Here is a 126,051-nt window from a genome sequence, read left to right on the forward strand (position 1 = left end):
AGAGCTGAGCTCTCAACAGTACAGTGACATTCACTGTACTGTTGAGGATGTATGCACAGACAGGCAGGGGGAATACTGTGCTCTCACTCTGTCTGACATCTGATTTCTGTTGAGGATTTCTGCTGATGAGAAAGAAAGAGTGTGCATGTCTGTGTGTGTTTGTGGGAGTGAATGTATGCAACTTTATTTGTATGTTTTTTATTTGATATGTTAAAACATTTGGTTTTACTTTTTCTCCGGAACATTTTACCTCAAGAGACCGATGTTGATGTTAAATAAAATTAATTAATGAACACTGTGCTCAGTCACCGAAGAGACCCTACCTGCCCCCTCCCCTCCAAGCCTGCCTAGGGAGTCTACTCTAATATGGCATAATGGTCTGAACACACACGCACAAACAACAGGAGGTCTGGAGAGGTTGGGAGAAAGAAGAGGAGTTGAGATGATGAAGATGAGGCACAAGGCTACAAACAACACTGTGGTATGCTGATGGCCAGAGTGCGAATTATACAATGACAATCGGGGGCGTCAACTTTTTCTTCAGGGTGTGTATCAACCCCCCCGACCTGTTGTTTTTACCTCTTTTGGGGGGGTCCAAGTCTTAATTAGGGGGGTCAGACCTCCCCCAAACCACCCTGTAATTTGCACCCTGCTGATGGGTCTGGTTGTTGGCCTGGAACTACAACATGTTTCTTACATAAGACACTTGACACGTCTCTGGGTGGTATCACTAGGACCAATAGACCAGCTGGTGCTCTGGCATCAACAGGGGGTCATCAGTGATACAGTTGAGTGTGTGTGTGTGCGTGGTTGTGTGTCCTCTTCGTACACGCAGATTCTTTACATCTGTGAGTCCATCCTTCTGTATTACTGTGATTAAAGACACTAGGGGGCACTGTGGAGACAAAATGCACTTTATTGTACCTACAACATTTGTATTTATTTCTTCATTTTTTGTCCATGTTGCGCTACAGACACATCTCGGGTTATATGGCAAAAGGCTTTGGCCGCTGTCTGGTTTGGCAGACACGTTCCTTATTCTGGTACTGAAATTGAACTTTGAACCACCATACCCAGAAAGCACCGCGCGTCAGGGTCAGAATTGTGTCTTGTGTCCAGCAGTTCTGTTTTGTAGCCTAATCTCAATCCATATATCGAGTCAATTTCAATCTAAAACACTTTCACAGAGTTATGTAAACCGTAGATTGTGAAACGCGCTCTCGATAAAGCGTCCGCGTTCCTTTCGGTTGTTTGTTTATGTGTAAGAACGGTGCTACCGTGGTCGCGACTCCTCCCGTGCTGGATTGTTGTGGAGGGTTTAATAACGTGGATTACAGCAAGGTACCTACACTACAGAGCAATACAGTGGCGTTCATGGGTGGTGTTTGACAAGAACGCTGATCACGTGGCAATGCAACTTCAAAATGTGCACAGCCTATCATTTATTATCTAGTTACGTATTTTTAAACAGTCTTGTCATCGCAGATATTACATTTGTTTTACGGGAATGTACTCGTGTCGATTTTAATCCCACAATATAATCTTTAGTCGCTAGCTTCATTATGAGGGCTATTTTGGCTGCTTTGCGAAGCACGTGCATTATCGACGATGCAGCCAAAATTGGTGTATTAAGCATGTTACATTACATTATTATAATGTAATGTAATGTAATGGCGTAATACACCATTGTCTCCATGATGCAGACTGATCAATTGTGTAGCCTGTAAATAGGTTTAAAACCACTAGTCTACTAAAATATACTTTAGTAGTCTTATATTGATGTGCTTCTTGGTTTTGTTTTGGAATGTCATTATAGCCACCCATAGATATCCCCATAAAAACCACAGTTTCTATAGCAGTCACATTACAGCACACTTCCGTTGTTTAATATAGCTTACAAGTACATAATATTAAAATTTGTATGTGGAGAAACTTGCATTCAACCCCATAAACCAGAGAGCATACTATGTTGCTTTGAATGTGCCTGTGGTCATTTAAGATCTGCACCCACTGTGTGATAAGTAGGTCCATACTTTTAGACAGCAACATGCTCTTACGGCTGTTGAACTGTGTGGGAGTCAGTAACTGAATAACTTCTTAACTGTTACGTAAACTAAGCAATGTATTCCGACGGCAGAAAAAGTAAAAAAAAAATAAACAATATATAAATGAAAGTTTAGCAAAAAGTGAAGTGGACAGATTCAGTCATATTCAGGTAGCCCATGTGTGTGTGGGTGTCTGTGAAGTCGTATTAATAGCGGTGCTTGGAGAGGAAATGATTGCGCTCTGTTGGATCACTTGTTATTTAGCTTGTTGTGTTTCAACAAAGGTGTTTGTAGCAAGTAGGCTACTGTACTGCACTCTCAATAGTCCTTTAATAGCCTAACATACAAACATACAGGAGTGTGTGCGGTAATACACACGTGAACAGCTCCTATTTTCAGTTAGTGCTATTTTGCAATAGAGCACATTTTTAGTGATTTGGCAGACGCTCTTATCCAGATTGACTTAGTAAGTACAGGGACATTCCCCCGAGGTATGTAGGGTGAAGTGCCTTCCCCAAGGACACAACATCATTTGGCCCGGCCAGGAATCAAACTGGCAACCTTCAGATTACTAACCCGATTCCCTAACCGCTCAGCCACCTGACTCCCTGAGTTCTTCTCTCTGTAACTCTCTTTTTCTCTCTCCCTCTGTTGGTCATCAGAAGTGTGGCATTCCATAATTGGAACATACCTAAAAGCAACATGTACAGTATCGTGGTATAGTGAGAAAGGGGCCTTGTTGGGGAAACCTAAGTAAGATATGTATAGTGCTACTGTCCTCTGTTTAAACTAGAGGTTGTACTGTGTAATAATAACTCAGCTTGGTGTGTATGACTGTCAGCATAACAAATACCCTGCAGGGAAGCCATCACGAGATCAGTTGAAGCTTTGCAGGTAGCCAACGCTTTGAAATCTATGAACTGTTTCATGTCCATGTTGTGTGACAGTGGAAGAGTGTATTTGAACTTTCTCCCAAACCAACTGTCCTCATGGGGTCAAATAAGATTGAAACGGGAACCTCCCGATCTCCTTCTTACCCCATCTCCCTCCCTTCCTCATCTCCCATCTGCCCCCCCCCCCCCCCTGCCCCATCTCCCCCTCTCTTCCAGGTGGACCTGCCAGTCATGGACAAGGTTCTGGGGCTCGTGGATGTGTCTGATCCCAGGTTCTGTGTGGCCGTCATCGCTATCCTCTTCAACCCTTTCTTTTGGAATGTGGTGAGTGTGGGCCAACAAACAAGAACACGCTTGGTCTCTCTATAGATTATTCCTTTACGATGCACTTTTTATATGAGTACAGCAATGAAAATTGATGGTACACTTACTTGATACACTTACAGAAAGGTCCATGGCGGAAACAATACCCTAACAGGTGTTTCTCAGTGATAAAACGGTTGCCAATTTACGTTCCTTTATGGAATTGAACTGCTCTCACTTCTTTCATAACTTAGAACACAACCATGACTGGTCATAGAGAGAAAGAGAGTGGAGCAGAAAGAAGGATGACATGAGAAAAGAAAAATGGTATCTGGTTGTTCCCTTAGCCTACCACAGAAGCTCTCGTGTTTATAAACAGACAGTGGAGTAAAGGTACGGGAGCAGGACAAGTCGTCAACTGTGTTTATGTCAAATGATAATGAATGGATTAGATCTGGAGAGTTTTTGGCTGCGAAGGAAGTGAAGAGGTGCAACTTTTAATGTCCCCCATGCCAACAGCCTTCAGTGTGTGTGTGTGTGTGTGTGTCTATGCCTGTCTATCTGTAAAACCTGTTGCAGTGAAAATGACTTTGGTTTTTAAACAGGCAGCATTTGCAGCAATCTACTTTTCTGTGATTTTATATACTTTGAAAGCCATTTCCAGAGACCCCTGTTTGTATGATTCAGAGGGCATGCACTCTCCCTCACAAACGGAGGCCTTCACATCACTGCCCACCTCCTGGATACCTGTACATGACTCAGCATTGATATACAGGAACTCAAGCGGCCCCTCATTTATCTAATAGCACCGGACATTATGGCCTCCCAAGATATACGGTGTGAGTAGAGGCATCCATGTTTTTGTGTGCCAGAGAGAAGATCTCCACCCTATTATCTGTAAATAAGATGGGGCCCGTGGATGGAATTATTTTTCATCAGAGTTGGCTGTGCTGATTAGCAAAGTGCTGCTAACAGTATTGACCCCTCATTTATCCACCTAGCTTCGACTGCGCCTTCCTTCCAGAAGTCATTTCTCTGTGGACTGATATCCCCTTTGCTTATTTTGAACAAAGCTGGAAAGTTTCTTAAATGGTAACTGGTTCAGAGAGAGGGTGAGCTAAGAGAGAGAGAGAGAGAGAGAGAAAAGGAGAGATCCCACTTACCATAACTTAGCGTTTGCGCGCTCGTGACTGTGTGAGTGCACTCGTGTGTACATCCGTGTGTGAGAGACCGAGACAAATATAGAGAAACCAGGTTTCCATAACCCCTCTGCCCACACTACCACGGGGGGCCTGTGTGTTTGCCTGATGGCCCGTAGGGCTTGGCTGACCCTCTGACGCCAACCCTCTCCATGTGCACCATATGTCACACGTATGTCCCTATCCCAACACACTCAGCAAATACACCCAGATTGACCATGGCCCCCACCATTTCCTGGATGGACGGCTCCCACTCTTTGGCTGACTGGCAAAATGTGGACTCTCACGCCATAATCCTCCCTGCTACAGAGAGAGGACTATGTAAAGGACGAGAGAAGGATGCCTAGCTCACAGTCATTAAGCTTACCAAAATACAAAAGTTGTCTAAAATGTCACACTTTAAAATAATACCACCCGAAGCTGTCTAACACAGAGATAAAATTAGTACACGTGCGTATAATGGATACATTTCACAGTATTGAAGGCCGTGATGTACTGGGTATCTGCTGTCTTGTGTTGTAATACAGGATTCTGTATGTACTGTTCTGTAATACACCTGGTTTCTGCGGTAACATAATGGTACTCGGTGTATCATTCAGGCATCCCTCAGGCATCTGGCTCTGTATGTGTGTATACAGTGTGTGTGTGAATGTGAGTGGGCGTGTGTCTGTGAGAGAGAGATTTGTGTGTGTGTGAGCACGGCGTGAATGTAATGTGTGTGACGCTGGCAGACACAGCCTGGGAGAAGGTAACCCCGGGATCATGTTGCATTTGTGTATATGAGAGAGAGAGGGAGAGAGGTAGAGTGAGAGAGAGGGAGAGAGAGAGAGGTAGAGAGAGAGAGGTAGAGAGAGAGAGAGAGAGAGAGAGAGCGAGCGAGAGAGGGAGAGAGAGAGAGGTAGAGAGAGAGAGGTAGAGAAAGAGAGAGAGAGAGAGAGAGAGGGAGAGAGAGAGAAAGAGGGAGAGAGAGAAAGAGGGAGAGAGAGAAAGAGGGAGAGGGACTGGGACGTGTGAGATGAGAGAGAGGGAGACGTGTGTGTGTGAGCACAGCGTGAATGTAATGTGTGTGAAGCTGGCAGACAGCCTGGGGAAAGGTAACCCCGGGTTCATGCTGTGAAGGTGGAGTGTACAGCACTGGCACATTGGTGCTCCTAAAATAATGATCAGCACAAATTGTTCCCTCCAGAAACAAAAACACCAAGAGGTGTGTTCTTGAGGCAGGAAACAAAAGGATGTGCTCAACGTCCCACTTATTGCTAGCTAACGTAGGCTGTGGTTGATTTTCGTATTGTTCTCCATACGATATGATTGCAAACTTCTAACAACATCACCTACCTGAGGAAAGCCTGTCAATTAGCTGCCATGACAGCTAATTACATTACTCACAATGTCACTTCCTCTCACTGGCGACAGCACATGTGTATGTGTGTGTCTGGGGCTTGAACCATACAGTACAATAGACGTAAGTGAATGAAAAAGAGGCCATCTCTCTTTCTCGAGGTCTCTCTTGTGTGTTCTCACGACACCCAGAAAGTCCTCCTTTCTCACTCTCTCCGTCTCCTCCTTTTCTCTGGTTCGCTTTCTGTGTTTGGGACTATCTCTCTCCCCTGTTGTGTTTGGGACTATCTCTCCCCTGTTGTGTTTGGGACTATCTCTCCCCTGTTGTGTTTGGGACTATCTCTCCCCTGTTGTGTTTGGGACTATCTCTCTCCCCTGTTGTGTTTGGGACTATCTCTCTCCCCTGTTGTGTTTGGGACTATCTCTCTCCCCTGTTGTGTTTGGGACTATCTCCCCTGTTGTGTTTGGGACTATCTCCCCTGTTGTGTTTGGGACTATCTCCCCTGTTGTGTTTGGGACTATCTGTCTCCCCTGTTGTGTTTGGGACTATCTCTCTCCCCTGTTGTGTTTGGGACTATCTCCCCTGTTGTGTTTGGGACTATCTCCCCTGTTGTGTTTGGGACTATCTGTCTCCCCTGTTGTGTTTGGGACTATCTCTCCCCTGTTGTGTTTGGGACTATCTCTCTCCCCTGTTGTGTTTGGGACTATCTCTCTCCCCTGTTGTGTTTGGGACTATCTCTCCCCTGTTGTGTTTGGGACTATCTCTCCCCTGTTGTGTTTGGGACTATCTCTCCCTTTTTGTGTTTGGGACTATCTCTCCCCTGTTGTTTGCAGAACTTAGAAGCTCCGGTCATTTTTTACAGTATGTAATTGGGGGATGTTATGTGTGTGTGTCTTGTAGACATGTGTGTGTGTCTTGTAGACGTGTGTGTTGTGTCTTGAAGACGTGTGTGTTGTGTCTTGGGCCCTGCACTGGCTGGTCTCCTATCCTGGTCAGGCTTGAGCTGGTCCCAGCCCATGTCCCAATCAGTAACTTTCAAATGCAAATCTATAACAATCTACAGGTTGGGTTGTTGTCCAGCATGGCAGGCAACATGTGACACTTGCAACATTAGCAGTCAGACAAAGTAGAAACAGAGCATCTGTTCCTGTTTTCATGGTGCTAACTATAATGATCACAGCTCACAACTGTGATGACTATAATGATCACAGCTCACAACTGTGATGATCTGTTGCAACAAAGAGGTATTACAACAACACCTAAACAATATTGACAGTTACAGATGAATTTCACCACACGCAGTGAATGGAAGACTACCTGTGATATAAGTATTATTGTTTTATAGTGGTTGATCCATTAGCAGCCTTGGTAACAGATTAGGGAGTCACCCTTAACTAAATACTGTGCTACTCCAGCTGGCTAGTACCACTGCAATACTACAATCTATTCATACAGAGAATCTGTTCTCTTCTGTTCTATTCCCCCTGCTAAAAGGTTTCCAGTGAGCTTTCAAATAGGAGAACAGTAAATGTAGCAATCTTCAGTATGACACCTGCCCTTTTGAAGGAGTAGAGAGTGCAGATATTTTAAGCGTATTCATTAGCCTCTGAAGGTAATGGGAAAAGATGTACTGTAAGCTTGTCTGCTCTACATTAGGTGTGGGCACTCAGGCTACATAAGCCATGAACATAAAGTGGCAGCTTATTTTTCTCCGTTTTGGTCCTCTTTATGTGTTGCCAAGGTAACACAGACATTGTTTCCTGCATTCTGCTGTGATAAAAAAATAAATATAAGGCATAATTATGCACAGGCTGTTGTCAGGTTTGCACGTGGGTTTGTGCAGGTGCCTGGATACTTCTCTTCTTTGCACAGGTGTGTGTGTGTGTGTCTGTTTGTGTGTGTGCCTGTTTATGTGTGTGTCTGGGTCCAGGCATGTGTACTGTATATATGTGTTCCATGTCTCACCTCCCCACCAGAACAACTAGACAGCCTTTTATATACTATACAGTACATGTAGACATGCACAGCACTCTTCAGCCCATAACTGTACTTTAGACCCCTCATAGACTCTCTAACATTACAGACTCGGTAGGAAGTGTTGATCAGAATGTCTCTCTTTCTCTCTCTCTCTCTCTCTCTCTCTCTCTCTCTCTCTCTCTCTCTCTCTCTCTCTCTCTCTCTCTCTCTCTCTCTCTCTCTCTCTCTCTCTCTCTCTCTCTCTCTCTGTCTCTCTCTCTCTCTATCCCGATTTTGTTTCTTTTTCAAGTTCTGCCAGGTGCTCAGAGCTTAATTAGACTCCAGGACTCTTAAAGTGGTAGGAATATGAAGCAGGGATTGAAGACAGAAATATCTTGCGCTGGGTTGGTCAAGGTGCCACACAAACAGGCCAATCCAGAGGCAGGGTGGTGTTACACAAGGACCCCCTCCGCTCGGGTGTCCTGTTGTCTGCCTGCATGCTACTGCGGGGTCCTGATTGGCCCAGCCCCAGCTGCAGGCAGGTATGAGTCAGTGAGAAGAGATGTAGGGAGAGAGAAATACAGTGGAGGAAGAGTGGGGAGATACATGGGAGCTTGTGGTTCGGAAATGATGTAGGATGGTTGAGAGGTAATGGATTTGAATTGAAATTCGACATGAGAGAGAGATAAAGGGAGAGAGTGAAGAGATACAGAAATAGGGGAACATACATGTTATTGAAATTTAGGGAGTAGGCATAGGATGAAAGAGAGGGTGGGAGAACACAATGTCAGGGAGTAGGGACTGACAAAGAAAACTACTAGGACTATTTCCCCTAGAGAGGAAGCATGAAAAGAGAGAGAAAAAAATAGAATAAAAGCATTAGGCAGCATTGAAGGCAACATGTCCTCTCAATTATTTGAGCTCCTTGGAAGAACATTGTTGTTCGTCATCACGGGCTGCTGTCCATGTTTGAGCCAGAGCTCCAAGGCAGGGGTCACCTTTTGTAGTAGTGTCTCTGTGTGTTGTTCTGTTCTATGTAACAGTAATTGTCTCGCCTCAGTTGATAACATCTCAGAGTTTTGTGGGGTTCAAACTCAACTCCTGATGCTGGTGGAGATAATAATTAACATCTTTGTTTATGAAGTCTTGTGATGTCTGTGTGTGGACGACGCACACACAGGGTGCTACATGTGGGGGCTCTCATTTCTGTCTTCCTGCTCCAACTCTTAATTAGGGTTCTTTTTAGGGTAATTATTATCCCACTGTAATCTGCGTCAGAGAAATTGCGGGGTTTGGAGTGAGATGGGAGCATTCCTATGGATAAATATGACAGCAGTGTGTGTGTGTGTGTGTGTGTGTGTGTGTGTGTGTGTGTGTGTGTGTGTGTGTGTGTGTGTGCGAGTGCGAGAGAGAGAGCATAGAGCAGAGAGTGTTTTTTATGTATGTGTGGGCCTGTCTTCGTGCAATTACAGAAATTGAGTTGAGTTTACAGAGTAAATGTACTATCTTTACTTAACAATTGTCATGATAATTGGTGTGACTATCCACATAAACTCAATCTGCTGTCGTATATGACATCTGTGACGTTGAAAACGAACGGTACTGTGACCACTTGTTTTGGCATGCATATCATAGTTCCCCATATCCTTCTGTCTGACCTACATCTCTGTGCCAGTGTCGCCCCTCTCTGTGATGTTGACTAGGCTGAGACCCATTTAAGTGCATACATAACCCTCTCCTGTCTCTCAAAGAGATGGGAGGGGCCTAGGCCAGGAGTGGGCCACACAAATAATATATTTGATTCAAACATCCAGGAGTTTTCTCAAGGGCAGGGGCGTTCTTTGACTCTCTAATGGTCAGCTTGGTTTCGGTTTTAGATTTGTTGGGATGTATTACTTGTTGTTGAGAGTTTGCTGTGCTGCTAATAAACTTCTGCACTTCACACTCTAACCAGGTACTTGTTTTAGCACTGCTAGGAACACCCACAGGCATCAACAGCTTCAATAAGGACCTAGGCAGGAGGAAGAATATCATGAGGGGCATTAAAGCTCCCAGTTCCTCGGGCGAATGAGATCTTGTACTAATACAATCTGGGTCCTCCTAATAATATCTCTGCCTGAATCGATCTGCTGTCAGTCTCTGTTGATATCTCTTGTCATGGTTACAGATTAATCCATCAAATCTTTGAATCTGTCGGTGGGATCTGTTGTCATGGTTACAGATGGAATTATTGTTCTCCTCCAAATTCAGACTACCTGTTAAGCCCATGCCATGATTAGCACGTCTACACAAAGTAAATCTGTGTATATATGGTGTGTGCTTCTTGTTTGTGTGTGAGAGAGTGTTTTGCCTTCTGGGTTGCAATGGAAATCCAGTAGACTATAGTTGTTTTAGTTATTTTGGTTCCAGAGAAGGTTTGTATACTCCTCTGTTGTCCTCTACTGTGGAGCTGATAAATGGTGGTCCAGTCGTGGGCCCAAACAAACTAGATAAGTCTCAGTGAATAGCAGTTTTATCTTTCTCTACACACAGTAAATCTCTTTCTTCCTCCCTCTCTCTTCTTTTCTCACATTACTTGTCTCCCAGTAACACTACAGTAGTATCATGTATAATGACCTTATTCTGCAGCTTTTGCCCAGTAGCGCTTACATGTAAGAAATGTACTATAAACCCTCTGCGCCCAGCATAGCGCTGCTGGACTACAGTAAATGCAGAAGGCTAAAGGATCAGAAGGTTGGCGCGTGATGGAGATGATGGGTGTCTGGAGGCCACAGAAGAACATGCACAGAGCATAGGAAAGTCCTTGTTGTGAGAGGTTGTTGACCCTGTCAAAGACGAGCTGTAACTTGACACGGTTGGGTGTGACTCTAATGTAAGTACACTGATTCGTTCATGTGGTCTGTGACAGGCTTAGGATGTGAGAAACCCTGTGTAGAAATCCAGAGATCTTTGTCAGATGTGCTGCCAAGTTTCCCACCATGAAGGGTTAACCATGCAGCAGCGGCCCTGCCTAAGGAAGAGTGATTAGCAGGCGTGGTGCATCATGTGGTCAGGGCATGTACTGTTCTCCTGTCCTCCCTCTCGGCTGCCCGGGTCTGGCTCCAGGGACAGAGCACTGCTGTGCATTAATCCTGGGAATGGTGATTAGACTGGAGCTAGGCCTCCTGCCGGAGACACTGCCCAGGGGAGCCAACGGACCGGACTGGGTCTGATACCCACTGAGACACCCAGTACCAGACTCTACTATACTATACTATACTCTACTCTACTTACATCTCCTTTCCTTTACTTCCATTTCCTATACTCTGCTTTCCTCATCTCTACTCTGCTGTACTCTACGTTGCTTCCATCTACTCTGCTCTACTCTACTCTGCTCTCCTTTACTCTGATCTCCTTTCATCTCCACTTCACTCCTTTCCTGTCTTTGTCAGGAATAGCCAAGACTCCAAGTACTAAGAGGTTGGACAAGGAGTCTGGAGTGAACTGTTACCTAAGACCCTGCTTGACGGCCAGAGGACTGAACAAGTTAGGGCTCTGGTGACTGCTGTGTAGTACAGAGGATGTAAGAACAAAATGCCCAGGTGCCATCCACCCCTAGTCCACTGAGTGAGCTGCCAAGCAGCATGTATATTTCTAAATGTGTTACGTAAGATCATAAAGACTTAGAATCCTGCTTTCGTTTGTCCTACTTTGTCTCCATGCAGAACAAAAGCCTATGTACCGACAGTTGTTACAAAACCTGTCAAGTAGTTCATTTTGCAATGGAAATGTGAAATGTTATAGAAGTTTAGATGGCCCACCCAGATGGATGCACACACCAGAAATGTGGGATGACCTGAATACATTGAGAAAGGGATAGTGCCTTTCAGTAGAAATATCCTTCAAAACATGGGCATGGACAAAATGTTGCTTTTCTCCTCAAAACTTGATGGCCATGTAGAAGCCCATCTATTCATGTTAGTTCTCCAAGTAACACGTGCACACATGTATAAATGCAGTACTGTGATGAGGCTGCTGCCATATCCCTACACTCATGTCAGTCAAGTGCCTCGACCACAAGGCTTTCTGTTCCCCCACACATGTAATGTGATTTCTGCCTCCACCACAGACCTGTTATTCTGCCTACTGTAGCTCTGTCAGCAGAGCCCATGTAGCTACAGTTTATGAACCTAATGACATGGTGTTATGTGGTAGAAAGAGGGAGCAAGAATAGAAAGCAAGGTTATAAGGCGTGAGAGTACCTCTCCTTTTGTCCTGTTAATTACAGCTCACCTATGAAGCTGTGGTAAGAGAAAGAGATGCTGAAAATAATTAGATCTGTATGTGTGAATGAAGAGACAAGTTAAAGAGAAAGGACACTAGCAAGAAAGAGGGGTTGGTGCCCCTAAAAGCACCAACGAGGGGATAATAGTCCTTTTGGTCCAAACAGCATGGATTCATGTATAACATGAAATGTGTTGTTCACAGAGGGTATACAATAACCAAACATTGAATGCCATACTGTATGTATGGTTCGGCCACTTATATTTGATACTTCCAAATCTATGTACTGTACACACCACCTGCTCTGGACATATCTGAAGTCTTACGCCACTATATCTAATATAATGTATGTGTTGTGTGTCTGTGTGGGTTTGTGTGTGTGTGTGTGTGTGTGTGTGTGTGCAGATGGCGCGCTGGGAGCACAGGACCAGGGGTCTGACCAGGTTGCTTGGAGGTCCTTACCTGGCCTGCTACTGCTTAGGCTTCCTCATCCTACTGCTAAATGTCTACCGCAGCCACAGGTATCCCTGGACACTCCCTCTCCTTCTCTACCTTCAAAGCCTCTCTCCATTTGTCTCTCTCATCTCTCTCTCACCGGTCCTCTCAAACGACATCTACACCTACCTCATTAGCACCTATCTCCCTCTCTAATGACATCTTTACCTTCTTCTGTAACAAACCGTCTCTTTCTCTCTGTTCCTCTCACATGCACACAAACCAACCAAATCCAGCATGTTTACCCTTATTAGGTCAAGCTGATATGATTCATAAGGGAGACATACTGCCGGACAAGTCATCTTTAATTATTTTAATGGTGTCATTGTCCGTAGGAGCGTTCCCTAACCTGCCGTCCACATGCCCATTCCTCAGATGTTTAATGTCAGTCAAGTTATCCTAACTTCTTATAAACACCTTATGACCGTGTCCATGTGTGTGCGCGAGGGTGTGTTTGTGTGTACTGTGACACTATGACATCCCCAGTTCTCCTCCTACCCTACTTCCTGTTCCTCATCTTTTCCCCTTCTGTCTCCCACACACTCCCTCGTTCATTACATATGTCACTGTTGCTATGGCACCAGCAGCCACTGAGCTGCTCTCACCACCACTCATGCTCACCTGTGTGTATCCATGCGTGCACGCCTTTGAATGTGTGCACGCGTGTGTGTGTGTGTGTTTGTCCAGTAGCAAACCTCCAATAGCCTACTTTAAAGGTCCCGTTGTAGTCTTAGAGAATCTTGCTAGAGTTATCCACACAGGGGTAACAATACATAATCAAGGTACAGTAGAGGAAGATATCTCATGACCATCTTAACTTTGAACACAAGTAGTGTATTTATTTTGCAGACACTTTCTCAATGCACATTGTCATTGATATCTTCAGGCTTTGGTGTCTTATAGTTCCAAGGCCTGCGAGCTGCAGTTTGTGTTTGGAATGTACAGTGTTTGACTGTAGATGTCACATGAGATTGTTATGTAGTGGACTATCTGTTATGGGTTGAGGTGGGAATTTCCTTGGTGTGGATCTGGTTTGTGTGAATTTGTTTTGTTCGCCTGTAGAATCTTTCTCCTGTCTCTTATCTATGGAGCTCCTGTCTCTCCCTTTCTTTGCACACACACATACAAGAAGGGAGAGGGACAGAAAGAGACAGGCACACACACATGACTGTCTCCTAATCTCTTTAAATATAAATACTATGCCATTCTCTCCCTCTTCTGAGTAACCAAGTTGTCATTCATCAGAGCCCATGGTAACATTCCTAAATTTGCATTCTAAATGAACTTTATCCATTCCCCTGTTCCCTCCAGCCTGCTCAGTTGAGATGAAAATCTACAACTAATGAAGTTAGCATCTGTGCTTTGTATCTATGAGTATTTATTTGTGTGTGTGTGCTGTTCTTATGTGCTTGTGTGTGAGCTGGTGTCTGTAAAGCTGGTGTCTGTCAGGGGGGTCAGATGGCTGAGCAGTTAGGGAATCGGGCTATTAATCAGAAGGTTGCTGGTTCGATTCCTGGCCATGTCAAATGACGTTGTGTCCTTGGGAAGGCACTTAACCCTACTTGCCTCGGGGAATGTTCCTGTACTTAGTCGCTCTGGATAAGAACTTCTGTTAAAAGTGACTAAATGTAAACTACAAATAACTACTTTTAGGGAAATCAGTTTGTTTTGTTACGCGTTTCTGGATATCGGAATATCGGATTTTTAAATCACCAAATATATGTATCGGTATCGGCCTTAAAAATCCTTTATCGGTCAGGCTCTAATAGAGTGCATTAAAAATTCTCTCCACTATGGCCAATATAATTCCCTCCAGATTGAATTTTAAGTTTAAGGTAAAACGTGACCTTATGTCCAAAAGGTTCACTGAAAATGACAACTCGCTGCTTCTGCATAGCCCCACTCCCCCTGCTTTCCAATCTCCAATCCTGAACTCTGTAGGACAGAGGCTGTTTGTCCCCTCCAGGCCACCGTGGAGCCCAGTGGCAGTCCCTTTCTTGTCTGAGGCAACAACAGGAACCACATCACAGAAAGGAGACCAGCAGGTCTAATATGGCCTGCTAACCCAAATTTCCTCCAACAATTCTCCTACTTTCTCCTGTGGTGCTACAGCTGAATTACTACACCACTGTAAGTCTGGTACTGTACATGGCCTTGCAGATGAAAAGGACAAACACCCGAATAGGATAAAATCCAATCATTTATTTTCGTAAAAGACAGATTACCGGTTCCTGTGTACGAGTATGACATCCTTGCTTCAGTACACACCTCACGCTGAATGCTGGTGAGAGCACCAGGCTTCCTGTCTAAATCATGTTTTAGTTCTGCCTTTTAAGTGACTATTGTGTGAAATTAAAAGGGACATGTTCTTGAGTGGTTGTGAAGACCATGATGACTTTAGCCTTAAACACTGGCCTGCATTACTTTGTCAGCCAAATCTATGATTCAGTTATACGTAGCCTCACTACTTTGCCTCTGTTGCAATAAGTCATCCTAGACCCAAAGGTATTACATTTCTCTAACATGATTGTGGTGGAACTTAAAAGGACCTGTCTGGTTTAGCGGTGGGGGTTGATTAAATTTTTTTAAAGTGATCGAATCAAAGTTAATTACAGAAGGTACTCTTTTAAATAAAGTGTACTTGTCAATCTGATTGGATCGGTCTGTGTCTTGACTGTAACAGTACATTTTACAGTTTTTATTTAATTTTATTGAAAGCATTGTTTTTAATGGACAATAATTATGGTCATACTTTGAGTAGCCTAATAACAGAACATGTTTATCAAAGATTGGCAGCATTAAACTCAGTAAGAAGTAATTTACTGTCCATTACAGTCATTTACATGTGAGACTCTTGACTTGTTATGTGCCTCTCAGTGAGTAGCCTAGTCCCTGCTGTTTGATTGGCCCAGTGTTTCCATAGCAACATCTCCCTAGGCCCATCTACCCTATAGCAAGTTCTTTCTATGAATGTGATGGTTGGTAATAAAAAAATATAATACAGTGATCAAACTACTGCGGCACCAATCATCTAGGAAGATCAAACCTCATAATACTGGTGCAGATTATCTTTAATTCTTGCAATAATATTAAGGTATGAAAAAGTTTCTGAGAGAAAAGCAGATCAAAAGGACCCTAACATACCATTTAAAATGACACTTAGCCATCATAAAGGATGTTCTTACTGGGGTTGGGTCAGATGGGTTGGTGTGATTTAATCAATATCTTAACCAGCGAGAACTGGGTCAGAATTTGGTCTCACATGCATGTATTCAACAGATTGAACTGCCTCAGTCTCTCCTCAGAAACATGTATAATCCAATGAACCTCCTCTCCTCTCAAGTATTACAGTGGCGATAAGGGCCCAAGTGAGGTGGGAGATGTTGTCCAGCCAGGAGGTCTTCTACCTGGGGGCAGCTCTCATGGTGCTGGGGTCTGTCCTGGTGGTGACCAGTTTCCTGGCACTGGGGTTTACCGGAACCTTCCTTGGTGAGTGTCGCATTCAAACACAAAAAGAAACACACACAAAGAGTAAAGAACAAAAACATAATGTCATCACATCACAGATCAAAACACTGGGTAACATTGTACAGTACATTAGTGTTGTTGTTACAGTCTAATTACATAAATAAGTAATAAAGTAATATGTATATAAGCATCAATATAATAGAACCTTACCACAACTATGTGAAAGAGTGCAGTGGTGCTCGGAGTAGTGGTGGTGCCTATATTATTGCTGTGTGAAATTAAAGGCTGTTGCTCATCATAATAAGTATAACTTATTGCATAAGTTATTTGTGTTGTTAAGTCCTCGATTACACAGTAGGTTTGTAATTACACTGTGATGTAAAACATCAGCAAATGATGCATGTAGTCACACACAATTAATCAAGACAAAAATCTAATTTCCACAATCTGAAATATTGTGCGTTGGTTTAATTCTCCCCAGTGTGACTGCTTTTACAGTGATTAGTCTATGAGGATGACGGGTAATGAAAACACACTACTCTCAAACATCCTCACAGAATTCCCATTATCATTCAAACCTTCTAGTCCTCATATGATCTAGTCTCTCACTCTTTAATTTGATAAACCCTTCCTTCTCCTTTCCAACCCATGTCCTCCATTCCCCTCTTTTCCTCCTCTCCCTCCCCTCCCTCTCCTTCTTCTACCTTTCCCTTCTCTCCACCCTGCTGAACTCTGACCTGACAACTGGAAGAGAGACAAGGGGTCACAGTGTACCAAGAGAGATTAAGAGAGAGGGGGAGAAAGAGAGATGAAGAGAGGGAGATGTTTGTGTTATGAGTGAGTAACTATTACGGCAAACCTCTTTCACACTGACTTACACCGACCGGATATAAACCCCCATAACCTACAGACCTGGTTCTTAGTGCATGTTAACGTTGCTCAGTGTCCTCTCTCTAGAGACAGAACAGGAACACCTTGACCTGAGTTGTATGTGTTCCTCATCACACCCACACATGCTCATGGTCCCATCCACAGGAAGACATTGCTATGCAAACACACACAGGTCCCATCCAGTACTGTGCACACATGCACACCACATGCTTCACCGTGGTCAGTGTGACCTGGTGCAGGTTAATGGTGTAGAAGAACTTCCTCAATCTATTCCTTCCTGTCCTGTTTTGAGTGTGTTTGTTTGTGTGCATTTACATTTATTCATTTAGCAGACGCTTTTATCCAAAGCGACTTCCAAGAGAGAGCTTTACAAAGTGCATAGGTCACTGATCATAACAACGAGATAGCCACAAAACATTGCGAGTAGCCAAAACATGACACATTGTGAACAACCAAAATGTTGTTTGTAGAGATTGCGTTGTGGGTGGTTACAGTAACTTATTCAACAGATAACATCCACAACTCCTGGTGCTTCATGAAGGCCATGGTGGAGCTTTGAGAGGGTCATTGTGTTTGGTAGTCGGAAGGAGGACGGGGGTGGTGGCGGTGGTGGGGGGAAACTGCTTCTAATGCTTCTATCGTTCTACCAGAGCAACAGTCTGTGTTGGCTTCATTCTCTGTGTGCTCTTCCAGTGATTAGTCTCCGAGGATGAGGAATAAAGAGAATACACCACTCAAGCATCGTCATAAAAATGATGACAATTTGAATTCTCACCTACTGGTTCTCACAGTGACTTGCCTCCTACTCATGCCCTGATAAACCCTCATTCTCCCACTCCCTCACTCACTTCTTCAACTACCAAGTCGGTAATGTTCTGTAGGCCTCTGTGCGTTTGATGTGTTATGGTGAGGAGCGGTCCATTGATACACACTGGTAAACAATCTCAGCCTTTATACACAGCATCCAACCTTTTTATGGCAACACACCCTACTTGCTTCACCATGGTTATTGTGTCCTTACACAGGTTAACAATGTAGAATAATGAAGATGGAACTGCAAACAGCTTCCTCAATCGAGTCATGGCCTGTTTTGAGTGTGTGTGTTTTCTTTTGTGAAGACTGCCCTGGGGTAGTGTTTAACATAGAATCAGGCCCATCAACAAGGCATCATTCTAATAGACGTCAGGTCTCTGGCCTCCAAAACATCCTATAGAGATTCATGATGTTTCTTAGACAAGGGATTCGCAGAGGATTTTGTTGTTTTTTGTTGTTGGCAAAGGGGGATTCAGAGGTGTGTGTGGCGGGGACTGTGGCTTGCATGTGTACGATAGGGAGAAGGAGAGAGGGAGCATGTGGGACGGTCACTATTCGCTGAGCTTTTATTAACAATAAAACACTCACAGAAGGCACTCTGACTTTGAATCTGGATGTTGTGGGTGCCTGAATAAAGCAGTGTAAAGGATCTTTTTCATTTGTATTCTGGTAGGAAGGATTGCTGTTTAGTAAGGGGGCTTGGTCAAGAGGACAGGCCAACTGGCTGAAGTGTTCAGTACAAAAGCAGAGCAAATGTCTGATCCAAATTCTGAGTGACTTTGTCATTAAATCCAGCCTGGCAATTCACATAAACTGATTCTCCTTTTTGTGACACAGGTTTTTTTTTTTGCTTTGTTTAAAGACAAATACATTTCCCTCTGAATTGCCATTCATGTCAAAAAGTAGGTTAGCCCAGTATTGTTATGAAGACTGGTCACAGCAGCTGACACTTTGTTTATAGAAGCTTGTCCTGCATAACATTTTCACTAACTAAACCCAACATGATGTTTTATGTAGTTATATAAGGCTTATGAGAGAAGAATAGGACTTCTGAAGGGCACTTTTACCTATTGTTTATCTTTGTCCTAAAATGGGTCATGATTAAACTGTGTTTGTGTGTGTGTGTGTCATAGGAAAGGATGGACATGAGGTGGTTCCTTATATTCTGTGCAAGAGTCTTTGTCCGCTGTACTGACTGCATGTGTGTGTTTCTTTTAGGAGACTACTTTGGTATCCTGATGGATCAGAAGGTAACCAGCTTTCCCTTCAATGTGACAGAAAACCCCATGTACTGGGGCAGCACTGCCAACTACCTGGGCCTGGCACTCATGTAAGTGTGTGCGTGTGTTGCCATCAGTGCCATACATGCATACCTGTCTACCTGCATGTGAATGTGAATGCTCCTAGGTTTGCTTTTACCGAAAGAAAGAAAGAGAAAAAGAGAGAAAGAGAGAGGGAGAAAGAGAGACAAAGAAAGAGACATAAATAGAGAGAGAGCGAGAGCGAGAGAGAGAGAGAGAAGTGGCCTCTTTCAGCTGGATGAGGCTCCCTGCCACACTATGGTTTGAGGATCATGATGAAGTGTTCAAGGTGCTGCCCTGGCCTCCTATATCCCCAGATGTCCATCCAATTGAGGGATGCGCTGGACCCAGTTTGATCCACTGTGGCTGCGCCTTGCAACTCACAAGACTTGAAGGATGTACTGCTTATGTTCTGGTGCCAGATACAGCAGGACACCTTCAGAGGTCTTCTAGAGTCCCTGCCTCTGCGGGCTGGTGCTGTTTTGGCTGCATACGCTGGACCAACAGCACATTAGGCAGATGGTCATAATGTTTTATCCGGGTATACTGTATAATGGTGATGTACTGTAATGGCACGCCTAGAAAAGAAAATTAAGAAAACATTCATAATGCAAACCCTTGAGTGGCATTGTGTAAATCGTATGTAAATATTGATCGAACAAATAGAGACAGAATAACAGTCATTATATTACGTTATTCTATCCCCCCGTGTCAAAGAGAAGTAGATACAGAGAGATATAGATAGAAAATCTTACTGTATGTGCGTGAGTGTTTGTCACAGCCTCCATGACAACGGCAACTGTCTTGTTGCTAGGCAGTCACTGATAAGGAAAACGGCCTACCGCCTCCCAACTATTAGCCCCCCACTAGTACTTGTCTTTCTCCCTTTTTCTCCCTCTCTCTTTTTCTTTCTGTCCCTCTCTCTTCCATTCTGCCTCACTCTCTCTTCCTCTCTCGCTCTCCTTCTCTAACTCTCCCTCTCTCCCCTCTCTATCCGACCATCCCTCTCTCTGTGTTTTCTAAATCTGTCCTGCTACAATGCCTACAATCCCTTGCTTCAGAGACCCCAAGAAGAAGAGGCACATCAGGCTTTGTTAAAGCTGACCCAAACATCGTGTGTAAATATGTGTGTGTGTTGCATAAATAGCAGGCAGAAACATACACATCTGGCTCTAATACTGGTGTCGCCATGGAAGCCCATACATGTTTTTGTTGCAATAAACCACTGACATAGACCACATAGGTAGAAACTCAGTCCAACTGGGCTTTGAAATGTCAACATTCTGCAGAACAGAGGCAGGCAGGTGTTGTTTTGGAATGGAAGATTGTCGAGACAGTACCATATTCATCCTAAGTTCTTTTAGTTTGAGCTAGAGTACAGCCTGGGGTCTCATGGACAGTTAAGGTTGCTCATGATGCTTTATCATGATCTGTCTATGGTCCTCCAGGGACTTCTCTCACTATCCCACAGTCTCTGTGGCCTGCAGACTAAGCCATATGGAGCAGAGAGCTGGTGTGTGTCATCCCTCACTGACCAACCACCTACACACACACATACACACAACCAGCCACCCACTCTTCTTGAGGACAGCTGTATGTGCCACCTCCATGTTAGCATGTCATTAACCCACATTTGTGTGTGACTGTTTTGGTTGGCTGGTCAGTCAGTAAGAAAGAGAAGGGCAACAGGTCAACACGACACTGAGGAAAAGACGCACATAGCCACTCAAACACCCACAGAAGGACTAACATGCTCCGCCTTTTTAACCGCCTCTTCCTCCATCCAGAAATGAATTAACCTACTTTCTCCTGAGCCTGTCATAATGACCAAACAGAGGACAGGCTCGTGAGTGTTTCCTTGTTGGCGGGGGGTTTAAAGACCATAACAAGGCCTTCCGCCATCTTCTGCTCTTTGTCTTCCCTCAGTCCCGGGATGTAATTGGTCTCTTACACTACAGCAATCGTCCTGCAACAAAGAACCTCAAGTGGGTCAAGAGACCTCTGTAAACATCTATGTGTGTGTCTGTTGCCTCTCTCTGGCCTTGCTGTTTCAGAGTGTGTGTTTGGCTTCACTAGTCTTCATGTGGGATGTGTGAGCAGACAACTGGAGGGCTAGCGGCAGACGCTGCTAATGACCTCTTTGTTTTTCCCAAGATGGTTTTAAGTGTGTTTTAAAGAAGAACAACTGTTCAGTTAGGATGTAGTAAACTCTGTGTTTCTCTCAATGTGTGTTTCTGTGTGTGTTTATTGTATTCACAGGTGGGTGGTTCAGTTGTAATTCAATTGAATGAAATATTCCTCAGATAAGATGCGATCACCGTGACCCATAAGGACCCACCTACCCGGTCATTTACTCCTCACTTCTCAGCCTCTCTCTTAACACGGTCCATGTCTCTCTCTCTCCCTTGCTCCGTCTTATTTGCTCTCTTTCCTCTCTTTCTCTCTCTCTCTGTCATTCTCTTCTGTCTCTGTCTGTTCCCAGACCAGGGTACTGCAGCAGGAATCATATTACCATTGAGCTCTCATGGCCAATATACCAGGCTAATTAGATATCTTTGAGATGAAGACAAAGGAGAACCACTGGCACACACCCACACACACACAGACACACACATACACACACATACACAGGGGCTTCTCTATCTAATAGTCAAGAGCAGCTGATGTACCTGCAGTCAGATAGGTACAGGTTTTCTTATCAGCATATCCACTCACTGTAGCATAATACTATACTTTATAATCTGTTGTTATGTAACTGACCCACCACTGTCCCCTGCTGATCCTACTCGGGTCATCTACTGGACATACTGGACTGCTCTCTATTATCTTTTGTTCTCCACAAAGTGATATTTAATAAATAGTCCATGACAGGCCATGGGATTTGGTTATTATTTCATGGCTAAGGTGCGTTGTTTGGCCACCTTAGCTGGAATATAATAACCATATACCAATGTCTGTCGTGAGCTATTGCTTGAATACTTTATACATCTAGGTCAGACTCTTACCTGTCCTACTGTAACAGTAGCTCCCAACCGGGCCACGTTCTGTAGCCTTAGATCATTGTCCCCTCTCTTCTCACGATAGGCCACAGCCAGTTCTGTGTAAGAGAAAGAGAGAGACCAACTAGTTTACTTACACAACGTGGATAAGCAACACCTCAAGGAGTGGACCCGTTTGTGCCGGAGTCAAAGAAAGTGTCATGGTGGTTGGATTCCTCTCTTGAAAACTCTACATTTAGAACCCGACATTAAGAATGCGAAGTAGAGCCCTCAGAGCTGACTGACCCAGACATGAGTGTTAACAGTCTTGTGTCTGCCTACCAAGGCTAACCAACAGCCTGCTGTTAAAATATGCATGGACTCGTATCTCTGATATGTCTTAGTATTATAGTCTCTCCTTCTCTCCTCTCTGTGTGTGTCTGTCTCTTCCATCCCCTAGTCTAGCCCAGCCAAGCCTGCAGGCTCCAGGACTGGACCCTCCATCTGCCAGACAGATAGTACTGAATAACAACCCATATTAACACTGAATGTTTTGGACTGTCCTCGTGTGCCGCTGAGTCACGTCCAGACCGGTCGAATGTGTGTATGAGTGTGTGTGCAGCTGGTGCTGTTGTGCCATTGGGAACATTCTTGGGTCCAACGAGGCTGAGTAGAGCACACATTGAAAGCAGAACAAAAGGTTTGGATAATCCAAAACGCTGAGGGAAAGTATAGAATAGAGCAATCAAAAGAAGGAAAAGAGCAATTTAAACTAGCATGTGTGAACTTCCTCTAGCACCCCAGTAATCAAGGAACCAGGTCAAGACTGGTTACGCCACCAACGGGGTCAGCAGGATACTGGATCCAGACAGCCATTACTTTGCCCCCCTCATATGCCTTTTCCACCATCACTTAGCCCACTTAGATCATTTGACCTAATGAGAGGACAACGGGATGTGTATCAACACACTTAAGTCATTTGGCTTCCGTCTATTTTTCAGATCTTACCGGGCATGTTGTCTGTAGGACTCTCAAATCCAGGTCAGGAAAAAGCTTATGAGGGCAGCGTGTGTAGAGGGCGTGGCATGTGTTTGTCAGCATGGCTCTTCTGGGTGGTCCAGAAAATCTTGACAAGGAATCAAAATTGCAAGGACTAGGCCTGTGTGTGTTTAAGTGTGTATGTGTGTTATATAGGTACAACATTTTTTGTGTCTCCTTCAGGAATGCCAGCCCAGTGGGTGTGATCCTGACTGCTGTGGTCGCCATCACATACCAGGTAGCCATCATCTTTGAAGGGTAGGTGTATATCTTTCCCCTTCTCTCTTTCTCTCAATTTCTGTATCTATTTTACTCTCCGTCAATCTCTGTATGTCAGCTTGACAGTAGCTGTTTGCTTTTTGCATTTCCAAATGAGGTTACTTGATAAGATTTTCATGTACATTGTATGGTCCAGTCTCTCTCTACAGTACAATATCCCTTACTTTCTCTCACCCTCTTTCTCTCTTTCAAACTGTTCTCAAGAACTTTCATCTCAATGAGTTTGACACTGACTGAAGGAGGGAAAGTAGAAGGTTCAGAGAAAAGAAAGAAATATTGTTTGTGACATCAGAGAAAGGGTGCCTGACAGCCATCCCATGCCAATTTTTTTGTCCTTTCTGTCACTCCATTACTCCCTTCTACCTATTCTTTTGTTACGAGGAGATGAACAGTAAGACATACACATGCAAACGTTATGCACACACACGTACACACACCAGAGGAGTCAGAGATGGAACTGGAGCCATGTACCAACTAGATGGCTACTCGTGTGTGTGTGTGTATGTTTGCGCACATGTAGCTGTAGTTCTAGAGTTAGAATATAAGCTAGACTAGACAGACTGACAGGAATGCAGCCAACAAAACAGCAGGTAAGGCAGGCAGACAGACACAGGCAGACAAATAAATGACGTATGTGACAGGAAGGAAGATTACATTTATTTTTAATCATGATCACCTATATTTAACTCACTCACCCACCAACACACACACACACGTTTAACCCAACATACCTTGAATAGCTCATACATCACAAGATGCAGCGTTGATAGTTCCCTCCACACTTTTACACCTCATCTTATCAGGCTAATTATTCTTGCATTTACTCTAGTATATCCTCTCCTTCTCTCTGGTAGGTTTTCACAGCTCTGTCTTCATTCCTGTCACATAGCCCTCTTGTGAAATGTTACAATTAAACTGCGACTACATTTGAATCTTTGTTATCATAAATTTGCCTGGTCTATTACTGCACAAAGTGATCCACCTGATGTCATTTCCGGTAAAGCAGGACTATGTCTTGTTGAGTTTTTCTACCTAAAGAACCTACCGCAGGAACAGCATGTGCTGTGGCGTCATGGAGACCTACATTACAATTTATTACCAATATTGGGGCACATGTAATCAAAGTCTGTGAAAAAATGTCACCCCGAGACTGCTGGGGCTAGGGCTGTATGTGTGTGTGTGAGGGGGGGGGGGGGGGGGGGGTTGTTGATATGGAGACAGGAGGGTACGGAGAGAAACAGGCACGGAGAATGAGAGCTTGTTTAAATGAGGATAGAGGTGTTGGGGTGTGCATCCATTCGTGCAACAGTGGATATCAGGCAGGAAGGCAGACATCTGCGCACACACACATCACACACAAAGTGTACTGTACACACATACACGCAGCATGCACAGTGCACACACATACATATATACACACACACACTGTACACGAGCACTCTTACACACAGGTCCTGGCACGGGCTGGTACGGACCAGGGGAGATTGTGTTTTATGGTGCCATTTGTATTTGCAGACCGTTCACCGAGAACATCTATCGGCAGAGAGCCCAGTGCTGCAAGCACAAATGAGGGACTGGACAGAGGTCTGTGTTTGTCCAGGGATCACACCCCCGAGAGAGGGAGCTGCCAGACTACCGGTCAACCTCAAACCACCCCCGCCTTGCCATGGAGGACTTTCAGGGAAGAGGGAGGGAGGGCGGGAAGGTTGGGTGAGGGGTGTGCTTGGGGAAAATGTTTAGCTTATTCTAGGTAATGATGATGAATGTCTGTCTGCCTAATTGTTTTTTCTCTTTATATTTTTTTGTAATTTTCTTTCCTAATTGAATTGTGTATTTGAGCAAGAGGCTTTTTTTGTCAATTCAAGCTACTGGGAGGTTTGAGAGGAGATCCTTTTAGACTGTCCAGAACCTGTCATGCCTAGTTTGATACTGGCATAGTTAGCCTGCTATGTAAGCCATAGCCAGGGGTTTTACACTGTATGTACAAGCAAGGACAATCATTCCAGACATTTTTACCTGGAAACTATACAGGTTGTCACCATTCCAAAACTGTGAATACACAACTGATCTTGTTAACTACTCCATGTCCTGTCTCTGGTTTGTTCTGGTGCTTTGGCCTGTATTGTTTCCCCTCCACCCAAGGTAAGATAGCTTGGAAGCCGGGTCTAGAACCAGGGGGTTGTGAGGTCAAGTTGAACCAGAAGGTTACTGCTTCAAATCTGGGTATTCTCACCTTAGCCCAGCTGGATGAATCCAACATTTTGGGGGTTGATCCGAGCAGGGGGGGAGCAGTAGACCAGGCTACCTGGCCACCTGCTCAGAATGGAAGGACTTAAACATTGTTAAAATTGAAGAAAAAAAATCTAGATTTTGTTGTTGTTCTCTCTTTCATTCTCTGAACCCATTTTTTTTACTGGTCTGAGGGGTGTAAAGTAAAGAACAGGTGCCTGTTCATTTTTCCCCTCCTTTTCTTTAGCTGTTTATTGCCAACTCATTGATTCTCCGCTGAAACACACACACACATACCGGTCTTGTTTTGGGTGGAGGACATCAGGTCATTATGCCTCTGCAGAACCACATTGAATATATTGTAAGAAGCTCGTCCTGACACACACACACTGCAGAAAGTCAAAATAGCTCTGATTACACTGCTACCTGGGTGACAGGATGGATTGATGGATCGAGGGATAGATGAATGATTCAGGTGGATCAATTCATTGGTGGAGCATTGATGCCATGTAAATATTGAAACTTAAAGATGGAAGAAATGCTGCAGAAAATATCAGAGGAACACATCCCACAAACAAATATTGAATAAAATAATGAGTCAACACTCTAAAGTCAAACATTACCAAAAATCCCAGTAATACATTTAAGAGCTTTTCAGTGCACTCCGTCTCTCAAAAGATCTCTTCGGAGTTGAGACATGAGCGCCTCCATTTGGTGCGCGTGGTAACAACAGCACTGCAGCCAAACGCTGTGCTTCTCTCAGCTTGTGCGTTCTCAGCAGGGCTGCCTACACAAGAGAACGCATATGCCTAATATTAAAGGCCCTAAATTAATAAATGTTATAAGAACGATTATCCCTGTTTAGATTGTCATTTACAGCAAAATACCAGAAGGGGGATACGAAGGTATTTTTTACATTTTGGGGGAATTTTAGAATTGGACAGAATATATATCTTTTTTGTATCCATCTACTCCTGTTGCAGGTGTTTCCGCCAAATGTAACTTCATTGTTAAGTTTTGACACACAGCTCGCAGCACTAGGACTTGTGTCCCATGCTTATGGAATGAACTTCAAATTGCCTACTGCTAATTAGTCATTGTTATAGTAGAGTTATCTTCTGATGTCTTCTCTGCATGCCTGGTCTTTTTAAACTCTTTCTCCTCCATTCTGTCAATAGTCTCCCACCACTCGTCAAACGTCAGCCCACCCAGCAAATCAAAATTCACAACAAATTCTGCCATTCTCTTTACGACTAGGTTGCTTGCTACCTTGTAACTTTGTAACGTCTTTTTTTATTTGAAATATTCGATGCGCAGTAATATGGAATGTTATAATAGAATTATATGAGGACAACTTGAAAGGTAATGCTTGATTTTACAACCGCATGGAACGCGATATAGCCAATCACATTCAAGGATTGGGACAATCAGTTGTAGAATCGTTATTTATGCACGCAAGCAATGGAGGCAATTTACAGAAGCCAATTGCTCAGTGTTTGAAGTACAAGACCTAATATCCGTTTTCAAGCTTTGTTATTGTTAGAAATGGCCAATGTTCAACATTATCCTAAACTAAGTGTTCCAGTGCAGACTAAATGCCGGAAGAACAAATCAATTATTAACACGGGGAATATTCCATGGAGACATGCAGATTTCCACACAACAGGGTGATACAGAATCAGACTTTTAGCTAACGCCAATATCCAGTTGCTTTTACCCATGTCCCTTACTATGCTTAGCTGTCCCCGCGGAAGTCGTGCAGTTCCCATGCTCTCACATTCACTGGAACAGATTGACGCATCAGCAGGCACCTGTTACATTTCCCTCTCCGCTCAATGGAGCGCCGAGTGCCCAGTGACGTCGCCTGGAGGAGGGGTTCACTACTTGCTTAAATACCGTGAGCTCTCCGAAGTTGAGACAGAGACGCCTCAGAGAAAACTCAGAACATTTGCCGAAACTCAGAACTCTAAAATCAGCTCTGGCTTTAACTGTAGAACAGTCAGTGCACATACATTGGAAACATTCTACGAACCACTTAACAAACATGATAAAGAAAATGTCACCAACGGAGACTGACTTTGACATACCTGCAAAGAACTGCTACAGGATGGTAATTTTGGGGTCCACGAAAGTTGGCAAAACGGCCATCGTGTCCCGGTTTCTGAACGGAAGATTTGAGGAGCAGTACACGCCGACGATCGAGGACTTTCACAGGAAACTTTACAGCATCAAGGGAGATGTATACCAACTGGACATACTGGATACTTCGGGCAACCACCCATTCCCCGCTATGAGGAGATTATCTATACTGACAGGTAATTAACAGGTTCATTTATGCAAAATCAGAAGCTGAATGTTCAGTATGATCTTTGTAGAAAACCCCCGAAGTTTTTTTCCCATTTACCTCATGCGTTCACAATCCAAATACTGTATTAGCTTATATATTTTCAATGACAGCAATGAAACTTAACCATGCCCCTCTTGTCTTTCCCTTCAGGTGACGTGTTCATTCTGGTCTTCAGTCTGGACAACCGCGACTCCTTTCAAGAGGTCCAGCGACTCAAACGCCAGATCTTTGAAACCAAGTCATGCCTGAAAAATAAGACAAAAGAGAACATTGACGTGCCTCTGGTCATCTGCGGAAACAAGGGAGACCGGGAATTCTATCGGGAGGTTCAGCGCGAAGAGATTGAGCAGCTGGTGGCAGGTGATGAACAATGCGCTTACTTCGAGATCTCAGCTAAGCGCAACACAAACATTGATCAGATGTTCCAGACGCTGTTCACCATGGCCAAGCTGCCGCACGAGATGAGCCCGGACCTCCATCGGAAGGTTTCGGTGCAGTACTGTGACATGCTGCACAGAAAGTCACTGAAAAAAAACAAACAAAAGGACAGTGGAGACGCGTACGGCATCGTTGCGCCATTTGCCCGGCGCCCGAGCGTCCACAGCGACTTGTTGTACATAAAGGAGAAGGCAATGGGTGGTGGGCAGGGGAAGGATAAAGAGAGGTGTGTGATAAACTAAGAGTGTTAGGTAAAACAACCTGTGGAAAACACCAGTGAAATGAGACAATTGCAGTATGCTTCGATTGTCAGGCAACAACTGACTCAGCTGTAGCCATCAAAGTTGAACTGTCTCCAGGCGGTCCATGATGGGACACTTGACGGATGCCGCGATCCACTCTACATGGGCTTTGGTGCAAGGATGTCTTTAGGACACCTATCAGACATGGGAGGTCACGTAAGAACATTGTTTTGTTCTGTTGAGTCAGAGTGTGATGTGGCTTCAAATCTTGTGATATACTTCTGAGTTGCAGTACACCACTGCGTAAAATGTATTGCTTTCACATCTGGCTTTTAACAGTATGTCAGAAGATAGGGCTACTCCTGTACGAAATGCTATGCATGCTACAGTAGCCAGTTGTTTACATAGTACCATGGTCTGGGTGAATACTCGATTCTGATTTTCGGATTTCTTTTTCTGATTTTCTCCGCTGCGCGTCGGGCGGTTCACGCCTCCCCATCGTCCATTATCAGGTGATAATGTACACCTCGTCGGGCATTATCCCTTACTTATAGATTTTATAACAAATAATTAAACTTGAATGTTTGCATCTGAACAACATTTTGTACTGTGCATGTATATTTATTCTCATGTTTCGTCTACTTTTGCAAAGAAAAAAAGAGAACTGAAAAAATAAATTCAAATTCTGTCAGAAACGGCTTTTTATTGACCAATCGCAGTAACATTATAGTTCACACCTAATACATTGACAACAATATATACCTTTCACTGTCAATTATACATCATATTGTTAGCCTATATCAAAGCTAACACAACAGCAACATAAATGAAGGTCTCAATGCTGTTTGCAGATAGATATGAGTGCCAATGAGATGTGCCAGCTATCTTAACAAGTACATGAAACCTCTATCCCCCCAAACAGAGTGAATCTACAGGACACAGAAACCACAGCTATCTAATCTATAGACGCCAGTTGATTCCATTCCCCTCCTGCCCAGTTGTGAACTGGAACAGTGTACTTTCCTCTGGGACATTCTAACCTTCCAGATCCTCATAATGCTGTATGTGCCGTCAATGCATGCAGCGGTCCCAGAGAACATCTTTATTATCATGTCTGAGTGTGGAGGGAGGAACAGGGCCTTCTCTTTGTTGTTGAGGAACATAATCATAATCCCCCCCACACACACACAACTGTAACACTCCACCCCCCTGTTCCTTCAGGGTTTATTTGCATACATAAGTCTTAATTAATATTCATGACTGGCTCGGTTGGAAGGGGACAAGGTGTGTGTTTGTTTGGCAACCTTGCATGGCTCTTAATGACTCCCTATCTCTGGATGTGGGTGTATTGTAGGCAGGTTGTGCTATTGGCCTCCTGCCAGTAACTATCTGATACATGCACTGTCAACGCACAATCCATGCATTGCACATATCTAACAAGAATTTCCCAAAGGCTGAGATGTTCCATATGTTGCATACAAATAACAGATGAGAACCAATCCCAATTTCCCAACACACCCCAAGTCCATGTGCAGAAGTGTCAACAGTTGCTTGCTAACGTCATAGGGATCTATAGACATCACCATGTACACTTGAACAGTGTGTTCACTGTACCTGAACAATGAGGAGACTGCTATAGATTTGACCAGGGATTCGCTTTGGTATGCCTATTGATTCTTATCAGTCTTCAGCTGTGAGAGGTAAAAAGACAGTAAATGCAGGATGCTCACTTAAGATTTTTGTTTTGTTTTGCAGTACATATGACAATAGAATTAACAAAATATATACTCTATACATCAGAAGCTATTAGCGGCCTGTATTATCAACACTTGTCTGCTATTACAAAGTATAGCTACGGCTAGAGATGAAATATGTGCAATCTACGAATGCCAATGGCCATCTAGCCTTCCAGCATTATGAACAATCTTTTTGTAGTCCATGCCAGGCATGTTCTTTCTCTATGGTTCGTCCATCCATTCATCATTGGTCCTTCTGTACTGTGGAGGAGTCAAATACACATAGGCCCTTGTATTTCTGCAGGAGCTGAGTCTTGGTCTCCACCTGGTCCCTCATAGACCTCAGCTGCTCCTGTTGCTCCCCAGGACTGCTCTCTATCTCGGGCATGGCCAAGATCTTCTCCCTGGTCTCTTGGAGGCGGCTCTTCAGCTTCGAAAGCTCCTGGTTCACATCCTGGTTGTCTTTATCCATGCTGGGGGAAAGGAAGAAGAGACTGCTTAATGATAGCCTTTCAAAGTGTTTCTGTGCGTGTGTCTGTCTCAGAAAACCTAGAAATCTATGATTATCTGCTCCGAACTTGAAAGGCAATTTCATTTCATAGTAGAGAGATATGTAGCACTAAATCATGGGGACACAAAAAGGAACCGGATTGAATGACCCAGCTGGTATTTTAACATAGCCAGCTATAGCTGTTGTCATGCACTAGCCCAGCTAGCTGTTGTTGTTAGCCTCGCTAACGAATTATTAGCATAGCCAGTCTCAAGAGGAAAACAATTCGGATAGGGCACAAGCACCCATTTACGGTTAAGTATCACTGTGGCACGTTCACAAACAATAACAAGTATTTACCATTTCACAATTTCAAGAATAAGCGGAAGCCATGAACTCTCTTGATTCGCTGTCTCCACCTCCATCGTTCTACCATGACAGAGTCCCATACGTCATCAGAACGCGATGCCAGAGCTCTGATGTTTTTTTTCCATACCAGTCATCAACGCTCTGTTCTAGCACATTTCTATTCATTCAAACGACACGGTGAACTGCTCAAGTCAGCCCCTCAATAGTGACATAAATTAATTTTCGTTACATTGCATATGCTTTTAAAGGCCTATAGATTGATTTCCCCGCATGTCTCCAATAGTTATCCTAAACCATATTAAATCATCTGCCCATTCAATTGCAAAGGTTGTGATATTTGAGTCCAGAACCCTCCCATATTGTGCATACGTATAGAAACCTGTTTTGCCAAGGAGCCTGTAGTGCTTGCATGCAAGGGGAATAAGTGGCTGCACTCATCTACTTAAAATCATCACTTCAACTTGCTTCACAGAAAGAGAGTTGGGAGAGAGAGAGAGGTAGAGAGAGAGAGAGAGAGAGATGGGCAGAATTATATAGAAAGTAGCAGGATACAATACAGTGCGGACCATAAACCTACTGGGATATTGCTCATGCTGGATTTAAGCAACCCCAGTAAACTATGATCCTTTGAAATGGCCTGTAAGCCTATTACAGCAGCACCAACAGACATGGCCAGATCAGGAGGTTAGCTTGGATCTGATAACAATGTCCCTGTTGTTCAGCATCAGAACAGCTTAGAGAGGATGTTAGCAGAGAACACCAGCAGTGTGTTGTTATCTGGAGGCCAGTACTACTCCTAGTCTTTCAGCTCCTTTATACACCATCATCTCCAAGATGGCACATAAGAATCCACTTGAATAGAACCGATGGAGACTCGTAAAAATGCCCCTGATAAAACCAGCTAGATTTATTTCTGTCAATCTTTTTGACAGAGTGGAAATACAATGGTATGCAATTGGCATATGGCAGCCTTTCTCATCGGCACACAAATTACTCTGGGAGACCAGAATTTCATCACTGAGATCATATTGGATAGAACAACAAGATGTAAAAAATGATTAAGCAGGATACACATAATTCATTGAGTGTTTCTCCTAATCTTAACCTACTCACATCAGGGAGGAAATCAGGAAAAATAATGCAATCACAAATGTTATCCTCTGATCAGATCCCACTGCCAGTGTTTAAACAGGGGGCCTATTCTGTGACGCACTCACTCAATCAAACACAAACACTGTCTAAGCCGTCCTCATAGAACCATGCAAATTGCCTTGACCGCATGAAAGATGGCTCTGAAGATGACCATGTGATGATGACTCAGGATTTTGATGTGACTGGCTCATACCCCAGCATGAGTAGCATTTATGTGCTCTGTGTGTCGTGTTGCAGTGATCTGTCCCAGCTCTGTAACATGTTAGTGGGCGCTGTCTGTGTGAATCCTCCATGACGATTAGGCTTGTCTGTTGTCGGTGTGTGTACAAATGGAGCTAATTTGTTGAACTCAGCTAGTCTAATGGATGTTTGTCATGAGGTATTTTCTTCTTACAGTGTTTGTTGAGGGATACTTTATAACATGTTTGTGTTACATAATGTTAAGAGTCAAAGAATATGTGACTCTAAAGTGGAATTTTTTGCGCTAAAATCTTTCAGAAAGTAAACTGGTTCTACAGTAAATCTTTAGAAGGTGTTTTTTTCTATTTCAATTGGTTCTTTAAACAGTTGCACCCGTATTTATGTAAAATCAGCACAGACACAATCACCACAGACACAAACAATGTGTTCAATAGAACCCTATATGTCTCAATTGCGTAACTCCTTGATTATTGGTTCCATGAGGATTTGAACAAGATGTACCTTGACCTGAATATAACATGAAGGTGGTCATTAACAAGCCAGGGTCACTTACAGTGTCTGGCCACACAACTACGGTCAGATTGACAGCTCAATAGACAACAGAGCTAAGGTAGATTAGAACTGACCCATTTCTTTACATTGCTGTCTCTGATTGTAGGTCAAACCAAGGAGACAAACAATTGTAATTTTCACACATTATACAAACTGGGCTAGAGGAGAGTTGACCTCTACCTTTAGAGACAGTACCATGTCTGTGTTATCTCATGGATCACAATCACTCAACCATTACGCAATCCCAGCAGGCCTCCAGCACCAGTGAGCCGCAACTACAGCGACCAAGAGATGAGACCAAATGTGACATGGTTCTGTTAATCTCTTTGCCTTCTCAGAGATATTCTAAATCTGGAATTTGTTTTCTGAACTCATGATGACTGAGAGTGAGTCATTCCTCAGCGGATGCACCCCATTACTGTCTCCTGAGGTTATGATGATATAAGTTTAATTTAGAAGTAATTGGAATTACTTTAAATATTTAGAGAAAACCCATTAGCTCTTGCATATGGTGAGGATTCTGGTCTTGAAGGTCATCCGATGGTTGAGGCAGAAAACGGTGTGAACATCTTTTCTTCTTTGCAGTCTCCTACTCAAAGTTAGTTTTCCATAGACAAACTGTGGCACCTGAAATACCCAGGAAGAAAAGAAACCTGCTCTCCTGTTTTTTATTGAACGTCAAGCAATTTTCCTGAAATAACTGTCTCTGAAATTTGATGCTCCATATAATTTAACATACATAGTCTTGCAAGAGACATGATGCAGTCGTTGACCCTGTCAGAGTGAGATGGTCAATGCAGTGCTCAGTTCTGTGACTGTGTGCTCCTACTGATCTTATCTTGATAATCTGAGACTGTTATGAGAAATAACATACCTCCATAACAGACTACATTAGCAGGTTAATAAGTTACGTATTGCGTGTCTCTGACTAAATGTCTCTGTCTATCTCTATCTCACACACTAACACAAATTCTAACCCTAACTATAAACTCTGAAAATTGCACTTGAGGTTGTGTCCCCTTGACTTCTAGTCAAGAAACAGAAGAATTAAGGCAACCGTGAGCTGGCCATTTTGACCGTATAGTTGGCCACCACTTTAATGCTAAAATGGTAGGCCATTATTCATGTTTGCAAGCTGGTTGTGATAAACAGTGCTGCTACTGCTGTGTCTGCACACTGAAGGAGCAGAATCTACAGAGAGAGCAGATAGACATAGGAATCCACAACGCTGCACTAACATCCTGTGTACAGGAACATCTTGTTTTTGTGTTGCAAGTCTGCTGTGGAACAATCCCCAATGGACTCCACAAGACCAATTCTTGGATAACAGTCTGTGAAGTTTTTATAGATTTTTAACCCTCGTGTTTTTGTTTTGCTTTTACACAGGATAATGTAGACAAACAACATGTTGCAACATATTCCACCAATTCCAATTGAGCCAATTTTATTGCATTTTTCATTTGGCTGTCCATTTCATTTTCTTCCATTGCCCTACTTACACCTGTAATCCAGAAAATGTTGGTTTCATTTTCTGGATGGAGGTATGGTGTTATTGTGTTCAGGGTTTGTTTTAGAGATGTTTCTCATACCTAGGTGTATTTACCTGAGGCTGTGTTACCGGTAGTTCCACCTTCACCAGCAGCGATTTGCCAGTCGATAATTAGCACTTAATCAGTAACAGTTCCCTGTCATGGCTGCCCTGCCTAGACAAACACAGGTGTGAACAGCACGAGAGAGATGGATGTTTTTATGATTTGATCTGAGATGCTATTGGCGCCTTGTTTCTTTTTCGTTTTTCCATAATAGTTGATATTTCATGAGTCACAGTTTCTCATAAAGCACATCCCCGTTTTATTGCTTTGTTTCCTTCCTCTCTCCTTGACTGTCTCCTTCCTCTCTGAGCTGTGTTTATGATGTTGGAAAAACAATCTTGGAAAGAAACTGCCATGACAAAATGGGTCATATATTAACAAAGCAATCAAAGCATTCTGGTTTTGCAATGTTGACATCCAGTTATTGTAATGTCCTATCAGCCTGATTTGCAGTTACTGTGTAAGATTCAGTGTGGCTCCTGACCTAGCATGTGTGCTCAAGTTTGTTTGCAAAGTTCACATTTGCCAGTTGCTCCTGGGCCACAAACACATTATTCTCAAATATCTTGAAATGTCGTTTATATTGCCTATGCTGTAGTCCAATAGAAGGAACATGCCTCTCCTGGAAATGGTGAAATGGTTGATTTTGTTCAACCATTTGTCCTACAAACTCATAAATACAAATTCCCTAACATTAAATAAAATACACCTCCACAAATAAGCACAGTCACAAGCTCACCAACATGTTCATGATAGCCCTGACTTAGAATAGAATGAGTTGAATTCATTTGAATGATCTTAACACTTGTCTACTTTTAACCCTAACCCATGTAGGTCAGCTTGGTCTGTAAGAGACTCTGTGTTTACCTACACAAACCCCCCCTCCTGCCTCTCTCTCTCTCTTTCTTTCTCATTCTCTTCATCTCTCCTATACACTTAAGTGTTATGCTGCTCCAGTGTTTGACCCTTGCCTCAAAGAAAGTTCAAGAGCTTCTCGAACACAAAGTATCTTGACTGCAATGGCCTCTAGTCAAATCTTGTTTTATTTTCATCTTCCTTCCGTCCTTCCCTTGCTGTAGGGGACCTCTGTCAATTGTTAACTAGTTTCAAGAAGGACTTCACGGGCTGGCTATTGGGAGAGGGCTTGAGAAAGGCCTGAGCACTCAGGTGTAGCAGATTTACCTTGTTTGTCTGTCACATTCACGATCTGTCTGTACCTTTTACTAATTGTCTGTATCTAACCCAAGGGTATGATACAGTTGCTGTTGAGATCAGCCATGCCAACAGATACAGACTGTTCCAGTCCCATCACGGCTTCTGGAGACACTCCCTACCAGCCAGATACCTCATCCTGGTTCTGCTACATTCACATCATGTACACACTGAGGTTGTGCTACTGCGGTGTTAAGGCTGACAAAGATGAGAGTTTTGTATCTGCTAATGGCCAAGACTGCTGCAGAGGGATGACATTTCAACTGTTTTTTAGAAATTGGTTGAATGAAATACAAATTAAATGAAATCAACATATTTCAATCCAGCCAGCCTTCACAAGTTCACAAACCTTCTCCCTCTTCAAACTCCACCTAGACCAAATACTCATCGCTGGGGACTCCCCCCCCCCCCCACCCCCCACCCCAATGTCTTTAAGCCTTGAGACTTGGTCTGCTCCCTACCATAAACCTACCCTGACCCTGGTCCTGGTACCATTTAGGTTTCCCATGGTGGTCAGTCACAGTGACTTAGCCTGATAAGTGTTTGGGTTACAAGAAGAGAGAGAGAGAGAGAGAGAGAGAGAGAGAGAGAGAGAGAGAGAGAGAGAGAGAGAGAGAGAGAGAGAGAGAGAGAGAGAGAGAGAGAGAGAGAAAGAAAGAAAGAAAGAAAGAAAGAAAGGAAGATAGAGAGACCCTATGACACTGTGTCATGACTGATGTGGTACTCGTAATACACATAGACAGCTGTTAGGCACCAACAACTAGAGTCTGGAATTAGAATGTTACTTATAGAATTTGAGAATGTTTATAGAAATTCCCAGTGTCCGATGACCAGGCAACATTTCTAAGAATTATAGAGATAACCAGATTGGTTATCCTTCCAAGTTCCACAAACAACAAGAATAGGCTGTCAGTGATTATTTTGATTTAGATGAAACCAGATTGATTTCAATAATGTTAGCTCATATCATCATAATCTAATTATTTCACACCACAGACTTGCAACCAAATGTGAGACCGTCAAACAAACAAACATCAATCAAACAATTTTTTACTGTTTATTACTACCATATATTTAATATTCCATCCATGTGGAATCCTACTGTAATGTTACATAACATAGCTTGCATTCATGTGTTCATCTGCTCTGTCTTCTGTGACAGCCATGATATTTTTTCTACAGAATGACTCAAAGGATCCCTTGATCTAAAAGGCCATTTGCTTCGGATCGCCTGAGGAAAGTGTTCAAACACCTATAGTAAACAGACTGTGAATTTGAAAGCACATGTTCTGTTACTAGGAAAATATTTATGACTTTTCAGGAGATACCCATGTGTCTAAGACTAACTACCATTATCGCGTGGTTAATCATCATTCATTCAATCATTGCCACACATACACAAACAACACATGCACGCACACAATATGGTGTTATTGGTGACAAAGGAGGTGAAGACGCAGCGTTCTTTCCATTTGTGTGTGTGCGTGCGTGTGTGCGTGTGTGTGTGTGTGTGTGTGCGTGTGTGATACCTGTGTGACAGGACATGCTGTCTTAGCATGGCTATTATGTCACTTATCACACACGTAAGAAGACATGAACATCTCGGAGTGTGAACCTTCCATGGTGACACTGTGACACAGTGTGCATGATATTCTTGAATGGGCTCCTTTGGAAATGTCAGCAGTGTTCTCTGTGTGTTCCGTCTGTGCAGGTCTTACCATAAATATGTGCGTATGATATGAGAACATGACTGATCAATGTGTGTGTGTCTATGTGTATACATGTTTACTTGTGTGTGGGGAGGGGTCTGTGTGAATGTGGATGTGTGTGTCTGTGTTTTTGTGTGCATGCTTGTATCTGTGTCCATGTGAAAGTGTGGGTTTGTGTGTCTGTCTGTGTGTACGTGCTGCAGTGGCAAAAATCTGCTATCAATTTTGGGGGGGGAAATTAAATGACATTTTCTCAAGAGCAATTCCTGAGGGAGACACCAAAATTACTGCTGTAACGCATAGCCTAAATTGTAATATGTTAAATGTATATTATTATTATTGACATTTCTGTATGTTTACAGTGATTTATTGGGGGGGACAAATCATATTTTTCCCAGGATGGGGGGGTCGTGTTCCCCCTGTCCCCCCTGTCCCCCCCGGGATTTCCACCTATGACGTGCTGGTAGGCTTGTGCCCATGTTGCCTACGTACATGGTTGTGGGTGGCTGCAGAATGTCACTGTGCTTATCTCTATGACCCAGCTCACACAGGCACAGAGTGAAATGTGTTATTGCTCCTCTTCTTCCTCCCTCTCTGTCTATCTGAATTTCTCTTTCTCCCATGACCTCGGACCAGCTCTCAAGCACACACAAACCCTCTCCAGAAGTGCCCGCCTCCTTTCTTTCTGAGATTATTAAATTTGCCTGCCCTCTGTGATCTAAAGATTCCCGGTAATTACCATGGTCATAAGATTACATCATGAACAGTGTATTCACCTACATTGAATGCCAAATTACACACACACACACTCTCCTTTCTTGCCACCATCATGATTGTTGCGTAACTCAGAACATGTAATGATTATATCCTAGCAGTAAAGGATCTCTTCTAATGAGCAGATCCATCCATCTGCTCAGGTGGGAATTCTGTAGATAGATATTTCATGTACACATTGACGAGGACAAAGAACATGGCAGGATCTCATTATTTTTGTCATGACAGTTGAGGTTTGATGGCTTTTGTTGAAAACATATCCCACATCACAGTAATTTTACAGTCTCCATTTTTCTCTGGAAGGAGGATGTTGTACAGTAGGAAACTGCAGGTCACCATAACAACTGGCTGGACAACAGACCGTCTGTATAAACAGGCTGTTCATTGGAATCTCATGCTCCACTGGTTGCATCTTTCTATGTCTCCCTCTTCTCTCTCTCTCTCTCTCTCTCTCTCTCTCTCTCTCTCTCTCTCTCTCTCTCTCTCTCTCTCTCTCTCTCTCTCTCTCTCTCTCTCTCTCTCTCTCTCTCTCTCTCTCTCTCTCTCTCTCTCTCTCTCTCTCTCTCTCTCTCTCTGTCGCTCTCTGTCTCTCTCTCTTTCTGTGCTATGTGTAGTAGTTGGTAGCTCCTCTCTGTCTGTATGTGCTGCTGAGATTGGCAGTGTGGGCAGAAGACAAGGTGATGATAATAATAATCAGGAGCTGGATATAGCCTCTTCATGCGACAGTGTGACAGTGACGAGAAGCCATTGAAGACGTCATAACTGAGAGGTGGAGCCCAATGGTTAGACAGAGCAGACAATACAATACATTATGACCTTTCTCCCCCTCTCTCTCTCTCTCTCTCTCTCTCTCTCTCTCTCTCACACACACACACACATGCATGCACACATACACACATAAGCATGTGCAAACACATACATTGGCACGTAAGCAATCGTGCTCACGTATACCCTGTCATCTGCCTTGGCACAATCCGCTTGGTATCTGTGTGTGTGTGTGTGTGTGTTTCTGCATTAGATTGGCCATCTGCTAAGCGGATCACGTCAGTCTGTGAATCTCCCTGGCACACGTTCACACCTCAGGGGAAAGATGGAAACAGAGATGGAGATGCACCACAGCAGAAACACTTTCCTCAGACCCAAACTTCCCTCTCCTTCCAGCCAGGTCTATTGGCCAACTCCAAGTGTGACTCAAAAGTCCTCCGAGCCTCCCAACTAAAATAGGGAAAAGTGAATACATTGACTTATATACTTTAATCTCTGTGGATAAATGATTAATGGTTTCAAACCCCTAGACCCCCATTTATAGAACTTGACATACTCAAACTTACTGTCACCCCCTTGCTCACAGTCATACACACACCTGAGGGCGCCAAGGACCTCACTGAGACGTGTGTGTGCGTGTCTGTGTGTGTGAGGCTCGGTCTGTACATTTCCACAGCATTTCGATTGATTGTGTTGTTGCTTCTTTGGTCCAGAGCTTTCTGAATGATGCATGCATGTCGGCATTATTCATACAATGGAAAACTCCACAGCCTCTGGGTCTGGGTACTGAGGCCCATGCTACCTTGAATACCCTCTGCTTATGTACAGGAAAACCTCCGTTACCGCCAGGCAGCTGTCCAGTCCTCTGCTGCTGAATCACCCTGTGCATGGGTATGGATGAGGTCTCCTGTGTTGTATCAGAGATTTCCTCTTATATAACGATGGACGAGAGAGATTTGACCCAATAACTTGCAGCTGCGGGCACACTGCTGGGGCAGACAGAAGGTCAGGCAGGTGCTATGGTGTTGGTGTACAGAGACGTGTGTGTGAGTGGGGAAAGATACAGAAATATAGGGATGGAGAGACAGTGATACAGACCCAATGACAGAGTCGGAGACAGAGACAGAGTCAGAGACAAAGAGAAAGGGAGAGTTAGAGAGACAGATAGAGAGACATAGAGAGAGAGAGAAATGATGTGGACGTGGTAGGTGTATGTCGATTTAGGATATGTTCGATTCACAGTTGTGGATGTTGTGACAGCTGTTTGTGTGTGTGTCTTTGTCTTGTCTTTGATGTGAAAGCTCATCTCTGACAGTATCTTCTACATTATTGTTGAGTGGACCCATACTCACACACTCGCCTCTCCTCCCCATGCTCTCCCAGATGCTCTAACTTAATTAGGGTGAGCAGGCCAATGAATCGAGACTGTGTGTGTGTGTATGTGTGTGTGTGTCACCCCTAAACCTTTCTAATTAAATCTGAGATGTACGTCAGACACGTCATCCCCTGTAAAGGAAAATTGTCTTCCCTCCAGTCACACACACACACACACACACACACGCACCTCTCATACAGTATGCCTGCTGTTCCAGTCAACCTGACAAATGGCCAGGACCCCAGAAGGAGAGCCCCGTTCACAAACAGACGTGGTTTGTCAACGCTGCGAGAAGCAGAGCACAGTCGAGACCAAGCGGAGGGACATGTTTTCGTCACTGCCCCTCAGTGCGTACATCCCCCAGTCACGCTTTGTGTATGTTAAACACCACCACACTCTTCTCACAAGCATCAAAATATTCCTTTCCAGCCCACCTCCGCCCCCTCCCCCACCCCACGCCTCCCTCTTTATCATCTCTCAATGTATGAATCATCCTAATTTGTTCCACAAATTGCTGAACGTTTTCTGGGAACTGACTGGTAAGAAAAACAGTATTTCCAATTAGTCTGACTTTCTGAGAGAGGGGCCTTGTGGAGTTATATCTGCCTGAATGGTGGAAAAGTACTAATTGCTGTTTAATGCTCAATAATTTGGCCAAAGATTAATTCCCACCCTGTTAATTTTGAATTCCTGGCTCTCTTTTTTTCTGAAGACAAAATGAAGTCCCATTTACAGTACCCAAACTGCGTCATGGCTCTATCAATGGACGTGCCTAGAAGCACAGAACAAAGATTGTAGTCAAATTGACATAAATATATTCTTTCCATCCCTATAATTCATGCCTATTCCATTTCAAAGAAAATGTCCAGTTATCCTCAGATGCTATGTGGTTCTTCTATGTTCTTCTATATTCTTGTCTGGCTGGCCATCTGTCTGGCTGTCTGTTTGTCTGGCTAGCTGGCTACTTGACTGAACATCATAATTAGGGGTGGTGAGGGCACACTGTTAAAGCTCTTCATTGCTCATATCAGCTGTGACAGTGACATTTCCGTACTCTGCACGTTGTTGTGACATCATTGTAAATGTAAAACATCCCCAAGGTTGCGCCGGAGGCTGGGGTGTGCATGATTAAGGAAAGGAGATCAACTGTTGCTTTTTCTCAGAAGGATTGTTTCAACAACATTTATGGAGCACTACTCTTCTGCTACAAAAGTCCACACTGTAAAAAATAACCGTTTTTTTTACCATGAAATGCACTGTATTTTTTACAGATATTTCCTCTTTTTCTATAAAACAATGATATGCCTGCGGATTTACCAATATTTGATGTCAAATAAATGTTACACCCTTAAAATCACAGGCATTTTACCTTAATTTAAGATAACATGAATATGATGTTTATTTAATGACAATTCATTGTAATTGTACAGATTCAAATGTAATTTTACATTAAATGGGAGGTAATATTTAACAGATTATTTCAGGTTAATAATAATGAAGAAATGCATGTGAAATTACAGATATCGTTGGTCATTGGGTTTTCTTTAAAATTGAGATTTTATGTTTTTTAAACTAATTAGTAGTATTTGTACAGACACAAAAGTAATTTATTATTGGGAATAAACAGCAGAAAGGATGCACCCATGCTTCCCCTGGCAGGACAGAAATATCTATATGGTCCAGTGCCTCTTTAATGACTTCAATGCATGTATTGTCACCAAGCCTGCCTCACGTTTAAAAAAAAAATAGTCAAGAGTCTAAACTTTATGTAACACCTTTTATTCCATATTACAAAAACATTGGGCCAGTATCAAAAGTGCTGTGTTGAAATTTTTAAAACAGACAATGGTCTGTTAATTACTGTGTTAACAGCTCTAAAACAAAAAAAATGCCAACATAATAGTCAATAGCCAACTGTCTTTCTATGAGTCTGTGACCTTCATGAACTTCAGGGGACTCTGGGGCTCTTGACTTCTGGATCTCTTCTAGACAAACCGATGCTACCATGCACATTATCCTCCTTGGAGATAGAGAACATACATTTATTGAGACATGGTTGAGGTGTATTTGTCTTCACAAGAATGGATGGTGGATACAAGTTCTATTCATCATTGCCCATTAAACAGAACTTTGTTATGTTTTAGTACAATATATAGTTGAGTTGTACTTGTTTACTTAGATTTGTTTAACTGTAAATGTAAGCACCTATTGTAAGTAAGGAAAGAAACTGTTCTTATGACGTGAGGTTTTGGTCTTGATGGACCGCAGTCTTCTGTGTGTCCAGGGTGGGAGGGGTCGGCCACAATCTTCCTCGCTCGCCTCAGGGTCCTCGAGGTGTGCAGGTCCTTGAGGGTAGGCATATTGATCACCTTCTCAGCAGTGCAGATGATACGCTGCTGCCACTGCCAAGGACAAGAGCAGACTGCAGCGTATCATCCGATGGATGATCTGATCATAACAGATCAGTGATGGAAGAGGTGAGGATGGACTCAATGATGGCTGTGTAGAATGCACCATAGTTGTCTTTGGCAAGTTTAATTTCTTCAGCTGCCGCATGAAGTAAATCCTCTGTTGTGCTTTCTTGGTGAGGGAGCTGATGTTCAGTTCCCACTTGAGGTCCTGGGAGAGGATAGTGCCCAGGAAGCGGAAGGACTCCACAGGGTTTACTGGGGCTGTATTCTTAGTAGTCCACAAACATCTCCACTGTCTTAAGAGCATTAGCTCTTGGTTGTTCTGGCTACACAAGGTCACCAGGTTATTTTAACTACTGATAGTGGTAGGTTATCTTGCTAACACATATCCAAAAATGCACAGTGTCCAAAACACTAAGAACATTATTCTAGTTTTCTAATACTTTACCATTGTGTTGGCCGGTAGGATTTGTAACGCAAATAGGCCTAATGTCAGTTTTCTGGTCATTTCCACAAAATTATGCATAAAGTAACTCTGCGATTGGGGCCACTATAAAATGCATTCTGAGTAAAACCTTTCACTTTGGCACCAACCTTTTAGTCCAGCATATGATCTGGACAAGTCATGGGATAAAGCCCCAGTTTATAAAAAAGTAACTTATTTGTTGCACAAATTTACCCTGTAACCAACACAGAAATGTATGATATGACTTGTGCTTGGTTTGGAAAGATGTACATTTTTTCGAACATATAGGGGTACAAATGCAATAAGAAAGATGTCAGTGTGTGACCCATGGTGTGACCAAATTTATGTTGGGGGATGGGATGACTACTGCCTCAGGGCTGTCAAGGAATTTCCTAGGAGATTAGAAACAGTAAGTCTATTGTTATTAATGCTAGTAAACAGAAAACTCTGTGAAATCAACAATGAACTGTCCAATATAATAATTGGACAGTAAATTGGACAGTAAAAATATTTATCTCGGAGACAACATTGAATGTTGATTTTTGAATGAGGAAGGTTCACACATGCGCAGTGGTTGTAGCAGTAGCACTTTGCTTCTCCCAACTGTCACTGCCGCACATGGCGCGAAAACCGGAGAAGAATGGAGGTTTCAGCTGCTCCAGAAGTTATAGGATTCAGGAATTATACTGACTGAAGAAGAGACAAAGAGATTCAGAGGTAACGTTAATGTTAAGCTGATATAGTGCGTTATATGTTTTTCACAACCTTTTTTTGTCAAAACGGAATGGACTTTTACCAAACTGAAGGCAAATTGCTAGCTGACGTTAGCATTAGCTATTTAGAGTGACTATTAGCTAGCTCAGGGGTTATAGAGCTCAGCTAGCGTTAGCTATCTAATGTCAGTTAATTAAATCTGCGATTTGCAATCCTAAAATTCGGTTAACGTTATGACCTGCATGACTAATGTGTGGCTTTGTAGACCATCTCTACTATAACGTTATGTTGATTTTATTTTTTTCCTCTTACCTCAGTATAATGTTAGCTGCTAGCTAGCTAGGTCGGTAGGAAATATTTTATGAAAAACGAAGGCACTTGTTCAATGTTAGTGTTGTACATAGTTGATAAAAGCATGTTAATTCATTAGATAATTAATTGTGGAGCTGGCAAAGTGCCGCTGTACAGAGAACTGTCTAAATAGGAGTGTTTTTATGAGTAATGTTGAGTTAGGGGAATTGTGTAGGCTAACTTAAGTTTGGTTAAGTGAAGCCCTCGTGTGTTTTTCTGTTGCTGCAGATTTACATTTTCTCACACTCTACATTGTCACCTGGAGTCAGCTCTGTAACCGTGGCCCCAAGTTTTTGTGGTGAGTATTACATGAAATTGCAATTGCCATTATTGTTGTGTGGACTGTTTATGTCAAGACCGTTGATGGAGGTTCTTTCTGTCACAGACATTCACTTGCATGTATTTCAAAACACAAAACCTAAGGCGATGAAAAACAATCTGATCTCGGTAATCATGAGTTTTAGCAACGTTTTAACATGGGAGTGAACTAGTGTTGCAGAGTAAACCTGTACTAAAAAGAGACACTTACATTGCTTCAGTGTTCCTGTGCATACATGGGAGACTCTGACAGAACGCTATCTCTGTAGCATTCCATCCAGTCCAGAACCCGGGGTCCTGAAGTCTCGACTTTTACGATACTCAAACGATGCGATGTTAATATACCTCTCTGATCTAACGAGTCTGACTAGCTGTCGTGACCTCTCAGGTGGGATTTGGCTACGATGGAGAGATGGTTGTTCTGCTAAATTCTCCTGTCTCTGCACAGGAACTGCAGTGATCGTTAAGGAGCCTAATGACGAATCATGGTCAGAATTATGTTGTCCCATGCTACACCCCTTCACCAAGTTTCATACAAATCGGGCTGGTAGTTTTTGCTTAATCCTGTTCACACACAAACAAACTGACATTCAAACACTCACACGGGAGAAATTGCTTGCATGATACTTGTGTTTTTCTGTTGCTGCAGATTTACATTTTCTCACACTACATTGTCACCTGGAGTCAGCTCTGTAACCGTGGGCCCAAGTTTTTGTGGTGAGTACTACATGAAATTGCAATTGCCATTATTGTTGTGTGGACTGTTTATGTCAAGACCGTTGATGGAGGTTCTTTCTGTCACAGACATTCACTTGCATGTATTTCAAAACACAAAACCTACGGCGATGAAAAACAATCTGATCTCGGTAATCATGAGTTTTAGCAACGTTTTAACATGGGAGTGAACTAGTGTTGCACAGTAAACCTGTACTAAAAAGAGACACTTACATTGCTTCAGTGTTCCTGTGCATACATAGGAGACTCTGACAGAACGCCATCTCTGTAGGATTCCATCCAGTCCAGACCCGGGGTCCTGAAGTCTCGACTTTTACGATACTCAAACGATGCGATGTTAATATACCTCTCTGATCTAACGAGTCTGGCTAACTGTCGTGACCTCTCAGGTGGGCTATGGCTGCGATGGAGAGGTGGAGAGATGGTTGTTCTGCTCGGTTCTCCTGTCTCTGCACAGGAACTGCACACTCTTTTGCACTGATCGTTAAGGAGCCTAATGACGAATCATGGTCAGAATTATGTTGTCCCATGCTACACCCCTTCACCAAGTTTCATACAAATCGGGCTGGTAGTTTTTCGTAATCCTGTTCACACACATACAGACCGACATTCAAACACAGAAGGAAGACTGCCAATGGAAACTAGCCTTTTGGATATAATTGGGTGCATTTACATTTTAATGTTCATGAATGTACACTGTCCCTCTTGATCAAATAAATTGAATTGAAAAAATTGAAGAGAAAACATTACCTTTCATCCTGCAGCGGCTTTGCCTGGGTCGGAGGTCATAAACAGTGGGGCATCGGATCTATTTACGTTTTTTTTTAAACTATTTTCGGATATGGTTTGTCCTTAATGGAAGGTAGAAATTATTAACCGGTTGTTTTCAAGCCAAGTGAAAAGATGCTGAACATATCATTAAAGAATTGTATCTTTTCTTTTGACCAGGAAATGGCTGAGACCGATTTCCTCAGTGCCATGGAGAGAACGACAGTGGGGATCTATGTTGTGAAAGACACTGCCAGCAGTGAACCCTCTGATGTCAGGATAGTCCTCGAAGGTGTGATGGTGCTTCAAGATCTTGAGAATGTAGCACTTGCTTCTGCAATGTTGTTTGGGCTCTTATGCCTTGAACATGCAGCACCCTACAAAGCTCCGCTACACCTTTGAGGCATTTCAAAAGATCATCATGGAGCCTCAGCATCAGACACTTAATAATATGAGCCTGTCAGCTGCAAAAACAGAACTTTTAGTGACACTAACTGACCATGCACAGTTGCCCTATATAACGTTGCAGCCCGGTTCACAGCAATCTTGCTCAATGCTGGACCAATTTTCATGAATTAACCACTAGATAGCCTAAATTTATATTGATTGGCTGTAAATGTAGCTGTTTTTTAAGTATGCTTGTTTTTCCACTGTCCAATTAACATTTTTATATCTATAATTTCTTTAAATTGACTGATTAATACTGTAAATGTGCTGACATTCCTTTTTGATTAAAAGTACATATTCAGTATTTATACATTGTTGTAGTTTTTTTTTAGTTGGCACAACCACAATTCTACAGGGAATCACTGTTGGTACACAGGGAATTTTCATAAATTAACTACTAGAAAGCCTACATTTACATTGATTGGCCGTAAATGTAGCTATCTTTATGTACTAAGCTTGTTTTTCCACTGTCCAATGAACATTTTTATATCTATAAATTCTTTAAATTGACTGAGTAATACCGTAAATTTACAGACATTTGTCTTGGGGTTTATGTATTTCTTGCGTTTTTATACATTTTTTCTTAGTCATTATACAAAAAAAAAAAAGAAATTACTGTAAATAGACAGGAATGTTTAATGTAGCAACAAACAAATGCCCTAAAATTACGGAGATTAACCTTAAAGTTAGTTGTTTTTAAATGTATTTTTACATAGTATTTTTGTTTTTCTGCGGTTTAATTAATTTTTAAGAACAGTACTAAACTGTAATTTAATTAATTTTGGCTGTAGACCATGCACTGTATTTTTACAGCTTATTACATGTAATTTTGTGGTATGATTATTTACTGTAATTTTACAGAATCGGTCTGGAAACTTTGCTGCCAGTGCTTTCTCTGTTTTTTTACGTGATTTTTTTTTACAGTGCACAAGTCACACGCAGATTAGGTACAGTAAACAGCTTAAGAAGCCACATCAGAGGAAGTTGGCTGTTGGTTGGAAGTTTCCCTTTAGTTTGAAGTCTGTCACATTCAACCATTAGGACCCTGTGTTTTGTGTTCTGCCAGTGTATGTCCAGCCCTAATGGAAGAGAAGTATATTTTACAAAACAGACAGTATATAATTTGTGTCAAATTCAGAATCATCAATTTTCATTGTGTGTATGTGTGTGTGTGTGTGTGTGTGTGTGTGTGTGTGTGTGTGTGTGTGTGTGTGTGTGTGTGTGTGTGCTGGCTGGATGGCTTGGGTAGCAAGGATTGCTGTCCTTCCTATACAACCATTTAGAGAACATTTGTTGTTTTCTGGGTGGGCTATGGCGTGGTATCAGAAAATAAATAAAGGCTGCAAAAATTAATTCTGTATGATTACAATAGCACCTCTCAATTCTCGTAGACAGTAATAAAACCAGGTATATGGCTGAACACAGCCAAACATATGGCAAGTAGCTCTGCCTACTAAACTTATACATAGTCAATATAGTGCTTGTACATAAGATTCTTTAGCAATTGATACCCTAGTTATGGTGTAACTATACAATTCAGTCAATGTAGTTAGAAAGGAAAATACTGTAATTGTTTTCTGTTTTGATCATATAGAGCAGGTTGCAACAACACAAACAACCTAACAACACCAAGCATTGTCTGTGCTATGTGAGTACAGTTGCGCTGTATCATTGCCCTCAAAGGGCCTTCCACACAGTTCTAGACAGACCTGCGGTGGTTGGCTGTGGTACGTGAGTCTTCCACAAACTGAAGTGACTGTAAGTAACGAGGCGAGCCTCCTCATACAGTAGGAGGCTACTCAGGTAAATCCTTTGTGTTGTTTTTGTGTTCATGCATCATCAATATGTTTCTATGGCTGATGATATTACTGCACCTGGTTCACAACAAGGTTGTGAATGTTACCAAGCAGGATAAATGGATGGTTTCCCTGCAAGTGATGTGTTATGTATCTGAAATGCAAGGGTAGTAGTGACCCCTACTGTCTGTTACTGATACTGACTACTACACTGGAATAGAAAGAAAAAAACGAATATTAGATCAGATGCTTGCACAAAATTCACAAAAATGAATTAATCTTTTATTAATTATTCTTTTAAAATTTCTGATGAAAAAACAACCACTGACAGATACTTGTTCAGCACCAAGAACAAGAGACATTCGTTGACAAGATGGCCGACATGTAAGAAGAGTGATATTATGCGGTTGCTAAACTCACCTTGACAAACATAGTCATAATGAGGACAAGATCTCAGGACTCACACTACTTAGATGAAGCACATCCCAACAAGCGTATACAGCTCTGTCTCCTTACCAAAAAGACCCATCCCTTAAGTATAATGGTTAGTGATAAACAGCTGTATCACTCAGTACCTACATCAAGGTAACAAGGTGTATGTGCCTTTATTGAAGAATATAGGACAACATTTTTCAGGGTTGGGGTCACTAACTGGGTCTAACTAAGTGGACAGTATATTAGCACCAGGTTCAGGTTTTGCTTGTGTTTACATGGTAAGACATATTCCCTATATAGAAGCTTCAATACACTTCAGGGAGAAGAATGATTCTTCAACTTTTTCTCAAGGTCAACAATTATCTAGTCTCACACAGCTGACACATGGAGTCAGGATGTAAACATAACTTCTACCTTGGTTAAATGTTAATATGAAAAAATGAAACAAAAAACTGGGTTATTATTGCTAGAATATATATATTCTAACATACTCTAAAAATAAACATAATTGTATTTCAATTGTATTAATATCTTTCTATTTATCCAAATATAATAGTGAGCTGTATCATCTTGAACATCTTGTCACTCTTAATAACTCCTTATTACAGAAGTAAAAAGATGAGACGTCCATTTCCATGCTTTCCATCCTTAGTTATAAAACCACACCTCCTACATTATAATTTGTACCGACATGCAATTTGTAGCAACTGATTACACATGATCAAAATAAAAACTTTTTGTCAATTTGTAGCATGGAAATCCCCCGGTCTCTGTCCACTCTCATAGTCCAGCCAACCGTTAAAAACATCAACCTAACCTAAGTTGAGAGGAACACAAACAAAGGTATATACTGTTGGCACACTGGTGGATCTCTGTGACCAATGACAGAGGATTATTTACAGTTGGGAGTCCCTCTTTTGTTAGTGCACTGAAACCTGTAAATCTGATCTCTTCTGTGATCGTTGTTCTCTGTGTATACAGTGTGGCCATGCTGTGATAGGGACAGCAATTGCATGAGCATGCATGTAAAGATGATCCAAAGGGAAATGTGTAAATCAAACATGTACACAAGAACCAAGAACATTTGAGCAAGTTGTCATAAAAATCAAACATAAATAAGATTCATCCCTGGTTCAGATTGAAATTCTTGAGAATCTTAGAGCGCTTTCGATGTAAGTCTTAGAGCACCATCTAGAGGTACAACGGGAAACACATATGGTGGTCTTCACTGTGGTCTTCACTTTTGGACTCATGATCCCAGTGCGGTGTGGCTCTTCAGGGTGGTCCCTGCTGTGAGGATACTGCTGAGTTCACTGCCTCTTGCTGTCCAGGATGGCCCTCCAGTCATGGGACCAGGACATCAGGCGTCGCTGGGTAGGGCTGGGGGGCAGGTGCTTGTTGTGGCAGACGGTAAACAGGATGTGCTCCCAGGCAGGGTTAGGCTCTACTCCTTGAGGAGGGGAGGGGGGTACGTTATATTGCAGCTCGAAAACAGATAGGTAGAAAGGAAAGGTAATGGACTTAGAGTAAGGTGTCAGAGTCAACACACAAACTTACCAAGGATGTCTGGCTTGTCGTCTATTAGGATGTCTCCTGACACCACTGTTTTGTCTCTGGTCAGAATGATCTGCTCCAGGAATTCATGGCCCAGGTGTTTTTCTACCCAAGCATACTGAAAACATACACACACATATAAAAAAACAGATGTGACACACACACCCATCACATACACAAACAACTCCAATAACCACTGTCCAAACAAGCCACCTTACCTACAGAACACCATAAAGTACTGTATAAACACAGTGCTGTGTCAGATTGCAAGCCTACCTTCTCATATGGGCAGTGTTTGTAATGCTTGATAGGGCTGGTGCATATGAAGACATCTGTGCTGTGGAAAAGAAAACAGCTGTCAACAGAAAACTAGACTGATTGAACAAGGTGTACTTCGTGACTCACCTGTTTATGCTACCTTACTTGGTTCAGTGTACTTGCGTAAGTTGTATAAAGGAGCAACAATTTCCTTACATGGCACACTGTGCTGGAACAGAGGCCTCCAGATAAATAGTATCATGTTTCTTTATATTACATTAAACATCTTACTATTACAGCATAGCGCATGTCTAGTGCAAAGTTTAGGTACTGTAGACCCAACTTTAACAACCTCCTTCAAATACTGAGTTTGTTTACAGGGAGAGTAAAGGATGATGACTTGTTCACTGTGTAAACACCAAACACAGTACAAAGACATATAGTACAGTTACATAACTCACTATGTGGTGCATTCCTGAATGTACGGACTGGACTGGTCAGATCTGGTCTGGTCTCTGCGGCCCCATGCATTCCTACTTGTTCTTTACTGGCAATTTTTATCTTACTATGTTTATTTTTATCTACTGGGAGGTGGCTGTGCGGTTAAGGAATCGGGCTATTAATCTGAATGTTGCCAGTTAGATTCCCGGCCGTGTCAAATGACATTGTGTCCTTGGGCAAGGCATTTCACCCTACTTGCCTCGGGGGAATGTCCCTGTACTTACTGAAAGTCGCTCTGGATAAGAGCGTCTGCTAATTGACTAAATGTAAATCTACTGACTTTCCAACCCATTAACAGATACAGCCAAGAATGATTTCTATTCAATATTTGTGTACATTACTCAAGCTCCTCTGATCTAACTTTGTTTGTATCAATGTGAGTTGATACGGTTGAATGGTGCATTAAACAGCCAGTTCATCAATACAAATTCACATGCTTGGCCAAGAGAGATCTTAAATTTGGTAGTCTCTTACTTGTCCAGCGAGGCCATCTCCTTGACAGCCTTCAGTCCCCCAGGGAGTGGTTCCAGGTTGATAAAGAAGTCCTTTGACTCCCAGATACTGATGGCTTTCTCCTGCAGTTAATACATGCAAACATATTGTGTATAATTAACACGTCTTTATTGGGGTGCTTATGTGTGTGTGTGAGAGAGTGAGTGAGAGAAAAACAGAGTGCCTGACAGAGAATTCCACTCATATTTTACACTAGATTCATGGCCATGGTGGACTGCTCCACCTGTCCAAAGTCTCATACCAAGAAGTCATTCAAAGGTTGTGGAAGGCTTGGAGCATGTTACTGAGCTAACTACACTATGTCTGCCAATTAAGACCTATGAAGTAAATTAAATTATGTTGTGGTCATGTGCGTTTGTGTTGAAATATAAAAAGTGAGTCATATGATCCACTACCGCACAAAAATCACATCAAATGATAGCTGCCATGATCTGACATGTATTTAAATTGGGTTTAATAAGATCTGCAAAAATTGAAACGATCGAAAAGACCAACTTTTGATCAATCCATTGCAACTTGGCGATTCAAATCTATTTGAATACATATTGCTCATTTTGCAGAGCCTCCAATGGGCCACTGTGATCCACTTACACACAAGTCACTCCGCAGCTGTCCATACTGTGATGACACCCAGAACCCCCGCCTGTCTTCCAAGGTTATGAATGGATCGTTGGGGTACCTTGCGCGGTAATTCTTCAGGAATCCCCCTTCGAAGTCAGCGATGACCCCGTCCATGTCCACGAGCACCCGGAGCCTCTTACTTGATGAGGCAGACGACATGTTCGCGGAAATACACTGATCATGGAGCATGGTTCTCTCTCTTCGGAGCAGGCGTACAACTCTGGACAGTAGTAACATTATGATGTTACAACTATCGGTTCTAGAACCAAGAACAGCAAGGCGAAAAAGCGAGAGGACTCAAATCCGTTTAAAAGTCCGCATGGAATCCTAAATTGAACACACCAGATAACGAGTTTGGTACTATTTAAATAAAACTAGTTTTGAACATTGCTTTTCCTTGGCGAAATGTTTATATTTCAAATCCGTCATTCTTTGTTAGCTGGTGCCAGCAGTGGAGTGGTGCAGTGTTCTTGACCAGCAAGCAGGTCAAATGTGACATGCCTTTGGTAACTGTATAGACGTGTTTACAGACAGTGGTCTAATACTGTGACGCACAATTGTACAACGAACACTAGAGTGCTGCATATCCGATGTGGAATTTAGGATTTGCATGCACCCTTGTACAGTGTTGCTGCAATGTACATTACGTCCAAGAATGTGCAGGTTGTGTATCACTACTATTGCATCTCGCCAAATGAGGTAGCCTAAAGATAGTGGTGTTGCAAGCCCTTACTTGGTCTAATGTCGATGTGCAGATTTCCAGATAGACCTTAAAGCTTTACCCAGCTACAGATATTTTCAATTTACTTTTATTGACTAATACAATATCCTTGTATGGGATAATACGTGCCTTTCTTGGGTAGCAAGCGTTTTATACATTAGGTAGTCTTCCTTTTTATAAAATCTTCCCTATCAACCCGCAACCCGGTAGTGTTTACTGTAGTTCCTGTATTTATAGATTTTTAAAGGGCCAGCAGCTAAGATTACCCAAAGCTTTCATGTGCGTTACAGGTTTTACTAGTTTTCTGTATTAATCACTTTCACATTTATTAATTAGAAATATTATACAACTTTATAATGGTAACTGATAAAAAAAATATGTTCCTTTGGCACTGAGTCTCTTTCAAATCCAACACATGCACCAATCAACAGTAAATATGTATAAGGTGTCATGTGATCTTTAATGCGTATATTTAATTTGGTGAAGAACTGAAGGACAGGAGGTTAAATGACTAAATGCTAAATTGTCGAGATTTATTTTAAAGACTCATTAAGGGGGTTTACCACACCTCAGTTGCAGTGACAAGGGACCTGGCAACCCTGACATTCGGTCTCACGATACTTTCCTCTCTGAGGCGGCTGTGTTGCCCCGTGTTTCAGTCCGGACGGAGTTATTTCTGACATTTGAATGAAAAACAGTGCGTTTTACCTCCACTTCGGACAGATGAAATAATGGCTTCAGCCTTGGAGCAGTTCGTGAACAATGTGCGGCAGCTCTCCGCTCAAGGTTGGTGAACGAAACTGGTTTTATTTATCAGATGAGCTGGGACTCTCCGCTAATGCTAACCAATGCTTTGCCGTTGATAGCACGCTAGCCAGCTAGCCAAACTGGTTAGCTAGGTCCTCCTTTTTGCTTTATCATGTAAACACGCTGCTTGAATATGCGTTTAAGACGACAAGACTCTACTAAAGTGACAACAAAGAATATGGTAGCATCTAATATGTACAGTAATGAACTTGGGCCACACTGCTGTTGAATATATCTTGCGAAATCGCACTTTTTGTTTTTGTTAGAGAAAATCATTTCTGGGGAATGTCTACCGGTAGTCCCACCCATCGCCCATACCATTGGCCAAGGGGTACGATGGTTTAATGTCATTGGACAGAAACACAGTCTGTTAACTAATGTGCACTACCTCTATTGCTAATGTGGAGGCCTTGGCTTGACAGGAGTATATTTGACCTGGCGCTACATTTTCCAGTAAATAACTGGCTAGCTTACATCACATGAGCTTACATTAGCTCATTCAGTCTCTTTCCATCATGTAAACATACCTTCCGTAGACGTAACTGTTTCCATGCATTTATTTGTTTTTGGGATATCCTAATTTATTCATTACTTTCATATACTGCATATTTTTATTTATTATTATTTTAATGGCGTTGTTATTTGCATCTAGTGTTAAAGCCATTTTCATTAATTAGGGGTTGTTTTGTCTAATTTGTCTCCAGGTCAGATGACTCAGCTGTGTGAACTGATCAACAAGAGTGGAGAGCTGCTAGCCAAGAATCTGTCCCACCTGGACACTGTGCTGGGGGCCCTGGACATCCAGGAGCACTCCCTAGGTGTGCTGGCTGTGCTGTGAGTAGCCCTGAAACCATCTGGAAACTAAACATTCTATTCTTCTCTTCATTGTTGCCTTTTGTAATTTAAATAGTTGTCTTCCCTGCTTGTTACCTTACATTTCTTAATTTCTCTCTCTTTCCAAACCTTGACCCCTCTCTCTCTTGCTTCTTTTATAACATTCCTTACCATTATCTCTCCCACTCCCTTTTCTACAGGTTTGTAAAATTTTCCATGCCAAACATCCCTGACTTTGAGACACTCTTTTCCCAAGTCCAGCTCTTTATCAGCACTTGCAACGGGGAGCACGTCAGATATGCAACAGACACTTGTAAGTTTAAACCAAATGACCGTACTCTGATGTGTTCAAGATTGTTGTTTTTCTCTGTGCACAATGTCAGTGTGATAACATGCAAATGCCAAAGTTACGTGGTTATGGATTTCTCAAGGTCAAGTATGGTGATGGTCCGAAATTGGTATTGATTGGTACAAACTGTGTTTCCTCTGCCTCTCTTTTTTTTGTTTTTTTTTACCAGTTGCCGGCCTCTGTCATCAGTTGACAAATGCCCTTGTAGAACGAAAACAGGTACGACTTTCTCAATAAAAGCATCATCATTAACCCCAAGCATTATCCTGTGCAGTTCAATATTGAATTCCTAGAGTGTTGCTCACAGTTACTAGTACTGTTGAGTCCTGGCCAACTGAAATGGTTCAAATAGATGGATGTTGAATCATTCTACTCAAATAATGTACACTCATCATGCTGGAAGACCAAGCAAGATGATTGACATAAGCCTGAAGGAAAAGTTGTCAAATTAAGACCAGTTCATTTTTGTATGTGCCTTGAGTGAAATAGTCCTTTAACACCTCTTCTCCCTTCACAGCCATTGAGGGGTGTCGGTGTCCTAAAACAGGCAATAGACAAAATGCAGATGAACACAAACCAACTTACCTCAGTTCATGCAGACCTGTGTCAGGTATGTACTCTCTTGCTAGAGACTGGAATCTTGAACACAACTTGGGCCTCTGTTAAGAAGCCACCTACACCAGACCTCTACCTAGGTTATTTCTGCCTGCATTCTGATCTACCACTCTCACAATTGTGCCTCTGTCTCCACCCACACAGCTGTGCTTGTTAGCTAAGTGCTTCAAGCCCGTCCTTCCCTTTCTGGAGCAGGACATGATGGACATCTGTAAGGAGAACGGCGCCTATGATGCCAAGCACTTTCTATGTTACTACTATTACGGAGGCATGATCTACACAGGTCTCAAGAACTTTGAAAGAGCACTGTATTTTTATGAACAGGTAATGGTTGCTTCACATGTCCCGTACAAACCCTACAGCACATTGTTCTTCCCAGTGCTTGAGAATAGAATATATGGATCTTGGATATGACTGAATAGAAGAATCCTTATAAATACCTGATTACCCCCTTATACTTTAGATGTTTGGTTTAGTAAGGTATGGTCAGCAAAGGAGATATTTGCACCCTAATTGTGGCATGTACCAAAGCATTAATGCCTATATAGAATACTTTAGACTATCCTAGTGTAAGACTCTCTTCTGGTCTCCTCCACAGGCAATAACCACTCCAGCCATGGCAGTGAGCCACATTATGTTGGAGGCCTACAAGAAGTACATCCTTGTGTCCCTCATCCTTCACGGCAAAGTGCAGCAGCTGCCCAAATACACCTCACAGATAGTGGGCAGGTTCATCAAGGTAAAGCTAAAATGTATTACATCCATTCTTTTTATAGACAATATGTCTGTCACATTCAGTCAAATACATCATACAACCCCATACCAATTCATATTTTTTTATATATATATATAATGCCATATATGTCCTATATTTTAACTGCTGCTCTGTGTCTCCAACTACAAACAGCCCCTGAGCAATGCCTACCACGAGCTGGCCCAGGTGTACGCCACCAACAACCCTGCCGAGCTCCGCAGCTTGGTCAACCGACACGGCGAGACGTTCACCCGGGACAACAACACAGGCCTGGTCAAACAGTGCTTGTCTTCCCTCTACAAGAAGAACATCCAGAGGCTAACGAAGGTTAGCTCTTGATAAGTGATCGCATGAATGAACCAACCACCTCAAGTTCACACTTGTCTAAAAGGGGGTGTTCCTCACTCAAATGTTGCTGTGACCTCCCTGCTGATCTCTCTCACCCTCTTCGCCTCCTCTCTCTTCTGTCACCTCTCCACCTCACCTCTCTTTCCCCCCCTATCTCACCTAACCTCCCCTTCTCTCCCCTTCCTCACCTGTCCTCTCTTCTCTCCCTCTTCCTGCAGACGTTCCTGACACTGTCCTTACAGGACATGGCCAGCCGAGTGCAGCTGTCTGGCCCCCAGGAGGCTGAGAAGTACGTCCTGCACATGGTGAGTCTACCAACATGGACATCAGAAGACTGCTCTGCACCAGATCCACCCCTAAACCCCAACCAGCCTCCCAAAGAACACATGTAGCATGTGAATCGAGATTAACATTCTTGTTCTGATTACAGCCCAACTGTCAGAATGGCAAAATCGCAGCATTGTAACTATATCAGTCTTCAGTTATCCTGTGCTTTTTCACTCACGCCTTCTATTCTCTGCAGATTGAAGATGGTGAGATCTATGCTAGTATCAACCAGAAGGATGGCATGGTCTGTTTCCACGACAACCCAGAAAAATACAACAACCCTGCTATGCTCCACAAAATTGACCAAGAGGTAAGAGCCTGTGAATGGCATTATGTATGCACGGTACATGCTTATACTTATACTAGAATTCAAAAAATGATGCTATGAAATCTGCACCAGTAATTTTCTTGTATAACAAGAATCTATAAATGTCTTTCCTCTGGTAGATGTTAAAGTGTATAGAGCTGGATGAGAAACTAAAGTCCATGGATCAAGAAATCACAGTAAACCCGCAGTTTGTGCAGAAGGTGAGAAGCAATTTACTGCCATCAACTAAGACAATTTTGGATTGTGTGAAAATATGAGAAGTGTGTTTGAATGCTCGTGTATGTCCCAGAATCTCACAAGGAACTATCACATATTGGGCGTCTGGTTCAGTATTGTAGATCCAAAGTGTATAAGACAATGGGTTGTCTCTGATGTGTTTCAGAGTATGGGAACCCAGGAGGATGATGTCGGCAGCAAAACATCAAGTTATTCCTGAGGGCCAGGGTGAACTCTGCCTGACAACAGGTTCTCATTGGATGATACTTTTTTTTAAAGAGGAAAACCTACAAACATTCTATAGAGTATGGACATTGGTCAAGGAAAATCTAAATGTTTGGAATGATAAATTTGGTTATTTCTTCATGGTGTCTTGAGGAAACCTTTAACGAAAAAAAAAAAAAAAAAAACTAAACTAAATTTTGTCAGTGTTTTATTTATCAATGTTCGAGTGGGAGAACCACTGCTGCATCAACAACCACAATAATAAAAACTGGACTTATTTGTTCAAAAATTGTTATGTGTGGATAATCACTGTTTGTTTCTGTTGCATGGTCATCTATTTGGAGGGCACCACATTCTAGGTAGATATGGCTACAAGAAAGCTAAGTGTTCTCTTCTTGTAAAGATCTTCCATAGCAGTTTCTTGAAACATAATGTAGATTTGATATCATATGGTATATTATCTAAATCTGTCCTTGACCAAATGCAAAGAGGAGAGTATCCTATTCACAAAATTGGTGCACTGTTTTTTAGGTCCATTAGAGGGCGCCCACGCATTGTCTTGTGGATTGAATTGACTGAGGAGCAAGTGTGGTAAACAGCTATTGTCATGATGTAATCTTAGAGGGATCGCGCTTTACGATTGTCGATCTGTTGTAATAAAATGTTTCAGAATATTGTGCTGGGTTGTTGAAATGATTTCTTGGACAGCTGCCATTGAATATTCCCACATTCATTTGTAATGTACAGTACTCTGGCTTTATTTATGCGACCAACATTTGACAGGCGGATATGGATCTAATAAAGACATGAGCCGATCCTAGTGTAGACTCCCCCACAGTGGAGGCGGGACTAAGAGGGAAACGTTTTTCTCTAATGTCAATCATGTTCCCGCCGCTTTTCCATTGGTACTCAGAGACACGAGTGAGGTGGGTCTTGCAAAGCTCGCGGTGTACTGTTAAAATTCCATTGCCAACCATTTAGCAAGGCTAGCTACTGTATCTGTCAGTTAGCAAGCAAGCTAGCAAGCTATTAACCCCCACATACCAGAGGGAAAACGGGAGATACATTATCCAGGCATGGATCTATTTGTAGATGGAATTTCTATTTTCTAAAACGGAGGCGATACAAATTGTCTGGATGTGTGCTTTGCCTACGTCCTATTCGGATGTGGCTAGCAACCTCTCAAGCTAGCCAACTGGAAACAATCGGTGGATAACCTGTCTAATTCGAAGAGACTTGGGAGTTTGCCAGTACCAGGGATCCTTGGAGGAAGCACGCTTTTCATTGCTGAAAATAGTCCAACCGAATGTCGTGTCCATCATGAGTCCCGGCGGGTGCCCTCATGTGAACAGTTTTAAAGTGGATAACTGGAAACAAAATCTACGGGTTATTTACCAATGCTTTGTGTGGAGCGGATCAGCCGAAACCAGGAAACGCAAGGTAAAAATTAAAAATAAAGATGAACATGCAACCAGATGCAGACTGCGCTGCGACAAGCGTGATGTGTTGACAGGTCTCCAGAGCCCATCAACCGACGACCAAGACACACGAGGAGGCAACTGGCTGTATAGACGATCATTTTGGTGGCTTGCCACTATTGTGTGTGTGGTTGATGTGTAGGGAGAGCTATAATGTGTTCCTGTAATTCCCGGTTTGCTCTCTTGTGTAAATTATTTTCAGTGGAACAGACATTAGGGTCAATACAGGGATAATGAGTCTCATCAGTCTAATTGTCTCAGTACCTTTTGATGTAAGGTACTGAGAACAGGTCATAGTCTTAGGGTCCCGATGCCACTGCAGCAACTGCAGTAGTTCCAACGTCACCTTTTAGGAAGATAATCTCTTGTGTGTAGGCTATTGGTGTTATAGATTAGACATAATAATGAGTAATATCGTGACATTCATTCCCTCTCGTGACATATGACACAATCACTCAGTGTTTTTTTTTCAGTCTCTCCTACCTTATGAATCTATTGAACCATTCTCTGCTCCATCCAGCCCTCCATACCCTGTTCTGGAATTCCTATTGGCTTGTTCCCTGTCAGTGATGCTACATAAAAACCACAGCTCATTACCGAAATGCCATTGTAGGCCATCAAAAATGCAGCAATGGTGCATTAAAGCAGAAGCGCCATAAAACTATGTATTCGGCTGACATCATACTACTTCCCAAAATCAGATTACTTGATATTTTCTATTATACCATAGAACTCAAGGCCAACCTTAGAGGAGGGTTTGTGTGCTGGAAGAAACCTACATGATGTTTTTGAGAGAGAAATGTCCTGTCTGTGTTGTGTGCTTGTATGCAGGGCATGTGTGCATTGGCCAGTGAATGTGGTTTGGTGGGGGCAGGTGTGAATGGAAGTGTGTGTGCGTGTGCTTGGTTACGTGTTGTGTTCCTGTAGACAGTGAGTGATGGAGGAAGACACCTGTATTCGGAACTGGTCCTGAAAAGGGCTTGTAATGCTTAACCCGGTCGTGTACTAGAAATTACACCAGTTACATCACCTTCCCATCCATCCGCCTCACTTCCTGTCTTTTCAGTGTGCTGTCATTCCTGCAGGAGTGCTGATGGAGGATGGAAGGGTGGACGGATAGAGAAGGAGCCAAAAAAAACAAGTTGTAGACCTCAGCATTTGGGGAGTTTCCTAATGAGAAGCTGATTGGCTCATTTGTCTTCTTTAGAGGCAGACAGTGGGAGAGGCAGGGAGGAGGCGAGGCAGGCTTGATGGACAGACAGGAGTACAGTGAGGATAATGGCTATCGATGCTGATGATGATTAAGAACCTATTGGCCATCTGGAATTAGAGAGAGACTCCATGAACGACTGAGAGTATGAATGAGAAAATCGATCTCTCTCGCTGTGACCTCACCCAAGGAATACTTCATTCGCTGAATGACAAACGTCATGCATCATTGAAAACACACTTACACAGTGATGTTCCAGTTATTACCTTTAATTTATCCTGCATATTACTGTGGCATGGTTCCCTCTAGTAGATGGTTCTCTGACAGATATGATGCTAGGACAATTAGCATTATTATTGTTTTATTATCGTATTAGCCCTTATGGCAAATAACATCATTTAAGCATTAGGATCCCTCTCTCCGATGTCAGGCCAGGTCTGGTGACCAGGGCCGGACCTGCATCCACAAAGCTCTGATTAGGACGGCTGGTCTCGTATCAGGTCCCATAGTGCATTCTAGAACCTCATTCATAATGATCTGAAAGGATCTAACAGGCACTAGGTCAGCACTCCTGCACAGAGGAGCTATACAAGCACAGACCCAGGACCCAGTAAATCCTTCCAGTGATTCCCTCGGTGTGTTGTCGGACATAATGTGTCCCCTCCCTGCTCAGCTGTCCATTACTGCATGCCTGAACCACCTCCCTGGGATCATCTCTCAATCAGGCAGGACAAGGCCGAGAAATATGGATTCTGTGGCTGTGTAATATATATCCTTATCCCTCCCATCCTCCCATCCATCTATAATTCATACAACTCATTGTATCCAGCGGCCATACTTCATACTTATCCACCCAGTGAGAGCGTGTGTAGAATATATATACCATCCAGCATGACCCATGTGGACTACAGGGCGTTAGACTGTCCTGGTCTTGAATGGAAGTCAATTGAGTACTGTAGATGTGACTGTTGCTTATACATGTTCATAATTCATGGGCTCTATAAATGCTTAACCATGCAGCAGTGAGCAGACTGGCATTTGAAGTGATCTCATGTATATTTATATAGGGGTAGTCTGTTGCTGAGTGCACGTCAAGAGACATAGAGGTTTGGTCAAGTGTTTATCACTGTTGAAGATGGCTGGCGCCTGTAGTTTCTGTTACTATTGAAAAGGAGGTCTTGTCAGGTATGGGGGCGGTTCATCTGGAGGCTGGTGGGAGATGCAGGAAGAACACAGTGCTTATCCAGTAGTCTCCTTTTCTCAGGCTCCTCTGCAATGAGCTTGATGGTTTTTCTTCTTCATTTCCCCAGATTTATTCTCTCTCCTTCTGTCATGCACAGTTGACATCCCACAATACTCTGCCCTTCACAGTTCCGCTGGCTCATCGGCGTGCAAAGCTCTCTCATCTGCATGCTTTGAACTGCCACTTTCGGTCCTCCACTGCCCTCTCTCTCTCTCTCTCTCTCTCTCTCTCTCTCTCTCTCTCTCTCTCTCTCTCTCTCTCTCTCTCTCTCTCTCTCTTATTTTTTTCCCTCTTTCAAGCCATCCTCTTTCAAGCCAAATACTCCATATTTCTACCAGTACAACAAACCTGCTGTGCTGTGTGTGTGTTTATATCACAAATCATCAATAGGAGTGCTGCAATCTTGTACGAAGACGCCTGTGGTGAGAGTGTGTGTGTGTGTGTGTCTGTGTAAGTACGCATGGGTGTGTGTGATTCTGTCGGAGACCCCATACTGTGAGGACTAAGGAGGTATGGATGGAAAGGACCGGAAGGGAGGGGGCATCAAGAGGAGAGAGTGAGAGAGCAGAAGAAGGAGAGAAGATGGAAGCAGGGCTGGAGGGGAGGAGGTGTTGTGTGACGCGTGTGTCATCAGTGTCCTGGTGAAACGCTGACCCCCAGGCGTGCTCCTCTCAAAGGTTAGATTACATTTGTGCCACCAGAGGAGAAGGAGCGTGGGGGCAGGGCGAGGATACGATTCCCTTCCTGTCTCTTTCAGCCTCCGGCTTCCTGATCGGCACCCCTCTCCCCCACGTGTCCTCTCTCTCCATCTGGTTTCTCTTGCTCTCTCGCCCCTCCCCGGCTCGTTCCGTCCGCTTGCCCCCTCCATCAGGCCAGGTGCTGTGCCACACGAAACAGTCCCCCCAAGTTTTTCCCAGTTCGGACTGAAAGGCTGGGATCTGTGATTTTCTCTCTCTCTCTCTCTCTCTCTCTCTCTCTCTCTCTCTCTCTCTCTCTCTCTCTCTCTCTCTCTCTCTCTCTCTCTCTCTCTCGCTCTCTCTTCTCCCTTTCCCTCACTGTGCTCTCTCGCCCCCTGCAGGCCAAGTCGTGTATCTGTCACATGTGCGGCGCTCAGCTGAACCGGCTCCACTCCTGCCTCTACTGCGTCTTCTTCGGCTGCTTCACCAAGAAACACATCCACGAGCACGCCAAGAACAAACGGCACAACCTGGGTGAGACACACACACACACACACACTGCCACATACACGCTCCCACACGCCAACACCCAGGAAACACACATGCGCCAGGTCACCTGAAACAAAGACACCGACCCACATCCATGTAGCAGTGCACAGATGTGAACACACACACACTGATAGTCTCACAGACAAAGCAACTCTACCCCTGCAACATCAAAGACCTTCTTCTGAGGAGGCCAACCCTCCCTCTCTCCTCCCTCCCTCCCTCCCTCTCTCCCTAACACTCCCTAACACAGGCTGCTAACGAGATAATTACTCTGTAGAGAGCGGTAATTAGCACCCAGACGAGTGAAAAGTAAATAAACACCGGGTGGAGGAGATGTGTGTGTGTGTGTGTGTGTGTGTGCGCAAAGCCTGTGTGAGTGCACCTAATCAAGAGGAATACGAGCAGTGTGTGTGTGTACGAGCAGTGTGTGTGTGTGTACCCACTGGCTTGAGACAGGATAAATGATAGTGAACTCCTGAAGGAAACCTCCCAGAAGGAGAGGAGAGGAGAAGGCATCTCTCCAGACGAGTGCAGAGTAATGAAGTCGTGGTGGTAAATCCCCACAGAGCCACCCAGCCGCCTTTCATCCTCCTCCTCTCGCGTTCTCTTCTCTTCCGCCTGTCTTCCCTCTCTTCTTTCTTCAACGCCTGCCCTTTGTCCAGGCGGCTGGGTCTCTCTCTCTCTCTCTTTGGTCATTATCTTCCCCGTTTCTCATCCCTCAGTGGGTTCCCATGGTTACCCGCAGGCCTTTTCCACTTAGGGGAATTGTTTATTGTTTAGAAAGAGAGATAGAGGGAGCGAAGGAGGAATGGAGGGGGAGGGAGAGATGCTACCTCTCTCTTTTCTCCTCCTTCCTTCTCTCCCAGCAGGTGAAACAGCAGGAGATGCTGTTAATGTATGCTTTCTCACAAACAGCTGTAGTATATTGGTGTGTGAGTGTGTGTGTGAGTGTGTGTACGTCGGTGTGTGAGAGAAATAGGGAGAGTGACATTTAATTCCAGTTCCAGAGAGGGTAGCAGTCCTGCGGTCTGAAACACTTGTCAAGGAGACCATTTAGACAGGAGCTTTTTGTCCACTCTTTCTTTACCTCTCCCTTCGCACCTCTCTTCCTTTCGCCATCTCTATACCTCTTTTTCTCTCTCTCTCCATCTCTCTTTCTCTCTCTGTACCTCTCTCTCTACACCTCTCTCTACATGCATCTCTTTCTGCTGGTCTCCATCTCTATACCTCTCTCTCTCCCACAGACGCTCTGTCCAACTCCCTTTTTAGACCCATCTTTCACTGTATCTCGCCACCTCCCCCTGACACACACCTCTATCTCCATCCATCCATCCCTCTTTCCTCCACCTGCAGAGGGTGACAGCGTCTGCCTCGAGTGGCCGACACGCAGGTTGTCATAGCAACTGCCAACAGGTAGCTGCCGTAAGCTTAGGTGTGCTGAGAGAGAGTGAGAGAGAGAGAGAGAGAGAGAGAGGGGGGGGGGAGGGGGAGGGAGGGAGGGAGGGAGGGAGGGAGGAGAGGTGCTTACCCCCTCACCTGGCTCTATCTCTGAGGGTACCTGTCATGAAAATAATCCCTGGTTCCTCCCCTCCCCAGGGCTTGTCCCTGCCCTGCCAGCGGAGCTCCAGGCCTGCTCATAGTGAGGAAGTCAGCTCTAAGCTGGCCTTGCAGGTCGACAGGGCAGAACGTGGGTGGAAAGATAAAGAGAGGAGTTACATATACCTGGATCCACCTTCTCTCTCTCTCTCTCTCTCTCTCTCTCTCTCTCTCTCTCTCTCTCTCTCTCTCTCTCTCTCTCTCTCTTCATCTCTCTCTCTCTCTCCTCTCTCTCTCTCTCTCCTCTCTCTCTCTCTCTCTCTCTCTCTCTCTCTCTCTGACTAATCTTAATTTTGGCCCACAGATGAACTGAATGCGCCTACATAGCCTTGAGTCATGATGGAAATAAACCTGTTTAATTCTTTCCTTCCTCCTTCTCTTTCTCTCACTCTCTCTCCAGCTATGGATTTACTATATGGGGGAATATACTGTTTTGTGTGCCAGGACTACATATATGACAAAGACATGGAACAGATCGCCAAAGAGGAACAAAGGAAAGCATGGAAATGGCAAGGTATTATTATTATTATTTTCTCTCTCTCTCTCTCTCTCTCTCTCTCTCTCTCTCTCTCTCTCTCTCTCTCCTCTCTCTCTCTCTCTCTCTCTCTCTCTCTCTCTCTCAATGTACTTCACTGAAATTAGTATTCATTATTTCTGCCCCCCTGTCCTGCCCCTACCCCCCTCCTGCAGGGGTGGGGGAGAAGTACTCGACGTGGGAGCCCACCAAGAGAGAGCTGGAGCTCCTCAGACCCAACCCCAAGAGGAGGAAAATCACCACCAACTGCACCATAGGTGTGTGTGTGTGTCTGTATGTGTGTGTATGGATCAGAATCAGAATGGGTTTTTATTCGCCATGAAAGTTTGCACAGACAAGGAATTTACTTTGGCAGGAGAGCCTACCTAGGCAGCCATTTTCGGCGCCAAATGATGTTGAGTGAAGGAGAAAAAACTGTTAATACATGGGGTAGGATATCAGTCAGAGGATAATTAATGGGTGTTCATCGTTTAAGAATAGGTGTTCAGAGCACAAATATGCCCCCCTCCCACGCCCCCCCTCCCTCGCCCTCCTCCCCCAGCCCCTCCCACGCCCCCCTCCCACGCCCTCCTCCCCCTGCCCCTCCCACGCCCCCCTCCCTCGCCCCCCTCCCCCAGCCTGCCAGCCCAGGCTTGGTGATGGTGTTAAATGGCCTGGCTGCAGGCTGCAGTGTGGTGCTAAACGCCTGCTGTCCCGCTGGGCTCCTTCTACTCCCGTCTTTCTCTCACTTTCTTCAAATGTAATGCGGTCGGAGACAATGAATTGAAGATGAGTTGAGGGAGAAAAGGAAAATCCAATTTGTCTTTTGTCAAGTTGCCCAGTGCCCCAGGCGTGGTGTGTGTGTGTGTGTGTGTGTGTGTGTGTAAAACCGAGTAATACACAGACAGGAGAGCCCAGTTGGGGTGGGGTAGGGGGGGGGGGGGGTGTCTAGTCAGAAAGCAGGAGCATGCTCACTCTGGCAGGTGCTCACAGCAAGAGACTCTCTCTTCCATCCTTCCATCTTTTTACCCCCTTCCTTCAACCCATCCTCCGGGATTCAGCTGAAGAGCGCTTTGAGCAGGAGCAGATGGAGCGTGTGTGTGTGCTACGGTCTGCTCCACAGTCACAGGAGGTGCTCTCTAAACACTGTCTGAATTGTTAGTGCTGTGAAGGATTGAGTTCAATTACTAACCATCTCCCCCGCAGGGCTGAGAGGGCTGATCAACCTGGGCAACACGTGCTTCATGAACTGCATCGTCCAGGCCCTCACACACACCCCTCTGCTCAGGGACTTCTTCCTGTCCGACAGACACAAGTGTGAGATGCAGGCCAACTCCTGCCTGGTGTGTGAGATGTCCCAGCTGTTCCAGGAGGTGAGACGGGTCGCTGCGTGGGGGTGCGGTCATCTTTCCTCCTCTTCCTATCTCTCTTTCTCAATTCCCTCTCCCCCGCCAACATCTCTCTTCCTCTCTTTTTCAATCTCTCTTTCTCTGTCTCTCGCTCTCTCTGTCTCTCTGTGTCTCTCCCTCTCTCTGTCCTCTCCAATGTTGTCCTTCTACCTTTATTCTTTTTCACTGCCCTGGCCTCCCTCTCTGCCTCCCTCTCTGCCTCCCTCTCACCTCCCTCTCTGCCCCTCACTCTCTCTCCTCCCTCCGTGTCTCAGTTCTACTCGGGGCACCGCTCGCCCCACATTCCCTTCCGCCTGCTGCACCTGGTGTGGACTCACGCACGCCACCTGGCGGGCTACGAGCAGCAGGACGCCCACGAGTTCCTCATCGCAGCGCTGGACGTGCTGCACCGACACTGCAAGGGTTGGTCTCTCTCACACACACACACACACACACACACACACACGTGTACACACAGTGTGCATCCTTATGAGGGCACAGAGGATAGTCATCAGGAGCTTTAGCTTTGATCCTCAAATGTGTGTGTGTGTGTGTGTGTGTGTGTGTGTGTGTGTGTGTGTGTGTGTGTGGGTGGGTGTGTGTGTGTGTGTGTCCGTCCAAGCAGATGACAATGGGAAGAAGGCCAACAACCCAAACCACTGCAACTGCATCATCGACCAAATCTTCACCGGGGGCCTGCAGTCAGACGTCACCTGTCAAGTCTGCCAGTAAGGCCTCCTCACACGTGGGTGTGTGTGTGTTTGAGAGAGAGAGAGAGAGAGAGAGAGAGAGAGAGAGAGAGAGAGAGAGAGAGAGAGAGAGAGAGAGAGGAAATACCAATATGTGTCTTTGTCAGGGTATATGTTTATGGCATAGGCTGCTAGTGGCCTAGGGAACCCTCTATTGCCATAGTGCTCTAAAGTAACTCCCTCCTCCCTGGCCTGGTTTGACCTGCTCTCTCTCCTGCCGTGAATGACTATGGCATACACACCCTCACACCTGATAAGGCCTGCTGGAGTTCTGCAGCAGAGCGTGCCCAGTGGAACACAGAGAGACCTATCCCCACCTGGTGGTTGGACTGGGCGGAGCAGGGCGTTGATTACATTTGATGTGAAAAATCAATAGGTAGAAAAATATCTCTCTCTCTCTCTCTCTCTCTCTCTCTCTCTCTCTCTCTCTGTCTCTCCAGTGGTGTTTCCACGACCATCGACCCATTCTGGGACATCAGTCTGGACCTGCCGGGCTCCTCCACGCCCTTCTGGCCCCTCAGCCCCGGCAACGACGGCACCCTGCTCAACGGAGAGAGTCACATGAGCGGAGCCACCACCCTCACTGACTGTCTGCGCAGGTGGGACTAGGCGGGCCACCCTGGGCCTTCTCTTTCAGCCCCCCCCCTCTCTCTCTCTCTCTCTCTCTCTCTCTCTCTCTCTCTCCTCTCTCTCTCTCTCTCTCTCTCTCTCTCTCTCTCTCTCTCTCTCTCTGTGTCTCGCTCTCTCTCTCTCTTTCCATCCCTCTTTCCATCCTGCTGTCTCTTTCCCCCTCTCTCTGCACAGCTCTGTGCTTCTCCCTGTTTCTCTCTGTCCTCCTCTCTCCACCCATGGTTGATGTTGTGTAGGCCTTATTTTCATCTCTGTGCCGCACGCATGCACACGCCCCGGTGCATTGAGACCCTGCTCTGTTCTGCAGGTTCACCCGGCCCGAGCACCTAGGGAGCAGCGCCAAGATTAAGTGCAGCAGTTGCCATAGCTACCAAGAGTCCACCAAACAGCTGACTATGAAGAAGCTCCCCATCGTTGCCTGTTTCCACCTCAAAGTTAGTCCCTGTCTGTGTCTGTGTGTGTGTGTGTGTGTGTGTGTCTGTGTGTGTGAGTGAGAGAAATGTTTGTTTATAGCCCAAATGGCAAATTTCTATATTCATCTTCTCACCTCTCCCTCACTCCCCCTTGTCCCCCTCCCCCCCTCTCCTCCAGAGGTTTGAGCACTCTGCCAAGCTGAGGAGGAAGATTACTACTTACGTCTCCTTTCCTTTGGAACTGGACATGACCCCTTTCATGGCCTCCAGGTTAGTGTGTGTGTGTGTGTGAGAGAGATAACTGTCCCATGCCCAGTAGCCACGCTTACTTAGCAGCAATGTCAGCTGAGTGTGAGGCGGGTGTGTGTTTAACCCTGCTCCCATTTGTGTTCCAGTAAAGAGAGCAGGATGAATGGTCAGTACCAGCAGACTGTCGACCCCTTCAACAACGACAACAAGTGAGCGTCCACCCAGCATCTAGGAACACATCGGTCAGTGGATTCAGATCCCCCTGTTATCATCACACACACACGTGATTCTTCCTCCTCTCTCCCCCCCCCCCCCCTCTCTCCTCCCGTTCAGGTACTGTCTGTTTGCGGTGGTGAACCACCAGGGCACCCTGGAGAGCGGCCACTACACCACCTTCATCCGCCAGCACAAGGACCAGTGGTTCAAGTGTGATGACGCCATCATCACCAAAGCAACCATCAAGGACGTGTTGGACAGCGAGGGGTGAGAGTTGTTCCTACCCTCACCCACAAACCCTGGATGGAGGGATGGATGGAGGGAGGGATGGAGTAAATTCAATTATGAATTCATTTTTTATGCTAAAGTTTGTGTGTTTGTTCTGTCCTGTAGCTTTGGGGCTAGTCTGACTGGTGCCTCTCCTTTCCTCTCCTCCTCCAGGTACCTGCTGTTCTACCACAAACAGTTCCTGGAGTACGAATAGACCCTCCTCGGCATAAAGAAGTCTACACACACATCCAAACAGCAGAGAGATGAGGAGAGAGGGGAGATGGGGCATGGGATCAGAATCAGGGATCAGAATCATGCCTCCTCTCTAATAAACAAACAAGAACAATCTGCACTGAACTGCTATAGTATCCACTTGATAGAACAGGACGTGTAGGCGGATTAGAAGAGCAGGCATATTTTCCCTCTGATACTTTACTTCGTAGACAAATGGACAATGAATATACTAGCTTTTTCCGAATCCTTAGTTCCATTTGACCACGCAAATCATCTCGACCAAGCATTTAAAGGAGAGGAGACAAGTTTGTCTTGTATCTGTATATGCATTATTGCTCTAAATGCAAAAAAAAAAATTAATACAGAGAAATGGTATTAAGATTATGGCAGATGTGAATATGGAAATCATTTTGAATTTCAGTTGCAAAATACTGTATGAACCTAGCACACATGTATTTTTTAAATGAAAAAAGGCAAAGTCTGCGTGGAGGGGAGGAGTCTGCGTGGAGGGGAGGAGTCTGTGTTGAGGGGAGGAGTCTGTCACGTGTTTCGTTCTTTTGTCATGTCGAGGGTTAGGGACAACACATAGGTATATTTTTATACGTCATTCAAAGCTCTGTTTACAGTGTACCCACCCCTCCCCCTTTCCGAAGCTTGGCGTTCATCGTGCCGCATCGTCGCGTTCTTTTCAGAAGAAAAGCTTCTCTCATGACCCTGCTGTCGTGGAGCCTGTGTTCCCATGACGCTGCTGTCGTGGAGCCTGTGTTCCCATGACGCTGCTGTCGTGGAGCCTGTGTTCCCATGACGCTGCTGTCGTGGAGCCTGTGTTCCCATGACGCTGCTGTCGTGGAGCCTGTGTTCCCATGACGCTGCTGTCATGGAGCCTGTGTTCCCATGACCCTGCTGTCGTGGAGCCTGTGTTCCCATGACGCTGCTATCGTGGAGCCTGTGTTCCCATGACGCTGCTGTCATGGAGGTTGTGTTCCCATGACACTGCTGTCATGGAGCCTGTGTTCCCATGACCCTGCTGTCGTGGAGCATGTGTTCTAACGGTCCGCTAGGTTTGTGTATGTCTGTCGTCGTGGTGATGATGATGGCGTATTGTGTGTGTGTGCAGGATGCCTGGGTGTAAAGGGTTGTGAAACCATGAGACAGCGCTGTTCTCACATCTGTATCCTGCCCGTGTCTGGCTCCATCCTGCTGGGTTCACTTCAGCCACGGGGTCCTCTAATTCCATTTGTACGTATGTGTGGCTTTGTAAAAGAGAGAGAGAGAGAGAACAGGTGTGTTTGTGTCAGTGTGCATGTTTGTGTTCTAAATCAGTATGTGTATGTGTTTGTGCGTGTATGCAAATGTGATGTGCGTGTGCGTATGTGTGTTCATTGAGTCGGTGTGTGTGTGTGTGTGTGTGTATGCACGTGTGATGTGCGCGTGCGCATGTTTGTGTACTGAATCAGTACTTGCATTCAGCATGCTGTCTAAGATTAATCTAAGTTGTGTCAGAGGACTTGTTTGTTTTTCATAATTACTGTATGTAAAAGGTTGTATATGTACAGTTTGTATGTATGTTAATAAAATATAAACATGGTTCAAAATCCCAAACACCATCCATGTTTGCTGGGTTACCTGGACCAATGACCCTAATAGAGCAGGTCTGATCTGTAATCCTTCACACACTTCTGCTGCAAGACTCGGACACAATGAAACACTCAATAAAGCTCTATATCTCTATCTGGCTGTGCTTTCATTCTTTATCGCTGGCATCAACTCTTGAAAATCAAGGTACTGAGGTGACTGTGTAGCCAGGGGAAAATAGTAACTTGCATTGTGACATGAATAACCAAATCGTTTAGGAGGTATCTTTCTAAATGTCTAGTATTCACACATAAAGAAAATCCAAATGCTAATTCATCTTGACAGTCACAGTAAAATGTTCAACTATTTATTAGCTTTGTGCTGTGCAGTTAGAAGTCAAACAACAGGTCAGTGTCAAGAGTTTCCTGTTCAGGTCCTGGACAGAGACAGAGACGGAGAAGCATGCTATTGTTCTACACCAGGTCTGATGGGATCTGTGTTGAAGCCAGCTGGCTTAGAGGTGGTGCTGTTGGTGTGCTATGACTCAGTGGTTCTGTTGGTGTGCTATGACTCAGTGGTTCTGTTGGTGTGCTATGACTCAGTGGTTCTGTTGGTGTGCTATGACTCAGTGGTTCTGTTGGTGTGCTATGACTCAGTGGTGTTGAGCGACGTTCTGTCCTGTGGTCACATGTTATGGTGAGATGGTGATCAGTGGATCCTGTGGGCAGCGTTCGTATTGCATGACCTCCCGGGGAAGACCCTCGACCCAAGTTCCACTCCCTGGTTCCTGGGGTAGAGAGACGTCCGCTCCCCCCAGCATGGGGCTGTAGTCGCCTGGTAGACAGAGAGAGGGGGGGGGTGCTGGTGGTTGTCCCCCCGTGCCGGTGCTCGGAGGTCAGGGAAGCAGTGTACACACTCACAGGTCTCAGTGGGGCTCGGGCTCCGGACAGATGGGAGCACTTTGAACTGAGAACCACCAGGGTTCATTAGGCGGTCTACGTAGACAAACACAAGAATATCGTCAGATACACGCACACAATTCTGGTAACACCGTGCCCACACGCTAATGCACACAGACTAACCTTGAGAGGACAGGCCGTTCTGGTTGGGCCCTTGTCCCACCTGGCCCTCACATCCCTGGGCATCACCATTTGCTGTGACCCCTGGTCTGGAGGGTGGTGCCCTGGCCCTGGCTCTCCTCAGCACCACCACCAGGGCCAAGGACAAAGTACACAGCAGCAGAACCAGGCACAGGCCCAGCAGAGAATAAATCAGTACAGCAGAATGGGGCAGGCCTCTGGGTGGAGAGTGCCCTCTATGGGGGGCAGTCGGTAGGGCCGTGTCAATCACAGGGCTCAGAGAGGGCTGGACTGGTCCCTGGGCTGGAGAAGGTGTTGTTACTGGATTTGATTGGCAGAGAAACAGTGTAATGTGTTACACTTACTCTGACAGTGGTGAGAGCACTCGGAGGGGTGACTTCCACACACTTCGGCACAACGCAGACATTTCTTCAGAAGCCTGTCATAGTACTGACCAGACACTGCCCTGCACTGCTGGGAAACTGCGGCCACACATACACACAGGTGCACATGTTTTCAGATGTACAGACTACTGTGGTGAGTTTATACACACTCATACACCGTGGCAGTTAGTATTACTGTAGTACAGTGTAATAGTATAAAGGTATGTGGAAAATGTTTATTTGTATGCATAAACTCACCACAGTAGTCTGTACATCTGACAATGTGCTGGGTCTGTTTACACACCATCTGACAAGAGATGCATCTTTTGACCAGACCATCCCAGTAGTTGCCCTCAGAACAAACTTCAACCATGGCTCTCCCTCTTACACACAAACACACACACACACACACACACACACATACACTGGGTGGAATACACAGAGGGTAAATCAGGGTTTGATTTCAATTTACAAGGTTACTCTTGAGGACAGTATCACTTCTGTAGAGTTCATTCAACTCTATATCAATGTATCTATGGACCTATTATTAGGTTATATTGTAGTTCTCAGACAGTTGCAAGAACTCAGTTTATACTCAAAGACCAGAAGACTGACCCATTCTTCTCCAATACTTTCAGTTATCATCTTAGTGACCCAACCTAAAGACATGACTTTAGTGGAGTGAGATCATGCGTGCAGTTTCATGACAGAGGCCCTACTGTGCTCTGCTCTGCTGGGTTCAAACCCAGTGAGCTGTGAAATGTACACATGCTCAACTGAGACCAATGTACAGTGCTAAAGATATACAGATACACAGTGCTACAGATACACAGATATACAATGCTACAGATATGCAGATATACAATGTTACAGATATGCAGTGTAACAGATTTACAGATATACAATGCTATAGATATGCAGATATATATAATGCTACAGATATGCAGTGTAACAGATTTACATATATACAATGCTACAGATATGCAGATATACTATGCTACAGATATGCAGTGTAACAGATTTACAGATATACAATGCTACAGATATGCACTGTAACAGATTTACAGATAGACAATGCTACAGATATGCAGTGTAACAGATTTACAGATAGACAATGCTACAGATATGCAGTGTAACAGATTTACAGATAGACAGTGCTACAGATATGCAGTATAACAGATTTACAGATATAAAATGCTACAGATATGCAGTGTAACAGATTTACAGATAGACAGTGCTACAGATATGCAGTATAACAGATTTACAGATATAAAATGCTACAGATATGCAGTGTAACAGATTTACAGATATACAATGCTACAGATTTTCAGTTGGCCTCATAAGATAGAGCTCCGTTCCCATCCTGATCAACTTGTGGTCCTAGACCTCCTACCGTCTTGAAACTGTACGACAATAAGGTCTCTAATGCTCTCTGATGGCGCACACAGAGCTCATGGTTCCTGCCTGACCATCCTGTGGTGTTATGCTGATCCTGTACTTCCCATCCTTGAAGCTGACCACTCCCCAAACTGACCACTCCCCAAACTGACAAACATCACTGCAGAGCACTGCAGATACTCTGCTAATTCAGAACTCTTTACATCTGTGTTTCACTTGTTTGACTTTTATCTCTATTCTTCCAGCATAATTGTATTCATGGACTCTTACCAAGTCAATACTTTTTTGATAGCTCAGGTATTCCACCTCATACTGTACCACAGTAATACTAACTCTGTCTGTATTACAGGATGGACCACAGCATTATGACTTCCCAAACATTCCCAAATAAAGGTCTGACATTGATTCATTAAATTTGGATATCAGCTGTCAAACAATTCTAATTCATACAGCAGAGAATACAGCAAGACGGTCAGTTACCTAAGTGGAAGGGGTGGACATCTTCCAGGTGTGTGGCAGGTCCTCAGACTGAAGGCTGGGCCACATGGTGAGTCTCGGCTTTATGTCAGATGGGGGATGATTTGGGTACAACCACATCTCAACTTGTTTGGGACTTCCCCCTTCTGTCATAGGCAGGAACACACCCAGGGTGGTGGGCTTGGTGGAGAGGGGGGGGGGGGGGGGGGTCCCAGTACTTGAAGAACTACTGACTTGGTCTACTGACTAAAACCATCTGCTTTCTCTGCACCTGGACCAGCTCTGTTATTTCTAGTAGTTGCGACACCTACAGAAACCTACTAAGACCCAGAATAGGACCTATAGAAACACAGATGTCTAGTCAAATCTAAAGAGAAGGAAGTTGTGTAGTCCTTCAAACCTTGACTGCCTGTCAACCTGTTGAACAGCCATTTTTTTGTTTCCATCTGTATGATGTAAAGATTTTAGAATAAAATCTAAATTGTTTTAAACAATATAAATGTTTGTGTGATCAACTTTAAAATGTGATGATGATATCAACTCACATTTTCAAAACTTTTTGGGGCGTTGTAGAAAATGTTTGATCACTATCAAATACTGACTCCCCACATCCGCAGGGGATGGTCTACAACAGGCTTTACGATCATTTCACAGTCATCTCTAAATAGGTTTTCACTTGCTTATGGGATGGTTGCTTGGCAGCAAACAAAAATTATGAAGCAACATTAGAGGTCACATGTCAGTACACTAACCAGCTAGGACTGTCCTGTCTGACTCCTGCATGACTGCAGCCAAACAGCAGATGGCGCTGTTGAAACAGGCCTGTGCCTGCTTCCACTCCGCTGTTGATGATTTTACTTCAGTTTTTCTCTGCTGCTGTTGATGATATGATAAGAGTTCTGCTTTGCTGTCAATGCTAATGTTTTTTTGGTCATTCATTTTTGAGCATATAGTATTTATATGATAAATCCAACCATCACAACTATCTATATTTTGTCATGAACTCAAGATCTCTATAAAGATGTGTGGTTCTGCTTCACAACGAAACCCTTAGAAACCCAACTTGAGACTACATTTCTGAGACGACACCATCAGTGACAGAGAGCTACATACTGCAATATCCATCATTCCTCCGGACAGAAAGAGCTACGGTGGTGGAGGCAGCAACAGAACCTTCCCATGCACAGTAACACACTTACTCAGCAGTCAGCATGTGGTCTTTTTAAGACCGGCCTATGAAATGTTGCGTGATTGGATATGTATAATATGATGATGTTGTTTGATTCTGTTCAATTTCTTCAAACCACTTCACCAAATCCCCTGGAATTTTTTAAGAAAACTGACCACAAGCCTGACACAAGTTCTTACTTCCTCATGAATCATGTCAGTTGATTCTCTCTAATATCTTCAGGACAATAGTGTAGACTTAAGGGTATTTCAATGGAAGTGGAGGAGTTGATATCATGTCTGTGCGTCAGGCGCCAAACACTTTCACACATGCAGTCAAGTGTGACGTGAGTCATGACTGCTTAATAGAGAAGAAAGTCTTGTCTCGACCAGTAGGGATTCATATAACTAATACATCCTGCATGGTCCTAACTTGTGCAATACTGCTACGATTCTGAACCCAAATCAGCCTTCCCATAAAACTACAAGCGTCAGATACTGGAAGCTGTGTGTGTGTGCGTCATAGATATAAACACACCTTGGATCAAACCTCAGCTAAACATGACCACGTTATCTCACTCCACATGAAGTCAAATAAATGACACTCCCACACACACACACAAAACATGAATGGCAGAAACTCACAGAATACCAACATTTAGTCATTTAGCAGACCTAACCTGCATAGTCCAATGATGCCAATGATAATGAATGTATTCAAGGCCTTCACCCCCACACACCTCTCAGTGTTGTATGCCAACCTGTCTACTGTCCTCTCTGTTTCTAGAACTGGTTACATTGATCTGTAAAGAAAAGCGAAAGAATGTGAGGAGAGAGAGAGGCCAGAGACAGGAGATAAACAGTTAAATATGTAGGCTCTGAGAATGCAGGTCGGGAAGTTTTGGCAAGTTTTTGCAGGGGATTTCTTCATGGGGATGAACGTGAGGAGGCGGAGAAAGAGAGAGAGAGAAAACAGATCGATTGCAACATGTCTTAGAAGAAAAACTGTCAAGAAGAATATGTTCTATATGCTCCTCACTTTTGTGCAAACTGATCACATGAAATTAAGTCATCTAAGCATTATCTTTATGTAACTAATCATTTATTGAATCTATTAATTGATTAATCCAATGCTAAATGTATAAAGTCTGAAAGAGGCTTTGCAGGCTGAAACATGTATGTTAATCTTAGTAATTATCACACTGACTGTGTGAGCACTTGCATTATTGGGACATGAGGTGAATCAATCATCTTTATTCACGACACAGTGTTCTTGCACTTCAGGCCCCGGTTGCGTAACTCCTGTCTTGATCTCCTGCTTTCCAGTCTAAACAATGGCTGCAGCTGGATTTTCCCAAGCTGCATGTCTTATTCCCTCCCCTGTGCATGCCTGACTGTACATATCTGTTACAGATGGATTTGGGAGACTTTTACATGGTGACTGCATAATGAGAAACTGTAATTTGTTACACAAACATGGTAGTAAAATTACACAAACATTCTTATATTCTTATCTAACTTCAGTTAAAGATGTCCTGTCAGATTAGGACGAACTGTGAACCTCCAGCATCTGTTTCTCATCACATCTGTGTGTTGTTTTCTGCTTGAGTCTGTGGGGTTGATGGGTGCTGGGAAAATATTTTTTGTTTCTCAGAACACCATCTCTACCTTTGTAAAACGTTTCAGACAGGAAATTTGTGAATGACCTTTAATGATCTATGGAAATTTACAGTAAGTGTAAAATATCTTAATGTACATATTTTCACTTCTAGTCATTCCTGCTATTCTTTAGTCTGGAACTCAGACTACACCAGTCAGTTCTACACCAGTACTGTAGAATGTGATGTCATAGATGCTGTAGATTATCTGAGCATCACTCATGAGGCCGCAGACAAGCCACAACCTTGTGAATAGGCCATCATTTCCCTCTTCGTCACTCCGTACATCTGGCTGCTTCTGGATTTGAACCAGAAACCTTAGGGATGATGGTCTTACTCTAAAAACAAGAGAATCTGAATGAGAATTGGCCAAGAACGGTCACAACTAGGATCACCAAGGTTTCTTCGATAATGAGCTCAGTAAATTAATTATTAAGGAATAGTTCTTCAAATAAATTATTTCACACTGGAAAAATAAATAGGGAAATTCTCAAATTCTCTCATCCCCTTCAGAAAATGACTTTATTGACTGTGTGCCTAGTAAAGACTGTGTAAACCCTGGTGATGTCACGCTGGAATAGCCTCACAGTCAAACAGCATTCAATCTCTCGGCATAGGGGCTTGTACCTTGGACCTGAGGCATGAGGTGAGCACACATATGGTGTTAGATAGAAATTAGGTTTGGGGGAGAAGGTCTCACCTCAACTCCTCCCCTTTTAACTAATGTTTCCCCTGTACATTCTTCTCAGATTCATATATCTTCGTTCCCTCATGTTATTGCACAGCCCTTTCTTCCTTTATTGCTCTGCTCTCCAGCTCTATCCTATCCAGGCACTCAGGGGAAGGACCTGCTTGTGCTTCTGCTCAGCCGTGGCCTTAGGGACTTTTCGCCACACCCAGAGTCTTTTGTCTGTTAGTTTTAATCAATATATGAGCGGAGCTAGTTCAGGCATGGCACTCGGGCAGCAGGCGTCATCCTCTCATTATCTACACCTGTGTTATCCAGCACAAGCACATTGGGCCACGTCCGATAAGACGGCATTAAAAGGCTGCGCGGATACGCACACACTCACCCCCGGTTGCTGTATGATCTGTGTTGCTGCCGCCCTCCACCATCCCCTTCTCCCCCTTGCTGTCTGTATGTTCTGTCATCAAGGGGATTATATCTCTATTTCTCCCTGATTCATATTTCTAACCCACTTCCCTTAGATCATCCACTCTGCCAAAGTTGAACCTATTTCCATGTCATGGTTATCAATAAATGGTCAAATCTCATATGTGAGTGTCTTGACTGAAATATTATTTTAGCATCAAATGTTTGTTCCTTGATATTGCGTTGCTCTAAGTGTCTACCTGGTGCTAAATGCTTGATTTAGCTACCAGCGCATCGTCTAACACAGAGCTCTGACATCCCAACCCTCCCGGAATTTCCAGGAGTGTCCCGCATTTCAATAGCGGCTCCCTGACGCCCGAAAATGCTATATAATCTCCTGGAAATCGGGGATTTTGTATTTAGAGCGAGCGAGAGACTGTCCAATGGTCATTTCAGGTACAGACAGGTGCATATCGCGCATCCTGACTGTGTCTGAAATGGGTCTCTGCAGGTTGGGATGTCTGGGAGCTTGACTTTGCTACCAGCTGATCATGTATTCTTCCAATAAAAATCATTAAACGTTTTTAGTTGTGGTGCGGTCTTTGAACGAGTAAACCGATTAGGCTATAATTTAGTATTCATATTATTAGTTTGCACTATAACTACAGTTTAAAATAATTTCATTTTTCAAAACCACATGGCCTTTATTAATCAGTAACAGCTCAGTTAATTTACGCTCCTGTTTCGCCCGCGAGACAAAAATGCTGCCTCCCCCTCCCTCAGTTACGACGCACTAAATTCTAACAAATATATTTTTTAGACGCTACACATGTTATACATCGTTGGAAAGCTACGATTCTTGTGCTTCCATTGAAATAAACCAATTCAAGATCAAGTCGCAATAGCAAGCAAAGTCAACGTCTTTTTCCGGTGAACATTCCTTCAACAATGCCAAAGAAAAAAGTTGTACTCACCCTAAGTTGTTCAAATAGGTCCAGGTGTGAACCATGTAAAGTAATTCGTCCAAATACAATGTTTTACGTTCATGAATAGCCATTATCCTTTGTTTCATTATGCAAGTTAGCCGACGGAAGAAACAACTTGTTCACATAAAAGTGTTATTTTCTCCGGTTAGCAACGGAGTATTTACAAAATGAAGGTATCAAAATGTCCGTTGAACCCTCCCCTTTTGATTGACACCTTGTTCGACCCAATAGGAGCTTCCATGCCCCGTTGACAGCCCCCCCCCCCCCCCCCCCCCCCACACTCGTTCTAAACAAATTTCTCAAACTGGCTTCGACTGGCTCTGAAATTAGCTCGTTAGCCTTGTAGCTGACAGCTAGCTGAAAATGCCAATACCTCATTTGTATGCGTCTGTGGAGCCTTCAAAATAACAGTCGATTGCGCAATATGGTTGACAGAATCAGTGTTCTTTGTGCGCCAATCCTTGGAATCAGATAAAGCACTCCAATGTGTTCATGCTTCAGTTTTTGTGTTTCAGTATTACTAATTAGGGATTTAGCTATTATATATGATAGTTCTAAGTACCACCTTTCATTAGAGATAACAATTATGAAAAATAATACCTTTTTATTTGACCTTGACCTTGGTTACAAAGGGTCATTTTGGAGTCTCCAAAAGACCCTTTTAGAAAATTCCTGGATGTACTCTTATAAAAACATGTGTCAAATATGAATATATTGTGGTATTATGTTTGACTTTTGATTTGAATTGGGTAAGGCTTCAACCTGTGGTCCAATTTAGTCTTCCAGATAATACCTACCACCTCTAGGCCTCTTCAGGCCTCTGTTTTCAAAACAAAATCTAGGCGGAAATATAAATTTTCACTTTCCTTGTGTTCAAGCTTCTATTACGCAACACTAGAAGGACTGACAGGGGTCCTGACAACAGGGGACATAACTTCAGAGTGTCAGCTTTCAAAAGAGATCATTTACATGCATGTACTCCAAATGGTTCAAGAACAGCTTCCAATTTACTTTGGGTATGCTGTTTAGGCGTTTTCAGGCAAATTTAACAGGAACATGAAAAGGTTAGCTAGCCTACACATCCTGACACATTACTTTCCATTTGAGACTGCCAAGTTCACTTCATGAATGGCTGCATTACTCATGTCCCCCCTCTTGGAAGCCAGTCTGGCAGTTCCAGGAAACACAAACAGGAAGATGCAAACGAACTTAGCTAAACAGCTCATCTCAAATCAGATATACAATGCAAAATGAATGAAGCATTCATTTTTAGCTGGCCAAAAATTCGCTCCTCTATTTGTGCTTCAAGTTGAATTCCCTGTCTCTCTATGGAGCTTGTTGTTTGGCCTCTCTAGTCATGGTGAGTCACTAATCATGGACTTTCCCTTTCAGAGACATACTGCTACTCAAAGCAGATGTGAGTATATTCACATTCTTTCTCACATCACTTCCTCTGATTGATCAACGATAAGCCTTCTGTCTCCCACCTGTATCCAAGCCCACCTCCTTCCCTCTCTCACCTGTATCCAAGCCCACCTCCTTCCCTCTCTCACCTGTATCCAAGCCCACCTCCTTCCCTCTCTCACCTGTATCCAAGCCCACCTCCTTCCCTCTCTCACCTGTATCCAAGCCCACCTCCTTCCCTCTCTCACCTGTATCCAAGCCCACCTCCTTCCCTCTCTCACCTGTATCCAAGCCCACCTCCTTCCCTCTCTCACCTGTATCCAAGCCCACCTCCTTCCCTCTCTCACCTGTATCCAAGCCCACCTCCTTCCCTCTCTCACCTGTATCCAAGCCCACCTCCTTCCCTCTCTCACCTGTATCCAAGCCCACCTCCTTCCCTCTCTCACCTGTATCCAAGCCCACCTCCCTCCCTCTCCCACCTGTCTTTCCAGCAGTCTTCTCTTCCCTGCATCCCTTAGATTGTTATTATTTTCACCAAACAGCTACAAGTCATTCCAAATGCTTAATCAAGACACCAAACTATACTCACAAATTAATCCAAATGAAAGTAATATATTTAGAGGTCATTATTTAATTCATTTTGGAGAATGTAAGGAAAACTTAAGATAAACGAAAGTGACATGGGGCAATTTAAGCCAATGTCAAGTTTGAAAACATACTTTCCCTGATGTCTTATTTCCCTACATGACTTGTCTACATCTATGCTGCTTCTACAAATTCTGGATATGAAACTCATAGAACTGGAAAAGAAAGTATCCCACTGTCTCTTTTATCGGGCAAGGGAGAATCAATGTCATGGAACGGAAAGCAATGTGCAAATGTTATTAGGATTACTCTGTTGTGATACTGTTATTGACCTGGTTATTATTTGCCGAGTTGTTGACCAGGACGTTTAGATAACTTTATAGACAATGTTTAAATGTTTGGGGTCAATCCTTTTTCAAAACAAGAAACACATCCCTAAGAAAGGACCAGATCAATTTGGGAAAGTAAGCTGTGTACGGTGGAAAGGTTCACTATGACACATTACTCTATCCGGGGTGTCACAAATGACAAACATTAGTGATTAAACTTTTTTCCCCACATTGCAGCATGTTTGCAGCACAATAAGAATGACACATTAAATGTGTTGAGATTCTGAAGGAAGTGAGACGTAATGCCTGCACGGGGAGGTAACGAGCAAGTGTAACATTATCCTAACATTACAGGAAGCTGTCTTTATAAGGGCATATGGGGGTTGAACCTTTGGCTGAAGAATACGCCCATTTGAGAGGCAATAAATACAACTGTACTGTAAAACACATGGCATTGCTCAGATAGAGGTGTTCTTCTAAACGTTCTCACACGTGTTCACTAACACAAGACTGGACACCATGCTTCTACAGAGCTTATGGGACTATATCTTGGGGCACTCGGCTCTGCTTAGCTCGCCCTTTTTCCCAGTCCTTTTCACCCCATGCGTCTACATCTCCTTCAGCCTGCCCTTCATCCTACTGGACCTACTCTCTCCTCACCTGGCCTGGGTCCGGAGCTACAAGATCCAGGGCGAGAGCCAAATCTCTTGGACTACCATGGGCCAATGCCTGGGTCTGTTCTTCTACAACTACCTGTTCTACCTCTTTCCTATTATTTTGGTTCACTGGTACTTGCGGCCCATCAGTCTGCCTACCCAGGCCCCACAGAGCCTTCGCCTGGTCTGGGATGTCCTAGCCTGCCTGCTGCTCTTCGACTTCCAGTACTTCTTCTGGCACCTGCTGCACCACAGAGTGCCCTGGCTCTACCGTACGTTCCACAAGGTGCACCACGCACACACCTCCACCTCGGTCCTCACCACCCAGTACTCTGGGGTCTGGGAGACTCTCTCTCTGGGGTTCTTCGCATCCATCAACCCCTACCTGTTGGGCTGCCACCCACTGACAGAGATGCTGTTTTACGTGCTCAACATCTGGCTGTCTGTGGAGGACCACTGCGGCTACGACCTGCCCTGGGCCACTCACAGGCTGGTGCCCTTTGGACTCTATGGCGGAGCTCCGCATCACGACCTACACCACCTCAAGTTCAGGTCCAACTTTGCACCCTACTTCACACACTGGGATCGTCTGTTTGGGACCCTGCATGAACACTAACAGAAAAGGAGAGAGATGGAACTGAGCACTAAAGAACAAGTTGGATGAACTGGTAAACGGAGGAGAGGACTATACAGCTTCCTGTATGCTGTCTCTGTTCACAGAGACGGGCTGTTTGGAATTCTGATGCACTGAAGCCAGCTCTTCTGACATGATGCCAGAGCACAAAATATGACCACAAGGATGAAGTACTGAGGTGTATTGACACACACTGATGTAGCAGTACTCAATTATGAGTATGACAATTATGTATATCTTTTACATTAAAAGACATGGGAAGAGCAATCTGTAATATATTGCATGAATTCTGTATGCATTCTATTTAAAACAGCTATCACATCACTATATTTATTTATCTATTTTGAAGTATCATCAGGATTTACTGTGCTGTTCAATCATTTGTTGTTTTTGTTGATTTGGATATTCTCGATGTAGTTGATTGTTCCAGAATGTCTTTCAGTATTTTATTTCTAACACTGTTGTGGAAGTGTAAAGCAGTTTGAGGGGTGCTGGATTCAAACAGTGTCTGGTGAATACTTTGAATGTCCTGTGGCTTATCAATGTTTGTGAAAAAACACATGAGCAAAGGGAACGTAAGATGATGAACAATTGGTTATGTGAATAAATAAAATTTGATGTATTCAACATATTTCAATTTTGTCACATTTTATTTTGACATTATTTTATCTCTAAAATTGAGAATCCATCCGAGACTTCTTAATGAAGAACAACCTGTTATTGTCCAGAAGCAATATTCTTTTTACGAACGCAATAATTCAATGTGTTTAACTGGACACTTAGCCTCCATAGAGACACATACTTTCTCATTGTCCATGAATGTAAAATGGAAAGTCCCACTTCTGTATAATAGATCACCATCGGGTGCTTCCCTCCAAGGACATGAGATAAAAGAACCTGTCATAAAGCAATGAAAGGAATGATTTCACAATCTCATACCACATTATTGACATAGTTTAACTGGACACTTAGCCTCCATAGAGACACATACTTTCTCATTGTCCATGAATGTAAAATGGAAAGTCCCACTTCAGGTGCTTTCCTCTGAGGATATGAGATAAAAGAACCTGTCCTGAAGCAGTGAAAGGATTTGATTTATGCATGTCATGTCGCTCGTGGTGCTGTTATTTCATATACAGGAAAAGCCCGTCTGCTTGCTTTTTGTCAGTGCATTCCGCCACCTAGTGGCTCACAACAATCCTTTAGGACCATTGCCAAGGGCCCATGATACGTCCAATGTTTATCAAATGTTTCGTTTTCGATTCAGACATCAGTGACGTGGACGTTATTATTACAGTAGCATTACAGATCGAATCGTCGCACTTGACACTGCAGTCTCTAAGGTAAGAATGCTGTTGGTAAAACTGCTCTAAACTATAATTTTATAAACAATAATAAAATAATACCAATATTACAAAACGCATTGATTTGATGTATGCAATATGCAACACCATTTGGTAATACTTTTTATTTACTATATCCAAGTAGATGGTTTACACAAATTAAAATAAATACAATTGCAGACTTATAACATAACTTTGACATTGCAACATTACAATAGTCTTTATACATAATATGCATAATAATCACAACAACTCTCATGTGTTTTCCAGATCGTCTCTGTGTAATCCAGTATGGAAGCAAAGCTGAAAACTCTCCAGTGTCATTTCACCTGGGGCATAGATAAGGCTGACATTGAAGACCTGAAAGGTCTTTCGGAAAAACTCCTAGATCGCATTAAGTCATGCCATGCCCGCTACCACCCCATTTATTTCAACATCTTAGCATTTGTGAACCACCTAGAGGGAGACAGTGGTGTTGCGCTAGGGTTTCTTAAAAAGGCAGAGAAGGTGCTGAGAGAGAGGAAGGATGATACTGAGCTGCTGGTAACCTATGGTAACTATGCCTGGGTTCACTACCACGCTGGGAACAGGGATGAGGTGACGGTCTACCTTGAGAAGCTTCAAGAGATTTACAAGGCCCATCCCAAGGTCTCTATGAACCCCTGTGATCTTCCCATCATCCACGGAGAGAAGCGTGGAGCTTCTTGAGGCTAGGGGTCACCTTCTACCAGAGGGCCAGGGACAGCTTCCAGAAAGCTGTAGAGGGGATTCCAGATAGCGTATCCTTCAATGTGGGCTATGCTGTTGTGCTGTACCGGTTGGAGGGCATGGGGAGGCAGAGAGGAGCAGGGGCAGGAGAGGAGGCTGGGGATGCGATCAAACAGCTGAGGAAGGCCCTAGTCCTGGATCCTGACAATGCGGAGGTGATGGTCTTCTTGGCTCTGAAGCTGCAGAACCAAAGCACAGGCAGACAGGAGGCCACCAGGCTGGTGAAGCAGGCCCTTCGTCTGGCTCCAGACGTGCCCCAGGTCACCCGCTACGTGGCCAAGTTTCTCAGGTTGGAAGGCTGCATCAAAGAGTCCCTGGAGTTGCTGGGGAAAGCCTTGGAGCTCAGCCCCAACTCATCCTTCCTGCACCACCAGGTAGGCCTCTGCCACAAGAAGCAGAGGATCAAGATGGTAGAGGAAGAGTGTCGGGCGCCAGGGAGAAGGCCTGTGGGAGGGGGGGTCCCTGTGGCCAAGCTGAAGGCTATGGCAGCTGAGTGCATCCGTCACTTCTCCAGAGCCGTGGAGCTAAAGCCCTCCAACAACCACGCCCGGGTGAGTCTGGCTGAGGCCTACGCAGACAACGGACAAATCGAGGAAGCCACCAAAATCTTTATGTCCCTGGAGAAGGACAAGAGCTTGCTGGAGTCCGACCGTCAACACGTCCTCTGTTGCTACGGCCTCTACCTGCTCTACAAGAGGAAGACTGAGGGAGCAGCCGTCACTCAGCTGAAAGCAGCGTATCAGATACCAGCCAAAAGCGCTGACCGTGAGCGAGCAGGGAACAAGCTGAGGATGATAGCAGAAAGGTGGACCAAGCAGAAACCACGAGAGGCCCAGGAGATACAGGCCTTCCTCACTGACCAAGACAAAAGGGATTTGGAGAGAATGCAAGCAGAAAGGAAGGAGAGGGGGAAGCAGGAGAAGGAGAGGAAGAAGAGAGAGATGGCTGAAAACATTGATGACCTGGCTAGTGCCTGTGATACAGGCCTGAAATTTGAATGATAATATGTTTTTTTTTCCCATAAACACATTTAATGTATAATTGTTCTATTTTTTATAGGCTGTCCTATTACACATCTGGTCATACAGTTTGTGCAGGCAGTTCTTTGTTGAAGATCCTTTAATTAGCAACATAATTATATTTTATCACTTAAAATTGTAATCTACTTTCTTATTGTGGCCTTAGCTGATTAACATCAACATTGTAGCTTCCTTAAGTCTTCTGATACATATCGTACTCTGTCTCTTGCAAGGGTACTGAATACATTTTTGGGTGTATGGATTAATATATCATTCTCAATCACATTTACATTCACATGTACTTTTACAATGAATTAATAGTAGCCTAGAATGCAGTTTGTGTTCTACTCTTTAATGAAAATACATGTAATAAAACAGTCTCAAATGACATGGGTTTGCCTGTCTTCCTTGAGGGTTCAGGTTGGTTAGCTGTTCTGTGGACTTCTTTGAAGTTTTCTATATTGCTTTGATGGCGATGTACACTACAGCGTTTTAAGTTGTTCACTGCAAACGAAACTAAGCAGGAAACGAAACTAAAGGAATCATTGTTTACTTACTCGTTTATCAAGACACCTGACACCTTATAGCTATGGCAAAGTAAACCTGGGATGAATGAACACTAACAGAAAAGGAGAGAGATGGAACTGAGCACTAAAGAACAAGTTGGATGAACTGTTAAACGGAGGAGAGGACTATACAGCTTCCTGTATGCTGTCTCTGTTCACAGAGACGGGCTGTTTGGAATTCTGATGCACTGAAGCCAGCTCTTCTGACATGATGCCAGAGCACAAAATATGACCACAAGGATGAAGTACTGAGGTCTGTTGAGACACACTGATGTAGCAGTACTCAATTATTTTATTTTATATTATTTTATTTTATTGTATATTTTATTTAATTCTAATTCCACTTAGTACTGCTAGTTTATGTACCCTTAGTATAGATAGTCCACATATTTAAATTTTAGGTCCCTATATGTTTATTGTATGCACCTTCCTGCCAAAGCAAATTCCTTGTCTGTGCAAACTTTCATAGCGAATAAATTCCATTCTGATTCTGATTCTGATGAGTATGACAATTATGTGTATCTTTTACATTAAAAGACATGGGAAGAGCAATCTGTAATATATTGCATGAATTCTATATGAATTCTATTTAAAACAGCTATCACATCACTACATTTATTTATCTATTTTTAAGTATCATCAGGATTTACTGTGCTGTTCAATCATTTGTTGTTTTTGTTGATTTGGATATTCTTGATGTAGTTGATTGTTCCAGAATGTCTTTCAGTATTTTATTTCTAACACTGTTGTGGAAGTGTAAAGCAGTTTGAGGGGTGCTGGATTCAAACAGTGTCTGGTGAATACTTTGAATGTCCTGTGGCTTATCAATGTTTGTGAAAAAACACATGAGAAAAGGAAACGTAAGCTGATGAACAATTGGTTATGTGAATAAATAAAATTTGATGCATTCAACATATTTCAATTTTGTCACATTTTATTTTGACATTGTTTTATCTCTAAAATTGAGAATCCATCCGAGACTTCTTAATGAAGAACAACCTGTTATTGTCCAGAAGCAATATTCTTTTTACGAACGCAATAATTCAATGTGTTTAACTGGACACTTAGCCTCCATAGAGACACAAACTGTCCATGAATGTAAAATGGAAAGTCCCACTTCTGTATAATAGATCACCATCGGGTGCTTCCCTCCAAGGACATGAGATAAAAGAACCTGTCATAAAGCAATGGAAGGAATGATTTCACAATCTCATACCACATTAGTGGTTCAACCACTTAATCTGGACACAATGGTTACATCAACAGAACTGATTGGATCAGTCTATAGTGTTATATCATGTGGTATGCACCTGTGTTATATCATGTGGTATGCACCTGTGTTATATCATGTGGTATAAAGCTGTGTTATATCATGTGGTATACACCTGTGTTATATCATGTGGTATACACCTGTGTTATATCATGTGGTATACACCTGTGTTTTATCATGTGGAATGCACCTGTGTTATATCATGTGGTATACACCTGTGTTATATCATGTGGTATACACCTGTGTTATATCATGTGGTATACACCTGTGTTATATCATGTGGTATGCACCTGTGTTATATCATGTGGTATGCACCTGTGTTATATCATGTGGTATACACCTGTGTTATATTGTGGTATACACCTGTGTTATATTGTGGTATACACCAGTGTTATATCATGTGGTATACACCTGTGTTATATCATGTGGTATACACCTGTGTTATATCATGTGGTATACACCTGTGTTATATCATGTGGTATACACCTGTGTTATATTGTGGTATACACCTGTGTTATATCATGTGGTATGCACCTGTGCCCGGCCTACCCTACCTGCCCAGTTTTCTTCTTCTCTTTCCACTCTCACATTACGATTGTTAGGCTATTAATATTGCAAAAGAAAAAATCTAATGCAGCTACTTTGATTTATGCATGTCATGTCGCTCGTGGTGCTGTTATTTCATATACAGGAAAAGCCCGTCTGCTTGCTTTTTGTCAGTGCATTCCGCCACCTAGTGGCTGACACCTACTGACAACAATCCTTTAGGACCATTGCCAAGGGCCCATGATACGTCAGATGTTTATCATAAGTTTCGTTTCCGTGACGTAGGTTGAAAAGTGAGCTTTTCTCTTTCTTATTACAGTAGCATTACAGATCGAATCTTCGCATTTGACACTGGAGTCGCTAAGGTAAGAATGCCGTTGGTAAAACTGCTCTGAACTATAATTTTATAAACAATAATATAATACTAATAATACAAAAACGCATTGATTTGATGTATGCAATACGCAAAACCATTTGGTACTTTTATTTACTATATCCAAGTAGATGGTTTACACACATTAAAATAAATACAATTGCAGACTTATAACACAACTTTGACATTGCAACATTACAATTGTCATTCTTTATACATAATATGCATAATAATCACAACAACTCTCATCTGTTTTCCAGATCGTCTCTGTATAATCCAGTATGGAAGCAAAGCTGAAAACTCTCCAGTGTCATTTCACCTGGGGCATAGATAAGGCTGACATTGAAGACCTGAAAGGTCTTTCGGAAAAACTCCTAGATCGCATTAAGTCATGCCATGCCCGCTACCACCCCATTTATTTCAACATCTTAGCATTTGTGAACCACCTAGAGGGAGACAGTGGTGTTGCGCTAGGGTTTCTTAAAAAGGCAGAGAAGGTGCTGAGAGAGAGGAAGGATGATACTGAGCTTCTGGTAACCTATGGTAACTATGCCTGGGTTCACTACCACGCTGGGAACAGGGATGAGGTGAAGGTCTATCTTGAGAAGCTGGAAGAGATTTACAAGGCCCATCCCAAGGTCTCTATGAACCCCTGTGATCTTCCCATCATCCACGGAGAGAAGGGCTGGAGCTTCTTGAGGCTAGGGGTCACCTTCTACCAGAGGGCCAGGGACAGCTTCCAGAAAGCTGTAGAGGGGATTCCAGATAGCGTATCCTTCAATGTGGGCTATGCTGTTGTGCTGTACCGGTTGGAGGGCATGGGGAGGCAGAGAGGAGCAGGGGCAGGAGAGGAGGCTGGGGATGCGATCAAACAGCTGAGGAAGGCCCTAGTCCTGGATCCTGACAATGCGGAGGTGATGGTCCTCTTGGCTCTGAAGCTGCAGAACCAAAGCACAGGCAGACAGGAGGCCACCAGGCTGGTGAAGCAGGCCCTTCGTCTGGCTCCAGACGTGCCCCAGGTCACCCGCTACGTGGCCAAGTTTCTCAGGTTGGAGGGCTCCATCACAGAGTCCTTGGAGTTGCTGGGGAAAGCCTTGGAGCTCAGCCCCAACTCATCCTTCCTGCACCACCAGGTAGGCCTCTGCCACAAGAAGCAGATGATCAAGATGCAGGAGGAAGGGAGGGGGGCGCCAGGGAGAAGGCCTGTGGGAGGGGGGGTCCCTGTGGCCAAGCTGAAGGCTATGGCAGCTGAGTGCATCCGTCACTTCTCCAGAGCCGTGGAGCTAAAGCCCTCCAACAACCACGCCCGGGTGAGTCTGGCTGAGGCCTACGCAGACCACGGACAAATGGAGGAAGCCACCAAAATCTTCATGTCCCTGGAGAAGGACAAGAGCTTGCTGGAGTCCGACCGTCAACACGTCCTCTGTTGCTACGGCCTCTACCTGCTCTACAAGAGGAAGACTGAGGGAGCAGCCGTCACTCAGCTGAAAGCAGCGTATCAGATACCAGCCCAAAGCGCTGACCGTGAGCGAGCAGGGAACAAGCTGAGGATGATAGCAGAAAGGTGGACCAAGCAGAAACCACGAGAGGCCCAGGAGATACTGGCCTTCCTCACTGACCAAGACAAAAGGGATTTGGAGAGAATGCAAGCAGAAAGGAAGGAGAGGGGGAAGCAGGAGAAGGAGAGGAAGAAGAGAGAGATGGCTGGAAACATTGATGACCTGGCTAGTGCCTGTGATACAGGCCTGAAATTTGAATGATAATGGGTTTTTTTCCCCATAAACACATTTAATGTATCATTGTTCTATTTTTTATAGGCTGTCCTATTACACATCTGGTCATACAGTTTGTGCAGGCAGTTCTTTGTTGAAGATCCTTTAATTAGCAACATAATTATATTTTATCACTTAAAATTGTAATCTACTTTCTTATTGTGGCCTTAGCTGATTAACATCAACATTGTAGCTTCCTTAAGTCTTCTGATACATATCGTACTCTGTCTCTTGCAAGGGTACTGAATACATTTTTGGGTGTATGGATTAATATATCATTCTCAATTACATGTACTTTTACAATGAATTAATAGTAGCTTAGAATGCAGTGTGTTCTACTCTTTAATGAAAATACATGTAATAAAACAGTCTCAAATGACATGGGTTTGACTGTCTTCCTTGAGGGTTTAGGTTGGTGAGCTGTTCTGTGGACTTCTTTGAAGTTCTCTATATTGCTTTGATGGCGATGTACACTACAGCGTTTTAAGATGTTTGCTGCAAACGAAATTTAACAGGAAACGAAACTAAAGGAACCATTGTTTAATTACTCGTTCATCAAGACACCTCATTATAGCTATGGGAAGCCTGGGATTGCGCAAACGACTAACGATTTCCCACCTCAAAACGGCTGTTTCCAAAAATACCTAATCTGTAATTAGGTATTTAGCCGGCTGCAGCCGGCTGCCTTGAAGTTGAGAATGCCATTGGCTGCTTCAAGTCAGCCGGGCTGCAGGCGGCTGCAGGCGACAGCGGCGCTGCATGAAGTCGAATGCACCTATTGTCTTTGGTCCACGCTACGTCACATGTTCATAAGTTTCGTTTTCGATGAAAACATAAATTATAGCCTATGTGTTTGACAACTGAGCATCCTGTTGCCTTATCATTACAGATCGACTCAATACACAACTTCTAAAGGTAAGGATGTTCTTTAGTAAAAGTGCTTTAAACTATAATGGCTTTCTGTAAATTCAAATAATCTAATAATACTAATAATACAAAAACTAATTGAATTGATGTATGCAATACTATTTGGCAAAACTAAAATACTTTTTATTTACGATGGCCTTGCAAATGTTTGACATTAATTAAGATAAAGATAAATGCAACCATATAACAGAACTTTAATAACTGTTTTGCAACATTACAATAGTCATACTTCATACATTTAATCTAAACAACCATCACCTGTTTTCCAGAGGATCTCTCTAATCCAATATGGAAGCTAAACTGAAAGCTCTCCAGTGTCATTTTACATGGGGCATTGACGAGGCTGACATTGCAGACCTGAAAAATCTCTTCAGAGAACTCTTAAACTTTAAAAGATTATGCCATGCCCGCTACCACCCCATATGTTTCAACATCTTAGCATTTGTGAGCCACCTAGAGGGAGACAGTGGTGTTGCACTAGGGTTTCTTAAAAAGGCAGAGAAGGTGCTGAGAGAGAGGAAGGATGATACTGAGCTGCTGGTAACCTATGGTAACTATGCCTGGGTTCACTACCACGCTGGGAACAGGGATGAGGTGACGGTCTACCTTGAGAAGCTGGAAGAGATTTACAAGGCCCATCCCAAGGTCTCTATGAACCCCTGTGATCTTCCCATCATCCACGGAGAGAAGGGCTGGAGCTTCTTGAGGCTAGGGGTCACCTTCTACCAGAGGGCCAGGGACAGCTTCCAGAAAGCTGTAGAGGGGATTCCAGATAGCGTATCCTTCAATGTGGGCTATGCTTTCGTGCTGTGCCGGTTGGAGGGCATGGGGAGGCAGAGAGGAGCAGGGGGAGGAGAGGAGGCTGGGGATGCGATCAAACAGCTGAAGAAGGCCCTAGTCCTGGATCCTGACAATAAGGACGTGAAGGCCCTCTTGGCTCTGAAGCTGCAGAACCAAAGCACAGGCAGACAGGAGGCCACCAGGCTGGTGAAGCAGGCCCTTCGTCTGGCTCCAGACGTGCCCCAGGTCACCCGCTACGTGGCCAAGAGTCTCAGGTAGAAATATTGCAGGGGTTATTTTTCTCTGTCTAATAACCATTCTATATATAAGGAGGGACATGAAAATACATGACACAAAACCTACATTTTACAACTATTCATTTTGATCGTATGGGTGGAGAAAGGGGGGGGGAAAGTCCAGATGATAAATGCTTTTAGATTAGTGTGTACCAATGAAGAGTTAAAAAGTAACAAAACACGTTTTGTTAATTTCTTGATTTATAGGGTCAAAATGAAGGGTAGGATAGTAGTTAATTCAGAAACGCAAGTAGTCTCATTTGGAAAAAAGCAGCTGTGTTTTGTGAAGGCAGCAAATGAATGCATGTTGAATATTGAAAATAAAACTTTTCTTTACTCTGTGACCTGCACTGTAAACAGTGGATTAAAAAGTTAGAAATGTGGTATGTTTACATCTTTGTGTATTTGTTTAGCTACAAAGTCCTCCAAAGTAGAATACTTAGATTGTCAATGTGATTTGCCGTTGGTCAATCAAAAGCCTTTTTTCATGTTTCCAATTCCAGTAAAGACAGTGATCTTAAAACTAAACTACGCCAGCTGGAATGTCACTTCACCTGGGACCTGAAGAAAGATCACATTGATATTAGAAACCTCCAGATCAGACTACAGAACAACATTAAACAAGATCTGGGCAGAGATGCAGGTGTTTCTCGCTCATACATCTTTCTGGCGTATGTGAAGTATCTCCAGGGTTACCCTGAGGAGGCCATGGAGCACATGCGTGAGGCTGAGAACCTGACCAGAAAGAAACACAGAGACTGTGAGAAGCAGCTTATTGTTGCCTATGGCGACCTGGCCTGGCTTCACTACCACAATGGAGATTACACAAAGAGCCAGGGATACCTGGAGAAACTGAAGCAGATCAAGGAGAAGTTCCCTGTGAGATCGGGATGCCTTCACTCTGAGGTGTATGGGGAGAAAGGCTGGACTTTCCTCAAGTTCTCACGGAAGAACTACCACCAGGCCCTCGAGTACTTCCAGAGGGCCTTGGAACTACAGCCAGAGGAAAGTGAATGGAACATAGGCTATGCTATTGCCCTGCATCGTACAGAGGAGAAGCAATCCAGTCCCCAAGACTCCCTGGCTATCAAACAGCTGAGACGAGCTTTAGAGACCAGACCAGAAAATGGGGAGCTGCTGGCCCTGCTGGCCATACAACTGTCCCTCTACAGGGAGTTTAAAGAGGCAGATGAGCTGGTGGAAAAAGCCCTAGACATGTCACCTGACGACTCAAATGTAATGCGCTACGTGAGTAAGTATCTCAGGCAGCGCGGTGATGTTGACCAGTCCATTGACCTGTTAAAACGAGCCCTTGATCACACAGGCCAATCTGCTTTCATCCACCATCAGATGGCTCTCTGCTACAAGAGCAAGAAGATTAAGATGCTAACACAACAAGGAAGTTATCGTGCAAAAAAGGGTGAGGTCAAACGGCTGAGGTGTCTGGTCATTGAACACCTTAGGAAGGCCACTTCTCTGAAATCTTTCTTCATCTGTGCTATGGCTGAACTGGCTCTGCACTACGGGGAGGATGGTCAACATACCAGGGCAGAAGATTTGTTCAAGACCACCCTGGAAACAAGCATTGAGAAGCAGGAGCCTGCCCAGATTGTCCACACCTTCTACGCTCAGTTCCTGCAGTACCAGGCCAAGTGTGAGCCGCGAGCCATCGAGCATTACACCATGGGCCTGCAGTTGGACAAGGACTCCAGGGAGGGGAAGGTATGTGCGGCTAGGCTGAGGAAGATTGCAGAGGCGAGGGTGGCCAGGGACCCTTGTGATGGAGAAGCGTGTGGGCTGTTGGGGCTGGTATACAAGATACAGGAGGAGAACAGCCAGGCCGTGGAGTGGTACAAGAAGGCCCTGGAGCTTGACATGGAGAATGAAGACTACCTCTCTGTTCTCTTTGAGCTACATATTAACTTACAGGAACAAACTGTCTGAATACAATGCTATCCAGACATTGTTCAAAAACCTCTTTGCCAACAAAGATTCCGTTTATGTAACCCATTGGCCAAGTTCAAAACATCAGTACACCTCAGCTATTTACAGACACTATAATGTGGTTTCTATTTGACCCAATATGACTCATTAAAGCCAGATGATCATGTAAAAAAGTTCATGTTTAGCCTGTTCATATATAATGCATTAATTCAAACATGTAATCATCTTAAATCTGTAACACTGTGATTGTATATGATCTATCTGTAATATTCGTACCGTCCTGGTATGTTGTGCTGCTTTAAGGCTACCCTTACCTATAATGCATTTTCATCCTTTAAAGACAACAAAAAATCTTTAATATTTTTTATAACATTTAATATTTATATTGAATGAAACGTAAAATTTGAAACGAACATGACAGTTTACTTTTCTTTGTGCTGTTTTGAGTTAACTCGAACAATGACATCAGTGTATGTGTGTGTGTAGTCTACCTGTCAATGCAGTTATACAGAGGGTATCAGAACCTTGTAATCAACTTACCACCATATGCTTGTCAGTCCTACAACTGCAACCTCACAAATGCCCTCAGCATGTTTCCTGATCATCAATAAAATCACCTGGAGACCAGTCCAGCTGTTTTATCTTGTTCTATCAAAACAAGTATGGTCCTTTGACACATTGTCTTGTTTGGACACATTAAACTTAGTATCTCAGCATAGATAGCTTCAAGAGGAGCTGCGTATGTAGCACTAACAGATTTGGTGAGTGTCAGCTAATTAATCATAGACTTGTGTCAAACAGCCATACCAGTGTACACATGACTTTTCCAGGAGCACCTTACACCTCATATAACTTTACTCGTCATAAAAATTCCCACCAGATCTGGTTAAATGTATAGTGACTGGTTATGCTGATTCACCTGCTATTAAGAGGTTACGTCAAGAACCTTAAGCGGTTTTACTCTGTAAAACATTACCATGAACCCAGTGGAACAGTCAAAGGTACGGAAAAAAATCACGTCTCAAACACTGAGTACTTGATGTAAGTATTGGACCCAGGTCAGAATTGTTCTAATGTAGAACAGAAGTTCTGGGTTAGGGTGATAGTGGAAATGATTTCTTTCTCAATGTAGTTGTTTATAATGTTCAGTGTAGTAACAGTCTTTTGTAACATCAACATGGGATCTGTCATTTCATGACTGAATTAGGAGCATCAGCCAGCTTCATAAAAATCCAGCACGTGCATTTTTGTAAAAAAAAAACAAGACAACAACAACGATCTCTATCAGCCAATGGCATCCCTGCAAGAGAGGCACATTAATGATGGCACGCTGACAGATTGGTTGAAGAGGGATGGTCTGTATATTTGGTTGCAAATGCTGCTTTAAAGACAGGAGTTTTGGTCAGTTTGAATGGCGCTGTCTATGAAGGCTTGTCAACAAATCTTCACAAAACGTCAGCTGATACAACACTCCAAAAAATACCCTTTTGTCACCTCCGCCAATACACTTGGCATGACACATGAAAACGGCAGAGAAAAACACCTCTGGGAAAACACTAAGAATCAGCCGTATTGTTGTCTAAGAGTTTGGCCTCCGTGTTGAAGGCTATGTAGCAGTCTGCCGCAGTGCTGTCTGGGCGGGGTTTACTAAGGACTTCCTGGACAGGGGATTGGACCTCCTGTTTGGTTTCTGTGGGGACAGTGCGTGAAGCCATGGATTTTCTGCAGTGGCGTATTCCCGTGACGGTGGCTAGGACCAGCGAGCTAGAGATGAGGGCAAAACCACTTAGGAAGAAGGTGGCTGTGTAGGTGCCTGTGGTGTCCACCAGCCAGCCTGGGGAGGGGAGGTTACATTATAGTTAAGCCACATTCGAAGCATAAATCATTCTTACATGTGGAGGGCAGAAATTAGATTACTGAATAAATTGTGTTTAAGTGATAAAGTTATATATTGATGAGATTCAGGACTACAGGTCTAATGTACAACTAGTAAAGTCAAAGTAAAATGTTCTCATCTGTCATTCGTTTACCTGTGAGGTCCACACAGTGAACTCAATGACATTACTTTTGAATATACTATCTCCTTTAATTACATCTCTGGTAATGCAAAGTATTAGGACCAGGACTGGAAAGCTTACCTCCTATTGGTGGGCTGATCAGGTAAGGGATGGCATGCAGGAAGTAGACAATCCCCAGCGCAGAGGAAAGGTAAGGTGTTCCCACCACGTCTGAGGTAACCACGGGGATGAGGGCCACGTAGGCACCATCAAAGTACCCGTACAGGACAGAAAAGGGAACCAGGAAGGCAAAGGATCTCAGGAGGGGGATGAAGAGGCAGCAGAGGCCCTCCATGCCCACAGCCACCATGTAGCACACGGCACGATACGGCTTCAGGCACCTGAGGGAACAAGACAATCTTGTCACTTCCTGTCAATTAGCAAATCGTGTCTTGACAATATTGGCATACAATTTTATACATTTCTATCCTAAAAAACATCAACAACAACACAGGGAGGGAGGATGAGTAGTTTTGACTGTGATACTAAAATAATATTTTATATAAATATTATTTGTGTACACATCTCTATACCAAACAACAACACAGGAGACTGTGTTCCTTCTACCTCATGTCAGTGAGCCAGCCAAACGTGATGTTTCCTACGATGCCGATGACCCCAAGTATGGACATCAGGAAAGCAGCCTGGTGATGGCTGACACCGGCGTCCAGTGCATACGGCACCAGGTATACAAACGGCAGGCTACAGCCACTGGCCAGGAACAGGAAGGACCCAGCCAGACCCAGGAAGTCAGGCAGCAGCAGGAAGCGGTAATCCCTGCTGGACAGGAAACAGGGCCAGTTGGAGGGTCGGTGCTGCAGGGCGGAGCTAACAAGGACGCCATTGTTGTCCTTCTCTGTCACCGTGGCCACCTTCACGGAGTATGACCCGCGTTCAGGGTCCACTGGGAGGGGCTCCTCCTCCTCCCGCAGTGTGATTGGACGGAGCAAGGCACCACAGACGCAGAGGTTGGAGACAAAGCCTCCGAGGATGAGCAGCGCTCCTCTCCAGGAGTAGTGTTCGATCAGGAGCTGGACCACAGGCGCCAGGACAAAAGTACCAATACCACTGCCAGACATGGCGATGCCGTACGCCAGGGCCTTCCGCTCGCAGAAGTAGGAACCCACCATGGCAATGGCCGGGGTGTAACACAGGGCAAAGCCTACACCTGCAACCACAAATATGACTTTTAGAAATGAAGACACCAGTTGGTTAAGGATCAAATGAAGTGCCTTCTTAGGTTAAAGACCCTTTTGATAGGTGTCTTGTTATGTGCCAGTGTTTTTTCACGACAACTTACTAATATGTGGCGTCTAAGGTGTCTGTTTCAAAGCGCCTAAATGTGAGGACCCCCAGGGTGAGGTAGAGGTTATGTGGCCTGTGTGATGCCTGTTCTAATGTCCTTACCTGTGAGGACCCCCAGGGTGAGGTAGAGGTTTTCCAGGCTGGAGGCGAAGGAACTGAGAATGAGGCCAGTGGAGGAGAGGAAGCCTCCCATGATCACAGCCACTCTGCAGGACAGACGGTTCCCTATGAAGCTGCCTATCGGGGCTGTAGATATAAACGCAAACAAACATATCCATCAACGTTTAACTTCAATGTAAATTCCCGAACAGTAATAAATAATAAATATGACGTTCGTGGTTGATGAACAGTTGTTTAAAAACACTGTTGTAAAAAGCCTATGATTTATCTTCTGTTCTACTTCTATTATCGTGACATGTTAGGCAGCAAGTACACATCAGTGATCCCTGATCCCCTAGTGCTAGTCTAATGGCTCTAATGTCAGCCAAGAACCATGCTGCAGCCTACAGTACCTATTCATCACCTCAACATTGCAATTACATTACTGGCCAGTGTGAGGAGCTATCGGAGACATCACACAACAGAACATCACACCAAGTTGTTAACTGTTCTAGTCATATGGACAGAGGCAGTCACACATAACTTGTGAAGCACCATTACCGTTTGAAAGGCCCAATGGTTTATGGGCAAAACCTCTGGGGTGCGTGTGTGGAGGTGTGTGAGTGTGTGCTTCCAATCTTACCACAAAGCATGGTGGTACAGTCCACCAGCGAGTGGATCCAGGCGGTACCAGAGTAGTCTTTCCCGAAGTGGATCTGGAACTCCACAAAGAAGATGGAGATGCATCTGGAATAACACCAGGAGATGGAGAGCACAGAGGAGGGAAATAAACTATACAGTTCATTGTGTACTTTTTGTTCAGATTATATATATGTTTATATAATATGTTATATGTGTTTACACATGCTGATACAACATATAACGTGACTTGAGGTAAAATATCTACTTCTATGACTTGTCTTTTTCCCTATCTTTTTGCTTACAGTATTTGACTTTGATAACAAATCCCCTGACACACACGCACACACACACAGCTAGCATGCAGATAGGCTTTCTCAGGATCTTGTTTGAGCTTTCTCCAGGATTATGTAATTAGCAGGTCGCACAGAGAGATTGGGAGGCTGGGGGTCGTGATGCAATAGGCTGGCCTTGTGTAAGACTAGGCTTGGTTGCCTGTGCTGTTTAAGAGGGGGACATGCTGTATGTTCTTGTGGTTATACTCTGTATGCCTCCACAAATACCCTACATACTGAGCTGATCCACACACAGTAGATACCCTTCTAGACTGGTCAGTTGTTGAAGAGAGAAAAGTTGACAGCAGAAGCTACGGGAGTGAGAGGAGAGTGAAAGTGAAAGGGAAGAAGAGGCCAGTCGGAGAAAAGGGGGAGAGTGTCATGACCCCACTAACTCTTCTTTACTTTCATCTGGTTCACCTCAGGTTATTCTCATGCCACGTCACTAAAACTCCCCTGTCATATCAGATCCCGCCACTCCCTCTTGCCCTGCATTCACCTTGTTTGGTCTTCCCCATCCCTCATTAGTCCCCAAGCTTGAATAAACTTATATATCTGCTTTCCTTAGTTCTCTGATAGATTGTCTTGTGTTTCTCATCAAGTTTTCCAGCTTTCTTCAGTCCTGTTTTTTCCAGAGCTCCCTTTTCTTGACCCTGTTTGCCTGCTTTCTGGACCTGGGATCCCCTGGCTGCCCCTTGTCAGTATGTGTTTGCCTCTTTGAAGGATATCCTGGTTTTGACCTTGCCTGATTGACTAGTAAACTGAATTTTCCTTGCAACTTAGTTTGTTTCTTTGTCGTGCTTGGGGGTTCAAACTTGCCAGCACCAGTGAACTTTTCAGAGAGAGTAGGGGACGGAGTGAGAGAGCAAGAGTGGAAAGATGTGGGAGAGAGACGTGGTGGGAGGGGGGGGGGGTCTATCTAGCAATTTGTTAAACCTCCCTTTCCTCCCGCCTCCCCAAAAGTTCACACCTGAACAAACAGCACCAGACATGCGATAAGTGTGTGTGCATGTGTGTGTGTGTGTGTGTGTGGGGGGGGGGGGGTGGATGAGCAAGCGATAAACTGTTCGTCACTTAGGGTAAAATAAATGTGCAGGACACCTGAACGCTGTGTACTGGCGAGATGTTGTTTTTGAACAGTGAGAATACTGCCCCCAAAGCCCCCTCCCCTGCTTTCGTTCCTCGCAGCTAAGACAGAACCAGAAAGACCAGAGATCTGAAAGAGATCCGGGCAGGGTCGTGGTGATACAAGTCTGTCAAGATCAGTCCCTAAAACAGGACTAACCGCCTGAAATATGAGACTTGAAAGAGACACACACACACTTCTATTCTACTGTCTAAACCTATTCTCTAGCCTCTATGCATGAGAGCACGCACCTACTATAGTTACACATGCACACATATACATGCGTACGCTCACAAACACACACACCAGGCTCTTCACCAGCTTCGTACAACCAATTACACAACTGTCCACATTAACTGTCACCTCGGTTAATAGAACTCTTTAACCAAACAGAGATCTAAAGGGCCAAGAGGGACCAGATGGTGTTGTCATACCAAACCACCCTGGGTGTGTGTGTGTGTCTGTGTGTGTTTGTTTTAGTCAAACATCAGACTAGTCAAAGACTCAGACTGCTGTGTTACAGTTGTCTAACTAGTATATGTTAAAATCAGGGTGTAGCAGAGGTAATTTGGGCCAGCATACTCATAATGAGTCCACATGAAAGTTCTCCTTTTGGCAATCACTGAAAGACTAGGTATGAGACCGGGGTTAGAGTTCCAGCAGTGATATTTCTATATTGTGTTTACCGAGGTTTCGGGTCACTTTAGCATGTTGTCCTGTAACTGTTCCCTCTGCTAGAGTAGCTCTGCATGTTGTTTACACACTACTCTGTAACCTGAGCACAGTGGGTTACTCTTTCTCCTTGTGTCCCCCTAGCATCGTAAAGCCAGTCTGCTTGTCAGTCTGGTAACCCTGTCTGGTTAAAAGTGACACTTGCTCCAAGGTAAGCTAAACATAGACTTGGCTATGATGTATATTGACGATGTGTTTCCTCTTGTTTTGAATACCAGTGTGTTACTCAAGCCAAGATGATCTTCCATAATATAGACCTGGCAAAGCTATCTCATCTGAGGGAGAAAGCTATCTCTTTTCTGAGATGATATTATGTTACATGTTGCTGTGCTGCACTTGTCACAAAAATAAAACTGAATTTGTCTCACATACTACAGGGCATTTATTTTATATGAAATTGCTGGTAATTTTGCCATTATGATGCAACCAGTAGTCTTAATAGCATTGTCAGCTTAAGGGTCAGTGGTCCCCTACATTAGACCCAGTCATACTGTTCAGACCCTGGGGTGGGTTGGACCCAGAACCTGCTCAGGCATAGCGTGGCCTGGATGATGTGTGTGTGTGTGTATGTTGGAGGATGTTGCTTACCTGGTGACGGCCCGTGTGCAGATGGTGACCATGAAGCAGCCCATCACGATCACCCAGCCCCAGCCCCCATCAGGAGGAGTCACTGGGCCCCGCTTCCTCCCATGAGCCATTGCAGCAGCGTGCACCATGTTTAGGACCCCTCGCTCTCCGTCTCTCTCTTTTCTTCTGTCTTTACTGTGTCTCTTGTTGGTCTCAGCCTCCTTTTTCTTTATCTTCTCTTCTTTTGTCCGCCAATTCCCAAGGGCAGGTGTCCCAAGGCAGGCTAGCTCTCAGCTCAGGCAGCTTGGAGAGTGAGTTCCAGAGTGGAGGCAGTAGGTAGGCAGACCCAGAGCTCCCAGGAATGGTCCTTCAGCCTTTAGTTACCACAGCTGCTGATAGGCACAGGATATACCCACTCTGAACCGTGGCTGGACCTCCATTAATAAATCACAAAGTGGACAGCAATCATTAACTGACCTTTGGAAAGATGATGATGATGCATTAACCAACACCACCAAGATCTTTTAGAAAGTCTGCGGGAAAATCTAAGTTTGAACAGATCCCAACGTTGGCCAGTAAATGTGATCTGTTACTAAGTGTGCTGGCAGTAACTGAAAGGTCTCTTCTGGTCTGGTCTAGTCTGGTCTGATTCTTCAAGTGACACCACCACTAACAATTTAAGTCTGCTAATGAATGTAGGTGTATGCTGACATGTCCTCAGACACACTCACAAACATACACACCCACCCCCTTAAGAAGAGACAGTCCTAATATGGTGTTTATGACCTGTGTGTGTGGTAACTCCAGAGATCCAGTATTAATTTCTGACCTTGTCATTCTATGAGACCCTTTTGAGTACATGTTCCATGTGCCTGGCTCTAACACATTAGAACAACAGCCTCCTTGACCCCAAGGAAGCATGACTTACAAACAGGATTCCCCATTTGCTAAAGAACAACAACAATCAATTGTGATATAAAGCATTCCAATAATAGTCTTGCATTGGTTATCATTAAATACATGTTAACTCAGGAAAAGGCACTCGCACTACTCCCCTTTCTGACTTTTGTTTGTTTCAAAAACACATTCCCCTCAGCACATATGCATACAATTAGCATACAGTTTTAGAACATTCCTTTACTTTAAGTTCTCTAATCAAGCTATCCTAAAGGCTGGTTTGCAGGCAGTTGGAGAGTGTGAATGATTGGACTGCATATCTGCATGGCCCCAGCTGGCCAGCCCCTGGCAACCCCAGGCAGTCTCCCAGGGTGCAGTTACACTGCTGCACTGCAGGGGGCCTGCACAGTCTGGGTTCAAAGAGTCCAGCACAACTTTGAGGGTATAGATATCTAGTTTATATAGCCATACACCTGGAGCTTTATTACAGAAATTATATTTGATATGGTAGCCAACCATTATCTAGAAAACAATCCAATTGCAGTGGGGTCCAATCTGACTAACTAAATCGGTTTATACGAAACTTTACTTTTAGTTTAATATCGTATTTTAACATATCATTTCTGATGGATAATTGACATTACCAGGGTGTCAAAACGGCAGACTGTGTATTTTGTGGGCGCGTTTGACTATGATTTCAGAATAGTGCAGTTGCTGTAATATGTCTCTGAAGTTGTATGATCAACAATCCACAAGATTCTGTTAAAAAAAAGTAGGCTAGTAATAACATGATAAGAATACATTGTTCTGCGTCCGTTGATAGACCCCAACATACTGTAGCCTACTGGACTGGTCACGCGGCTGCAGCTTAACCACTTGGGTCTGAACATTGCAAAAATATGTCAAACTGTGACATTTTTTCTTTGCGTTATTTTAGGCTTGTGAAAGACTCACTTTTGTATGCAACATTCGGTAGCCTAATCGTTGTTTAATCGAAGTCATAGTCTACATATTTTCCTATCGGGCTACTGTAAGTGGAACACGTTCAATTGGCAATGAAGTACAACGTGCAGACGTGAAACATGTGGGAAAGATATAATGTTTGTAGTAATATTTTTCGACTTTTTAATATTATAAATAATGTACTTGAAATAAGTGAACCTTTGTTCGATAGTTTTAAAACTTTACACTGGAACACCAGTTATTAGGATAACACAACATTCATCAACACCTGAAAAAGACGGCTGCAAAAATAAGGGAAAAAACATTTTAAACATAAATGTGTGAAAATGAATGCAGCATAAAACCAACTGAAAAGTTTGCATGACTTCAGAGAAATGTGTAGGGCTATAGTCGTTTTGATTTGTGTCTGGATTATATCCGTGATTACCTTTTCTTGGTCACTCTCAGCCTACACAGCTTTTCGTCACTTGTTAAGCCTCTTCTCAGCAGCCTCATCAATTCCAAATACCAGCCCGTTCTCGGTAGCATTTAGGATGAACCTCGATTCCCCTTTGCCGAACCTTTGATCCTGTCTTTGAACTTCATAGCGCTATAAGGATGGCTGAAGTTAGCATACGAAAGTGGCCGGGCAGAAACTCGCCAACCCCCACTCTTTCTAACACACTCCTCCCAACACGTGAAAATAAATTATGCAATTATACACGTCTTAACATCGTGAGCAAATGTACCCAAATGTACAGTTCTTAACTGACAGCGAATGGGAGACTGGGACGCCTCGGAATTGGCTACTGTGAGTCAGTGAACTAGAGATTTTTGGCTGGTGGTCATTTACTACCTTATTTAACGTTTCCAACAAGTTTTATGTATCGGCGTAAACCATTCTCTGTGGTTACAGAACAGTTGCTCAGGTTAGGCCCAATATCGGTCCTGAATCTGACCTGAAAGACCTGGATGGGTGAAGGGAAGGATGGAGATAATGGTCTAAGGGAAGGGACACATATAACAGACCAAGACAATAGAATATACTCTACCCAACAACAGAAGGTCAGTTCTAGTCTTTGCACAGTCACTTCTACACACATGGACACAGTCTGGTATTGTTTCAACATCTGTTTAAATGTGCAAAAGAGATGCAGTAACCTTTTAATGTTTGACATGTTTCTCACACTGTACATCCCAAATATTATACACTTGGGAATGGACAAAAACAAATCATTAGCACATAATTATATAACATGGGAACAATTCTAGAAAATAATACACTTGTATATTGTAGGTGAATTCTAGTGGTCCCACCTCTCAAGAGCGCCCACTCCCAACCCAAGATCTTCTCCTGTCTGGCCCCCCAATGGTGGAATCATCTCCCCACCTCCATCAGAAATACTGACTGAAAAGGCTAAAGACACACTTGTTCCGGGAGTACAACGGTACTTAAGAAAGATTTGTTGGATCAGATGTTAGTTTTTCCTACAGGAACACAATGACACTTATTGAGGGACTTGTTGCACTTGTTGGTTAGTTGTAACTGATTTAACTACATATACTCGCTGTGAATTATATTATTGTTGCTTGCTTTCCTCCAGGTACACTAGCACTTTCGAGGATCATGTTGTTTAATTGTAATTTGTTTAACTACATGCTCTTCTGGTTATACCCATTGGCACTTATTTGCTTTTCACAATGTATGCTTCATGTTTTTGGTTACCCACAATGTTTTTGGGGCTTGTTGTTTATGATCATTGACCAATGCAGTTTTTGTAAAGCTCTTTCGTGTAAGTCGCTTTGGATAAAAGCATCTGCTAAATGAATAAATGTAAATGAATTCGAAAGGCAGTGATTTCAGATGACGTCATACGTTAATGACCAGAGGCGAAAATTGAGAATGACCAACATTTTGGTTTGACTGATGCTGACAGACAGAGCAGGACACATTCTCAGTTTCAATACTTTATTACACAGGGTTGTGAATGCTGAACATTTCCAGTGAATTTAACAGACACCTACCCTGGCCAACTCCACAAGTGTACAGTTACTTCAGAGCAGAGTAGACACTGGGACAAGGGGATTCAGTGGCTGCATGCCATACTTAGCTCTAAATTAAAAACAGCAGAATACATCCATACCCATGCACACACATGCATGCCTGTCTGCACACATGCACACACACAGAAGTTAGGCCTGGTGTCTATCATTTGTCAGCCCATTCTGTCTGGGAGTTTCAGTGTGTCGTTATAGGGTGGTACTGTGGCGCTGGAATGCCATAGTTTCCTGTGTAGCTTGTCTCTGAAAGCTACGCTGAATGATATTTGACTGAACTTTAAAAACCCAATTGAGTTAACTAGGCAGTCCAAAAACAAGTTGAAGATGAGGAATTTGCCTAAATAACAAATAATGCTAGAGTTTAAGGCAGGAGACTGTGTTGATTTAGAAGGGTGTGGTAATAGCCTGTGGCTCAGTCAAGCTCACTGGAATATTTTCAGGTCTCAGCTTGATCGGTCAGATTGCAAGCAAACAAGATGAACCACTGACACCCTTCCAGTCATGCCTTACGGCTCCTGCAGAACAGATGTGATCACTTGCACATAAGTGGAGAATGGTCCAACTGACATAATAAAAGGCCACACTTTTTACGAACGTCATCGCATCAGGAAAACCCCATAGTGCAGGAAAATGTACTTGGCTGATACTAAACAGCATTTTGAATCATTTGAACCATTCATATTGAATTCAAGAAGAGCAGAGTCTTCTGAGATGGGGCGATAGGATGGCTGATGGAGATAGAGAAGAAGAGTGTCTGAGTCAGTCAGGAAGGTGACAACAAACACAGAACACACAGGCCACAGATGCTGCTCCAACACAGAACACAAACCCAAACAACACCATGCCATATTTACATGGTTACAATCAAATAGAATCACAAAACAGGATTTTCAACAAAGTCACAGTAGAACCCCAAATCATAATCATAAGACACAGTTTACAGGAAGGAAGGAAGACAGAAGTAAGGAAATAAGGAAGACAAGAAGTAAGGAAAGAAGAAAGCAGTCATACAAATATAACTCAATACTAGTGGGTAGTGCCACATAGAAACTGGTCTATAATCTAAAAACTTAAGATTGCAATACTGGTCGTCCAAAAACAACCTCTGACATGTAGATCTGAGAAGATGTAATAGGTTATTGAGTAGGTTTACGCTTAACAGTTTGTCAGACTGAGCGACACAGCCATCTTGATGAAGCCTACCATTTCCTGTGAGATCTGCTTCAGCACCAGATCAGGGCTTTGTTTTGGACCAGGCCAAGGTGTCTGAGTGGTCAAGTCTCTCCTCCGTCCAGAACTAGGATAGCGTGGACTAGTTACAGTGGGCTGACAGGGTCATTACTAACTCATCAAGACTTGGTCCCTGCTTAATGCTTTCAGTGACACACACACACACACACACACACACACACACACACACACACACACACACACACACATAAACAAGGCCATGTATAAGGCAGAAGGACAGATGAGGAAGGACAGGAGATTGGGGGACAGCCAACACAGGAGGCTAGATCCCTGGTCATACAGATCTAGCAGGTTCCAGAGGTCTCCACTCATATATTAGGAGGTACACTATACATTATTTCCAGTCATATTTAACATACTGCATCATGTTCTTTGTTTTGTAAACTGGCATAATACAACCATCCATTATTCTAGGGTGTTTGTATGGGACAAAGGCTTCTAAACCATGCTTGGTACCATGTCTACCATATCTGGTAGTCACATGGGAGAATGCTGATGGTCATGTTGACTGGTTGGTAGAAAGTGCAAAGGCTGAGTGAGAAAGTTAATGCAGCAACATTTTAAAGCGATTTGCCCCTTACAGCATATACTGTAGGTTAATCATTTTTTAAATGACTGGGGGGAAAAAGCATACAGACGTCATTAAAAGTGATTTTTTGGATTAATTCTCAAACAAAAATATTTAAATATATACACACACACACACACTTATGAGAGGATCAGTAGTGTTTGGCTTGAGTCTATGTACAGGTAGGGATATAGAAACAGTACCAGGAGGAAGCTGATGATTCTCAGCGGTTGATATAACCCCACAACACCTACCTACTCACCCACAACCCCTACCCACACAACTCCCCACCGACCTGCATCGTGTTGAAATAACATTTGGAAACCTCTGTGGGAAAAGGATGACGATGAGGGGGTGTTGATTAGAATAATTAGTAACCTTTTAAAAGTTCTGTTTTAAATTATGTACATAATTGCCCCATGGCCCCATCACCAGGTCAGTCCCAGGCTAGACCCAGGCTAGGTCAGGTGCTGTAGTGGAACAGTACTCCAGCAGCATCTCAGGTTTAAGAGGGATTCAGGTTTCATTCTGTGGTTTCCTCATAGGTCTTCTCCAAGGTGCCCTCAGAGGTCATCTGATAACCTGAGTAGCTCCAGGAAGGCACCCACAGCTCCAAAGTAACCCTGTGGACAGAGAGCAACATCAGATACCATCACATCAGTAAAAGGTGAATGTGTATTTGGTGTACGTGCGTTATTTAAGTGTGTGACTGACCTCGTGCTCCAGGAAGAGGGCTTTGAGCTGGCCTTTCGACCAGAAGTCCATGGCATATGCAAGCAGCTTGGTGGACACAGTATTGATCCTCAGAAAGTTCCCCACAAACACCACCCTCTCAATTTTCTGAAACATAACAGCAGATGGAAAGTTCACCATGATGTCTGTTGCACAAAAAAACTGATAAGAGGTCGACCTTTCAAAAGCAAGATAATACGAAAGGAATTTACAAAAGCCAGAAGTTTATGACTATGTGCAGTGAGATTAGACTGCCACCTGGTGGAGAGAACATGTCACTGCAGTATGAGAATCCAAACTGAATCCTAGCTGACCATGGTGACTCAGCAGAGGAGAACTAGGGTTAAGCAACAGTCAAAAGCCCATGTCAGCGCAAGTCAATGGAAGTTACGCTCCTGCCAATTGCATCACTGCATCTGTCATTCTAATAAAAAACTAAAAATAAACAACAGCAAACTGAGTGGTGTGGTTGTCAGGCAGGCCTGTGGACACAGTGCTAAAAAGAGCACACATGCAATATGGACCGGGCACATACAGGTCGTGAAATCTTTCAACATGTCTATGTATGTGTGTTTGTGTGTGTTCATGCTGTCAATGTTGTGGTACTGTGTGCTTTGATAGCCCTGTACAATGCTGCTTGATCTCCAGTCCACAAGGCAACACTGTAAAGAAGCTGAAAGCACACAGAGTGCTCTTCTCTCCCAGTCCTCCACAGGCACACACACCTCCTCTGCTGTTAACACCTCCACAAGGAAGTCAAGTCTTGTTGTGGAAAACTTACCTCAGAAAAAACAAGCTGTGAGACTAGACATGATTGTTAAGCATTGTCTTGTAATTGTGTCTGATAGGGGTGGGGGTCAAACTCAGGGTTCAGGAAGTGGACTGACCAGCAGCGTAGAGCATCCCTCAAACTAACCTTGCAGCTTAACCAGCCGAAAATGGATCATTCTAAATTATTATAATCAACGTATCTCCTCCTCTTTCATGTTTGAGATTAACCAGGGATATCAGGACACATGAGTTCTCTACAACTAGAGCTTAGGTCCAATTGTTTTTCAAATCATTTCAAAAACAGAGCATGTACTTGAGTCTGTGTGACCGTCAGATGAGTGGATGGGGATTTTGGAACAAGCCCATTGGCTTCAATCTACCAGATGAGCTCATGACTACACAACACACGTCAGGATGCAACTGGTAAAAGACCAGTTACAAACAAATCCTATAAATGAACACGTGACAGTACCTCATTCACAGCACACATGCGTGCGATGGAGCCGATGTTGTTGGTGATGGTGACCAGCGTGGCTCTGGCCAGGTCCTCCTTACTGATGCTGTCCCTCTTCTCCTTACTCATCATGTGACCAAAGCTGCAATCAATCAACCCATCAATACATCAATCCATCCATCCATCCGCCCACTCATCCATCCACTCATCCATCCATCAAGGACATCACAAAGAGCCCTCAGGAAAAACGGCCCTCGCCGCGTCAGTGGTTCATGTCAGTGTGCCCCTGCTTCTTACCTGGAGGCCACAGCGGAGCCTTGCAGGCTGAAGCGGTCGTAGTCCCCTCCGTAGATGTCCTTCACCAGCTTGTCCACGTTGGTGGAGTCCCCCTTGGCAGCCATCTCCATCGCCTCCTCAAACGTCTCACAGCCAGTCAGCAGGCAGCACAGCCCCAGGAACGTACCACCTCCCAGGCTAAGAGAGGGGTTGAGAGAGAAGAAACCATCTTCTGTAAGTTCTCTACATTATACCCAGGGTGTACAGGGTATGGTGTCACTTAAATTGAACCAGTCAGACTTGATCACTTTTATGTACAAAAAAGCATCCTTGTGTGCCACGTGTAAGTGTGACTTAACAAGAGGGGGTGTTTAAAAGGTATAGGATAAAAGCCTAACATAAAGATCTTCTGTACTGCATTTTGTTGACTCCATAATATGAACACGCACAACCTACCCAGGCCTTAGGGAGCTTGGTATTCAAACTGGACTGGTATCAACACCATATCAAAACAAACACACACATTATGGTCTACTTGACAACAGTGCAATCTCTGTTTACCCACAGTACACTGATCCAGCAATAGTGAAGTACAGGGCAGTGTGTGTGTGTGTGTGTGTGTGTACCTGGTGCCTGTGACCCGTTTGTAGTTGTCCTTGGAGTAGACAGCCAGGATGCTGACTCCTGAGCCAATGTTGACTAGGAGCATGGGGAAGGGGTTGTCAAGGCAACAAGGTTGTTTGACACAGTGCTCTGGATCAGACGGGTTCTGGAAGAAGTAGCCCTCGGGGTGACCGTTGAAGCCCACTGAGTCCACGTACAGCAGGCCGTGGATCAGACAGTCCAGCTCGTCCAGCTTCTGGAGCTCCAGGTCGGCTATCTGAGTGATACAGAGAACCAGGACGGGACTTTCAATTCACTCAAATAGCCTTTATTTCAGATCACCTATTTATTCAAGCCTAGTCAGACTGGGTGGCAGAATATGACACAGTCCTACCAGGGCCGGAGTCGGAACCTTTTTCGGCCGAGCCATACGTTGTAAACGTTCGGGGCTTAGCCCGAACCTAGGACCTAGTCAAGGTTTTGATATGCGCGGAAATCGGAACTTCGCAGGAATGCGAGGGCGCATAGCGCGCGAGCAAGATTTTTTGCATTCATTTCAGTGCAAAATTGTTTTTAGAGCTTTATGTAATATAAACATTACGTTGGACTCATGTTGTTATATCTTCCGGAAATTACAACCCAAATTTTTACCTGAAAGATTCAGGGCTTTTGAGAATACATATTTGACCCACCCATTTATATTACATAAACCCCATTTATATTACATAAAGCTCAAAAACTATTTTGCATCTGCTGGCCCAATTTATGAGTGGGCAGAGCGACCCACCGGGAATTCTCCCTATTATCCCCCGATGGCCACTCCGGGCCTGAGTCCTACCCAGTAATTACCCTTCGCTGTTTGTTTTCTTTCTTTCTTTTGTCCTCTCTCCCTTTATTTCTTTTGTTATTTTTCTCTTTCTGTCGGTCTTTTATTCTTTCTGTAAGGGATCCCTAACCTCTACCTCGCCCTCTCCATTCTCTCACCGTCCTGAAGTCCTCCTCGAACTTGTAGGCCCCTCCCCCGGTGGCGCAGAGCGTGGTGTGCAGGCTGGAGAAGTTCTTGTCGCGGCCCATCTGGATGAAGCCCAGCATGTCGTGCGTGGGGAAGCGGATGAAGTGCAGGTTCCCCGTGCGGCCGCACATGGTCAGGTTGCGGAGCTCCAGGTGCACGTCACGGATGCCCGTGTTGCCGTAGGCCACGTTGGACGTGAGGTAGCGGCGGATGCTCTTCAGGTTCTCCACCTCCTCCTGCTCCTCCTCTGCCGTGATGTCCTTGGGCTCGAAGTAGACCAGCTTCACCAGGGTGCCCCCGATGTCCATGCCAAACCAGGGGAAGGCTGGGGAGGGACAGATGGACACCGGTCATAATAGGTACTGGGTGAGACACTAGGAAAAGGCCCACTGGTATCTACAATGTCCCAGAACACCTGTAAGGTGTGTGGGATGACAATGGCATTTTCTTGTATAATGCATCCAAACCTTTCACATGATAGATGAGCAAAGGACTTGTGACACGATGCACACATCATTCTAATGAAATGCTTCTAGGTTATTTTATGAGGAAGTAAAAAAGGGATAAGGAGAATGAAGAGAAGGAGGAGGGGATGAGAGTGCGTGGGGGACAAGAATGAGAGGGAAGGGGGGGGGGGGGGGGGGGGCAGGGCAGGGCTCTCACACACTGAGCAGCCAAGTTCAGCAACAAAAGCAAAGGGCTTTGTTGCCATGGAAACACGGCAATGGAGAGAAGATTGCCTGGAGATCCCAACCAACCCGTTGTTAACCCCCTCTTGTCCAGCAGACTGAAATGTTCTGTGCCTACAGTATCAAGGATACACATTCTGTACAGTCTGTTCAATATGAGCCGATAAAAAATATAATTTTTCATATTTGAAAGACATGTACACACACACAAGGGGTTGAGGTTAGGGTCAACAGAGGTCAGAGGTTATGGCCTGGCAGGTCAGGTCAGGGTGCAACTTTTGTATGAGGTTGGCTAAATAAATCATTGACTGGCTATATGACTGTTCAGATCTGGTTGGTTCAATGGCTGGCTGATTCACTGTTTGTCATGTTGGTTTACTGGCTGATTAAATGGCTACTTCATTGACTAGTCAATTGACTGGAAAGCCGCATGTGGGTTAAAGGTCCGTGTAGTCCTGTTTACTTGCTCCAGTAGAGCCAGGTTAGGCCAGAGGCAAAGTGCTACTCTGCCACAGCCCTGCTTAAACTGGTCCACTCTTTCTCTCTCTCACACACACATTTTTTCACTCTCACTCATTCACATTCATTCTCTCAAACTCACTTCTCATGCTCACTCCCCAGGAGTGTCCATTTTATGTGTTGAGTTTATATAGCCTAGGGCCACTCTCACACAAACACTCCCAGTGTTCAATTTGCTGTGTAGTCACACTCTTTCACTCAGACACACAAACTAATACTAAGAATAATTTCAAACATTAAATAAAAATTATAGCAAACAAAAACAACAACAACAAAATATTTTTTATTTATCTAATGGATCAAAAACAAATGAATGTCATGATATCATCTTGATAACAGCTTCTTAGCAACCTACAGACATCCGTTGATTCCCAATATTCTCCAATTCCAGACCATAATAGCAGTGAGTTGTTTGCGTTCCAGTCTTATTTGCTCAGTCGCCAGAGGAATGCAGACAGACAGCCTAGAGTTGTTGTGGCAACCTCTTGGACACAAGGCTGCTTTTTAAGAATGAGCACAACCTATCTATCTCACATATGTACACATTCATACACACTGACAGAATGTGTGTGTGTGTCTCTCTCTCTCACGCACACACACGGTCAAAAAAAATACACAAAACTAAACCTTATCTGCATTTCGCATCTGTGGGAACATACCAATGAAAGACAGTGCTGTCTTACCTGGTTTTTTGACTATGAGCTTCATCCTGACACTCAGTCTCAGATGCTTGGACAGTCTACGCCACCATCCGAGACATAAGCAGTCAAATACAGAGCTTATGATCTTTTGGTGTGAGGGTGTCAGGGCAGTAAACTATCCTACCCCTCAGACATTGTCGCATGTATCTAGTGGCCTGGGGGAGTAAAGGAGGAGGCTGGGAGACCCCTTTGCTATCTAGGGGTTGGCTCTTGCATCTCCTTCAGACCGCCCTCCTGGGAAGTACTGACTTGTGATTGGCTATGAACAGTTGTCTATCATAACAGCAGTGCCCTCTGCACACCGCCTGACTCTGCATAAGCCAATGAAATACCAGAGCATGTCAAAGACCTCACAAAAACACTAGTGAGGGAGGAGAGTTATTCCTCATACTCTTTGACCGGGGATAACGTTTAACATATAATGTAAAATGGTGATGGCATCATTAATGATGCCATCATGGTGGGACATTATAACACATACTATCCACCGTGTCAATATAGACACAATGCAAATTATTATTCGCAAGGCAAATCGCAAACGGTTATCTTTTAAGAGTAACGATTGGAAATGTGCTGGAAATATTGCTGACAGCATCTTAAAGTCGATAAGACTCGTAGGAATCTAAATTCCTGAAGCATTAGTATTAGGCCTACAGCTTAGGTATTGTGCCGAGACAACTGAACAACAGGAGAAAGTGGGTTTACTGACATTCTCTGCCAAGGCTCTCGTACAAAGCTTTATTCTCCCCTGCAGCCGGCCAGTTGAACTTGTTTTTAGTGTCATGCTTGGATCGCGATGTGCAAGCAATGCTTAATTTCCTGAGAAGTCATTGATCTAAGAGAGATCATTAACTGGGGCCAATTTAGGTTTCAGAAAGCGTCTCCTAATTTGCATAATCAGTACAATGACCATGGCTTCCACTGAAACCGACTGCTCTTTGACAGCTGTCAAATTGAGAACTGCGAGGTTGACAGCAGTTCCAACAGCAACAACTATACTTACGTGGTCTGTTCTTTCTACCCGAATCCATTCTTCTCCGAAGTCTGCATCGTTTGGCTGGCGACCCATTATTCTGAACATCCTCCTGAAGATGGCGAAAATTTTCAATTCCATTATGGCTTCCACTGCTACTGCTACCGCCCCCACTACCGCTGCAACTCGTTCCGTTTAAACTTAAAGCATTTAAACTCCCGTTGCTGGTTGACGTAGAATGAAATCCGTTCGTTAGACCGTTCCCGTGGCAGGCACCCTTCCTTGTCAGGTCCGATGTGTTGCTATGATCCATGTTCAATGAGGAAGGAGAGCGGCAGCGCAGCAGGCAGCCTTGGAAAGGGGAAATTAGTCCGCGTTTAGAACGTTTCAAAATGGTTTGAAACGTAGCCTATCTTTCTCTAATACCTCTCGAAAGGAATCTAACTGCCTTTTTGAGAAAATGAACGGCACGTGTGAGGTGATACAATTTGATAACAACTGCTAACCGTTCAACTGAGGTCACTGACGGTCATCTTGCTTCTTCATTCTCCCCTTGCGGCAGCTTCCGAGAGTTTAACAGCCGGCAGCCTACGTCATTGTATCTACAGCTCAGGTTTCGAATGGAACATCACTTAGACTAGTGGCCTAATAATGTCTCCATCTTTCAGTAATTTCCTAAAGCATTGTTCTTTACAGCCTTTAGCCTTTATTCGTGTAAGGATGTTGCTCTCCTTTGTTGCCTAGATCAAACGACAATAACCAACTAAGCATTTTATAGTAACCTTACAAACTATTTGGAATTGAAACAAACAAACGTGCAGCATGCTCTCTTGAATGATAAAAACACTGTAAAAGTAGGTCTATCTGCATAAATAGCAGGGTAAACAATACTTTTTATTGCGACTGTTTTCGTATGTTGTGATCATAAGGGTAAGGCTGTTCCTATCTCGCTATGTGCTATAGCCTATGATACCACATGATGGCGCCACATAGTAGCTGCCCTAAAAGTTAAATACCCTGGATTCAAAGACATTACCATTCCGACAAAGAGAGAGAGAGAGGGAGAGAGAGAGAGAGAGAGAGAGAGAGAGAGAGAGAGAGACGGAGAGGGGGGGGGAGAAAGTGGGTTAGAGAAAGGGAGGGATATCATCTTTTACAGTTGCCAATTTTTTCTCTCTGATTGATCTCCATTCATTTCCACAAAATATTGAATTAAGACAACTGCAGGCAGCAAATATAAAATAATGTGTGCAGCCTACTTTTCTTTTAAGCTAAAGTACAGAAATTGCCAAAATCGAATCCTCGTTCTCTGACGTCATCCCGGTGTATTTCTCTCTAACCAAACCACAGATTTCCACAGTGAGTGACTGCCACCAACTATCACTGAATCGCCTCACGCATTGCTATGTATCACTCTTCAAGCTTGTTAACCGGAGTCGTGTTATCTCTTTAATCCGCCCTCCCATCCTTATTAACCTTATTATGCGTTGGTGGAGCTGTGGCACGGATAACGGTGTACAGGTAGGCTAATTACATTGAAAATATAGTTGATTAAAATAAAGTTGGAAAGCCGATTACAATAAGAATTGCTAATGAAAGAGATTTTGACTTCAGTGGATCCAAATACAATTAACTGATCATCAAAAATTATTGTTGGACAGATGAAGGACCTCGTAAGGAACAGCATGACTACGGAGATGATGGACGTGCGCTTATTCAGGTCTCCAGTTTCAACCGCCGCAACTTCACCAACTTTGTACCCTGCCGAAAACGACACAAGTTGCGGTGAGCAGATTCTTAGCCACGGGAGCATGGAAAAGGTCCTCATCGGAGCAGTCCTCACCATGCTCACTTTACTCACCATCTGCGGAAACTTACTGGTGGTTATATCTGTGTGCTTTGTGAAGAAACTTAAGCAGCCCTCCAACTATCTGATCGTGTCTCTGGCAGTGGCGGACCTGTCGGTGGCGGTGGCCGTAATGCCTTTTGTCAGCATCACGGACCTGATCGGTGGCAGGTGGATTTTCGGACAGGTGTTCTGTAACGTCTTCATCGCCATGGACGTTATGTGCTGCACTGCGTCCATCATGACGCTGTGTGTCATCAGCATAGACAGGTGAGACAACACGCACCTGCTACTTATCAGGCCAGTTCCTTTTCCTGCCAAATGTCTCCTTATTTTAAAGTAAAATTCCCTTTCAGACCAGAGAAGTACAGGCTACCAAAACACACCTAGCCCGTGATGAAGCCTTTTGATGAATATAGGAGGAAAATGTTGTGTGATCTCATTTACACCTTGAGGTTCGATCTGACTGTCTCTTCGCTTGTGCTCCTTGTCCTCCCAGGTACCTGGGTATAACCAAGCCACTCACCTATCCTGTCCGCCAGAGTGGCCGCTGCATGGCCAAGATTGTCCTGTCGGTGTGGCTCCTTTCTGCCTCCATCACACTACCCCCTCTCTTTGGCTGGGCCCAGAACGTCAATGACGACCGCGTGTGTCTGATCAGCCAAGACTTTGGCTACACCGTGTACTCCACCGCTGTGGCGTTCTACATCCCCATGTCTGTCATGCTCATCATGTACTATCGGATCTACCGAGCCGCCAAGGTCAGCGCGGCCAAACACACCATCGCTGGCTTTCCCCGGGAGCCGGGGGAAGGAGACAGGGGTGGGGGAGAGGGCGTGCGGGAGACGGGAGAGGGAGTGGACTGCGTGGCGGCGGCCCTGAAGCTCCAGCGGGAGGTGGAGGAGTGCGCCCGCTTCTCGCGTCTCCTCAGAAATGACAGGAAGAACAACATCTCCATCTTCAAGCGGGAGCAGAAGGCAGCGGCCACGCTGGGGATTGTGGTGGGGTGCTTCGGTGTCTGCTGGCTGCCTTTCTTCCTCCTCTCCACAGCCCGGCCCTTCATCTGCGGGGTGGAGTGCAGCTGTGTGCCCCTGTGGGTGGAGAGGATCCTGCTGTGGCTGGGATATGCCAACTCCCTTATCAACCCCTTCATCTACGCTTTCTTCAACCGCGACCTGAGAACCACCTACCGCAACATCCTCCTCTGCCGCTACCGCAACATCAACCGTAAACTCTCTGCAGCCAGCATGCAGGAGGCCCTCAAACTGACAGAGAGACATGACCTGGTCATTAAGGTTAAGTAGGAGAGAGAGAGGGGAGGCTCAGTACGGTCCTTTTAGGCCTAAAGAGAAAGAGATACAGATATTGGTCATAAAGGTCAAAGTGAGACCAACACTTGGTGAAGACACTGGTTTCTCTCCTAACAAGAGAGAAACCTGGAGAGATTCTAATTTGTTTTTGCATGAACTGGAGAGAGAGAGAGAGAGAGAGAGAGAGAGGTCTTAGTGGTTGATACTAAAATAACTATTTATGAGACAATTATGGGAACCAGTTGGGGTTTGTGTACAGGTCATCTGCATGCCAGTATCCATGTGCAGAGCCAAAATCTTGAGTTTATTCACGAGTCTGGAACCCTTCCTGACTTCAGGCAGGATTACTCATCATGTTAGCATGACCAGATAACCCAAGCTATTAATAGAAGGTATGACTGGAAAGATCTCACCAGGATATCCACAAACAATATTTGATACACTTGGATGAACAAAGACACAGACAGCAAGAGAGATAAACAGGCAGAAAGACAGACAGACATGTCGATGACTAGACAGACACAGGGGAAACAGCTAGGAAGACAGACCTAACAATCATTCCGACAGATTTAAAAAGTGCCCCCTCCCTCATAATTTTGGAGGACCCATCCCCCGAATTTGTTCTGTACCAAGCAAGGTTAACAGGTCACCTCTAATCATTTTTTCAATGACATTAAGATATCATTGAGATGACACCGACATGCATGCAAAATTACACTGCACACGCATGTGAAGTATGACTCACTCCACGAACAATTAATGAGGACACTGTCACCTTTTACATCATCATCCACACTCACACTTTGTTAATGGGTACTGGCTGTTTTTGGGGAAAAACCATTTATGACAGTAATATCATGCAACCACTTGCCACTTTGGGTCATAAGTCATATTCTAGATCTGAATAATAAATATCAAATAACAATACAGCATATTAAGAATTAGCGGACGTTCTTTCCTTTAAAGGTTTGTAAACAGTCCACTCTAACCTGTCCTACAGCATGTGAATGTATTATTCATGTGTGAGTAATGGCGTTCTGACAGAAATCTGTAGGTCAGAAGCAGCACTATGTCAGTCATCTATATTTATCCTGTGAATATTCTTTCCAGCTGGCCACACTGACATATTTGGTCAAATTCAATGTTCCCCTGCTCTAAGCGTAAACAAGTAGAAGTGAAATGTTGATTATTTGTGATAAGATCTGATAAAGCCATTTATTCTGTACAGGACTGTACAGCATAATTTGAGTGATGTGAATTCACATGATTTGAAGAGATACTGTAGCTTAATGTAGAACATTATGTCATTAAAATATCTTTTTTCGAGGGTCTTGTGGAGAGTAATGTAGGTAACGGATGTTGTCAAGGTGGCTGGTCATGTGTAGATGTTTTTGTATGTAAAGGATACTAAAGGAGGAGGATACTAAATGTAAAGATGGAAAACTGAAGGAGAAGTCAGAAATGTCAATTTTTGTGCAAGAGAACATGTCTTCTTGTATTATTTAAAGTAAAAGTGTAAAATGTTTTTGCAATATTTTGGTTTATTTTGCCTTCATTGTGTGTACAGTACATATCACATGACACATATCCCTATTGAAGGGCCATGGGGAGGTGTTTCACTGAATAAACCAGACTAGTGGATGACAGAGCTTCCTCCACAGGTGGGCGGTCCTCTGTGTGGGTCTCCTTCAGACAACCCTGTGGTAGCTGTGGTGATTAGCAGATAATGTGGAGAAACACACAGGCTGCCTTGCACCTGAGGAGAGCAGTATTATTATTAGAATCAGGCCAGTAATTGTCTTGTGGAGAGGAAGGCCGAGAAGAGGGGGAGGGGGGTAGGGAGGCAGTGGGAAGAGAGGTCAGAAAGAAATGGTAGTCGAAAAACGACAGGGGACAGGGTGGCTGTGCTGGAAGAACAGAGGCAGGGAGGAGAAGTCAGGGAGGGGAATCAGATAGAGGAGGAATAGGGGGAGGTAGGGAGGTGAATCAGTTAGAGGAGAAATGGGGAGGCGGGGGATCAGATGGAAGTGGAATACGGAGAGGCAGGGAGGAGAAGTCAGGGAGGGGAATCAGATAGAGGAGGAATAGGGGGAGGTAGGGAGGTGAATCAGTTAGAGGAGAAATGGGGAAGCAGGGGATTAGATGGAAGTGGAATACGTATACAGGGTGAAACATGGTGAGGGATGATGAATTAAAGTTGCATGTGGGCTGACGGAGACAGTGGCAGGGATGGGGGTGGGGGGCTAAGCAAGCTCACACCCCACTGCACCCCCCTGCCTAGGTGTGGGGCTCGGCGGCTAACAGATGGCAAACCATAGATCAACATGACCGAGTCCTGCTGTCTCGTACCAGTGAGGAGTGGGCTCTCTCTCTGGCATTAGGAATTCTGTCTGGCAGCAGGTATTCTGTCTGGCATGCCAGTCTGTGGCATACAAACCAGCTACTTATCTGTGACCTGTTCAGACATGACACATAACGGACACCCCACAAGAAATACGACCACCTTCATTGTGCAACATATGGGTAAACACTGTGTGACTGAAACAGCGCGGGCACTGACTCTGAATAAATACATTAAATATTCTTGGATGCATCTCAGCTGTTTACCTCTCTCTGCCCATATGTCATGATAGGGTATTGGCAGTCATCCCTCTATAGGGAGGAGAGTACAAGTTGTGCTTTAGTGTCAATGTATTGTGAAGGATACCAGTCTGAACTAGCCCCTTGAGTTCTCTGAAAATGCAACTTTCCTTCCCTACTGAAGGTAATCACTGATTTAATAACTGAAAGGGAGTCAGATGGCTGAGCGGTGAGGGAATCGGGCTAGTAATCCGAAGGTTGCCAGTTCGATTCCCGGTCATGCCAACTGACGTTGTGTCCTTGGGCAAGGCACTTCACCCTACTTGCCTCGGGGGTATGTCCCTGTACTTACTGTAAGTCGCTCTGGATAAGAGCGTCTGCTAAATGACTAAATGTAAATTTAACTACTCTGAATGGCTGAAAAAGAATTTCTTCCCCACACAGCTGTTACCAATCAACTTAAGTCAGATGTGATGTATCCAATCAGGGCAGGAAGGAAGGGCATATTTCAGAGACTGAGAACTGGTCTACAACCAGTAGGTGATGACAGGATTGACGCTCCGCAGATCCACAGTGTTTTTTCTAATCCTATAGTTCACCCCTGAAGTGTCTAGACTACGCCTATTGAACAGATATCATTCCCTGTGATTTGGGATTTAGAGAAGGAAATGAAAGACAGGAAACGGATCTCCTGTCCACTGGGTGCCAGGCTCGTGTAGAATGTGCCCATCTATTTGGGAGATTCTACACAAAACAGACAAGTAGACTGGTGGGTTGGAGGACAGACACATAGACAGACAGGCAGGCAGGGGCACAAGCAGACAAAGAGATGGACAGGCAAGCAGATAGGTGGATAGGAAGGCAGCCAGACACCCTGTGGCATCACTGGAGCAGGGGCAGACTGTGTCATAGAGGCAGTAAGTATTAACTACAACCTTCACATTTGTCCTTGTAAAACACATAAATCAGACATGTGGGGCACCTTCCCAAACCAATACAGTTGTCCCTATAAAACAGCTCAACTCCATCCAGATTGATCAGTACGAGAGGGAGTAAGGGGGTAGGTTTGAGGGAAGGAGGGGAAGAGATGGTCCCTCCTCCCTTCCATTCTTCTATTCATCTCTTTTATTCCCCCTCTCCTCTCCTCTGCTCTCCTCTTCTCACATTCCTCGGCTGCTCTGAGGAAGGTTTCAGGAAGCTAGGGTAAAGTGGTGATCCTGCAGGGTAATTGTTCTACCTGGTGGGTCTGAAAGTTTTCCTCAACTCCTGCAAATAATTATCCCAATCACCATGGACACTTTTACAACTTTTCAGCCTGGGTGGTCCACATCTGTCAGCGTGCGCTTGGTTGTGTGTGTGTTTTGAACAAGAGCGAAAGATAGACAGAGATGCATTGTGGGTGTGGGCTTGTGTGTGCTTTGTTTTCAAATTTGCCACTACTTTAGAATAGGAAGTGTTAGCAAGTTCCTATTCTCCTGGGCTTAGACATCACCTTGAGTGTCCTGTAGGTAAGGGTGGTGTTTTGCTGACGTATAATAATAAAAAAGTAAATTCCTTTCAACCATCGTAAGGCAGCACGTGAGCACGCACACACAAATTAACAAAGCAAGGTTATCTAACAAAAAGGGACATCGCTATCATTATACTCTTTTCCTAAAAGACACTCAACTTGATTTTAATTTTGAGACATCCAATAGATACAATGGTGTATTCCACATTCCAACAGAGCTATCTGGAATCATAACATTTAAGTGCATAAGGGTCATATTCACAACCAAAATAGCCTAGGATCAAACACACAGCTTTTCCTTTCAATTATTCGCCTTATAACTCTTCTACCATAGAGCACCCCCCCCCCACACACACACACACACACACCTCAACATCTCGCTGGGAACCCAGACATCTAACCACTACACTAGACCAAAGGGGTCCCCTGAGATGTTAAAGGACAGGGGGATGTCTGGTATACACAGACATTGCTATACACACTCAAGTGCAAATGTATGCATGCACATACACATGCTCTTTGTCTCACATAGGTGTAATAATTTAGTTACACAAGTGACAAATGACATCTATGTATTCAGTGGTAAGTTGTTTGAACATTAATGTGGACCGTTCAGGTGCCACTTTTCGTATCCAGTCTAATTGATCAGAAACAGAACAGGTTTTTATTGACATGTAGGTTAACACAAACACAGCATGAACTGTGGCAGGAAGGTGATGAAGAAAGTGTTTTTTCCGTCTCTTCATAAACGGAGTGACTAAGTTCAGTTGAGTTCTGGATTTTACTAAGTATTTATCAATCTGCAGATTGGGAGAGAAAACCAGTCTTCTGACCATAAATGACAACACAACCCCAAGCTTAGGTCTCAACCAGGTCTCTCCCAGCTCCGAAAGCCGAAGGACCATCTTTAATAGGGCACAAGAATGTAAACATAGATTGTGACAGTCAGGCAGGAATGACGTTTACAACAGTCTCAGAGATAAAGATTCACTGCTCCCAACACATGACAACTCTCACACTAGAGAGTACATAGTTGGAGCTCTCCTTGTAGTCATGACAAGGACCGTTTAGCCAGTACTTTCTCCTGACCCCGAACATCTATTAACCTGACACATAGACACAATATACTGTTATTAATAGCAAGCTTACATGATAAACGTACTAACTAGTATCCAATGACTAGTTCTATTGATTAGTGATTAGTGTAAGCACACAGGAAATCCCAATTTCTTCCACAAAGGTGCATACAATAAACATATACAGATTTTATTTTTTTAAAGTCTAATCCTAAAGAGCTAAACATATCCTAAAGAGCATTCACATATGGCATTCACATATGGTGTTTGTATGTGTGTGTGTGTGTGTGTCAGGTATAACTAGGAACAGGTGGACGGTATAGCTTGGAATGGCGTGTCATTAGTCTCTGCCTTTGCATGGAAGAATAAGGAGACAATTGGTTCCTTGCCTATTCATCACTGGAAAGACTTCCCCTGCACCTTCTATATTAGCCTATTATGCATTATTCTGTGGAATGAAGAATATTGTTAGTTGAGGTGAAAACTAGAAACCTTGATTGGGTAGAAATTGTCCTTTGAATGTGCAAGATTGGAACTCTTTCTGCTCTGATTATCATTCCAAAGCAATCTGCAATACAACCAGACTTAATTAGAGTTAGTAAGAAGAGTCAGACTTTGATTATATGGCACAGAGTCGTTTGAAGAATGTTTGGATAAGCTGGAGTGCTGGCGGCAAGGACCACAGGTCTTAGCTTGGCCTCATCTTGAGTGATCTAAACCTGGGCGAACCAGCTCAGCTCAGAGACACGAAAGTCTCTGCACGCATAAATCACTCCGTCCAGCAGAATATTCCCTGGTGCTACCAGACTAAGAAGCCTCCATATTAATAGACCCACCGCCAGCGGAGGAGTTTTGACACAAATTGGGCACCCAAGCCCGCCGGACAATTCTCGTAGAAACAAAAAAGGTGACACTGGGCATTGTGAGCGTCAGGAGGAGACTGAAAATGAATCCATCATGGTCATCATTACAGAGGAGTGGGAGGGATTCTGCCATGCAACGTCCTCTGTGCATACAATCACTGTAGGGGTTGAGTGACCTGATAGCCCACATCAAATTGGCCTACTGTAAGCGGCTTTATGTACATGCAGTGTGGGAATGTCAATGGTTCTTTATTCAGCTGCTACTCATCCTTCTATATCGTTTCCTTGCTATTGTGCAGAGTGCTCTGTCTGGTGCCACAGTGTAGACATGCTATACTAGTGTACAGCAAAACACAATACAGTACGGGCAACACAGACACTGGACTCTTTTAAGACTGGCCTAAAAACCTTTTTATTCAGAAAGGCGTTTCTTACTTTTTAAATCTATTTTATTATAGTTTGTTTTTAACTATGTTTTACTATGTACTGTGGCACTCTGATATTCAGAATGTAAAGTGCGTTATAAATTAAATAAATTATTATTATTATGATTTACGATGCATGGAGCACAGTATTGTACAGGAAAACACAGCACAGCTATTGTGAGTGCAGTATAATCCTCCGATACTTCCACAGAGACATGCACCTGGTCTGACCTTACTGGGTCCCCACTGGGTGACACAGCAGGGCGGACACTGGTCTGCTGACCCTGGGCCCCTGACTTGCTGTGAGGACCCATGGCATGTCCCTGCCCTGCACTCTCTGTCTGGACCAGGGGCACCTGGGAGGGCACCTGGGAGGGCACCTGTGAGACTGGGGAGAAGAGTTTGTAATGAATGCCTCTGGACATAAGTCAGGGATAAAGAGATGACAGCAATTTAGAAAGAAAAAGGATTGGTGTCCTTTGTGATTTACTCTCATTCTCTCGCTCACACTGCATCTGCTGAAGATAATAACACAGTCAATAGGCTGTGATTTATCATACTCAGTTTGAGATGACATTGAATTTAAACTACTGGATTTACATAACTTCAAGTCAAAAGACAAGTACAGCCGTCTGCTCCTCTCCCCTCCTCTCTCCCCTCTAAAGCACAGGGTACTGGTGACCAAGTGTTGGACTGGTCTGACACACAGACAACCTTTGAGCTGAAAGATGATGACATGTAATGAACGCCACTGTCAGAGACAGTGTTATTACACACACACACATTCTCTCTTTTAATGTTTCACAGAGAGGATCCCCATTTCCGGAAAGCAGGTTATCAGATCCTGAGAGAACATGAGATTAGCTGCCAAACACACCTGATCAATCTGTAAAACAGCTTTTGAACGCCATTTACTGTAGCTTTAGAAAGGTTCTAGAGATGTTCAGTTGTAATAATCTCATAATTATGCTGCTTCCTTCAACCACCATGTACAATGATCAGCAGGGATAAGAAGTGGCAGGAAGGAAGGAGACATCCTGAGTACTCAAACAAGGCCTTGTGAATCTGCACTGTGTCAGGAGAAGGTACTTATCTAATCCTACCCAATCACAGTCTGTCCATGGGCTAGGTAGAACAGACACATTTCACACAATCTCAATAATGAAATTGACCTCCCAATTATAAATGCAATTAATTTGTGAGAGTTTACAAGTTAGCTCTGTAAAGGATGACATGTTCTCTCCCATCAGCCTGTGGTTCAAATGAGGTCGTAAGGAAAGAATGATGAGGAGACGGGAGAGGACAGGGCAGGAGAGGAGAAGCGAGGAAAAAAAAGGTCTGAAATCCTACTTAGACAGACCAGGAAAAGCTTTTGACCTGATATCATAACGACCCCATTGGGTCTAATTCCACCTTCACTCAGGTTAGATTGAGCCCCAACCCACCATCAGTGACTGGTGTACTAAGACTGGCCCTTTCTAATGCAACTTACATCTTTCTCTGTGTCCCTGGGTCTGTGTGACTTAGTAGGAATGTTGTCTGAATATCCAGTGACCTCATTAAGGTTGCAACGCCTCCTCAGAGACATGTCTACAGTCGCTAACAACAGATGAGTAATTAACAAAATCACTTGCTACAGATCATTATAGTCCCTCCTGGATACCATGCTCAATCCAAGGTTGGTTAGGCCCCATCTGTGGCTAGGAACATTAGTAGATTCGCAGTAACCGTGGCTGTTTGAGGTGAGGTGCACTTGTTACCTGCATTGGGCTCCTCAAGGACTCCTAAAGGAGGGTATTACCAGGTTTATAGCACGAGGCCCTAATTTAAAACAGTACTCCGCTTTCTTTCTCTTTCATGCAGCGGTGAGAAGCAGGGGGTCATATTATTCTACTCACATCCATTCTACAGACCCAAAGCTTTTCTTCAGCAGGACAAACACGTTGCAGCTGTTAGGCTCTGTATTTGTGGTGAGGTCTTGTAACAAGGTCAGTGTGTGTTATCCTCAGACCAGATGGACATCCTTTTGGTGTGCTGGTGCTAGTTGTAAAGGAGCAGCTATGGTATACCATCTACAGTACAGCTGTGTCGTTCACTGTCGTGACTTTGTCCTCTGGCAGACTGGTTTCAAAACGCTGGGAGAGATTTACAGAGGTTCCAGCAATGACCCATGCTGGTGGGCTGTCTACATGGCCAAGTCCTCCTGCCAAACATGTGTACAGGCCCCTGCAATGTGACCTGGAAGTCAGGGAAGGTCTGCAAAGGTTGATAAGTGCAGTCGAATCCAGATCAACAAACACTGTTCAGATCCGAAACATGAACCTGAACCCGACTCTCGCAGCCAGGGGAATACAGCAAAGCCATGGGGAAATCCTAAACTGTACATTCTGAGTTTGTCTGACTCAAAGAGTGTGATCTTGGGGTAAACATCTACAAAGTAAGACTGTATCTCATATCTCTCACTTAGCATTTCTTCCACGTGCAGTTGATTTGGAATAGGAAAGAAAGCTGACAGAAATTACATTTTGTATGCTTGAGAGGCAAGTGAGGCGCTGATGACAAGAAACAGCTTCTCGGATAGGTCATTCTGTTTTCTTGGGGAGATTTTAACAGACTTAGGCTATAACCTTCTGATCAAGCAACATTCCATTTTAGCCTATCGGAAGGAAGTCATCAAATACTTCAATGTTTCTGCGTAGCGATTTAGAAAAACTACACCTTGTCACACAAGCCTTGTCCTCAGACATGTGAAGAATATATTTCAAATATGCCTCCCCCAGTTACATCGAGTTTATCCGTGAGTTTTTTTTAGATGAGCTAAGCTGTAGAAAC

General features: G+C 44.0%; 14 protein-coding genes and 2 long non-coding RNA genes across 20 annotated transcripts; 11 read left to right on the plus strand and 5 right to left on the minus strand.

The window, feature by feature from the left end:
- Nucleotides 1–1,075: 1,075 nt before the first annotated feature.
- On the plus strand, nt 1,076–25,340 carry pemt (phosphatidylethanolamine N-methyltransferase). Of its 2 annotated transcripts, XM_062474935.1 has the most exons (7): nt 1,076–1,341; nt 3,155–3,262; nt 12,404–12,519; nt 15,837–15,982; nt 18,884–18,995; nt 23,166–23,240; nt 24,777–25,340. In XM_062474935.1, the coding sequence occupies exons 1-7, from the start codon at nt 1,258–1,260 to the stop codon at nt 24,829–24,831; spliced, it is 696 nt and encodes a 231-aa protein (XP_062330919.1). In that variant the 5' UTR covers nt 1,076–1,257; the 3' UTR covers nt 24,832–25,340. The 2 variants fall into 2 exon arrangements, with proteins under 2 accessions (XP_062330919.1, XP_062330920.1); XM_062474936.1 differs by lacking the exons at nt 23,166–23,240; nt 24,777–25,340 and adding an exon at nt 20,893–23,158.
- A 2,082-nt stretch (nt 25,341–27,422) lies between these two features.
- On the plus strand, nt 27,423–29,206 carry rasd1 (RAS, dexamethasone-induced 1). Its single transcript, XM_062475262.1, has 2 exons — nt 27,423–27,805; nt 27,988–29,206. Exons 1-2 carry the CDS (start codon nt 27,535–27,537, stop codon nt 28,515–28,517), a joined length of 801 nt encoding a protein of 266 aa, XP_062331246.1. The 5' UTR covers nt 27,423–27,534; the 3' UTR covers nt 28,518–29,206.
- A 1,036-nt stretch (nt 29,207–30,242) lies between these two features.
- On the minus strand, nt 30,243–31,257 carry med9 (mediator complex subunit 9). The gene is made up of 2 exons (XM_062475263.1): nt 31,104–31,257; nt 30,243–30,726 (listed from the first exon to the last, which is right to left on the minus strand). The coding sequence occupies exons 1-2, from the start codon at nt 31,190–31,192 to the stop codon at nt 30,498–30,500; spliced, it is 318 nt and encodes a 105-aa protein (XP_062331247.1). The 5' UTR covers nt 31,193–31,257; the 3' UTR covers nt 30,243–30,497.
- Nucleotides 31,258–43,022: 11,765 nt separating this feature from the next.
- LOC134031426 (uncharacterized) lies at nt 43,023–46,958 on the plus strand. The gene is made up of 4 exons (XR_009931912.1): nt 43,023–44,038; nt 44,615–44,684; nt 45,354–45,421; nt 46,388–46,958. It is a non-coding gene; the product is annotated as an uncharacterized LOC134031426 (long non-coding RNA).
- Nucleotides 46,959–48,712: 1,754 nt separating this feature from the next.
- On the minus strand, nt 48,713–53,344 carry LOC134031946 (5'(3')-deoxyribonucleotidase, mitochondrial-like). The gene is made up of 6 exons (XM_062475711.1): nt 53,066–53,344; nt 52,303–52,659; nt 51,673–51,773; nt 50,716–50,776; nt 50,443–50,557; nt 48,713–50,335 (listed from the first exon to the last, which is right to left on the minus strand). The coding sequence occupies exons 2-6, from the start codon at nt 52,567–52,569 to the stop codon at nt 50,196–50,198; spliced, it is 684 nt and encodes a 227-aa protein (XP_062331695.1). The 5' UTR covers nt 52,570–52,659; nt 53,066–53,344; the 3' UTR covers nt 48,713–50,195.
- Nucleotides 53,345–53,656: 312 nt separating this feature from the next.
- cops3 (COP9 signalosome subunit 3) lies at nt 53,657–58,147 on the plus strand. The gene is made up of 12 exons (XM_062475710.1): nt 53,657–53,839; nt 54,565–54,694; nt 54,895–55,007; nt 55,213–55,262; nt 55,561–55,653; nt 55,803–55,982; nt 56,257–56,397; nt 56,566–56,739; nt 56,979–57,065; nt 57,284–57,397; nt 57,535–57,615; nt 57,798–58,147. The coding sequence occupies exons 1-12, from the start codon at nt 53,785–53,787 to the stop codon at nt 57,849–57,851; spliced, it is 1,272 nt and encodes a 423-aa protein (XP_062331694.1). The 5' UTR covers nt 53,657–53,784; the 3' UTR covers nt 57,852–58,147.
- A 623-nt stretch (nt 58,148–58,770) lies between these two features.
- Nucleotides 58,771–71,003, plus strand: usp22 (ubiquitin specific peptidase 22). 2 transcript variants are annotated; one of them, XR_009931966.1, is made up of 14 exons: nt 58,771–59,296; nt 62,866–62,998; nt 65,010–65,123; nt 65,300–65,401; nt 66,330–66,496; nt 66,787–66,934; nt 67,137–67,239; nt 67,701–67,859; nt 68,198–68,324; nt 68,482–68,573; nt 68,699–68,761; nt 68,886–69,035; nt 69,210–70,248; nt 70,311–71,003. XR_009931966.1 is itself a non-coding variant. In XM_062475709.1 (13 exons), exons 1-13 carry the CDS (start codon nt 59,177–59,179, stop codon nt 69,250–69,252), a joined length of 1,521 nt encoding a protein of 506 aa, XP_062331693.1. In that variant the 5' UTR covers nt 58,771–59,176; the 3' UTR covers nt 69,253–71,003. The 2 variants fall into 2 exon arrangements, 1 of the variants encoding a protein (XP_062331693.1); XM_062475709.1 differs by having other exon boundaries at nt 69,210–71,003.
- Nucleotides 71,004–71,233: 230 nt separating this feature from the next.
- LOC134031539 (tumor necrosis factor receptor superfamily member 13B) lies at nt 71,234–72,790 on the minus strand. Its single transcript, XM_062475221.1, has 4 exons — nt 72,568–72,790; nt 72,292–72,408; nt 71,930–72,229; nt 71,234–71,842 (listed from the first exon to the last, which is right to left on the minus strand). Exons 1-4 carry the CDS (start codon nt 72,680–72,682, stop codon nt 71,556–71,558), a joined length of 819 nt encoding a protein of 272 aa, XP_062331205.1. The 5' UTR covers nt 72,683–72,790; the 3' UTR covers nt 71,234–71,555.
- Nucleotides 72,791–81,850: 9,060 nt separating this feature from the next.
- On the plus strand, nt 81,851–83,327 carry LOC134031783 (cholesterol 25-hydroxylase-like protein). The gene has a single exon (XM_062475497.1). It carries the CDS (start codon nt 81,926–81,928, stop codon nt 82,676–82,678), a length of 753 nt encoding a protein of 250 aa, XP_062331481.1. The 5' UTR covers nt 81,851–81,925; the 3' UTR covers nt 82,679–83,327.
- A 649-nt stretch (nt 83,328–83,976) lies between these two features.
- LOC134031760 (interferon-induced protein with tetratricopeptide repeats 5-like) lies at nt 83,977–86,214 on the plus strand. Its single transcript, XM_062475473.1, is given in 3 exon segments — nt 83,977–84,039; nt 84,310–84,730; nt 84,733–86,214. Coding segments are annotated over 2 exon segments (1,476 nt in total). The 5' UTR covers nt 83,977–84,039; nt 84,310–84,330; the 3' UTR covers nt 85,809–86,214.
- A 2,255-nt stretch (nt 86,215–88,469) lies between these two features.
- On the plus strand, nt 88,470–90,726 carry LOC134031769 (interferon-induced protein with tetratricopeptide repeats 1-like). The gene is made up of 2 exons (XM_062475483.1): nt 88,470–88,573; nt 88,842–90,726. The coding sequence occupies exon 2, from the start codon at nt 88,863–88,865 to the stop codon at nt 90,339–90,341; it is 1,479 nt and encodes a 492-aa protein (XP_062331467.1). The 5' UTR covers nt 88,470–88,573; nt 88,842–88,862; the 3' UTR covers nt 90,342–90,726.
- An 87-nt stretch (nt 90,727–90,813) lies between these two features.
- On the plus strand, nt 90,814–94,485 carry LOC134031669 (interferon-induced protein with tetratricopeptide repeats 5-like). Its single transcript, XM_062475374.1, is given in 3 exon segments — nt 90,814–90,821; nt 91,550–92,335; nt 92,860–94,485. Coding segments are annotated over 3 exon segments (2,235 nt in total). The 3' UTR covers nt 94,301–94,485.
- Nucleotides 94,486–94,633: 148 nt separating this feature from the next.
- Nucleotides 94,634–101,324, minus strand: slc16a12b (solute carrier family 16 member 12b). Its single transcript, XM_062474527.1, has 6 exons — nt 101,182–101,324; nt 98,405–98,508; nt 97,765–97,908; nt 96,925–97,525; nt 96,439–96,698; nt 94,634–96,134 (listed from the first exon to the last, which is right to left on the minus strand). Exons 1-6 carry the CDS (start codon nt 101,307–101,309, stop codon nt 95,857–95,859), a joined length of 1,515 nt encoding a protein of 504 aa, XP_062330511.1. The 5' UTR covers nt 101,310–101,324; the 3' UTR covers nt 94,634–95,856.
- On the plus strand, nt 99,348–101,324 carry LOC134031053 (uncharacterized). The gene is made up of 3 exons (XR_009931817.1): nt 99,348–99,432; nt 100,678–100,744; nt 101,203–101,324. It is a non-coding gene; the product is annotated as an uncharacterized LOC134031053 (long non-coding RNA).
- A 4,719-nt stretch (nt 101,325–106,043) lies between these two features.
- Nucleotides 106,044–114,186, minus strand: LOC134031005 (pantothenate kinase 1-like). 2 transcript variants are annotated; one of them, XM_062474467.1, is made up of 7 exons: nt 113,640–114,186; nt 110,700–111,052; nt 109,739–109,992; nt 109,134–109,310; nt 108,855–108,978; nt 107,594–107,719; nt 106,044–107,502 (listed from the first exon to the last, which is right to left on the minus strand). In XM_062474467.1, exons 1-7 carry the CDS (start codon nt 113,920–113,922, stop codon nt 107,443–107,445), a joined length of 1,377 nt encoding a protein of 458 aa, XP_062330451.1. In that variant the 5' UTR covers nt 113,923–114,186; the 3' UTR covers nt 106,044–107,442. The 2 variants fall into 2 exon arrangements, with proteins under 2 accessions (XP_062330451.1, XP_062330452.1); XM_062474468.1 differs by lacking the exon at nt 113,640–114,186 and adding an exon at nt 112,619–112,970.
- A 614-nt stretch (nt 114,187–114,800) lies between these two features.
- LOC134031319 (5-hydroxytryptamine receptor 7) lies at nt 114,801–118,275 on the plus strand. 2 transcript variants are annotated; one of them, XM_062474899.1, is made up of 4 exons: nt 114,801–115,130; nt 115,271–115,394; nt 115,560–115,725; nt 115,955–118,275. In XM_062474899.1, the coding sequence occupies exons 1-4, from the start codon at nt 115,092–115,094 to the stop codon at nt 116,757–116,759; spliced, it is 1,134 nt and encodes a 377-aa protein (XP_062330883.1). In that variant the 5' UTR covers nt 114,801–115,091; the 3' UTR covers nt 116,760–118,275. The 2 variants fall into 2 exon arrangements, with proteins under 2 accessions (XP_062330883.1, XP_062330882.1); XM_062474898.1 differs by having other exon boundaries at nt 115,271–115,725.
- Nucleotides 118,276–126,051: the final 7,776 nt, after the last annotated feature.

The sequence above is a fragment of the Osmerus eperlanus genome, chromosome 12 (genome assembly GCF_963692335.1).
Source record: "Osmerus eperlanus chromosome 12, fOsmEpe2.1, whole genome shotgun sequence".
Taxonomy (NCBI): domain Eukaryota; kingdom Metazoa; phylum Chordata; class Actinopteri; order Osmeriformes; family Osmeridae; genus Osmerus; species Osmerus eperlanus.

Excerpts from the sequence above, each read along its gene's own strand:
- pemt (XM_062474935.1), top strand. The coding sequence starts at position 1,258 with ATGTGTAAGAACGGTGCTACCGTGGTCGCGACTCCTCCCGTGCTGGAT. Across the intron at positions 1,342-3,154 it reads ATAACGTGGATTACAGCAAG|GTGGACCTGCCAGTCATGGA; the intron begins GTACCTACACTA and ends CCTCTCTTCCAG. Across the intron at positions 12,520-15,836 it reads AATGTCTACCGCAGCCACAG|TATTACAGTGGCGATAAGGG; the intron begins GTATCCCTGGAC and ends TCTCCTCTCAAG.
- rasd1 (XM_062475262.1), top strand. The coding sequence starts at position 27,535 with ATGATAAAGAAAATGTCACCAACGGAGACTGACTTTGACATACCTGCA. Across the intron at positions 27,806-27,987 it reads GAGATTATCTATACTGACAG|GTGACGTGTTCATTCTGGTC; the intron begins GTAATTAACAGG and ends CTTTCCCTTCAG.
- med9 (XM_062475263.1), bottom strand. The coding sequence starts at position 31,192 with ATGGGACTCTGTCATGGTAGAACGATGGAGGTGGAGACAGCGAATCAA. Across the intron at positions 30,727-31,103 it reads ATTCTTGAAATTGTGAAATG|CATGGATAAAGACAACCAGG; the intron begins GTAAATACTTGT and ends CCTTTCCCCCAG.
- LOC134031946 (XM_062475711.1), bottom strand. The coding sequence starts at position 52,569 with ATGTTACTACTGTCCAGAGTTGTACGCCTGCTCCGAAGAGAGAGAACC. Across the intron at positions 51,774-52,302 it reads AGCTGCGGAGTGACTTGTGT|GAGAAAGCCATCAGTATCTG; the intron begins GTAAGTGGATCA and ends TATTAACTGCAG. Across the intron at positions 50,777-51,672 it reads GAGATGGCCTCGCTGGACAA|CACAGATGTCTTCATATGCA; the intron begins GTAAGAGACTAC and ends TCTTTTCCACAG.
- cops3 (XM_062475710.1), top strand. The coding sequence starts at position 53,785 with ATGGCTTCAGCCTTGGAGCAGTTCGTGAACAATGTGCGGCAGCTCTCC. Across the intron at positions 55,654-55,802 it reads TTCATGCAGACCTGTGTCAG|CTGTGCTTGTTAGCTAAGTG; the intron begins GTATGTACTCTC and ends CCACCCACACAG. Across the intron at positions 57,616-57,797 it reads ACCCGCAGTTTGTGCAGAAG|AGTATGGGAACCCAGGAGGA; the intron begins GTGAGAAGCAAT and ends GATGTGTTTCAG.
- usp22 (XM_062475709.1), top strand. The coding sequence starts at position 59,177 with ATGAGTCCCGGCGGGTGCCCTCATGTGAACAGTTTTAAAGTGGATAAC. Across the intron at positions 67,860-68,197 it reads CTCACTGACTGTCTGCGCAG|GTTCACCCGGCCCGAGCACC; the intron begins GTGGGACTAGGC and ends TCTGTTCTGCAG. Across the intron at positions 68,574-68,698 it reads ACCCCTTTCATGGCCTCCAG|TAAAGAGAGCAGGATGAATG; the intron begins GTTAGTGTGTGT and ends TTTGTGTTCCAG.
- LOC134031539 (XM_062475221.1), bottom strand. The coding sequence starts at position 72,682 with ATGGTTGAAGTTTGTTCTGAGGGCAACTACTGGGATGGTCTGGTCAAA. Across the intron at positions 72,409-72,567 it reads CAGATGTACAGACTACTGTG|TTTCCCAGCAGTGCAGGGCA; the intron begins GTGAGTTTATGC and ends GTGTGGCCGCAG. Across the intron at positions 71,843-71,929 it reads GAACGGCCTGTCCTCTCAAG|ACCGCCTAATGAACCCTGGT; the intron begins GTTAGTCTGTGT and ends TTGTCTACGTAG.
- LOC134031783 (XM_062475497.1), top strand. The coding sequence starts at position 81,926 with ATGCTTCTACAGAGCTTATGGGACTATATCTTGGGGCACTCGGCTCTG.
- LOC134031769 (XM_062475483.1), top strand. The coding sequence starts at position 88,863 with ATGGAAGCAAAGCTGAAAACTCTCCAGTGTCATTTCACCTGGGGCATA.
- slc16a12b (XM_062474527.1), bottom strand. The coding sequence starts at position 101,309 with ATGGTGCACGCTGCTGCAATGGCTCATGGGAGGAAGCGGGGCCCAGTG. Across the intron at positions 98,509-101,181 it reads TGCACACGGGCCGTCACCAG|ATGCATCTCCATCTTCTTTG; the intron begins GTAAGCAACATC and ends GTGTTATTCCAG. Across the intron at positions 96,699-96,924 it reads GGCTGGCTCACTGACATGAG|GTGCCTGAAGCCGTATCGTG; the intron begins GTAGAAGGAACA and ends TTGTTCCCTCAG.
- LOC134031005 (XM_062474467.1), bottom strand. The coding sequence starts at position 113,922 with ATGGATCATAGCAACACATCGGACCTGACAAGGAAGGGTGCCTGCCAC. Across the intron at positions 107,720-108,854 it reads GCATGTGTGCTGTGAATGAG|AAAATTGAGAGGGTGGTGTT; the intron begins GTACTGTCACGT and ends GTTATGTTTCAG. Across the intron at positions 107,503-107,593 it reads CCCTCTTCCTGGAGCACGAG|GGTTACTTTGGAGCTGTGGG; the intron begins GTCAGTCACACA and ends CTCTGTCCACAG.
- LOC134031319 (XM_062474898.1), top strand. The coding sequence starts at position 115,092 with ATGCGTTGGTGGAGCTGTGGCACGGATAACGGTGTACAG. Across the intron at positions 115,131-115,270 it reads GCACGGATAACGGTGTACAG|ATGAAGGACCTCGTAAGGAA; the intron begins GTAGGCTAATTA and ends ATTGTTGGACAG. Across the intron at positions 115,726-115,954 it reads TGTGTCATCAGCATAGACAG|GTACCTGGGTATAACCAAGC; the intron begins GTGAGACAACAC and ends TTGTCCTCCCAG.